The 135,419-nt window shown below is 42.9% G+C and overlaps 1 protein-coding gene across 1 annotated transcript; it reads left to right on the top strand.

Annotated features, from left to right (window-relative positions):
* Positions 1 to 14,124: 14,124 nt before the first annotated feature.
* Positions 14,125 to 118,018, top strand: igdcc3 (immunoglobulin superfamily, DCC subclass, member 3). Its single transcript, XM_052040276.1, has 14 exons — positions 14,125 to 14,140; positions 14,998 to 15,303; positions 70,190 to 70,334; positions 75,177 to 75,307; positions 83,331 to 83,468; positions 90,174 to 90,332; positions 98,684 to 98,849; positions 108,072 to 108,319; positions 109,875 to 110,039; positions 111,884 to 112,072; positions 113,423 to 113,527; positions 115,377 to 115,515; positions 116,218 to 116,428; positions 117,812 to 118,018. The coding sequence occupies exons 1-14, from the start codon at positions 14,125 to 14,127 to the stop codon at positions 118,016 to 118,018; spliced, it is 2,325 nt and encodes a 774-aa protein (XP_051896236.1).
* Positions 118,019 to 135,419: the final 17,401 nt, after the last annotated feature.

The raw sequence follows: 135,419 nt of genomic DNA, 5'->3' as shown, positions 1-135,419 counted from the left end.
TTTAAGAATGACGTTGTTGGTACCTTCATCTTGAACCAAATCCATTTTATGAATTGATATTCCATTGTAAGATGGCTCTGAAAATTTGTTACCAAAGAGTAACGCAATGGGTGTTTCAAAGAAAATCATTGCTATAACTCTGTAGGAGGAGGTGGGTCAATCAACTAATAAATATTTATAGCCAATTATCCTAGAAGTGATATTGCAGGCAAAAAAAAAGTATAAAGGTAAGGTATGAAAATGTGGTTATCTCATCATTGCAAAAGTACTTAATTAGTTTGTCACCTTAGATTGGTGTTTACATGACCATTATCTTACACAGGTGATTCGGTAGGATATTCTTAGGGTTTTATCCAAGGTTCTTTCAATCAATGGAGTTGTGTTGTCTTGGTGTGTTTCTTCTATTCTGACTTCTCTCATCCACTATTTTCCGCCAAAACCTCTTCTGTCAATCTTAATGAGGCAATTCTCACTTGGTTAATTTTTACATATCCCGTCAGAGCCAAAATATCATGGCAGTGTTTTCTTTCACCACCCCACCCAACATTCAGCTGTTATGTCTAGAGATATCAAAAAACTTTATCTCATCTAGATTCTGCCTCTTAGTAATAGGTATTGATTGTTGCTGATGAGACTCATTTCTGCTTTTCTTAACCACTCCACTGCCTTTTTGTTAAATCACAAGTCATTGCCTTTGTCCCTCACTCCATACCCTTGCTCCCATGCTGTTATTCAGTTGCCTTCCCTGCTAACTTCGTCTTGAACTGGGCTACAATTTCTGTGTCTTCATACCTTTAGCTGCCTTTTGCAGCTTGTATTCTTTCCATCAGAGACTGCCCACATAGCCCTCCACTAATATTGCTTACCTCAGGCCTGTTGCTACCTCATTCCCAATGTTGTCATCAAAAACTATTGTCATGCACTATTCATGCACTATTCCCTAATTTCTCAAGTTTTAAATTCCAGTGAGTTACTTCAATGGTGAGCAAATTACTGGAGAAGATTCTTAGAGAAAGAATTTGGGGTATTTGGAGGAGCATAGGCTGATTAAGGACAGTCAGCATGGCTTTGTGAGGGGCAGGTGTGCCTCACGAGCCTGATTGAATTCTGAGGATCCATGTACACCACATCCACTGCATTGATGAAGGTCAAGCAGTGGATGTGGTGTACATGGATTTCAGTAAGGCATTTGATAAGATTCCTCGGAAGGCTCATTCAGAAAGTCAGGAGGCATGGGATCCAGGGAAACTTGGCTGTGTGGATTCATAATTGGCTCACCCGTAGAAGACAGAGGGTGGTTGTAGATGGAGCATATTCTGACTTGGAGGTCAGTGGTGTTCTGCAGGGATCTGTTCTGGGACCTCTGCTCTTTGTGGTATTTATAAATGACTGGGATTAGGATGTGGAAGGGTGGGTTAGTAGGTTTGCAGATGACACGAAGGGTGGTGGTGTTGTGGATAGTGTAGAAGGTTGGTGTAGGTTACAACAGGACATTGATAGGATGCAGAGGAGGGCTGAGAAGTGGCAGATGGAGTTCAACCCAGAAAAGTGTGAAGTGATACACTTTGGAAGATTGAATTTGAAGGCAGAATACAAGGTTAATGGTAGGACTTAGCAGTGTGGAGGAACAGAGGGATCTTGGGGTCCACGTCCATAAATCCCTCAAGGTTGCTGCGCAGGCCAATAGGGTTGTTAAGAAAGTGTATGGTGTATTGGCCTTCATTAGTCGGAGTACGGAGTTCCACAGCCACGAGGTAATGTTGCAGCTCTATAAAACTCTGGTTAGACCACAGTTGGAGTATTGTGTTCAGTTCTGGTCACCTCGTTATAGGAAGGATGTGGAAACTTTAGAGAGGGTGCAGAGGAAATTTACCAGGATGCTGCCTGGATTGGCGAACAGGTCTTATGAGGATAGGTTGAGCGAGCTAGGGCTTTTCTCTTTGGAGCAAAGGAGGATGAGAGGTGACTTGATAGAGGTGTACAAGGTGATAAGAGGCATGGATCAAGTGAACAGTCAGAGTCTTTTTCCCAGGGTGAAAATGGCTCTCACGAGGGGGCATAATGTTAAGGTGATTGGAGGAAGGTAATGGGGGGATGTAAGAGGCAAGCTTTTTTTACACAGAGTGGTGGATCATGGAACACACTGCCAGCAGAGGTGGTAGAGGCAGATAAATTATGGATGTTTAAGAGACTCTTAGATAGGCACATGAATGATAGAAAAATGGCGGGCTATGTGGGAGGGAAGGGTTAGATAGATCTTAGAGCAGGATTAAATGTCAGCACAATATCGTGGGCCAAAGGGCCTGTACTGTGCTGCAATGTTCGATGTTCTAGTCTTGATGCTCCCAACCTCTAACTTTCAGTAAATTTACAACCTCCTAAACTCTCCAACTAGAGATGGGATAATTAAAGGAAAATATAAAGTTGCTCTGCTCTTTAGATCTCCAAACTATAAATTCACTTGATTTTGCCTATCTTGTTAGTGTAGCTAAATTGTCTCAAATGCTTCCTAAGAGATGATGAATACAAAAAAGTGCATCCACCTTTGCACTCATTAAACAATTCCTGATGTGCAGAATTTTGGGTTTCTGAAAGGAAACAGTGACTGCTTCAACATACACAGATTAATTTGAGCCAACTAAAGTTCTCAGTGGATTTTAAGAATTAGACAGTGCAACAATCATAGAATACGAGTGTAATAAAATTATGAAAAGGAAAAGTTTCTGGTCACAATAGTGAAAAACCATGAATCTAAAAACATCACCAATATTTATGTTTCAGCATTCCAGGAATTTCAACATTCCAAAGAATTATGGATATATTAATGTTTACAAATCTAAATTGATTCAAGAAATTATTTTAGCATTGCAGAGCTGAGCTCATTGGAGGAAATGTGATTGTTGGAGCATGAACCAAAAATTAAAATTCTGAAGGGCATTGATAATTTAGCTGTGATTGTAATTGTGGAACTTGTAACCACCGGTACAAAAATGGCAAATATCAACAGTAACTTCAAATTGAAAAGTACCTTTCACCAACCCATCTCCAAAGTCACACACATCCACAGTTACTGGAATTAAACAGCCTCTAATGTACGAAGACACAAGAGACTGCAGATGCTGGAATTATTGTTGCAGCCTCTAATGTATATAATGAATAGGAATATTTAGGTTTGACATACCAAAGAAGTTTCTTGTTCGATATTTTCCAATGTCTGTTGCTAGAATTTCAATTCCAATCCAACCAAGACAGGAAGTCCCTCTCAAACAAGAGGTGCAATGAATTACAACATTTTCTCATGCAGAATGGTGAGGTAGATCCCTTTTTCCTTTGCAAATATTTGCATTTTAAAAGAGTCCTAACCCAATCCTTAATGACACAGAGATGCTCAAGGGACGTATTAAATATTCTCTTACCCAAGGGAACAAGTGCAGAAAATGAAAATGTCAAATTATGGATCATGGGTTTTAAAATTGTGAATAAACCACAACTAACAGTAGAATTGAAGGAATTTTATCTTGCATCTACAACTGATCTGGGGATGCATGGTGTGGAAGAATAGTTTTATTCAACTTTAATCTTCTGTTTGGGAGGGATGGCTTTGCAATTAAGCACGTGATTTGTTAGCTCCTAAATGCTAACACGTGTAAAATTAGAATGTTGGTTCATTGTGTAGTTTGATATTGGGGAAGTTTTAAAATATTTCTACAATAATAGTATTGCATTTTAAATATAAAGAAAATAAAATCAGGTCCATCTCCCTACAGAAATATAATAGAATATTTTAATAGTACCCGACATACCATTCATTCCTACAAAATATAATATTTTAATAGTGACCAAAATGCCCTTTGCTCTGTTCAAGTTAAAGTATTCACGCATTTTAAATTTACAATTTACCATGGAATAGAAACAAAATCCGCGCCAACTATTTTTTATATCTGTAATTGTGACATCTCCATATCATTAGACTTAGGGACATAAGAGTTCGTATCTAGCCTAGAGGTGACTTTCATAGCAAAACGGATAATACTTTTATAAATCTGAAAAAAAATCACGTTAAATGTATTTCTTTAAAAAGTTTCTTAACATTTTTATAAAGTTTATTACTGTGTTCAAGACTGCTTTAAAATTGTCCATTGTTGTTTAAATCACTACACTTTGTTACCCCTTTACAACTATTATTGTACATCCTCTAGATAAAACATGAATAGCACTACTGTGTGGTCAACACTTTCTGTGAAAGGGCTAATCAGAGCTCATCTATAGAGATATTTATCATGGTGCAAGTTATTAGGTGCGATACGCTGTGTACTATGTGGGAGCTCTCTCCTTCACTCCAAAAAAGGCTCTAAAATCAAATGTTAGAAAGGATTTATATGGCGCATTGTCCAAGTCCGCTCCCGACCTCCAGAGAAAGAAACAGCCAGAACCTCCTCAGTTTTGAACGTATCATTCGTATCAAAGAAACAGTTTTGGACATATCTTTCCATTTGTAAACACATTTTGATGAGGCTGGAACTTTAACGTGGTTTGGAGCGGTGAGAGAGACAGTTATGTAAGCTGGCAGCCTTCCTCGCATCGGCATTCGGAGTCCCGGCTGTGACCTAGCCCCTGGATGCAAGTGGCTCCTTGTAAAGTTTGCTATGTTCATGGCTCTCTTCTGCCCGGCTGTGACACGAGACTGAAGCTCTGTGACCTGTGGATCAAGTCAACTGGGTTGAGAGCCCCGACAGGATGTGTGTAGTGCAGTTCCGCGGCTCCGTGGCCGGAGGCAGCAATAAGGTGGCTGCAACTCCCCCGATCGTGGCCTCCCGAGAGAGTCGCTGTGTGTGTGTGTGTGTGTGTGTGTGTGTGTATGTATGTGTGTGTGTGTGTGTGTGTGTGTGTGTGTGGAGGGAGCGCGGGGAGATGCTGACAGAGTCTGATAGATGAGCATTGAACACTATGGCGTAAGCACGCCCAGCCTTCGCAGTCACTGTGTCCGTCTTGCACTATGACTGTCGCTGTGTTCCTGGCGTGAGCGGTGAACTGGGCGAAGTGTGATGGCGTGGAGCATCTTGCCTGTGCCCTGCCGCTTCCTGGCTCTCCTGCTCATTCTCGGAGGTGAGTACCCAGGTTTTTTTTCTTCGCCATCACAAACTTGCACGTTCCTCTCTTTGTCTGCGGGCTGCAGTTCTTTTTGCCGGTTGACCTTGGGGGCAAGTTGGAAGCGGCCGCAAGCCGACCGGTTTCCAACTCGGGGACGGGGTTCCTGTGCGGAGGCATCGCTGGCAAACACAAATACACAAATAAACCCGGGCTGCATTCTCCCTCTCTCGGTAAAACTGATGTTTGACAGATGGACGGTGAGAACCTGCGACCATCTGCTTGCCTTCTGATTGAGGTTTGCCCCCCTCTGCCGTCTTCTCGCCCACCGAGGGGAGATGCTTTCTCTGTTTGGTTCCCCGCGTGTTTCCCGGGTCCGGGACTAGGACCGGCCAGAGAGGCCAAGTGGCCGCAATGCTTGCCTCCCCCCGACCCGGAGACTTTACCATAGGGGCTACGCGAGGGCAGGAGTGAGGGACCTAACCCGGGACAGAAATCCCAGCCAAGATCGCTTCTGATCGCATCATCTCGGAGCAGCAAAATCTGCCAGAAAGTCTTTGTTTATTCGCTGCCGGTTTGACCCGAGATGGTCCAGTTCACGTTGCATTTCAGGGTTTCTGTTCCAGGGAGACGTGGAGAGGCGAGAGGGAGTCAAAATCAGGGGGAAATGAAGGGACATTAATTTAGAATATGATCCAAACTTTCTTTTGTTTTCCTCTTCGGGAAGGATTTGCAGGATGGATTTTGCAGCGTGTGGGCGAGGGTGTGTGCGTGTGTGTAAACATCAGAGGGAGCTCGGAGGCAGCTAAGCCGAGAAGCATGGCCAGTGATCGCTAGCTGGGCTTTGGGGCTTGGGGGGGGGGGGGGAGTGGTGGGGGGTGAGGCCAGTCAGGAATAACCCCCACCCCACCCCACCCCTTCTTTGCAGATTCACCTTGTTCCCGAAGGTTAGGACCCCCCCCCCTTTTACAAGAAATAGTTTTCTGATATAAATGTTGTGTAAAAATAAAATCACACGTGCGGTAACGCCCCTCCATCCAGGGTTGAATTTTGTGAGTTGCCATGGATAGTTTCAATAATCAAATCACCAATCTCGGGATTCCGCAGTATTGTGGAGCTTTATATTTTGGTCAACTTCAGTTGTTTGTTAAACATCGAGGATCTGTTTATAAAATGGGGAGGGGAGGGTGGGGGGTGTCTGTGTGACCGCTTCCAGAGCTCGCAGTTCCTGTAGGATTTGGGAACAGGAATCGGGAAGGTTGGGGGTAGTGGGGTTGGGTAGATGTAACTCGGCGCAACTTGAGATTGCTCCGGCGCATGGAGAGGCGGAGGGACTCAGCCTCCGGCCGTCAGAGATCGCTTCCTTTGTAGACCAGGATCCGGGCTGCAAACTCTAATGAAAGCGCAGCTGCTGCATTGAGCGCACGATGAAATTTAATTCACTAGCAAACCTCGGAACCCATGTGAAGGTGCCTGGGGGCAGACAGCAGCCCCCAGGGGAGGTCTGAGCACAGCCCAGATTTAAGAGGGAGGGTAGGACATGGTCCAGGTCTTCTAAATCTTGCAGGAGCAAAGCAAACTCCTGGGCAGTTAACGCCTCTGTTGTAAAACTTGATGTTAGTTACGCAGCGAAGTACAGGAGGATTTCGCCCACACAATCCACTGCCTTTGCCAGGGGAATGTACCCAAGGTAAGGCAGTCGAAGAAATCTACCTGCCAGGACCCAGCATTAACGAAACAAACAAATAAGATCCAACTTTTAATCGCACCTCCACGCCACCGCTGTCACTGCTTCACTCATCCACTGCTGCAACCCTCATGCTTTTTACACACCCTGTCTGTACCATTAGTGCTGAGGTGGAGTCGGTTGAGAGCTTCAGTTTCCTAGGTGTTAATATCACCCACAACTTGTCCTGGTCCAGCTACAGTAGACGCTACGGCTAAGAAAACACACCAGTGCCTCTACTTCCTCAGAAGGCTAAGGAAATTCGGCATGTCCGCAAGGACCCTCACCAATTTTCACAGAAAGTATCCTCTCAGGATGGATCACAGCTCCGTGTGGCAACTGCTCTGCCCAAGACTGCAAGAGATTGCAGAGAGTTGTGGACACAGTTCAGTCTATCACACAAACCAGCCTCCCCTCTGTCTACACTTCCTGCTGCCTTAGGAAAGCAGCCAATATAATCAATGACCCCTCCCACTCCAGTCTTTCTCTCTTCTCCCCCTTTCCATTGGGCAGAAGATACAAAAGCTTGAGAACAGGTACCACCAGGCTCAAGGACAGCTTCTATCCCACTGTGAATGGACCTCTTATGCAATAAAGATGAACTCTTGATTTCTCAGTCTACCTCATCATGGCCTTGCACTTTATCTGTCTACCTGGACTACACTTTCTCTGTAACTGCAACATTATATTTTGTATACTGTTATTGTTTTCCTTTTATACAGCTTCAATGTATTTATGTATGGAATGATCTGGTTGGATGATATGGAAGGAATCTCTGTACATGTGACACTAATAAACCAATTACCATTTGTTACTTCCAGAGTCAGTTATTCCATTGGCTGGCCTCTGTCAACTTGGGGTCATCAAACTGCCTGTGGCCTCCCTTGCACTAAGTCCTGTTCTTCTTGCAGTCTGACCCATGCTAGCTCCCAGTTAAACAATTACATTTCAAACTTATCATTCATGTTTTCAAATATTATTCGTCTGTAAACGTGAAATCTCCCCCTGCCCTACAACTCTCTATCTGTATAATTCTGGCCCCTGATTTGATCCCTCCACCAGTGGTGACTGTGCCTTCAGCTGCCAAGACCCTGAGATCTGAAATTTACTCTTTAAATTTCCTGCTTCTTTACCTCTCCCGTCCCCTTTGGCCATTGGCCTTAATATGTCCTAATGTGGCTCAGCATCAGGTGTTTCTTTGATAATGGCACTGTTAAAGGAACCATCAAAATAGAAATAGTTGTAACCTAATTAACCCATCTGTAAATGCTGATTTAATTATACCAGAGAGCCCCTACTAGAATTTGCGTCTTTGGTTATATCTCCACATCCGAACCTGAGTTAGCTGTGTATGAAATAATAATAAAAAAAACAGAAAATGCTGAAAATATTCAGCAGGTCAGGCAGCATCTGTGGAAAGAGACGCAGCAAATGTTTCAGGTCCTGGATCACTTGTCACTCATTAGTTTTGACAAAGGATTCTGGGCTTGAAACAAAAGCCATTTCTCATTCCACATATGCTGCCTGACCTGCTGAGTTTTCTGCTTTTATGTCAGATTTACATTAGTTGTTGTGAGGTACTTCACCTATTGTGCTGTTCTGGAATGCTTGCAATATATTATACAATGCATTGGTGACCACACTTCAAAATGACGTCTTTGGTTTGGGACATTCAAAGGTTATGAGTGGTGCTATATAAATGCAAGTCTTCAATGTGGCCCATACACATTGTTAGAGACAAATAAAAAGAAGAATGTTGGGGGTACTTAGCAGGTCAGGCAGCATCTGTGGAGCAAGAAACAGAGGGCCTTCCATCAGAGCAGAAAAGTTAGAAATAAAGAAAACTTTGGTGTAGAAAAAGTGAGGAGGGGTGGAGAGAACAAAAAGGGATTCTGCACTTAAATGCAGTGCTATTTAAACAAGCTATTGTTCTGTTGTGCCGTAAGAGCACACAGTGTTAGGAGCAGCAGGAGATACAAGAAACAGACAAATGATGTTAAAACAAAACCAGAAAATGCAGTTAACACCATAAAGTCCCGCAGACAGTGACCACACCTGAAATATTAACTCCCGATTCTCTCCACACATGCTGGTGTGCTTGCTGAGTCTTACCAGTCTTTTCTGTTTGTGGTTCAGATTTCCAGCATTGTTTTTTTAAGGGACTTAATACTGTGTTGGGTGGCATTTCTGAAAGTAACAATGTCCTACAGTATTCCATGCATTATACATAATCTGTCCTGAAATCATAATTTATGCACTTTCATAAACCTAATGTAGTTTCCATCCAGATAATAATCATCCTATTCTACATTGTTTGCCATGAGGACTATACCCGTGAATTTAATTCAGACAGAAAAAAGATCATCCCGAACTGCATGTTCTTGTGGTCTGACATCAGCAGAATCCTGTAATTGATATATCATTCTGCATTTTCCTCCCAGGTATCTCTTATTAAACATGTTTTCTGCTGATTGTAACTTTCACACTATCTGTCATCTTTTGCCTTTGGGCAGAAGGAGGAGGAGAGACTTCCTGGGTTATAGGAGCTATGCTGGTAAATCAAAAAAAAACTGTATTTTATAATGGTTACTTCTTGGAAGAACAGTGTTAGAATTTTTGAGCTTAATCTAAGTCTGTTGCTGGAACCAATATCCAAGCATTGATTTTTTTTTGTATAATAGAGAATGCCCCATCTACAGTTAGTTTTAATAAGTAATCTTTTTAAGTACTTTCCTATATTGCTGATACCACAGGGTATTTGCAGAACTAAGATCGTCATACTTTGCAGAAGCCAGAAAAAAAAATGAAGTATAATCTTAAATAGGATCAGTTCATTTATGCAGGGTGTGGTTGTGTTATGCAGATGTGTGATTGGTATGTGAATCATGCCGTGTTGGATAAGGTATGTACATCAGTATGTTTGGGATTACTTGTGAATGAAAAATGGGAATGTTGATGCTCATAAGTGTGTACTTGCTACCACTGAGAAATAATGCATGGGTGCCATATTTACAGGGCTTTCATTCAAGTCATACTTTAATAGTAAGGAACACCTAGGAGAAAAGCTGGTGCTAAATGTACACCAAAGATTTAACTAACCATACTAAAGAGATGATAAATCTAGCTGTTGAGGGGAATGAAGAGCAGCTGTTCCAAACATAATGAATTGAATGGGACTTGAAAGGGATGCACTCTATTGAAATGGAGTGATGCCACCATAGGATAGATATTTGCTTGTGTATTAACATTACTGTCCAATTATTATCAGGCAAACGATTGCACTTGTGGTGTTAAGGATGTTTGAGTGGTGTTAATGTCACTTTGCACATTCTGATACTTGTTTAACACAGCAGTGAATAATTACCACCAGAGAACTAAAAACACAGAATTAGCTGGTTATTAGGGGTCAGGTTCAATTAGCTTAAATTATGTTGTGCATTCTAACATTTCAAAAACCTTGCATCACAGATACTGTAAATCTTATCTGGACCAAATTTTATTGCCACCGGCAAGAATAAAACAATGTGGTTATTGTTCTCAAATGACATTTTTGCTGTAAAATGAGGTTTAAAGCTGAGGCATTAGGGTGCAGTGCCACTGATATATTTTCAGTATTGCTTCCATATTGAATATAGACAGCAATATGTTACTTAGTGCTCTGAATTAATACTTAGAGAAATTTTGCACTGGCAACAATTGGAACATGTAGAGAAAATCAAGCTTTTTGTTTCAATGATCTTAATCCAAATAGTCTCCAGTGACATATCACAGAAAGCAGAAGCAAAATCGTAAGATCAAAGAACAAGATGCTAAAGATTTTGCAATCAGAATCAGGTTTATTATTACTGTTTTATATGACATGAAATTTGTTGTTTTGCAGCAGCAGTACAGTGCAAAGACATAAAATTACTATAAATTGCAAAATAAGTAAATAGTGCACAAAAGAAGAATAACGTTCATGGGTTCATGGATCATTCAGAAATCTGATGGTGGAGGGGAAGAAGCTGTTTCTGAATCTTTGAGGGTGGGTCTTCAGGCCCCTGTACCTCCTCCCCGAGGGCATGTCCTGGATGGTGAGGGTGCTCCTATTGAAGATGTCCTCGATGAAGGTTGTGCCCATGATGGAGCTGGCTGAGTCTACAACCCTCTGCAGCCTCTTGCAATCCTGTGCATTAGCGCCTCTATAACAGGCCGTGATGCAACCAGTCAGAATGCTCTCCGCCGTAAATCTATAGAAATTTGCAAGAGTCTTTGGTGACATACCAAATCACCTCAAACTCCAAATGAAGTAGCTCCTTTAGGGTAGTTTGTAAATACAAATAGATTGACCAGACTTTTTCCTGGAAAACAAATCAATGTTCCAGAGCTGCTGGCATGCCTTCTTCATGATTGCATCAATGTGCTGGGCCCAGGACAGATCAGGTTCACAGAGGTATCATACGGAGGTTTCACAACTGTATATAAAGAGGGAATGTCAAACCTGGTCTGCAGGAGAAAGGGAGTAACAGAGGTAAAAAACTCACATTACTTTTCATTTCATAGCATTGAATACTCTCACTTATGAACAAAGCTGCTCCTTCAAAGGAAGTATAAAGAGGCATGCCCGAATGCTCAGAACGGAGGAGAGAGACGTCTGGTGCTGGTTCTCTCACCTTGGTGATTAAAACGTTTAACCATTACTGCCACTTAGCTGGTACTGGAACATTGATTTGTTTTCCAGGAAAAGGTCTGGCCAATCTATTTGTATTTACAAACTACCCTAAAGGAACTACTTTGTGTCAGGGAACTTGTTCGTTGTTGCCTCTTGTAACTTTTGACTAAAGTTCAAAATTGATGAGCTTTAATTCAGAACATGCAGTGCGAATGCAAGGTAATTAATGTGGGCAATTAGCTATCTGAATTGTCTTAACACACAGGAGAGTGAAGGTTAGGCCCCTGCAGGTTGTGTTTGTGACACCACTGTCAGGTTCATCAAACTTCATTGTAGAAACCTTGCCAAACAGTAAAGCAAGTTGCTGCCTTTCAGCTTTCAGTGGAACACTTACTCTGATGTCAACTGGATTTAAACATCAGGCATGTTGAAAATATTGAAAGCAGCCCTTAAGGTTCTAGCAAGCTGCACTAGAATGTGGAGGCTCTTGTTCTTTCTGAGGAATGTTGAACAGATGAGGTACTGCCTAGTTAATTGGGAGAGGAAGTTCTTGTCCAGGCTGCAAAAGTGACAGATACTGCTCAAGGTTAGCCCTTGAGCTCTTGTACATTAGTGTAAGCACTGCTGTTGTTGAACAACCTGCCAGCCAGGTATAGTGTTACTTTTCATTGATCACTTGAGCACTTTGTACAGAGAATGTTGTGGAATATTTTTTTTGACTTTAGATCACTCCAGTTTTCTTTGAAATGTAAAAGCCATGTTAGGTCTTCCAAGAATGGCAACAGTTGCCTATATCCACAGTTACTAGATTGCATAACTTGTGAAGATTCTACTGTCATGGTTCCGAGCGCTGGCCCTCGATTCGGCTCCATTGATGGTGCCTCATTGCGCAGCACATGGAGTCCATACACTTCTAATCACGTAACAACACACACCTGAGCCCCATCAGGAGACTAGCATAAGAGCCCTGGTTTCACTAGCACTAGTTGCCAGAGAAGTGGTCGACCTTTGGGTATACTTTGTCTCCTGGCTGCTTAGAGCTGTCAACTCTAGAGCAGTCCTGGTTTCACTGTTCCTCTTAGGATATCCAGTTTTCGTGTTGGGACCCCACCTCAGAGCCCCGAGGCAAGATTCCTTCTGGTTGCTGCCTGTGTTTGGTTCTGAGGAGGTATCCTGGCTCCAGTCTCGTACCAGTGTGCTGCATTTCGGTTCTCCGTGAGCTTTTCGCTTGACATTGTGACAGCTACATGTAATTGTATGTTCCACATAAATAGTAAAGTTATATGGGAGTAGCAGCAAAGGTATATTTCTGCATCAATGACTCGTCTAGTACAGTAGAGTCAAAATATAATTTACATGAAGCCTGAGAAACACACCAATAGCACTTATAAGTACTATTTGTATATACACTGATTTAACACTGACAACTTCAATGCTAGTACAGACACCTACACTTAATACTATTTGTGCAAACTTCTATAATGTGCTGGCAGACATTCTTATCAAATATGTGATTATAAACATAGAACTGTGTACCTGCAAATATTATCATGTGTTCAGCTGCTGCAAGAAGAGATAATCAGGAGTTATGATTGCATGTGTATAGTTACTATGTCATATTAAATGTATGTGCATCAACTAATGCACTTCCTTACCTGTATGGTTCATAGTGTACATTTCTGATTTACAAACTCCAGCATGTGTCCTGTATAGCTGTGAATGCCTTTTGCAAACTTAGCTGTGAGCCTTGTGTATCTGCATCCATCTATGTATTGGTTTATTATTGTCACTTGTACTGAGGTACAGTGAAAAGCTTGTCTTACAAACTGATCGTACAGGTCAATTCCTTACACAGTGCAGTTACATTGAGTTAGTACAGAGTGCATTGAGGTAGTACAGGTAAAAACAATAACAGTACAGAGTAAAGTGTCACAGCTACAGAGAAAGTGCAGTGCAATAAGATGCAAGGTCACAAGGTAGATCGTGAGGTCATAGTCCGTCTCACTGTATACGGGAACCGTTCAATAGTCTTATCATAGTGGGGTAGAAGCTGTCCTTAAGTCTGGTGGTACATGCCCTCAGGCTCCTGTATCTTCTACCCGATGGAAGAGGAGAGAAGTGAGAATGTCCCGGGTGGGTGGGGTCTTTGATTATGCTGGCTGCTACACCAAGACAACGAGAGGTAAAGACAGAGTCCAAGGAGGGGAGGCTGGTGTCCGTGATGCGCTGGGCTGTGTCCACAACTCTCTGCAGCTTCTTGCTGTCCTGGGCAGAGCAATTGCCATACCAAGCCGTGATACATTCAGATAGGATGCTTTCTATGGTGCATTGGTAAAAGCTGGTGAGAGTCAAAGGGGACAAACCAAATTTCTTTAGCCTCCTGAGGAAGTAGAGGCGCTGGTGAGCTTTCTTGGCCATGGTATCTACATGATTTGACCAGGACAGGCTATTGATGATGTTCACTCCCAGGAACTTGAAGCTCTCAACCCTCTCGACCTCAGCACCATTGATGTAGACAGGTGCATGTACACCGTCCCCTTTCCTGAAATCAATGACCAGCTCTTTTGTTTTGTTGACATTGAGGGAAAGGTTGTTGTCATGACACCATTCCACTAAGCTCTCTATCTCCTTCCTGTACTCCAACATCGCTATTTGATATATGGCGTACAACGGTGGTATCATCTGCAAACTTGTAGATGGAGATTGTTGTTGAGCCCAGGACAAACAGGAAATGCATACCTCAAAACAGCAAACAAAAAGCTGGAGGAACTCAACTGGTCAAGTACTATCTATGGAGGGAAGTGGACAGTCCATGTTTCGGGTCAATGTCCTTCATCTGGACTGAAATCTGAAATGTTGACTGTCCATTTCCCTCCACGGATGCTGCCTGACCCGCTGAGGTCCTCCAGACTCTTGTTTGTGGCTTCAGATTCCTGCATCTGCAGCTTCTTGTGTCTCCAATGCATCCGTCATAGTTGGTATCATACGTCCTCCTCTGAGGTGAAATCAGCGGTACACCATAACCTCTGAGCAGTTGTTGGTGCAAGTAGAATAACGTGCAGGCTCTTTCAATGGCTCAGTCGCTAATTGCATCAGCCAGTGTGGGAAGTGAGCGTGATGGGCAATGAGATTGCTGCCATTGGCTATAAAGAAAATGGGTTAGGGAGGGGATGCAATATCCTTAGTAGATCCTGATGGTATTGCAGCTTACACTGGAAAAGCGGAGTCCTGCTGATGCTGGAAATCTGAAATAGGAAAGGCACAACATGTCAAGTAAGATCAGGGGATAGAGAAATGTTTCATCAAAACTCCAGAAGGAATGTGTACACCTTGCACAGTGCTGCACTCACTTGGTACAGCACTGAGGTGTCAGCCTAAATCTTTTGCTCAATTTGATCAGCAGGGCTTATTGAAACTTGTGAAGTTATTATAGAACTACAATGTGCATCTGAATTGTGAATGTGTATTTTGATTGCATCTAAGTGAGTAAGAGATAAAACAGGAAATAGTGTCATGTTTTCCTTTTTTTTAGATTTAGGCCAATCCTCAGAACTGACTTTCACCATGGAACCAAGTGACGTTGTGGCGGTTGAGGCTCACCCTCTCAAGCTGCATTGCCAAGTGGAAGGAATGGAGCCCATTAGCAAGTCATGGAGGAAGAATGGAGTCCTGCTGACTGACAGCGAGCACATCTCGTTGCTTCCCAATGGTTCGCTCTACATCACAAAGTTCCAGAAGCTGCGGGAAGATGGTTCCTCTGACGAGGGGGAATATGACTGCACTGCCCAGAACCGTTTGGGACTAGTGGTCAGCCGGAAGGCAAGAGTGCAAGTTGCAAGTAAGTGATTGCAGTTCTTTTGAAAAGCTGAGGCAGCGTTGGAGAGTAATTCTGTAGGAAAGAGGACATGTCTTGCTTATGTTGGTGCAGATGCTGGAATCTGAAGCAACACACAAAACGCTGGAGGAACCTAATGGGTCAGGCAGCATCTGTGGAGGGAAATGGACAGTCAACATTTCAGGTCCTCCAGCATTTTGTGTGGTGCTTACGTTGGTGATGACTTTCCCGTCAGATTCATCGACTCTGATTCGAATTCCTTGCTCCTTTTCTATGTTTATTTCCTTTATTCCATTGGGGAAAGTATGTTTTATATCTATAAGATCTTCAAACAAAACTTTTAATGCTTTGAATATAGCTGATTGCACTGGTGACTGATTAGCCTGACGTTAGAATGTGGATAAAGCTATCAATACATTGGCCAGTCTCTCCACAAGGATCAGTAATGACTTGCTTCAGGCTGACATGTGCATGATAAGGCCTATTAACCACGAGAGACCATATGAGGAAATGTCAAAGTCTACCCGATGCCTTGATCTGCTCCCGATATGCAAATTTTATTCTGACTCATACTACACGGCAAAATTATTGAATTTCATCCAGTTCTAGAACATATGGAATATACTTATACATATGTTTCTGCAGGGAAGGCATTGAATCAGTGAAAATTAATTCCAAAGAGTACGAATAAAGAAAGATTTGCATTTATATAGCACCTTTCATTACTGCAGAATATCCCAAAGTACCACCTAGATAATTTTTCAATGTCTAAGCCCAGGCTCTTGTGGCGCTTGAACTCAGGACATTCCTACTCAGGGACAAAGGTGCCATGGTTGATGCTTAGGTTGCATGGTATCATGTGATGCTGTAGAATGATAGGACGCAAAGTTTAGTTTGTAGTTGTAAATACTGTAAGTTCCCACTACGCTACAAGAGTAATTGATCAGTGGAGCTGAAACATATTTCCACTGGAAGGCAGTGGGTTTGGGGGACTGTGTTGTGGTAGTAGGTGGCTGTGGAGTAGTTTTATGAAGCAGAAATGGGTGAAGAGTGTGATCCAGAGGATTCCCAAGAGTGGTGAAACTCTGAGCTGCTGAGGCTCAAAGACACAAAATACAGAATTCAAAATAATGGTTAACCAAGAATAATGCTTTCGTGATGTATTAGTGTAAGGTGAGAGCTATTAGGATCGAGTGCCAGTACCTCTTGTAGTATTTTTCAGTGTGGACAGTGGTCGCTTGTCACTGTGAGGGGAGGAGGAGCCCTCTTTAAAGCCTTCTAGTGATTCCACATGGAACAATATTCCTATTGCAATAATATGGTCAATACTAAACGTATTTTCCAAAATCACCCTGTCCAGACACTTAAGTGTATAATTAATTTAAAGACTGACCCACTTCTGAGTGGAGTACAACCTTTGGAGGTTACTTGTTAGCCCCGATTATTTAAACCTGACCCGAAATGAACAGGTCAACCATTAGAAGAAAGCCGTTGCATTGACCGCACTTTGGCCAATACTTCATTGGATTTATTGTGTTCTGTTTGTGGAAACAAATTGACTTAATTTCATTTATTTGTAAGAGCTCAGGCTCTGGGAATTGACTGGTAGGATTGGAGTGCGTGTGATTGGACACTTGCAATGTTTGGGTAGCAGCCATGCGCCAGTAACCGTACCCAATAATCGGGTTATGTGAGGTGGCCTGTCATTTGTTGCACTCAATAGGTGATTACAAAAGTGCTGAATGATTGAGCAGATGGCTCAGCCAGATTTAGAATGGGATAGAATTCAGATCCTGCCTTTTTATTTCCATTTTATTCATTGCTTCAAGGCTCTTTGGGGGTCCTGTTTTATTAAGCTGCTTAATACAAACTCCTTTAGATACAACCGCCTCACTGATCAGTAACTCCTAGTTCTAAGGCTGTGCTGCAAAGAAGACACAGTTCACTCATAGGTTGGGAAGAGTTCCGTGCAGAACAGGATAGGCGACATCTATCCACAGTGCCCCATGGTGATTATCTAATCGGCAGGCACAGTAGTGTAGCAGTTAGCATAACGCCCTTACAGTGCCAGTGACCCGGGTTCAATTCCAGCCACTGTAAGGAGTTTGTACGTTCTCCCCATGTCTGTGTGGGTTTCCTCCGGGTGCTCAGGTTTCCTCCCACATTCCAAAGACACATGGGTCAGCATGCTCACAACCTTCTATGCTGGTGCCGGAAGTGTGGCGACACTTGTGGTCTGGCCCCCAGAACACTCTACGCAAAAGATATATTTCACTGTTTCGAAGAGCATGTGACTAATAAGGATATCTTATCTTAATCAAAAAAATCCCACAGATGCTGGAAATCCGAAATAAAATGCTAGAAACACTCGGGCCAGGTAGCATCTGTGGAGGTAGAAACAGTTAACGTTTCATGGCAGAGAGCGGACAAAGGGTCTATACTTTGAAACGTTAACTCTGTTTCTCTTTCCATAGATGCTGCCTGACCTGCTGAGCATTTCCAGCATTTTCTGTAATGCTGATTAATAACATTTAAAAGACATTTGGATCAGTACACGGGTAGGAGGGGCTTTAGAGGGATATGGGCCAAATGCGAGCAAATGGGACATGCTTAGTGGGCACCACAGCCGAAGGGCCTGTTTCCCTGCTGTATTACTCTCTGATTATCTCTCCATTTACTCAGTCCTTTCACTGCTGGTACCCAACACCATGGGTTTTGGGAGTTCACCAGTTTCTTGAATTGAAGTACAACATCTTGAAACAGTTCAGCTACAATGCAACCACAAGCAGGGCCAAGCACTGAATATTCATGCAGGAACCAGTTAGCCAGGCAGTCCACCTCAGCTGGCCGAGAGCACTTCAGGGAAATGCAGCTTAACACTGGAACAATACAAGATGATGCATCTTTTCCCAAATGCAGGCAGTCCCTGGTTACGACAGGGTTCTGTTCCTGAGAACTGTTCATAACTCGAACTGTTCATAAGTTGGAAATGAACACAGAAACAGCTGTAGGAGAGGAGGACCCCCCCCCTTACCTGGATCCACCTATCCGCCACCAATCACCCACCAGCTCTCGCTCCACCCCTTCCCCCCACCTCTTTATCCTGGCCACCTCCCCTCTTTCTTTCCAGTCCTGATGAAGTCCATTTCCCTCCACTGATGCTCCTGATTCGCTGAGTTCCACCAGTGCTCTGTGCGTTGCTGCAGAAACAGCTGTGATTGGCTAGCGAGCAGGTGCGGGAAGAGCGGCCGCCAATGTCTCGGCGAGTGAATCTGCTCAGCGCTCCCAGCTCTGCTCGGCTCCACCCAGCTGTTTGTAGCATGGGTGAGGTGGGAGAGACATGGAAGTGCCCCATTCCCATCCGGCAGAAGATGCCTGCAGCCCTGCAGCAGCCAGAAAATCCATCCCCATCCATTTCCCGAACATTCTTTCGTGTGTACACGGTGTCCATAAGTCAGGTGTTCATAACCCTGGGAGGACCTTACCAGGAATACACCTTATTTCTGTCCAGTAATGCTCCACCATGGCTGCCTAGTTTTGATTGATTACAGCAATTCCAAGAACATCCTGACTTCATGGAGGGATGCATTACTGCTCCGACAAGCTGCACTGTGGGGCTGCCCCTTTCCATCCTTTCTGTTAAATAAATTATAAAACAGGTCACACAGAACTATATCATATGCAGCATTCTGAAGGTAACATCTCAAGCAATATCCAAAAGGACCAAAGAAGCCAACTCTTGTCCTGAGAACCCATAGGGGAAATAAATATGTCATTGAGATACTGGCTTGCAGTAATATTTTGGAGGTTACCACAATGAGCGATGGGCTTTGTGGAAAACCACTGGGATGAACAGAGTCAGTTAGTAGATGCAGCTGAACTCACCCTGCCTGATGAAATCTGCAGAACAAAGTGAATCCAAAATTACCACCAGAATAAGATTGCTACCAGGCCAAAGAAATTTATTTAAAAGTAAAACTGAACACTGAACCAGGGGGATTCTGTGTGCTGACTTAAACCAGTAGAATGTTTTATTAGTTTTGAATGGTCTTGATGAAAGGATAACAGGTTTGCGCTGATTCTCTGTCAGTGCTTGGAACTCCACTCACTGCTTAAAGTGGCAAAACAAAATGTAGACCTGAACTAATATTACACACTTCTACACGTATACCTGCTCCACCATCTTTCCAGGTCATGGCTGATCTTCCATCTCTGTGCCATTTTCCACCACGGTCCCCATATCCCTTGATTCCCTTCATATCCATAAATCTATTGGTCTCTTTTTTGAATAAACACAATGGCTAAGCCTCCACAGACGTCCAGGGTAGAGATTTCTGCAGGTTCCCTGCCAGTGAATAAATTTCTCCTCATCTCAGTCCTAAACAGCCTTTGCCTTATTCTGAAACCATGCCCTCTGTCCCTGGACTCCTCAGCCAGAGGAAACATCTTCCCTGCATCCAGCCTAAGCCCTTTAAGAATTTTGTATGTTTTGATGACATCAGTCTTGTCTCATTCTTCTAAACTCGAGAGTGCAGTTCCATTCTACACAACCTCTCCTTGTATGACAAACCCACTATCCCAGGAACCTGTCTAGTAAATCCCTATCACACTCCCTCTTACTCAAATCAGAACAAAACAACACACTGAACTCCAGCTGCTGTCTCACTAAGGCCCCATATTATTACAATACGGCTTTCTTATTTCTGTGTTCAAATCCACTGGTAATAATGTGACAGAGCACTTGTCCTCTTCATCACTTGTTGCACCTGCATGTTTCTCTTCTGCAACTTGTGTAGAAGCACACCTAGGTCCCTTCCAACATCAGCATTACCCAATCTCTCACCACGTCTCTGTAATGAGCAGCAAAGTGGATGACTTCACATTTTTCTGATATCTGCCAGGTTAGAGGCTGGCTGCAGCTCTGAGGGCCATTTTGCTGCTCGGAAATGAAGCAACAGTCTTGAAAATCCATCTCCCAATCTGTACAGAGTCTTATGTATTTTGAATTTATCAGTAATCTAATTCCCTTGGAATTGGTTGGACAATCCGTAACTTGTGTAATTTGATGAAACTGTCTGCCAGGTTCGTAAATCACAATTTGACCTCTGGAACACTCCCCTGATGAAGACCATTGATTGTATCGCTCAATAAGGTGGATTTATGACCAGCAGTTTGTATCGTCCTTCCATCTGTCTCCACAGAGAGCCGCATATCTTCTGGAGCTACTGCCAATCTGTGCTGGGCTTTCAGTTGATGATGGTCCTTTTCTGATAGATTATGAACACATACTAATCCATTGCAACCATCTCTTGCTGTTATTTGGGTCATTTTCCTCCTTGACTAGTAAAGCTTTATGGGAAATTGCAAATTCATTGTCTTCTGAGTCTTGGCTTCCATTATTTCATTATATTTACCTTATCTACAAGTCACATTACAGTCGTTCCTTTTCCATGTCACCTCTTGGAATTGGTAGTTTATTATTGTCACACGTACTGAAATATAATGAAAAGCTTTTGTTTGCATGCCATCCCGAGAGATCATTCCATACGTTCATACATCAAGGTAGTAATAAGGAAAAATGAATGCAGAATAATGTGATACGGTTACAGAGAAAGTGGAGTGCAGGTAGACAAAGTGCAAGGGCCACAATGAGATAGATTGAGAGATCATCTTTTAGTCTATGAGACGTCCGTTCAAATGGTTGAAAACAGTGGGATAAAAGCCATCCTTGAGTCTGATGGTACATGCTCTCAAGCTTTTGTCTTCTGCCCAACGGGATGGAGAGAAGAAAGAATAACCAGTGTGGGTGTGGTCCTTGAGTATGTTGGCTGTGTTTGAGGCAGTGGGAAATGTAGATAGTCAGTAGAAGAGAAGATGGTTGTGTGATAGACTGAGTTCAGAACTTCTGCAATTTCTTGAGGTCTTGGGCAGAGCAGCTGTGAAGCATCCGGATAGGAATGGAGTCCTTAATCCTTTTTTCCAATGAGATTCTGTAATTAGCTTTTTTTTTGTTCATGCCCAGGATCTGTGATGTCACCAGCCTTTGTTTCCCAGAGATCTGTCCTGACCACGGCCAATCCAAACCCAAGCCGACCATGGCCAATCCAAAACTGAGTTGACCATGACAAATCCGAACTTAACCAGATTACAGCCAATCCGAACTTGACCAGATCACAACCAATCCGAACTTGACCAGATCACAGCTAATCCAAACTTGACCCGACCATGGACCAATCCAAACCTGACCCTGGGAACTTAGTTTTTTTTCCATACCAGAACTATAAACATAACAATCTCAAACAAGCTATTGATCCCTTTGACGATGAAACACCAAAAACTGATCAAGAGGAAGACAACATGAGAATAGCAAGCAAATTATCTCAACCTGGATAAAATACTGAGCCGGGCAGACGTGACCTGAACTGAATCAGAATGTTTGTTCAGAATATACATCTGACCCAATCTGCAGTGGTTGGGTCAGTTAACCAGGTTCCAATCCTTAATTTGCCGGGAACAGAGTGGTCTGCTGGACCATTTCAGAGGGAGGTTAAGAACATAGGAACACAAGTGAATTGGAGCCAGAGAAGGCTACCTGGCCCCTCAAACCTGCCCCATCATTCATAGAGGCATAGAGTTATACGGTATGTAAGGAGGCCTTTTGGCCCTTTTTGTCTATGCCGACCAAGTCGCGTACCAGTGCTAGTCCCATTTGACTGCATTTGGCCCATATCCTTCTAAACCTTTCCTTTCCACAAACCTGTCCAAATGTTGTTTATACATTGTAATTGTAACCGCCTCTACCGCTGCCTCTGGCAGCTCATTCCATATACCCACCACCCTCTGTGTGAACAAGTTGCCCGTCAAGTGTCTTTCTATCTTTCCCCTCACAACTTAAAAGCTACGCCCTCTAGTTTAGGACTCCCCTACCCTGGGGAAAAAGTCTGTGACCATTCACCTTATCTGTGCCCCTCATGATTTTATAAATTTTTATAAAGTTAGCCCTCAGCCTCCTTCGTTCCAGGGAAAACAGTTCCAGCCTATCCAGTCTCTCCTTATAACTTAAGCCCTCCAGTCCCAGCAACATCCTTGTGAACCCTACCTGCACCCTCTCTAGCATGATCACATCCTTCCTATAACACAGTGAACAGAAGAGCACACGATATTCCAAGACTGCACTTGTTCAAGATTGCAGTCTCACCAACGTCTTATATAATTGTAATATGATGTCCCAACTCTTTTACTCACTACCCTGCCCGATGAAGGCAAGTGTGCCAAATGCTTTCTTCGTCACCTTCACCACCTTGCCTAACCGTGTTGCCACTTTCAGGGAACTATGTACTTGTACCCCTGGGTCTCTCTGTTCTATAACGTTCCCCTGGGCTCTGTCATTCACTGTGCATATCCTGCCCTGGTTTAACTTCCCAAAACGCAACACTTCCCACTTGTCTGAGTTAAATTCCATCTACCGTTCCCTTTTCTCACTTTCCCAGTTTATCTAGAACCTCTTGTGACTGATCTATATTGGCCTCAACTCCCCTCCTGTGCCAGTCACCACTTTGCGGGTCTGAAATCTCAGAGATTAGTGAAAGGTCATTGACCTGAAGTGGCAACTTGGTTTCTCTCGTCACCCATGCTGCCTGATCTGCTGAGTGCTTCCAGGATGTTTTTCTTGCTTCTGAAACATGAGTAAAATCTCCACACACACATCAGTTGCCAACCTTTTGTTGAGGTTTGAAATCCGAGGCAGCGTTTTGCTCCCGGGTCATTGTCAGGAAGGTTGTGGTGCAATGCACATAGAGAGATGAGATTTTTCTCATACCTCACACTGAGCTCCTTCTTTCAAACGTGCTGGCCTCAGGCAGTGGACAAGGGAGGTGCTGCCCATCCTCAGTGGGAGGGAGAGAAAGCAATGAAACAGCAGGCTCCAAGCTCTTTCCAAACTGCAAGGTGGGACCCGTGTTGAACTTACAGCTCTGGCAACATCTCATATCCAGGCAGCATCAGAACCCGCAGAAACATGTGGCGTAGCAGAAACGTGGAGTGTCATAGAACAGGGAACATAGAACAGCAGCAGACAGGAATGGGCTCACTATGTCTTGCCGAACTAATTAAAGCAGTATTTAAACAACCAACTAAATTAATCCTTCCTGCCTGTACTGTGTCCATAACCCTCTATTTTCTGCATATTCATGTGGCTACCTATGAGCCTCTTAAATCCATCTATCGTATTTGCCTCCACTATCGCTCCTGGCAGTGCATTCCAAGCACCTACCACTCTCTGTGTAAAAAAAAACTTGCCCCACACATCCCCCTCTCACCTTAAATGCATGCCCTCCAGTGTTGGACATTTTGACCCTGGGAAAAACATACCAGCTGTCTACTCTTTCTATGCTCTCATAATCTTATAAACTTCTATCAGGTCTCCCTTCAGCCTCCACCGCTCCAGAGAAAACAACCCAAGTTTGTCCAATCTCTCCTTATAGCACCTGCCCTTTAATCCAGGCAGCATCCACGCAACCTCCACATCCTTCCTATAACGGGGCAACCAGAATTGAATGCAATACTCCAGATGCAGCCTAACCAGAGTTTTATAAAGCTGCAACATAACTTCCTGACTCTTGAACTCATTTGCCTCAACTAATAAAGGCAAGCATGCCATACACCTTCTTTAGATAAGATCTCTTTATTAGTCACATGTACATCGAAACACAGAGTGAAATGCATCTTTTGCATAGAGTGTTCTGGGGGCAGCCCGCAAGTGTCGCCACGCTTCCAGCACCAACATAGCATGCCCACAACTCTCTGCTCTCATAATCTTATAAACCTCTATCAGGTCTCCCTTCAGCCTCTGCCGCTCCAAAGAAAACAACCCAAGTTTATAGCACCTGTATATCTTTGGAATGTGGGAGGAAACCAGAGCACCCGGAGGAAACCCACGCAGACACGGGGAGAACATACAAACTCCTTACAGACAGTGGCCGGAATTGAACCTGGGTCACTGGTGCTGTAATGGCATTATGCTAACTGCTACACTACTGTGCCTGCAGTACCAAACTTCATTTACCAATGAAATGTCAATGGAAGGCAGACCAAAACTGGTTTCTAGGCTGTATTATGATATCTAATTCAGCTTATTTTATTTTTTCATGGGTTGTGGATGTCACTGGAAAAGCCAGCACTTCTTGTCCATTCTGAACTAAAAAGACAGTTGGGAGTCAGCCACAGTGGTGGTTCTGGAGTTACACATAGACCAAGGTGCATAAGGGTGGTAGGGTTCCTTCACTGGAGGTCTTGGTGAACCAGACCAAAATCAGTTGCAAAAAAGATATGTGGGACTGGGCCAGATGACATGGGAAGGAGTAAAAGGCATCTTTAATTAAGACAGGTCTTGTAGATGAGGTGAGAAAAAGGGCACATTCTACCGCTGAAGGGATTGTCAAATGTTCAGCATAAGCATGGATAGTTCAGGTATACAATGCAGTGTGCATCTTAAGCTTACGAATGTAGGTATGGAGATCACCAGGGTCTGAGCACTGGGTGTGGATATACAAATAGCCACAATCTCAGAGGCTGTTGAATGTCCAATATGTCAACAACAGGACAGGTAGCACCAGATGAGCAAATGCAGAATGTGTTAATGCCTGAAGCTCTTTGCTTAGTTTATTGCACAGCAAGACAATGAGGTTCTTGCAGTGAGTGAAAAGCCATTCACAGAAAATCTAGGAAATATTTTTTCATCTCTACAGAACAATGTTGAATTCGTCAATGATAATGGCCAAATGTTTATATCGCCTGCAATAAGCTTGGAATGAGTTTCATTGAGCTGATTCATAGTTGGAAAAAAACACTGTTTTAGCTGTTAAGTTGTTATAAAGTGCATTAATCTTTTTTAAAAAACATTGATCATTGGCTGAAGCTTGTGTTCGGACTTGGGTCTGGATGCTGAGAAGCATTCATCCATTAACGTTACGCCAACAAACTTCCTAATCCTTAGGAGATTGCTGTTTGTGGGAGCTTGCTGTGTGCATTTTGGATGTCCAAACTGCAGAGGTTTTTTTCTTAGACTGTTCCAGAGGATCGAGGGTGACTTGCTTCCACTCCAGTTGTGTGGGTTTCGAGGTACCGTTGTGGGTCCCGCAGATTCTGCGATGTGGGGAAGGAGAAACCTGATGGAGTGAATGGGGGGACAGCTTGTGAGGTGTACGTTCCTTCTGCCATTTACACTGGGCTTCTGTGTTCTGATTATTAGAGCTTTTCAAAGCCGCTCTGAATATTCCTTTATTTTGAGCCATTACGGATAGAGATCATCCCAAGTTACACTTTTACAAGGAGGCTTTGAATCTTTTACTCTGGTAATCCTTTCTTGTAACATAGCTCAGAATAAGAGTGCCTGTTTCGGGAGTCTGGCGTTGGGTATGCAAAAGAAATGACTGAGTGTAATTGGAGCCATTGCTGGGGATGTTGGCTGGGAGAGGATACTGATGATGCAGTGTTACCTGAGGTGGTATCTCTCCAGTGCCTTTAGGTGTCTGCTCTAGGTAGTCCATATCTCAGAAGCTTGCAGAAGGGCAGTGATCCCTGCTGCCTGGTAGACCATGGGCTTTACAGCAGGTTTGAGGTCTTGATCTGCAAACAATCTTTTTCTCAGACAGGCAAAGGTTGTGCTGGTGTGCTGAGGGTGCTGCTGCATTTCACCATCAATGCCTGCCTTCTAGAGGCATCTCCTGAGGTATGAGGATTGGTCAATATTTTCCAGTGTCTTGTGGGATTTTTGCAACAGTTGCTACACTTCAAATGTACTTCATCGAATGTAAAGCACTTTGGGACATCCAGAGATTGTGAAAGTTGCTATATAAATGCAAATCTTTATATTACAGGGAAGCCTCAGTTATAAAGAGAGACACCACTATCTTCACACTAGCTTCAGAGTTTGGACTGGGAGATGACAAGAGTTCATTTGGTTCTGTGAATGAGATCACTTCCAAGAAGCACTTTATGCTTTCCACTGTTATCTCTTTGAAGCCTTTTTTTTTCATTTAGTGGCCCTCATTACATTTCACTCAGTTTGTCCCTGGGAAGCTATTTATCATCTCAACATCCTTACAGGGGTAACAGTGGTCCTTGTGGGTCATAAGAGCAGTCTCTGACATTGTTCCCTCACAATCCAGTCACCAAGCAACTGCGTAAACCACGCTATACTGGAGGGAAATGAGCCTAATTATCGCCTCAGAAGAGTCCTTCTGCTTAAACTGTCGTTGGAAAAAGCTGAAGTGGTGCAAATATGCAGTTGGGTGTTTGAAGCCATTTTGTTTGAAATCTATCTATTGATTAAAGACAGGGATCCGATCCTTTTCTCTCCAAGCGCTTCTGAGCATCCGTTTTATTTTTAGAAGACAGAATAAAACATTACTTAAAAAAAGAGAACAAGATGGTCGAAAGCAAAATGTTTAGACCGAGCCTCCTAACAAGTGAAAGAGAGATCGTCTGTTTTAAGAGCCCTGACACCAGTCTGAAACCCTGTTCTATTCATATTCAAATGTTGCTATTCAGATGCAGAGAATAGGCTTCACTTTAAGGAGCTCACAATGCACACAGAGACCCAAACTGCTGTCTCTCATGTAATCCTTACAGATATGGGTAATCCATTCTGTGGCAGCGAGTCTCGGCCACACTGTTGGAATGCATTAACTCCTGCTGGTTAGTTACTTTGCGGCTTTGACGGAGAGGGAGGAGTGGTTTAGTGTGGGGGAAGGAGGGTGGTGTGTTACTGTCCTACTTATTATTGTAAGCTTTTACATTTGAAGAAGTCATAGGAGCATAACCAGGTAGGGACGAGAGAAAAGGCTATAAATCTGTCAAAGACCGAATACATCTCACGCTGAATTCTGCCATAAATTAGGATCGGTCACATCCTGCGAGATTACATCATTTAGCCATTGAAGAATTACTCCATTAGATTTAAGTAGAAAGGGCAATTCTGCATTGGCACTGGTGACCTCATCATACAGCCCCACTAAATGTGGGACAAAGGGTTGAGAAAGGCACCATATTAAATGCTGTCCTTTCCCTTTAAACCTGCAGGATCTGTGCTTCATCATTTAATGCCACACATAACATGCCATAAAAATCCTCGAGCTAGAACCATTCATGCTGTTGTGCTGCATTTTCCTCACCCAGATTCTGAAGAGGAGGAATGAACAGCATTTTCCTGCTGTTCACAGTTTGACTGCTTTTGATTTAAATTTGTTAACTATTGTCTTATAGTAAAACAGCAACTCACTCACTCACTAATACATCCGATAGATTTGGACAACACAACTGTTTCATCACATAAGGAATACATCCAAAGAGGTCATGTTGACATATCAGCATCAAAGGGTCGGCATTCCACTGGGAACTGTGGAATTTCTTTCCTGGGGCTGGACAGCTCTTCACGCCAGGCAGCTCTGCTCCTGCAGGGACCTTGGTTCTGTGGAGCAGTGCAGTATCACATGCCTGTCAAAGGCTGGCATCTTTTCAAAGTCTATTGATGAATGGGTTTTCTTTGTCAGGCTAAGAGCCTCCCATTATGCGCCTTTGATGTCACATTTTGCACTTGCTGCTGTCACTGAGCTGAATTACTAATTTTCACAGGTCAGGGGAGAGTGACAAAAGATCACAATGTGCGCTAAGAAATAACTGGAATTGTGCTGAGAAGTTGGTTGCATTTAACGTATGTGCCAGGAAGAGCAAGCTGACTCTGAGACATGCAGCTTGAAGGTGTGCAAAGATAACTATCGGAATACTCAATTTGAGTTGGAATGCAATTTGAAGAAAAGTTGAACATCTTAGTCTAGTTAAAAACAGGTTTTTCTGGAAAGTTCTGGGAGAACTGAGTGCCACAGTCAAATTCTTTCAAAGTTGAAAATAACCTTTTCTGGGGCTCACTGCTAGTTGTACCAAGGTGGTGATGTTTCCAGTGCCTGGGTAGGGTCTCTGGACGTGTCTACGTGACGCAGTGTGGCTGTTGGAAGGCATCACAGCATCATCTTGCATCCACTCTGTGCCACACACTAGGGAAAGCATCTTAAGGTGCTGCCCTAGAAGGGCATAATCAGTCTACAATGGTGTAATCAGTCAACAACGGGGAGCAGTACTAGGAGGGAAGACCAAATGCTTGGACAATGAGATGGGTTCTAAGGAGGAGCTGGAGAAGATTGGAGAAAATTCCAGGGTCTGGGAACTCTGATGGATGGCCAGTGGGAGGGGAAATGGAGGCCAAGTATATGATAGTGTTGGCTCTGTGGAGCAGAGAGCTCTGAGGGAAGGAGGAAGGTGAGATTTGTAGTACCGGAGAATGTAGACCTTAAAGTTGAGGATAAGAAGTCTGAATTAACCAGAGTGTTTCCTTTAAAACTCAGTAGGCTTTATCTAATTGGATTTCTGATGTTAATCTGAATTGCTGAACAGTAATGGCGCGTCTTTCTGATACTTCATCCATGGCTTAACTGGCACCAAAGCAGATATCACCAACAAACCAGCAATTGTTACTGCCCACAGCATGTTAATGGAAACCAACCTCAGTTCAAAAATCCACACAATATTAAGCACCATCCCAATCAAAGTGATAGACATCAGCACTGATGCAGCAGCAGATAGCGTTCCCAGCAAGTTAACAAATACAGCTCTAAGCAGTTACTCTGTGATAGTAACCTGTTCTTGTTGGACTTGGCAATAGTTAACTATCTGGGGAGAGTGTCAGCTACTCTGCTGGTGTCAATATCTATTTCTGCTTGGAGTTGCATTGCTGGAGTGGTATCTGTTACAGTGCCAGTGTTGACGTCTGTCAGTTTGCTTGAGATAGTGTTTAATATTGTGTGAAGAGTGCCTTCTGTTATTGTACTGAGGTTGGTTTCCATTAACATGCTGTGGACAGTAGCTATTGCTGGTCTGCTGGTGTTATCTGCTTTGGTACCTTTTAATGTGCTGGAGGCTCTTTGTAATTTTCTCATTACTGATTATTTGCTGCAGCATATTCTACAGCACAATGGAAAGCCTTGGGTCTCATTGTGCTCGGTAAATGTTATGACTATCATGCGATAAGAAGCCCTGCAATAACTGATAAATACATGTTTAGAACATTACAGGGGGCATGAGGTCACAGAAAGCAAGAAAACAGCAGCAATAAAATACCTTATTGTCTAAATGAATTGAGGAAACTAGAAACTGAATGAGTGTGTTTGGTCGTGTGAGATGGCTATTTCATTCCAAGACCTCATTACTACAGAGACAGCTGCAAGAATCAGCAATTAAGCGTTTGTTGGCCCCTTTCCTGACCTCTTCAGGAGTCAAGTGGGATATTTTTTGGAATAAAAATGCCACGATATGTACACAGGATTGCTATTCTTTTTTTGTATTCTACAGAACTCTGTCCAACAAAATCCCTTTCTTTTGATTTCTTCAAGCAGTTGGAAGCACAGAGAGAGGAGCTGAAGTGTTAGTTCCTGTCCTTGTTGACTGTAGAGCAATTCTAGCTCTGTCATCTCAATAAAGTACAAATCACTCAATTTCTGCCAAACTTTCCAGCACATGGAAGCAGTTAATTAATGAGTAACTTAATGAGGCCCAATACCCTGGATAAAGTGTTAGTAAATCTCAAAATCCAGGAGCACATGGTTACATTTTGCAGCAGTGAAAAAATGACTATAATTACGTTTGTATATCTGCAATGAAACAGTGAATGAAATATTCCCAAATTCCAATATTAAAATATCCATTCTTCGTTTAACACTTAACCAGAGTGTTACCTTTAAAACCCAGTGGGCTGTATTCCAATTGGATTTCGAATGTTAATCTGAATTGCTGAACAGTAATGGCTCCATTCTTTTCCAACAAATCATTCGTAAATAAATTCTGTGAATAATGCTTTTCACCATTTTTTTTCAAAATTTCTAATGTGTAAAAATTGGATGATATGTTGTGGTAAGAGAGACTGTCTCGTCTGACTTATGTGCAATGTTACAGGGTGCCTTTAAACAATCAATGTATTGGAATGTCTTTTTAAAGCAGCATCATGTCAGTTAATGTCACTTATTTATTGAATGAATAATTGTACAGCAATGCTGAGTTGTGGAGGTAGATTTTCACTTGGTATCCAGGCATAAAACTGTCATTACAGATTTGCTGCACATTTTCATGACAAGTATGATTTGCATTCTCTTCTACATTGAAACCCAACACAGATTGCATGACGACTTTGCAGAACACCTCCATTCAAGGGTGACTCTGAATTTCTAATTGCTTGTCACTTTAATTCACCCTCCCACTCCAACTGACCTTTCTGTCTTTGGCCTGTTGGCCTCCTACACTATTCTAATGAAGCCTAATGCAAGCTGGAGAAACAGCACCTCATCTTCTGACTTGGCACAGTACAGCCTGTCAGACTCAATGTTGAATTCAACTATTCCAGAAAATCAGCCAGTCTTTTATCTCAGATTGCAAAAAAAACCAAACAGCCGGTCAAGCAGCATCTGTGGAGGGAAATGGACAAGTCGGCATTCTGGACTTGAAGGGTCTCGACCCGAAACGTTGACTGGACCTGAAGGGTCTCGACCCAAAATGTAGACTGCCCATTTCCCTCCACAGATGCTGCCTGACCCACTGAGTTACTCCAGCAGTTTGTTTTTTGCTCCAGATTCCAGCATCTGCAGCCTCTAGTGTCCCCATTTTATCTCACATTTGCAGTTTTCATTTTTTTGTCTCCTGTTAGTTCAGATTTCATTTGTCTCCTCCTACATACAGGCCCCCCCCAGACATACTTTTGCCACCCTTTTTCAGCTGGAGTCTTCACCATTTTTGATGATCTTCTCAGGTCTCCTCCCTATCACAGAACCCCCTTTATATTGTCTCTATTTCACTCCCCTCTCACTGCAACTTAAAACTTGTTTCATTTCTGACTCTTGCCGTTACTAATGAAAGGCCATTCAGCTGAAACATTAACGCTGTTTCTTTCTTCACAGATGCTGCCTGACCTGCTGAATATTTCCTGCATTTTCTGTTTTAATCCCAGAAAACCCAAGGAGCAAGACTTATACAACAATGGTCAATAAACAACCTCACCCTTGCTTTTCTAAACCTGTTGCTGCGCGTTTGGCATTCTCTATTTTTTTATGTACAGATTGTCCTCAGGTTATGACAGGGTTCTGTTCCTGTGAACTGTCCATAACCTGAGCAGTTCGCAAGTCAGAACTGTGCCTGCAAACTGAGTTCTTACATGTCAGAAGATACCTGCAGCCCAACAGCAGCCGGAGTATCCAATCCATCGGTCTACCAAATGCTCATTCACACTCTACATAAGTCGGGCGTTCGTAACCTGGGGAGCACCCATATCTATCAAAGTAATGTGTGGGTGCTTTCCTGTACGAGAAGGGATCTCCCACACTCCTGGGAATTTTGCCTGGAATCTCTGTGCAAGGAAAGTTAGGTAAAATGCTAAAAGCTGCCATCAGTGCAGGTTTTTTGCAGGGTGCATCAGTATGGGACTGAAGTTGTATGAATAAATCAGAAATAATATGTTGAGAATTCCATCTGTTACTGGAGTATGACAGAGTCTGTCTCTGTACTTGGGACTGTGGCTCTCATTATAATAGATGAAGGTTTTGCAGAGTTTCCCAGTGAAGGCTGTGTTCACTGTGCGGGTTTTCCAGAGCAACCTGCTTTTGCTGCATATTTTGCTTTAGGTTTGGGTAAATGCAAACCAGAATCATGAGCAACGAATGGGAATCAAAGTTAGAATGAGAAAATTGTTGAAATGAAATGTTGTATATTGAATTTTAATAGAGGTGATAACGATTAGAGGGGTCACATGGGAATCTTTAAAATATGAATGGGAATGGTTCAGTGGAATTCTGAACCATTTATTTTCAATGCAGCCTCCACTTCAAATGTACATGGTACAGATAAGGAAAAAGGTCATGAAAAATACTTCCAGCCTTTTTGTTATTAAGAGGGATGCAAATCTTTGAAATTCTCTACCCCCCGTGTGCTGTGGATACTCATAGAATATATCGGACACTAAACCAGTAGGGGTTATAGGAATGGGATGGGAAAGTGGATGAGATGCAGGGATCAGCTATGATTCACTGAATGGTGGAGGAGACACAAAATGTGGGGGTACATTATGATAATAAGGCAATGTAGCTATACTTAATGAGAAACAATAGAATATGGATATAATGGGTCTGATACACTTCGATCTAGTGGGTATTATATGCTTGATTACTATTCATTTAATAGAAACATTCCCTAGCTGTTTTCTTTTAGAAAGGAAAGCAGTAAGTATCACAGCCATTGGTATCTAGTTGCTGCCTTAGTCCTCAAATGTCTCCCGTGTATCTGTTAGTTTGTATTTCTCACAAGGGATGGTGATCAAATTTTCCATTCTAACCTGATATGTCATGGATACGATGTCATGCTGCAATAATGTGGCAGTCACATTGAAAGTGATATCATCCTGGAGATTCCCACAAGGTGAAGTCGTTGTCATATTGAGTGAACACACAGTTTGATATTGACAGATAATATGATCAGCTTGTTTATCTTTCATTGGACACTGTTTCTGAAGCACATTTTATTATTGGCCCATGATAAACAAGGTACGATTTGGAGCAGTTTTATCCAGAAGCATGACTGATATAAAAGTAAATATCTAAGTATAGGATATAACAGCAAAATGATAAGGTCATAAATATAAAACTGTCACTAATAAATCCTAAAGCAATTCAGGAGAACATCTGTACCGAGAGAGTAGTGACAATGCAGAGCCTCTCATTACATAGAGCAGTTGCAACAAATTACATAGATGCATTTAGGGGAATCTGGATAAGTACATGGGGGAGGAAGGAAGAGGATATAAGGTGGAAAAAGAGTGATGCAGGGCATAAACTGGCATTGACCAATGGTGCAAATGACCTGCAGTAAATTCTATGTAAGTGTTACTCCAGTGTTACATCTTCTATTTACTTAGATGATGGATTACAACCTTCTGAGGGGTTATTGGACTAATTTAATTGGATAAGCTAGTAGAGTCCTTGAAATGATGCTGGATTAATGTTTTGGATACTTTCTCTCCTGGGACAGATTCGGATGACTTCCACTTGTTGTGGACTAGTGGACCATCTCCTAACTTGGAACTAGTAGACTGTCCTTATTTCACACATCTGTAAATGATGCCACTGGAATGGCACTCAGTTCTAGAGGCAGTCATTAGCTGTGCTTCTACCAGGGGTCATTAGGTGTCAGAGTTGGGAGCACTCAAAGATTGGAAAGCTTGCATTTCTGAGAATACAATCCAGTTGATGTTGCTGATGGGTTTCAATGTAAACTAACAAAAATATTGTGTGTGGCAAATCACTGTTGTCACAAGTTTTGGTTATGTTTTCTGTCAAAGATTAACATTGAAACTATTCACATCATCAACCAGAAGGAAAACCCTGTTTGGGAACAGGTGCTCATTTTGATGTCATTCCTCTGATCTGGACAACAGGTCAGCCTCGGCATTTGGGTGACTGAGCAGCCTCCTGGGCAAAGCAGAAAGGAAATGGCCAACCTAAAAGAACTACCTAAACCATCTCCATAGCCAAGTTGGCCAGTCAAGAACTGGCATGGTGAAACGGGCGGCGTTACAATACCTGTGAAGCAGACCATGTAACTCCTTTTGATCTGTCCACTGCTTGACACCAGTCCCTGCATGGTTCTGGATCTTGCTGAGGCCAACTTGCAATTTGTGCTTGCCCCCATCAGTGAGGATTCCTGTGTTCTTGGTGGATGGACGTGAGAGAAGAAGACAATCTGGAACAAGATGCTGTTTCCCAACTGTATCACCATTTTATAAATTTAAAAATGTGTTTATCAAGAGACCCACAGTACAAAATTGCAGCAGTCTTCACAACAAAGCTGGCAGTGGTAATCCTTGTATATGAAGGTCTAGGAATCAACACAAACATTGAGACCTGTGTGGGGATTCTAGCTCTGCAGGCTTCTTCCAAGAAGAAGATGTTAGCTAAGAGGTAAATTGGGGTCCTCGTTACATTGTTGAAATCCTATGGGGAAAGGTATTGAAGGGCCAGCAGTGCCTCAGCATACACTGAGAGATGCCTAGATGTGGACTTGAAGCTTAGAATTGTAGAAACCTATGGCATGGGTAGATGGCCATTTGGTCCATTCTCACTCCTCCTATCCTTTCCTCCTTTTTAAACAACCATACCACCATTTGCAGTCTGCCAGTCCTCTGGCAGCATAGCCGTCACTGAAGAAGATTGGGAAAAGATTGTCAGGACTTCCTTAGCTTCTGTTAAGAATGTGGGATACATTCTATCTGGGCTGGGCATCTTATCTGATTTTAAAGATCTTTTAAGGAACAAGAGTGGGCCTTACTGGCTCAGGTGCCTGTTCTGCCATTTAGTGATCTAGTCTTGGCCTCAGATCCATTTGCCTGCCTTTTCTCCATATCCTTTGACTCCCCCATAGTTTAATGCTCTGTTTATCTTGGCCTGTTATATACATAATATATATCATGTCTTTAGTATGACTTCTCTCAATGGTTATCATAATATCAATGTTGGTATCAACAGACTCAATTTTCATTTAGAGATACACTTGTTTTCACTGCCAAATTCAGCGCACCATTTTGATATCTAATGGCAACCACTTTTTCCTTTGCTATCCTCTTTTTATGTATGTATTATAAAACCACTTATGATTTTCCTTGACTTTCCTGCCAAGATTTTCCATGCAACCTCTTTACTTGGTGGAAGGTGATCCTTTAGATCGTTGGCCTATGTATTTTGTTTGGGGGAGTGGGAGATTGAGTGATTTCGATTAGCCCACTGTAAATGGAGGTTTGCTCATTAATCAGTGGAGTTGTTAGTCCAGGATTGCTCTTCACACAGAAGACACGTGTGCTTTTTTTTTGTTAGTGGGTCAATTTAATCAGATCGGTCCTCTTAATTCAGGGTAGCTCAGATTAGCAGGCATCTGTTCTGCTTCATTACCCAAGATTGGGCATGTTGTCTCTGTTGAACTAATCCTGTTGATGATCAAGTGGATTGTTGGGATTTGGAATTTACTTCTCAGTAAAAATTCAGCATAAAGGTGGACAGGATGGAGCCTTGTGTCGGGATTTTTCAAATGCTGCAACTGTTCTTTCTAGATTTTTGAGATTCAGAGATATTTAAAATCTGTTAAGGTTGTAGTACTTTGTTTTAAAAACATATATCTGCAATTATTAAAAATGAGAGGACAAAATAGGTAAACAAAATTAGTAAAAGAATAACAACAACTTTTCCCTTGTATCATGGAGGTTGGGAGTTCCCATTCAAACTGGGGACACTGATCCAACACCAGGCCTGACTTCCATAGAGTCAGAGGTGGATTTCCTAGAGTAAAGCTGGGGGATTCCATCAATACCCTGCTCCACCTTTGGGCACCACATGGAGTCCAGTGGTGGAGCAGAGGGACAAATCTGGTGGCGTGTCCCAGACTTAGAGCGGGTCCGCATATTTTCCCAGGAATGGTTAAGCACGGGTCTTCCCTTCACCACCACAAGCACAGATCTCTCTGTTACTTGGACGAAGCAAGTCAGGGGTGTAAGTTTTCATTGTAAGTATAGTCACACCTTTTTCATAGTCTCAGGTGGCTGACAATGAAAATGGCAGTGACTTTCCCTGGAAAATTGTGTCACTACATTTCATTAGCAGGAGCAACAGATCATAGCCAATCACAGGGCACCTTTAATAATAGCCTTTCCCGGTTTTTTGAGGTTGTAGCTAACAAAATAGATAGAGGGAAGTCAGTGGATATGATGTATTTTGACTGTCAGAAGGGCTTCACAAGAAGTTATAAAGTAAAATTGGGGCACATGGGATTGGAGATAATACTGTCATGGAACAAGGATTGGATAGTGGCAGAAAACAGAGTATCAAACTAAATGGATCACTCTTGGGTTGGGAGGCTGTGGCTAGTGGCATGCTGCTGGGATTGGTGCTGGGATCCCACCTGCTTGCAATCTGTATCAACGATTTAGATGAAGGGACCAAGTATACGTCCAGGGTTATTGACGATACAAAGCTGGGCAGCGGTGTGAGGTGGATATAGAGAGGCTTCAGGAGGATGTACAGCCTACATGAATGCATGAGGACAGGACAGATAGTGTATAATGTGGAAAAGTGTAAGGTAATGGTGTAAGGGTAGGCACGGTAGTGTAGTGGTTAGCGTAACGCTTTACAGCACTAGCGACCTGGGTTCAATTCCGGCCACTGTCTGTAAGGAGTTTGTACGTTCTCCCCGCGTCTGCGTGGGTTTCCTCCGGGTGCTCCGGTTTCCTCCCACATTCCAAAGACATATGGGTTAGGAAGTCGTGGGCATGCTATGTTGGCGCCGGAAGCGTGGCGACACTTGCGGGCTGCCCCTAGAACACTATGCAAGGAGATGTATTTCACTGTGTGTTTCGATGTACATGTGACTAATAAAGATATCTTAATCTCATTTTAGTAGAAAAATTGACTTTTCTTGAAATGGGAGGGATTAAAAGGTGTGGGCATTCAGAGGGACCTGGGTGTACCCGCACACACATTTCTGAAAAAAGCAGATACAGCAGATAACTAGGAAGGCAAACAGTGTACTGGCCTTCATTGTAAGAGTGTTTGTGTCCAAGAGCAATGATTTTATCACATTATGTAGGACCTTATATAGAGACCACAGCCGGAATATTATGCATAGCTTTAGCCTCCCCACCTGAGGATGAATATCTTTGTGAGAGAGGGAGAGCAACAGAGATTCAGCAGACTGATTCCTGCAATGGGGGACTGTCCTGTGAGTGAGATTAAGCAGCCTGGGTCATATTCTCCAGAATGAGAGGCAAATTCATGGAAACAACACAAATCTTATGGGGTTTGCGAAGGTAGATGCAGGGATGATGGTCTGCTGGCTGCAGTATCTTAGAACAACAGGTCACAGTTTCAAAATAAGAGGTCAGCCATTCAATGCAGGTACACAAAGAAATTTCTTCATCAGTGTCTTGGGTCTTTGGAATTCCCCAACCCGGGGGGCTGTAGGGGCTCGGTCACTCAGTATATTCAAGACAGGGATCAATAGATTTTTAGATATTAATAGAATCAAGGGATATGGGGTTCATTCAGGAAGATGGGGCTGAGATAAAAAAGCAGCCTTGATCTTGTTGAATGAGGCAGCAGGCGTGAGGGACAGATCTTGCTTCTTTCTCTTACGTTCATCTGCCATGTGAAAACTGTTATTTCCCTCCTACCCTGAGAGGGTATTTATCTGTGTTTCAGTGGGAAGAGGCGAGAGAATGGGCCTGGCTGAGTTGCTTTTGCATGGGCCCTGTGTGGACTCAACAGCTCTCGTGCTGTAACCATTTTGTGATTCCATGGACTCAAAGGTTTCAGCACAGTTAACTAAAAATGCTCTCAAGTCAAGTGATGGGGGTTTGGGGTGGTGGAATGAGAAGGGAGATCCCAGGAGAAGTTGCCCTGATTCTTTTAGGGGGGCTCAGAAAAAAGCCACCTGAGAAGAAGGGTCCGAGGGCTATCAGGCCATCATGGAATGGCATTGCCTTCCCATTGGAATTGGTTTATTATTGGCACATGTACCAAGATACAGTGAAAACTTTAGTTTTGCAAGCCATCCATACAGATCAATTCAAAACAGAAGGACTTTGAGGTAGTACAAGGGAAAAGCAATAACAGAATGCAGAATATAGTGTTACAGTTACAGAGAAAGTGCAGTTAAGGCAGACAATAAGGTGCAAGGCTATGAGGAAGTAGATTGTGAGGTCAAGAGTCCATCTTATCTTACAAGAGGTTCATTCAATAGTCTTATAACAGTGGGATAGAAGATGTCCTTGAGCCTGGTGGTGCGTGTTTTCAACCTTTTGCATCTTCTGTCCGATGGAAGGGGGGAGAAGACAGAATGTCTGGGGTGGGAGGGGTCTTTGATCATGTTGGCTGTTTCTCTGAGACAGTGAGAGGTGTAGATAGAGTCAATGGAGCGGAGGCTGGTTAGTGAGCTCTTCTTCCTGTGCAGTCTGCAGGAGAGAAGCACATTCATGGGGAGGGGATGCTCTGAGGGACAAAACAATAAAGGAAATGTGTCTTAAAATCATTTTGTTGACGGTGGTGTCTGTTAATGGGCAGATTGAAGTATTTGGGTGAAGCTGAACGCTGGTGAAGATGGGTCTGGTTCTGGGATGTGATGATTAGAATTGCCTCACCTCAGATGATCAAGTCAAGTTGAGTCATATGCACAAGTCCATGCGTGCACAGGTACAATGAAAAACTTGCAGCAACATCACAGGCGCACAGCATCAGATAAGCAGCATTCACAAGAAAAACATAAATTAAACACAAATTATACACAATTTTTGCAAGAAAGAACACAATTAGAACAAAATAGAAACAAGTCCATTTTAGTGCAAAGTGATCATAATGTTGCTAAACTGTAGTGATTAGGGTTTTGCTGGTTTATTCAAGAACTGAATGGTTGAAGGGAAGTGTCTGTTCTTGAACCTGGTGGTGTGGGACTTCAGGCTTCTGTACCTCCTGTCCGATGGTAGGTGTGAGAAGATGGCGTGGTGCAGATGGTGAAGATCTTTGATGATGGACGTTGCCAACGATTCCAAATCAAACAGCACAAACAAATGAATAAAAGAGCAGTGAAATTCCAGTTCTGTTTTCAAGGATTCTCAAGAGAATTCCTGAGTAATGGAGGGCAAAGGTCACTAGACAGTTGGGCAAAATAAATCGAGCTGGTGACTTCTTGTAGTTGTGCTGGCCTTGGTTTCAGGAGCTCCGGGTCAGAGCCTAGTGTTCTTGTCTGGTTATTGGGGGCACATCCGCCCCAAGGAGGGATGTATCATCCCGAAACAGATGGGCCACGAGCAAGAGGCCGTTCAAGGTGCTGGATGGCAGCCTCTCTTGACATGCTGCTCTCTGGCAGTTCAGGAAGGTTCTTGCCTGTAAGTTGAAACACTTTGAAAATGAAAGTATTAAAGCAACTGCAAGGGCCTTGCACTCTGTCAAGGTTTTTGGGAGAGTTCACATGGTCTGTTTGTTTACATTTGTGAATTTATGGCTTGTGAGCTGCAATTTCCTGTGAACAATGTGCCTTTTAGGCCATCCAGTTAGCACCATGCTAAAGTAATGAAACCATTGACTTGGGCACAGGCTTTGCCCTAGGGAGACAGGAATTTACAGACTATTAATCTGCTGTGGGTGTAAAGCCCCTCTTGAGTGACATGAGGGAATTCTTTGTGTTTAGTCCAGGTGTGAATTGCAGGTAATGATTTTTAACCAGCTTCGGTTTGCCTGCAGTGTTGTCCATCAGTTATATCACACAGAAGTGGTTCTGGTTCTAATGTCCGACACACATTGATACCTGTTTTGTGAGCACAAACACCCAAACCCAGAGTATTGCAGAGGTGTAGGCAGGGAGTATTGCAGTGTGCAAGATCTGAAGTATCACAGCGACACTGATCCACAGTATCACTGAGATCCAGACCCACAGCATCACTGAGACGGCGACCCACAGTGTTGCTAAGATGCGGACCCAGAGTATTACCGAGATGCAGACCTAGAGTATCACAGAGACACAGGCCCACAGGATCGCAGAGGTACAGGTCCATGGTAACTTAGAGATGCGGACCCAGAGTATCACAGAAATGCAGTCACGGTGTATTGCACAGATGCAGAATGTCATGGAGCTGCAGACCTGGAGTATTGCAGGGACATCAACACACGGTGTGGTAGAGAACCTGATCTGGACTAACACAGGGATGTATCTAGAACGTTGCATGGATGGGGTCCTAGAACATCACAGAGACTGTGACCTAGAATATCGCAGAGGCAGTGTACCAGAATATCACACACACAGATGCTGACTTAGAATATCATATTCAGAGAAGAAGACCTAGAATTTTTGTTTTCTTTATTCATATTTAAGTTCTGGCCATCACCATCAAGGCCAGCACTTACCCAACTTAATTGTCTGTGAGAAGGTGGTGGTGAGCTGTCTGCTGGAACTGCTGCAGATATTCTTGTAAAGGTTGTCCCACAGAGCTGCCAGGGAGGAAGTTCAGGATTTAGACCCAACAAAGATGAAGGCGATATGTTTCCAAGTTGGCACCGTGTATGAATGGGAGCTGCAGTTGGTGGTGTTCCTGTGCATTTGCTGCACTTGCCCTTCTCGATGTTGGAGGCTGTGCATTAAAGGCGAGTAACCGCAGCACATTTTGCCGGTGGTACGCACAGCAGGCACTGCTCCAGTGATGGACAGAATGAATGTTTCGGGTGGTGGACAGAGTGCTTTGTTCTGGATGGTGTCGAGCTTCTTGCGTTCTGTTAGAGCTGTACTCATCGGGGCAAGTGGTGAGTGTCCCACGTTTGGACCAAGGCTGTGGTGAGGTGTGGAGCTGAATGGTCCCAGCAAAACCCAAACTGGGCATCGGTGAGCAGGCTATTGGTGAGTAAGAGTCTTTTGATTGGACTGTTGATGACTCCTTCCATAACTTTGCTGATGATTAAGAGAAGACTGTCTGGGTGGTAATTAGCCAGATTGGATTTGTCCTGCTTTTTCGGAACGGAGCATACCTGGGCAATTTTCCATAATGTCGAATTGATGTCAGTGCTGTAACTGTACTGTACTGGAACAGCTTGAACATAGAATACTACAGCACAGTACAGGCCCTTCAGCCCACAATGTTGTGCCGATGTTTTATCCTGCTCCAAGATCTAAGATTATGGACAGGCATGGTAGTGTAGCGGTTAGTGTAACGTTTACAGCACCAGCGACCGGGTTCAATTCCGGTCGCTCTCTGCAAGGAGTTTCTACGTTCTCCCCGTGTCTGCGTGGGTTTTCTCCGGGAGTTCTGGTTTCCTCCCACATTCCAAAGACGTATGGATTAGGAAGTTGTGGGCATGCTATGTCGGCGCCGGAAGCGTGGTGACACTTGTGGGCTGCACCCAGAACACTATGCAAGAAGATGTATTTCGCTGTGTGTTTTGATGTACATGTGACTAATAAAGATATCTATCTAACCCTTCCCTCCCACATAGCCCCCTATTTTTCTATTTAGCTTTGCTAAAGGTACAGTGAGTACTAGAGTGCAGGTCTTCAGTACGAAGGGGTTTCTGGCTCCATGGCCTTTGCTGTATCCAGTTCTCCAAACCATTTCTTGGTATCAAACGGGCTGAACTAAATTGGTTGAAGACTGGCTTCAGAAGGAAGGTGGAAGGATCATACATCTGGCCAGGTTGTGAATGCTTCAGCCTTATTTTTGTGATTTGAAAGCTGAGGCAATGTTTGTGGTATCATGTGTGCTGCATAGTGCTCAATTACACCAGCTGGTATCCCCGCTGCCTTCCCAACACAGCTGGAAGATCAAAAAACCGCAGATGCTGGAAACCAGAAAATGCTGGAAGTACTCAGCAGGTCAGGCTGCATGTGTGGGAAGAGAAACAGAGTTAACATTTTCGTCAAAGGGTCTTCAAGCTGAAACGTTAACTCTTTGTCTTTCCACAGATAGGGGCCTGGACCTGCTGCATTCTCAGCAGGTCCAGGACCCTAAAGATAATGATAATCAGCAGCATATCAATATCAATATATTAAATAACACCATGATGAGTCCAGCCGGTAAAGGGGGGAGGACGTAGCTGGAGATCCCAAAAGTCATGGGATCACCAGCATTCTCTGTTTTTTATCCCAGCGCAGGGTGGATGTGTAGGTTAGTTACCATGTGTCAGGCTTGGCTCAGTGACCGAGGAGATTGGCAGAATTCTGAAATTGCTCAAGATTGGCCAACCTTGCTGATCGATGAGCAGTGCCTAATGTTAGCGATGAAGTGTCTGTGAACCCCCGAGCCAGCTTGGAACCACCCTAGCCAATCTCTGTTTAAAAGAATTTAAAATAGAGAACTTTCTGAAATAGTGTTGGATAATCCTTCCCCTCCATACCTTCCCTGTTTCTCATTAACAAACTCAATGTTCTGCTGCATCTGTGAGCCCCTGGAGGCCTCTCTTTATCGCACTTTTCTTTTTAAAAGTCATGGGATCTAAAAGGCTAAGGGGGCGGGACGGGAAGCAGTGACCTCTATCACAGCGGCGGAGCGGGGGGTCACGGCCTTTCCTCGGAGAGATTCACTCACAGCCTGGGGGGAGGGGGATTTGACCTCAGCTTAACCAAAAAGGGCAGGATCCTGTAACCGTGGCGGTGACCTGGGTTTCAGGGCTCCTCATTGTCACTCAGTAGCAGCTGAAAAACAAGCCTCAGACAAAATGAAGTTAAAGAAAAGTGTGTGTGTGTGTGTGTGTGTGTGTGTGTGTGTGTGTGTGTGTGTGTGTGTGTGTGTGTGTGTGTGTGTGTGTGTGTGTGTGTGTGTGTACATCCAAGTGCGATTGGGTATGTGTGCGTGTGTGTCCATGTGTCAGGATATGTGTGTGTGATAACTATCTTTATATATGAGTAATATGTTTGTGTATGAGGATGATATGTGCATTGAAATATTTTTTCTCCTTTAAAATGACAAACATTTTAATAAGGGAGAGATATGGAAGGAATTACTGTAAACTCAGGCAAGAGAAAAACTTTCTCACAAAGAGCTGCTGTGAATTTCAGATCTGCCAGTGTAAACTATGACCAAAAGCATCCAATATTAGTTTGTGCAATGTTCACGTTTATGTGGTCTAAACACCCTTACAAATTGGTTATGGATTTCCATTGCTGCTTGTGAAATTCCGGCCTGCAAGGTTTCTCGTCCCGGTTCTTATCAGGTAGCCAGGGTGGTGATTTTACCTCCTGTGCTTTGTCCCCCTCCGTGTTCCCCCCCAAGCCTGCTTCCTCTAGCCCCAGGAAGTACAGGATGACCTGGGTCTTCTTTGCTCTGGCAGCCAGCCTCTTCTCTGGGGTGCAGGGCAGATCAATGCTGCCCCTCTGACTGTCCTTCAGCCGCCCAGCTGGAAGCCCCAATTGGTGTACCTACACCATATGTTTCCTTCCACCAGTCCCAACTCGATATGTGAATCTTTACCAGCTTCTGCTGCTTTATTAATTCATACATTTTCAGGATGTGGATGCCACTGACAAGACCAACATGTATTGCCCCTCCCTAATTGCCCCTGCTCTAACTGCCCTTCTTGAACCTTTGCAGTTCCTCTGGTGACAGTTGCTGTTAGGCAGGGAGGTCCAAGCTTTGGTCCCAGCATCGATGAATGAACACGGGTATATTTCCAGGGTGGTGTACAACTTGGAGAGGACATGCAGGAGGTTTTGTTCCCATCTGCTTGCTGCCTTTGTCCTTGGTGGTACTGGTGGCAGGTTTGGGGATGCAGGAACCTTTACCAGTTTGACCTGAATGATTTAGAACATAGAACAGTATGGCACAGGAGAGGCCCTTCGGCCCACAATGTTGTGCTGACATATCTATTCACTCCTATCTACAGGATGCCTATATCCCTCTATTTTCATCTCATTCATGTGCTCTTCCAAGCCCGTCTTAAAAGCTCACCCTGCTCACTACCTTTTTAAACTACTCCCCTCTGGTAGGCGATACAGGACAATACATGCACACACTACAAGACTGAAACACAGCTTTTTTCCCAAAGCTGTTAAATTGTTGAACATGGACTGACACCTCCTACACATACATACGCATACTATGTCTTCCCCCCTTTACCGGCTGGACTCATCATGGTGTTATTTAATATATTGATATTGATATGCTGCTGATTATCATTATTATTATCATGGTTCATTTGCATACTGCCTTTTTATATTTTTTTATACTTTATATTTGTGTAAGTATGTTTTACTTTATAGTTATAATTGCTCTTATCAATTTACTGTTTTGGTTTTTATTAGGCAAGGGAGTGCCATCGTAATCTCGTTGTGTTGTTGTTGCAACAGTACAATGACAAATAAGGAAGTCAATCAATCAATCAAAAGCCCCCAATGAATTTACCTCCACCACCCTATCAGGCAATGCATTCCAGGCATCCACCACTCTCTGAGTAAAAAACGTACCCCTCGCGTCTGTTCTGAACCTACCCCCCTCTCACCTTAAATGCATGCCCTCTGGTAATGGATCTCTCAATAATGGGAAAAAGATTTATTATCCTAGTCTAGTATGTGAACTTGTGACATCAACCCAGCGATGGTAACTGAACAGAGATAAGTTTCTTATGGGAGGAGAATCAGTACAAATCTACTCTGTGTACCTGTATCAGTTGTATTTATTAATGGTATAGGGGTTATTATTAATTCCACTCTATTAAGTGTATCAGTTTAATCAATATGGGAGGGTTTACTGGTCTTCGTTCTAATCTGGCATGGTAGCCTACTCTAAGGTCTGTGCTTGAACGTAAGAAGATGAATAGTTTATTTGGTCCAGTGAATAGCTAGACAGAACATCTCTTTATCTTATTAATTACAAAGACTTTCTCTGCATCCCTGAATAGCTTTAATTATTAGGTCAATTTGCTGTGAAGTTAGTTCTAGTCAGATCCCTCTGTGACCTTTTGCTCATTGGTGTCGGACTTGGAGGACTAAGTGCAGAAGCAGGTGCTGCACAGAACAAAGGCGGACATCCACAGGAGGTGTCAGGTATCGAGGTCGATCAGCAGAGAGCTTGCTCCAACTCCAAGCAAGTTTGAGTGAAGACCTGATCTTAAATCCTGCCTGCTTTCTTTGTAATGGCACACTGTATGTGAAAGGTCAGTAAACAAGAACCCCATTCAAAAAAAACTCTGTTTGGAAGGTGATTACTTTGTAAAGAAAGAACTAAGATTATTTAATCTGCAGTTCATCTATGGGAATGGTAGATTTTATCCCTCTCAACTGCTGGTTTCTGTAAATTTGACTCTCTACAGAAAGGTTGTGTAAAGATGTTCAGGATGGGGTGATTTCTGGGGTATTATCTGTTGAACTGCTTTGTCTCAGAGGCCCTCATTCAGTGGTGGGAGTATCTGGGGGGGGGGGGGGGAAGCGTGGGGGAGAGTTGGGAGGGAGAGAGGTTTTCACCTCGAGAGTATGGGCCCATTATTTCCATCTCCATTGGTGGCGGATTTGTTTACTCACTTCACATTTATAGTAAAGGAAGATGGGAGGAGCAAAAATCTGCAGCAAAGAAATGACACATGGTACTGAGTCTGATGTTATGTTTGCTATTATTCCTGGTCATAGTTTCACTTTCCTCAATCTTAATAGCATGTGAAAGTTAGACAAGGAAAAAGATTAAACTTAAATCTGTATAATGTTTTGGCAGAATCAACTTTGACTTAAAATATGAGCAATGGTTTATCTCAGATATATTTGCTGCATCCATGGATATGTAAGGTGTGCTGTCACACCATCTCTTTCATCAGTTCCATTACACACCCGTCATCACACCATCATATTCTTGCTGCAACAAGGTTGCCTTGGTATAGCCTTAACACTGCAGAGAATTATACCTGTGTTAAAATGGTGTTCTATCACTTAAGTTATTCAATACCTGTTATACTCCTTGTCCACTGCTTTCATTTTGTCCCATTGTACTGCTTCCCATATGCTGGCCCTTTTCCATCCCCCTGACAAGCGATTCCTTGCAGAGGCGGGCCAGTCACTAATGGAATTCCTCAGGGTTTCAGGTTGGGACCACAGCTCTTCATGATGATTATTAATAACTTAAGTGAAGATAAAGTGGGAGCCATTGACATGTTTGTGAACATAAAGACCTAGGAACAATTTAAGAGATGGTTGAATGTTGGATTGGTAAGGCTGAACTGTTGTTCTCGGTAGATGAGATCAGATGGGCTTTGCCTTAATAAGGAATCTTTTAAATGAGGAACAAACAGAAAATCCATTACGTTGCTTAGAGTCAAAGGCCACAGCATATCCTGGGAACATAATACATTAGAGTTCCATACAGGTATGTGAACTCCTATATATATGGTATATTTATATATCATAAATTGCCGTCTTCAGCAAAGCTTTTATAGCAGAGGTCAAGTTGTCAGGGAGCAAAGTTCAAACTATTGGTTAGTTCTAAATAGAGTAATATTTCACCCTCTTGCTTTTAAAATCTTTGCTGTCAACTGTGATTATATATCAACTGTTTCAAAAAAAGCACTGCTCTGTTCTCAATAAGAGAAAAATATATTTGTGTGTTCCATTGAATGGAGCTTTGTGGAATAAGACCTTTGCAAATTTTAGTTCCTCTGATGATTTGGCGTGTTATACGGTGTGCGACTCTGGACCAGAAAGTCTTGCATCTTATCACCGGTCTGTGCAGACGGGACACTAGTTTTTTCGTTAGGATTGTTCGGCTTCCTGGCAAAGCGAGAAGGGCAACTTTGCTTCTGCCCAGTTATCATGTAGAGATCCCTCCCAGACACTGAGAGGACCAGTGGATTCGGATTGGATGATTTATGTGACTGAAGATCCTGACAATACCAGGAGGATAATTTGATTTAACTCTCTGCGTGGGAAGCCATGGGATCAGGTGGAACATTAGTTTGACACCAGCCCAGTTTAAGGAGAGCAGAATTGTGTGGATTGTAGAACCACTGTTGCTGGTGATATTCTTGCATCTCTTAGAGTAAAATTCCGAAGAGGCAAGATGAAAGCTTTGTAGTTTCTGTCCAATTTGTCACACATTACTCATCTAGACGGTGTTTCCACTATGCACATTAAGTAGTAAAATCATGAACACATTCCTCACTAAAATGTGTTTTGGTTTTGTTACATGCAGAGTGTAGTGGTTAGTGTAATGCTATTACAGTGCCAGCGACCCGGGTTCAATTCCGGCCACTGCCTGTAAGGAGTTTGTACGTTCTCCCTGTGTCTGCGTGGGTTTCCTCCGGGTGCTCCGGTTTCCTCGCACATTCCAAAGATGTACGGGTTAGGAAGTTGTAGCATGCTATGTTGGCGCCGGAAGTGTGACAACACTTGCAGGTTCCCCCTCAGAACATTCTACGCAAAAGATGCATTTCACTGTGCGTTTTGATGTACATGTGACTAATAAAAATATCTTAGCTTTAATTTTCCTTCCCTTACCCACTGTGGAAAGGTTTAATACATTTCTTGATAGTAACAGTTTATGATGAGAAAAAAAGATCAGAGCACAAGAAAGTCCATTGCATGTGTTTATTTTGTTATGGGCTCTGTTACCATTCACAATTATGCTAACTACCCTTACCAAAAAAAATTTGGAGAGCCCTCTTCAAATAATCCCAATGTTTGTAAATTTGGCTGTTGTAGTCTGTGTTAATTAGCCTACTTTGTACGGCTTTTCATTATATCACCCCGAGTCAATATATGGACGCTATAGAAGACAATGTGAGTTACCTCTCACCTTTACCTTATACATTGATAATTTGGAGCTATCCTTTAAAGTCTAAGCAAAACAAGCACACAAATGCGAATTGGAATTGACAGCGTGGAGAAATTCTGCTGAATAAAACATTGGTCATCAGAACAATCAGAGAGCTAATATAATTACAGAGATTAAAATGATTAAATAATTGGTTATTTCAAACATTTTTTGTATTGCTTTCCCAAAGATCAGAACCTTTGTAGGGGTGTGGAATTAATTGGATGACTTTACCCAGAAGCTGTTACAGGGATGAAGGGCCAAATGGCCTCCTCCTCTGCTGTGTTATTCTTTTTTCTGCCTCGTTGGTCCTGAAAGTGTTCTGGTTTCTGGGCACACTTTAAAAAGACTAATTAGAGATATCTGCATTTCACCCTTCACTCTAATTGAAAGACGTTATTACACAGTCCCAGGATCTTTTACTGGAGGTTGTTAGTGTGTGAGAGATGAGTGATGTGTGCCAGCCTGAACGCACACAAGCTGCTGAGCTAAGGAAACAACCGTAATGAGGGAGCACAGTGAGGATAGATCAGGATTACACATTACTCTTGCGTGCAGAGTGTTGTCACTGATAAATACTGAAGAACCTGTGCAAGATGAAAATGCTGCTGGCTGCTAACAACATTTTACAATGGTAAAATTGAAATGAATGGAACAATTGATGTCATGTTCTGTCCTGGATGGTGTTAGATTATGGTGTTAGAGATAGGGCATGGAGACAGGCTTTCCAGTCTTTTGCCCACAGGATAGTGCTATGCATCCCATTGACTATGAGTATAATGTCACCCCAATAGGTGGGTGCCAGTTATAGAGTCATGGACACATACAGCATGGAAACGGGCCCTTCAACCGAATGAGACACACCAACCAGCCACCGCCCATTTACATTAATCGCACCATTCAATTCTTCCCACACTCCCATCAACTTTCCCCAGATTCTACCGTTCATTTACACACTAGGGGCAATTTTTTTTTAACGGCTTCCGATTAATCTGACAACTCGCATGTTTTTGGGATGTGGGACCTAGAGGGAACTAACGTGCTCACAGGGAGAACGTTCAAACTCCACACAGACAGCATCTGTGGTCAGGATTGAACCCACGTCTCTGGGGCTGAGACAGAATCTGTGCCACTGTGTACCTTTGTTCCTTTTCTGTGAATCCTTCAACAAGTAAGAGTGCTTGTGACCCCAGTTACATCATCATATATACCTGTACTGGATTGAGTCAATTACCAGTCTACTGTATCACTCCAGACTCCGCCTGCAGATAGACAGTTGTCACAAACTTCTTTATGTGGAAGGGAGAGAATCATTTATCGAACAGTGCTCTTGTGATAGGTTTCCTGGACACAATGGAGTCAGTTGTCCCCTGAGTCTTGTTACTGCAAACTCCCCTGACAATAAGGTATTAGATATCCCAACAATCTCACAATAGAGGGCCATGTCTCCCACTTGCCCAGTGCTGCAGGCTCCAGCTGCAGGAGGTGGCCTCTTATAATAGCTTATGGATCTAAAGAGAAGAACTCTACATGCATGTGCCCAAGAGCGTGCCCTTTTCACCGAGGGTCCTTTGAATAGTAGTGCTTACCTCCCTAACCCACTCTCGACATCCATGAATTGCCTTTGAAGCACATTGTACTGAACGAGGTGTGTTGCCGTTTGAAATTTGGTTCCCTGGGCTGTCACTGTTTCATTTAATTGGGCCAGGAGTTTATAGCCATGCTTCACAGATGTAATGGCTCCCACTGGTCTGATCTATCGCTGGGCACAGTGAATGAGGAAGGAGCTAATTTAAGACAAGCAAATCTGTGTGTTTGAGCCAAGAATAAGTCTCTGCCTTTGCTAGAGCTAAAATATGATGGATGAATAAAGTCGATTATGAACGAATTATTGGATGTACCATCTACTTAATTAGGAAGGTTTAATTTACTGGGCTAGATTCATTAGTGCACTCTCCCAGGTATCATACCAGTCAAAGAGTCCAGGAGAATTCTCCCAGGAGTGTGAGATTTAAATGAATCTGTGTGCGTGTATCTGTGCAGATGTGATTCTTCCTCTGTGATTTCCCCTGTGCTCCAGCAGTCAGCTGGTTGCTTAGGGGGCCTCTGGTGAGGTGCCTGACCTGGCACCAGATGGGAAGCCAAAGCCTGCGTGAGCTTCAAACCCTGGGCCCTGACATTTCCATTGTGCACTGCCACAATAGAAAGCAGTTTGTCTTCTGCATCCAATTAATTCAGTGTTGGGAGAGTAACTGATAATCTCAGCGGTCGTGAAGCTGTTTAATTTTCTCCCAACTTGAAGCGTTTCAGAGCTGAGTAATGCACTGACTCCGTACAAGTATTTTTAGACATCTGTTCAGGTTTTAACTTTGTTATTATGCCTCACCATGTTTAAAAAGGCATTTAAAATAGCAGTAATATGATAATGGGAATAAAGTAGTAAGGAGTACCTTGTGCATGTGTATTGTGCTCTGTAACTAGGTTAAGGACAGGGAGATCCTGTTTGCATTCCTTATGAAAATTGGACAGGCAGGGTTGATATGTAACTACAAACCATATGCTGTAAAATTCTGCTCCCTGACCCTAGGGCATTGAGGGAAGAATATCCCAGGAGAATCCATGAGCTCATCCAATCTCTTTCCTTTGTGCTTAAATTTGTCTGTATATGTTCCCACAGTAGAGAAATATATTAATTAACAGAAATCCTGCAATGATAGAGCCACATTATGGTGCATGGACAACATTAGGGCCATAAATTCATGAACCCCAGGAGAATTTCAGCACTTTTAATTAATTATTTGCTCTCTCTACTAAGTGCAATGTTGAGACAAATGCTGTTTGCTGAACTGAAACCCAAGCACATCACTTGTAAGCTGGATGAGATTCTGCTTTACAACCTAATTTTTAACCCTTAGAAAGACACAGCTGGTGTGTCCGTGCCCATACCCAGAGAAAGGACAACGTTAGCTTGCGTTTAGGAAGACAGTTGTGAGTACATTGTGTGGGAGCCTTCTCATGATGCTCAGATCCTCGAAAAAATAATTCCTTTGCCATCTTGCTCGACTGCTAATACCTCACTAATCCCACTTGGTGGGTGGGGTTGGGGGGTGTGAGGAAAACTCTGAAAATTGGGATCTACAGGAGGTAGAAGGAAAGAGGTAAGTGTAGGGGGTGAGGGGAAGATATAGGGGGCAGAGGGTTTGAAGGGGTTTGGTGGAGTGGAATTCTATCAGACGAAGTGTTTATGGAGGGAGAAGAGGGAGTCCCAAGGATTCTTTCTTGTCCCGCTTCATTTGGTTTACTAGGAAGTTAGATATGGTAATTGAAAGATTGCCTGCCTGCCCCAATCTCCACCCCTTACGCTCTATCCCCCTGGACAGAAGAGGCCTGACAGTGATACCATCTCTGTAACCCTCTCAGACCCCTGATTAAAGTGGCAGAATGGGTCTGGATGATACGTCTGTGGTGCGATCCTCGACCTTCCATGTGTCCAGTTCAGCTTCTCAAGCAGAGCAGTGTTTTCAGAGGTGGGGTGTTGCTTCTCTTGTGCTAACTCCCCCCCAATGCCTGTATCTCATTAGGAACAGGGAGTTGAAATTGGAGCCATGATGTTTCAGAAATAGACCAAAGAGAATAAAGGGGCATCCCTTTAGAATTGTAATTAGAATCGGAATTGGTTTATTATTGTCACCTGTACTGAGGTACAGTGAAAACTTGTCTTGCATACCATCCATACAGATCAATTCACTACAACCGTGCATTGAGGTAGTACAATTGGAATTGATTTATTATTGTCACATGTACCGAGGTACGGTAAAAAACTTGTCTTGCATACCTTTCATACAGATCAATTCATTACACAGTGCATTGAGGTAGTACAAGGTAAAACAATACAGAATGCAGGGTAAAGTGTCACAGCTACAAAGAAAGTGCAGTGCAAGTAGAACATAAGGTGCAAGGTCATAACGAGATAGATTGTGAGGTGAAGAGTCCAACCTGTCGTACTAGGGAACTGTTCGATAGTCTTATAACAGCGGGATAGAACTGAGATGAGGAAGAATTTCTTCAGCCAGAGGGTGGTGAATCTGTGGAATTCATTGCTACGGAGGGCTGTGAAGGCCAAATCATTGGGTGTATTTAAGGCGGAGGTTGATAGGTTCTTGATTGGTGAGGGGTTAAGGATTATGGGGAGAAGGTGGGAAAAAAAGAGTTAAGGATAAAAAAAATCAGCCGTGATTGAATGGTGGAGCAGGATTGAATGGCTTAATTCTGCTCCTATATCTTATGGTCTTATGGTCATAACTGGATTCTGATGAGGACTTCAAGTGTTTCAATGAGATGCACAGGACTCTGAAAGCGTTTGAGATGCCAAGTGGCTGTTTTGTCTGGAACTAAGGAGTGGGATCTCAGAGTAAGGGTCCATCATTTCGGACTGGGATGAGGAGAAGTAATTTCACACTGGGGGCTGTAAATCTCTGGATAATTCTGTCTGCAGAAGGCTGTGGACACTTGGTCTGAAGATGAGATCAAAAGATTTTTGGAAGTTAGGGGGGATCAGAGGATATAGATATCAGGCAGCAAATTGGCCTGAGGAGAAGGATCTCACTGAATGAAGCACCAGTCTCAAGGGGTCAAGTGGTCTTCTTGGACATCAAATCAAAACCTGACCCAGACCCACCCAATTGTAACCAATCCAAATCCAACCCTAGTACATATAATAGTCTTTTCATCTGGCCTGACAAGAAGCTTTTGCAGAAAGGTGGGAAAATGACTTTGCTGCACAAACATCGCTATTCAAAAGCAGGTAATAATAAACAGGTAATACTGACCCCCATAAAGTACTGAACCAGGACAGAATATCTGACCATTGCAAACCTGAATGTGTTACGAGAATATACCCCTGACTCAATCTGACCCGAGCACTGGTAGTCAGGTCCATTTGGGCTTGGTTCAAGTAACCAGGCTCTAGAATGGCGAGATGTCCGTAAGGGAATGCTACTGACTGGCACAGTCCAGGCTGTGGGAGTACATGCTGAGGGACGGACTGAAGCTCGGTGCAGCCATTGCAAAGGCTCTGTGGGGAAGGACCACAGCCTAGGCTCCTTCCGCTACCACACGTGGAGGGGCTGATTCGGGTGGGGAAGTCCCTCAAATGTTGAAAAGCAGGCCACATAAGTGGCAATGGTGCTATGATTAAAAAAATAAGTTAACACTATTGAATGTAAATACCATGAATGTAAAAGTTTTGCACTGTTCTTTTGTATTTTTTTATTATGAATAAGGTTTATTTTTGAAATATAAAAAAAGCTCTAGAATGGCCTTCTCCTGCTTCTAACTTTTAAGCTCTTGAGTTCTCATTACTGTTACTTGTTTCACTCATTTAAGTCTTTTGAAACATTTGGAGTATCTTGGGTTGTGCCCCTGTGCATGGTGGGTTTGCAAACCTCTGCAGAAATATTTATCTGAACTTGTTACAGGTCAGTGCTCATTGAATTGACACGAGGCTATCTCAGCTGTGAACAGCTTAGACGCACTGCATACATGACATTTATAACATATCAAAGTGGCATCTTCCTTTCACACTTCACAACCACTTTTCCCTCGTGCCAATAGACTAGAATACAAATAAAATGCTGAGAAAAGTCAACAGTTCATGTTCAGAGTAAAAGGATATTGATTTGATAATTCTGTTGATTTGGCTGATGTTTACATGGCCGTTTGAACACAGATCTATTATCGGGCAATAAAATCAGCCTTGTCTTTTTGTTGGGATTTGATCACATTGTGATTTCCTAATATGCTAAACTGGTGCCGGATGTCAGTTGGGATTTTCCTTCTCACAGACCTTCTCAGAATCAGATTTATTATCGCTGACATTTGATGTGAATTTTGTTGTTTTGCAGCAGCAGTACAGTGCAAAGACATAAAAATCTATAAATTACAACAAGAAATAAATATTGCAAAAAAAAGGAATAATGAGGTACTGTTCATGGGTTCTTAGGATTTAATTTTTCCTTACTGAAGGTGGGTAATAAACTCTTGAGATGTTAACTGAGAAAGAAAACCTTACTGCTTAAACATTGTTCAATTCAGTTGTCCTTCAAATCAGTAAGGTACAAGTTGTGTCAAACAAACATATCGGTCGTTGTCAAACTCCAAGGATACTCAAGAATTGGGCAGCGTCAAAGTTCAGGGATCTAGCCAAGGTAAAACTCCAGGAGAAGAGTGAGTGCAAAACGTCAAGGATAATTGGTCCATGTCAAATTCAAAGGGTGTTGGATGATGCCAGAATCCAGGGAAATCAGTGAGTATCAGACATTGAGGATATAGGTGGATATCAAAACCTGGGATACCACCTAGGGTCTAATGCAAGTGTCCAGGTCATTTTCAAAACCCACCTGTCTGAGGGACTTCAGTCAATATCAAATGGCAAGGATGCAGAAATAAAACAGAACAAGTTGGGAATACTCAGCAGGTCAGGTGGTGTCTGTGGAGCTAGAAGGAGTTGGCCTTTCATCAGTTCTGGAAATAGTTGATGTAACAATTTTTAAGACACAGGGAGAGCAGGGAGCAGAAGAGAGAACACAAAAGGAGGGCCTGTGATAGGGTGGAAGGCGAGATAAGACCATTGAATGGTTCCCTTATACGATGAGATGGACTTGTTTGACCTTGCACCTTATTGTCTACCTGCAATGCACTTCCCAGCAGCTGTGACACTTTGTATTCTGTTATTGTTTTTACCCTGTACTACCTCAATGCTCTCCGTACTGCCTCGATGCACTGTGTAATGAATTGATCTGCATGAACGGTATGCAAGACAAGTTTTTCACTGTACCTCAGTACAAGTGACAGTAATAAACCAATTCCCACACCAATACCAATTAAATGATAAAGATGATACAAAGCTGAAGAGGGTGGCAATAGGACAATAAAGAAATAAAAGGTGGGTCAAGCAGAGGTTTAAATGGCAACGGCAGAATTGTGTTGAACTCAAAGTTGTCCTGAAGGAAACTGACCAAGGCTGAAATGCAGGGACGAGGATGATTTTAAAGCGCAAGAACCAAATGAACATTATTTTGGTGTTTTGGCTCTTCAGCCTCAGAAGAGTTAAAACTCATTGGATCCCAATTTGGACGGTGCATCTGGTTGTGCTTTAATGAGTGTAATCATTCTGTATTGCATATTAACCAAAAGAGTGGAAGGACAGACTTGATGCAATTATAGCAAACAGCCCACTGTATCCTGGGGAAACAGCTGAAATTTTCATTGAAATACAATGTAAATGTCCAAGATTTGTAATTACATCGTGCCTTTCACATCCTCAGGGTCCACAGAACACTTTACTGCAAACACAGCTTTTGTTTAAAGTACAGCCATTGTTGTGACTAGGAACGCAGCACACAGCTTGTGCACAGCAAGATCCCACAAACAACAGTATGATAATAACCACATAAACTACTTTTTTGTGATAATAACTTAGGGATAATTAACTATTGGCCTGGGCATTACTCTTTTTCTTTAAGAGAATCCCTTGGAATCGTTTGTGCCCATTTGAGAGGACAGGCAGAACCTTGGTTCAACATCTGCATCTAGATGGCACCACCCTCATCCCTGCAGCACTCCCTCCCTGGAGTGTCAGCCTAGATTTTTATAATCAAGTCTCTGGAGAGGAATTTGAACCCACAACCTCTTGTTTCGGAGGTGAGGATTCCACCCTCCGCACCAAATTTTCCCGGCTAGAACATTACACGGCGACTCTGGTGCTTACGGAAAACCAGCTGTTCCCCTGCAGAGGTCCTGGTGCTTTCTGCTCCAGACGTGTCTTCACAAACCTGACAGTGCACATGATCAGGCAAAAGAATGCTCAGTTACGCAGTGTGTTGGTCACCAAGAAGGCAAGTTCTGAAATGCTTGGAATTACAGCTGATCTGCTAAAGCATAGAATTTACTCTTTGAAGCAGTGAATTCTTGGCAGGCTGCCAGAGAGACAAGAGGCAGGAAGGAGTAGTGGTGGTGAGGTTGGGGGGGTGCTGGGGAGGGTTGGTCGGAATGGGGTGGTCTTCCCATGCTCAGCTATTTACAGTGTGCGGACTCCTTTCAACAGAATGGAATGTGGGCTGTGCTGCGGGTCACGTGACTCAGAAGTTGGCTCAGCTCCCAGAGAATGGCTGTTAATTGACTCGGGTTTCCTTGGATCTGTGCCAGCCTTTCATAAGGAGCTGCTGTGGCTGCCAGCAGTGGGTTTGTGGGGAACTGTGTCACGGAGTGTGCTACTCATCAGGGCCAGAATTTGCTTTCTAGGAAAGCACAGTGTTGAAGAATGTGAGCGGCTGTAAACAGTGCAGCCTCAGTGAACAGCATCTTGCATCATAGCCCCTGTAGGCTGCAGTTCGCCTGGAACTTGCACAGCCCCATAGCTCCTGCAGCCTTCCCCACCCCCCTCAAGGACCCTGCCCCACCCCTCTCAAAGACCCTGCCCAATCTCCCGAGTTACTGCTCCCTCTACCTGCCCCTCAGTCCCTTCCATCTTACTATCTTACTTCCCAGTGACATGATCACCGTTAACCCTTTATTTGCATTTTGCAAATTATTGTTTGAGTAATTTATTTTTCTGCACGTAGCTTAAAGATTGTATCCCATTCTGCACGGCAGTGCCTGGAGAGATTTGGAAATAAATCACCTCTTAACTATTGCATTAAATATGTTACTTTGCCGAGTTCAGCAGGAACAACATATTCAGAGCCACTGGCTGAAGTTTCCTGCATCAATATTGTCTGTGTGAGTGCCTTGGAAAATTCCTCTGCCACCCTCCTCTCCCACACGACAGATGTGTTTAAGAGTGAAGAGGCAACTGACTATAGTTTTGTTTCTACAAGTCCAACAAACAGGCTATCGACTCCCTCATCTCAAATCCACACATTTAGCGATGGATTGTTTGAAAGTAATGGATTTCTGCAGTGTGAGTGGGCCACATCCACAAAATGGTGACCAGCTTGGGACTGGGCCAACTGAGATCTTTTTCTTTGTGATCTTGCTGCTCTGCCAAAATAAGGGTTTTAAAGATCCCAGTTGTAGATCATATGGACCTTAATAAGGTTGGGAAGTGGAACCAGAGTGCACATTGTGTGCTGCTTGGGAAAGTGCACTGTCTTTCCCCAGACCTGGACAATTATCAAGGTGGGGGTTCCAATTTCAGGTAACCTGCTCTGTCCCTTCCTCTCTCCTCTTGGTCTACACAGTTCTTCCTACTCACTCCCAATCCCTCCACCCCAGCCCCCTATCACCCAGTTTCTCCTCCTCCACCCACTCAATCTGCCCATCACCCACACACTCCTCCCACTGGGTCCCCTCCCATCTGCCCACCCCCCCTCCCTTATTTGGTTCCATGCTCCACCTTCCTCTCCTATCAGATTCCATCAGCCGCAGCCCTTTGTTGCCTCCACCTATCACCTCCGTGTCATTAGTTCCACTTTTCCCTTCTTCATCTGCCTATCACCCCTCCTCAGCTGGATCCACCTATCCCTTGCCCCACATCTCCCCCCCCCCCCCATGCCTTTATACTGGCTACCTTCCTTCTGCTCTTTCAGTCCTGATGAAGGGTCTTGACTTGAAACATCAACTCTCCATTTCCCTCTACAGCTGACTGACACGCTGAGTTCCTCCAGTAGTTTGTTTTTTTTTGTTCTGGGGGTTTATTGAGGCGAGGTTGTGTGGGAGATCATGCAGTAAGGATTTGCCACTTCTCCACAGGGAGGAAGGGTGGATTAAAGATGAGGAATCTTGGGCTGGCCTTAATCGATGCGTAGAAATAGCCAGCTGAATATCATTGAGGGGCTTTGCTTGGCTAACCTCCTACCTCTCAGCTGGGGAACGGCACCGAGCCAATCACAGGGAAGAGAACATATGAGGAAATAACAAAAGTAGATGAAAATCACAAGATGTTGCTCTGAGGATTCAGTGGCTGCAGTGACAGAAATCCAATAGGGAATCAGGTGTAAGCAGCATGGGGATACAGCTCCTGTAAAAAGGTATTGATTGTTTGGATGGTATCGGTGTAACAAAGACTTTATAATGAGCACAAACTTCTTGCATTTGTTCAGTGTTTTATTTTGGAGTTCTGTGGGTAAATATATTTTCTTTCTTGTGAAACTGAATCTGAGAAAAGGCTAGTTTCAATATTCACAGCCCTGCATGCTGCTTTCAAAATGTTTCTGTGTGAATGAATGTGCTCAATCACTTCAGCCAATGAACCTGTCCCCGAATCCTTAACTATGCACCTCGCTTGCCCTCGACAAAACCTTTACTGTTGCACTTGCTGGTGAATGCCCATGTAATACCAATGGATAGAGGCTTGATTACATCCGGCACTCAGCTAGTATCCCCACCCATCACCAAATGTGATGGACCACATAAAATAGGAAGAGATTGCTTCCCCACCGAAACAACACTTAAACTCTAGACTGTCCTGAGAGCACAGATGGCTATTGCCCTCTTTCCACAGGCACGGTAGTGTAGCAGTTAACGCCAGCGACCTGGGTTCAATTCCGGCCACTGTCTGTAAGGAGTTTGTACGTTCTCCCCGTGTCTGCGTGGGTTTCCTCCGGGTGCTCCAGTTTCCTCCCACATTCCAAAGACGTACGGGTTAGGAAGTTGTGGGCGTGCTATGTTGGCGCTGGAAGCGTGGCAACACTTGTGGGCTGCCCCCAGAACACTCTACACAAAAGATGCATTTCACTGTGTGTTTCGATGTACATGTGACTAATGAAGAGATCTTATCTTATCTGAAACCTTCTCTTTTGTCCACTAGGAATGAACAGAAATCTTGACTATTTTCCTCTCCTGCCTCTCTTTGCCCATTGGCCAAACTTTCTTCAAAAACCCACCAACTCCATTACTGTTACTGTGGATCTTGCACTGGTTTCAGGTGTGAGCCCTGGTTACCTGGGTTGGATCAGTATGACAGATGGTACACTAATGAACATCACTTACTGCTTATTACTTTTGAGACCTTGCTTAGCACTCGTGAGGTTCTGAGCACCATCTGGCTTTGAGGGTATTATATCCAGGCCTACTTCAAACATATCACTGATTCCTCCTCCAGCAGAATGACCCAGGCTGCCTGATACTGGGCAGCCGCAATTCTCTGTTACATGAGGATCTTATCACTAACCTGATAAACCATATAAATCTTTGAAATAAAAACAGAGAAGGCTAGACGTACTCAGTAGATCAGGGATTACCTGGGTGGAGAAAGAAAAGGAGTTATGTTTCAGTTCTGTACATTGTCACTCCTTCATCCGAGCTGGGTGTAAATCCTGTGGTAACACTGCTGTGGTAACACTGCTGTGGGGACACTGCTGTGGTGACACTGCTGTGGTGACACTGCTGTGGGGACACTGCTGTGGTGACACTGCTGTGGGGACACTGCTGTGGTGACACTGCTGTGGGGACACTGCTGTGGGGACACTGCTGTGGTGACACTGCTGTGGGGACACTGCTGTGGGGACACTTCCACCTGAAGCAGTGTAGTGGTTCAGGAAGGGGGCTTACCCCTCCCAACCCAAGAGTGACCAAAGATGTGTGATAAGTACTGTCCCTCCCAGAGAAACCCTGATCCCATAAATGAATAAAAACCACCTTCAAGAGAACTGGAAAAACGTAGAGATAAATTGGATTTAAGGTGCAGAGAAAGGAGGGATGGAAAGAGTGAATAGATGGGAAAGTCCGTGATTGGGTGACCAGAGGAGAGATTAACTTACAAAACGTTATGTAAAATATTGAAAGTAATCCTGAATATTATTAAGATTAATTATTTTTTCCTGCAAGTCCCTTGTTTTCTTGAGTTTAAATGTATACCAGAATAAAATTTGTTTGTTACTCATTCTCTCCAAAGTTACATGCATATATGGTACTTTTTACCTACTGATTTCATCTTTTACATTTAAAATTAAACCTGACTTCAAATATCCTTTGAGATGTAGAAAGTACATCACTGAGATCTGTGCCCTTGTGATTATTTTTGAAAGCCACAATAACTGTAATAACGTTGGGTCTGAACACTGGTTTAATTTGAAGGAGACACTTGAAGTGTTGTGTATAAGATAAATATCAGGCTGGGTAGCAGCGTATAGAGGGGAGATTGCAATAACAGTCCAGCACTCCTAATCTCTATACAGAAAGCAGAATGGATAGATCTAACCGCCTAATCTCATTAAGGTTCTGGTTTCTGGTACGGATCAGAGTGTCTCTGAAGATCCATTAAGATTATGATCAGTAATACAATTAAGACTACTGTATTGTTTTTATGGGTTTTACTAAATTGCTGTGTAACATAGACAAAGCAGTAAATCTTGTTAGATGTACACATTAACTTGAAAGGCACCAGTTATCCATGTGTTTATTAAGATCAACATTAGCCTCAGAAATGACAGTCAGGGAGATCAGTAAAATCTGCATAAATGAGTTCCTTTTTTATTTAGCCATTTTTGGGATGTAGCGATCACTGGTACAGCAAGTGTTTATCTTACAGAACTCCCTGACCTTTTTCGGACTGTTGCTGTCCTTATGGTGAGGTGTTTCAGAGTGTTACGTGAGAATGCAAAAAAAAACTGGTGGAGGAACTCTGCAGGTAGAGCAGCATCTGTGGAGGCAGAGGGATGGTCAATGTTTCAGGTTGAGACCCTGCATCGGCGTGTAGAGGGAAGATAGCCAGTATAAAGAGGTGACAGGCAGGGGTGAGGCAGGGGCTGGTAGGTGATGGGTGGAATCAGATGAGGTGAGGTGAGGGTTAAATGAGAGATTAGATGATTATTGCAGAGACTGTTTCTTTGGGGACTGTTAGAAAGATTAGAAAAATATTTGTCTGGAAATGTGATTGTCCACTGTAGTCTTTTTCACATTGCAAGGTTGAAATCTGAATTTACTAGGAGTGAAACTTGATAGCAGCCGGTTCCAAGTCATCTTGCATCACTCTGGAAATTTAACTATTTGCTCCCTGGAATATTTCTTCCTGACAACATTTCCATGCCAGAAACAGCCTCTGCTATAATCATATCGCTCAGTGAACTCTCATGGGATGATGTCATTTCTTCTACAATATTCCCCTTGAGCATTGCAGGGGAAGTTAGACCAGGTTGTCCCAGAAGCAAAATCACTCAGCAACTGGAACAGCAAGGATTTAACAGGACAGTGCTGGGTTGGGATCCCTGTAAAGGAAGTTTCACTTAATGTTTCTACTTTGGCCCTGCCCATCCCATCCCCACCCCCATAAAATGGCCACTGACTCCCCGTCCCTCTGACCTCACTTCCCCTCCTCCAAGTGGCCTGATTCTCTGATGCCCAGGCCTCAACCTTCCAAGGCCTGGGACCCAAACCCCTTATCCTCTGATGCACCATTGGTTCCAGCCCCCCAATCCCCAACCTACTGTTTACTGCAACTCTCCGATCCCCTACGGTCACAGCTTACAGCAACTGTTTTCCTCTCATACCCTCTGTCATCACGTAATGGCCCAGGCCTTGTTCCTGTCCACAGTCCCTAACCACACCTCAGCCCCTGATCCTCCTCCACACCCATGGTCCCCCTTCCCCAGCTCTCTACAACAACCCAACCAAACCCTTGGACTTGGTTCTGGGAGCCACAGCTTCATCTACAAAAGTATTCAGCACCAGTTTCTGAATCTTGCGGTAAGGACCCCTAGACTGAAACAGGGTCATGCTGCTGTGCAGGGTTTTGACCTGAAATGTCCACAATTCCTTCCCCCCCCCCCCCCCCCCCCACAGATGCTGCTCGACCTGCTGAGTTCCTCCAGCAGATTGTTTGTTGTTCCAGATTCTAGCATCAGTGTCTCTAGCCCAACTACTTTGTGTGCACTAGCTTTTCTAGGCAATCATATTTAAACTTACAAAGAGGAAGTCAGTTATTATAAGCATTTAGTATATTAGTTACACAATTAGAGACAAGGATTATAACTGAAAGTATTACACTGAATTCATTAAATATATCAGTGTTCGTTAAAATGCAGTGTTGGAAATGGTGAAGAGTTACAGTGTTGTACGTGGGTGTATTAAATACTTCAAATAAGTTATGATGAAGAGGTACACGGGGCAGAAATTTGACAGGTTGTATTGTAAAGTGGGTGGTTGGATCAATTGCCTCTTAAAAGCGATGCCTGATATTTAATTGCGTTGCAGTTACATCCAATTCTACCTACTGCACTTGCTGCTAGAATTTCTAGCTTTTTAATTAAAAGTGCTCATAGGAATTTATTAGAAATTGTTACCACTAAAAATGTCGGGTACAGAAAGAACTTAAACATTGTTTGGTATCTAACTAACATGTTGTTATTTCTTGATGATCATTAAGTGATAATAATTGGGCTTGTATCTTATAGTTCAGTTGTTATTGTCAATAATTGCATGCTAAGACCAGTGTGGTAGAGAGATGAGACAGAAGTCGCAGTGAACAATATTTGCTACAACTTGGGTCCAGAAAGGGCACTCGGTGGTACAGTTTTCACTTAGATGAAGGGTAGAACCATGACAGTGCTCCTGGTTTCATTGTAGAGAACATTGCACGTGATCTGGTATCAACCAGGCCTCAGATGAAGGAATGTGTGAAAGAACAAGTGCAGCTTTGTTAAAAGTACAAATGTGAAAGTCTGTTTATTGCTGTGATTATTGTAAAAGTTGACTGGTCAGTGTGTTCATATTACCTGCTGACAAAGCACAGATATATACTTTGGTCTTAAATTAGACTAAGTGTTCAATTACTTTTTGTTATTCTGGTTATCTAAAATGCTTCTAGGATATTAAGGCAGAGATCATGTTAGTATCAAAGCATCTTAAAACACACTTGTGCAAGAAGGAACTTGCATTTATATGGTGACTTCCACAGTCTAAATAAGTTCTAAAGAGCTGCATATCCAATAGAAGTAAAGATGTGCATTTATATCATGACTTCCATGATTTCAATATATACTAAAATAATTTATAAATGACCAAGTAATTCTGAAGAGTAATCCTGTAACTGGAGAACACTGTTGAAATGTAGTCATTGTTATAATAAAGTGATTGCAGCAGTCAACCTATGCACAGCAAGATTCCAAAAATGGTATGTAGATAAAAAACCCGCTTTGGCTAAAACACCAGGATAAATAAGGAAATTAAGAAATAGAAACAGGACTAGACCATATGGCCCTTTGCATTGCTTTAGAGAATACCCTTCAGTATGATGGTGCCTGATCTGATCTCCACATTCCCATCCACCAGCAGCAACCTTTCATTCCCTTGTTATCAAGAATCGGTCCAATTCTGTCTTACAAATATTCAAAGATTCTGCTTGTTTGAGGAAGAGAGTGCCAAAGACTCAAGACACTTTCAGAGAACATCTTCTCTATCTTAAATGGGCAACTACATATTTTTAACCGGTTCTAGATTCTCCAAATGAGGAGACATCCTCTCCACATTCACCCTGTTAAAACCCCTTGGGATCTTCTACATGTTAGTTAAGTCAGCTCTCATGCTTCTAAACTCCAGTGGATACAAGACTAGATGGTCCAGCCTTTCCTCACAGGACAGCTCGCCATTTCCAGCTATTGGTTTAGTAAACCTTCTTTAATCTGCTTCCAACGTATTAATATCCTCCCTTAATTAAGGAGACCAATAGCATACATAATACTTCAGATGTGGTCTCATCAATGCCCCATATAACCAAAACATAACGTCCTGACTTTTGTTTTCTATTACCCTAACAATGAGCCATAACATTTCAATGTGCAAATGGGTCACCTATGGAACAGGCTCCTGCGGGACATATTGATGAATTCAAATATAATTTAAATTCAAATAGAAATGAATTCAGAAAATAACATTTTTGGGTGTGGTATGTGGAAACTGCAGGGTATGAAATTCATCGTCATTTAATAGCAGTAAACAATCTTTAAAGCAGCGACAAAGAATCTGCTAGGTTAGTTCAATGGGTCGACCCTCTGAGTTCCTCCAGCAGATTGTTTGTTGCTCCAGATTCCAGCATCTGTGTGTCCTCTTTTTTTAAGGCAGCGACTGCACGCATGCTTCTTCTCTCAGATCCAATTCCATTTGCTTCAGATTTTTGTGCTGCTGAACAGTTATGACTTTCTAAGCACAGATTTGTGTAACATTCTTGGGAAGATAGGGATGACTTTGGACATTGGTTTCTAACCTCTCTACCATTAGCATCATGCATGGGTCTATTCTACTTTAACTGATAGAGAGATTGATTAGAAGGATTAGTCAACAGCTTCACTGTCACTGTATCATGTGTCCGCCAGGATATAGATGGTGAATTAGTGAGACTTGTCTTTGCTTGCCCAGTAATTCTAATGTTCCTTTTCATTGCCTTGGAGTCATTATTTGTGTTTCACCCAATGTATGAGCCAGTAACTGGGAGCTAATCTTTGGCCTTACTTTTGCCCATGGGAGCTCTAGGATTTGGGAATGATTGTGATGGTTAGCTGTGCCCAAGCTGACTTTCAACAAATGTTTTCCACATCGTCCATTCTCCAGACCTCTTGTCATAGGTATAAGCATCTTTCTATCTAAAATATACTTTCCTTTCACTTCTCTTTTAAAACCTTTTCTAATTTTGTTTCTGATGCTGTTCTGGTGGCAGATCCCATGCCCTAACGATTCTCTTTCTTAAAAAAAATGTCCTGCTCTTGCTCGAAGATTGAGGAGGGGACCAGGATCATCCATCTTAGGTACTTCTTCCCTGCTGCTGGACGACCTTTGGACCCTGATGCTAATGGCTTTCAGCTGCACTCCATTTTCCTGCCCTGCCCTTTGCAAGGCCTAGCCAAGATATATGCGCTTTGTGTAAAATAATTTAGATATCTATTGGAACTGTGAACCAAAAGTACAGTAAAGTATAAAAGATCAATCGGAAGTTTGTGACTTGTACCCACTCATTCAATGCTTTACTCCATTCAACATTTTATAGTTCCCAGTAATTTCCCACTGGGAGCTTTTAAACAAGAGTCAGTGATCAAAGTGTTGGACAACACTATAAAGTTAGAAAATGGTCAGTACTTATATCTGAACAATGCTCTGAGCCCATTTATACAATAAAGCTCTGGTTCTCGAAACTAGTGCAATAGTGCATTACTAATACCCAAGTTTAATTGTACTAAATTTTTAGCTTTTTCTATCTAGTTATCTATCTATCTGCCTTTCTCTCTGTCTGCCTGTCTAACTATCTAGCTATACTTATCTACCTATCTGTCTGCCCATCTATCTATACCTAGTTAGCCCTACTCCTCAAACTCCTAGTTCTATCCATTGATCTATCTATTTCTATGTCTCTCTTTATCTACTTTTATTTCCTTCATAAAGAAGAGCATTTTAATCAAATTTTCTTTCTCTGCCATCATTATCCTTTCTAACATTCAGAGTTGCAGCTTCCTCGGTGAAAATGTAACTTAATTAAATGCAAATGTTGAAAAGACAGAATACATTATTGGGAATGTCACAGAGGTGTCTGTATCTCTTCCGTGATCCATGTTCCATGGCTGCTGTTCTGCAATGCTGTTTGAGGAGTTCATGTTAATGTGATACAGCAGTGAGTTGTTGTCAATTGGATCCTGGTTTAATTAGCTGTCAGTTTTTCTCCCCAATGAATGGTGTGTTGTTTCTGTGCATTGTTTTACTTCTCATGGTTCATCCATTTCAGAAGCTTAGAAACATTTCTGTACAGTCTTCAAGGAGACTTGTTCTTTGTATTGTGGCTGTTTTCACAACTGAAGTGCTGACTGAGTCTGCTATTCCGTCACTCTGCATATATTTCATTTAATGCCTTACTTCATCCATTAATTACCCCAGAACCTCCCATGCCAACAGTTAGTGATTTATGAAGCATTGGAGACAGATGCCTGTTTCGATCAGTATTACAAGACAGGCAGGGTGTTCATTTCACCACTACCTTGAGTTTATTTTCCTTCACCCTCAATCAGAAGGAGACATCTTGTATTTGTGTTGTTCAAAACAGATCTGGAGAATGAAATGAGGAACAGTTCTCGTTTTTGTGGGCAGGCATGGTAGTGTAGCAGTTAGCGTAACGCTATTACAGTACCAGCAACCTGGGTTCAATTCCGGCAGCTGTCTGTAAGGAGTTTGTACGTTCTCCCCGTGTCTGCGTGGGTTTCCTCCGGGTGCTCCGGTTTCCTCCCACTTTCCAAAGATGTATGGGTTAGAAAGTTGTAGGCATGCTATGTTGGTGCCAGCAGCACTTGCAGGCTGCCCCCAGAACACTCTACGCAAAGGTGCATTTCACTGTGTGTTTTGATGTACATGTGACTAATAAAGATATCTTAATCTTAAATATTTTTTAATATCCATTGAGAGAATTCCCAGACAATAATTTGGGTTTATCACAATATCCATAATGTTACACTCCCTACCACTCTGGTCTTTCTCCCAGATCACCAAATCCTGGTCACCGTTTTCCTTCAGTCAACAGATTAAAATAGATTATTTTTCTGTTTGCAGATAATTCACTGTTTTCACCAGGGAGCCCTCATTGATGTACCACTGCTTGCCAAATTAATGTGCCATTCCACTTGTAAAGTGCTTTGTGATATTCTGAGTTCATGGGAGGATCCATGTGAACGCTCTGGAATGTTCATCTCAATGTTCTTCACTCTGCTAGAGTGCCAATGACTAATGATGCAGAGTTTTTGTACCTGAACAGCACTGACCTCTGGAAGGTTGGAAATGATCTTCCAGCTCATTCACCATATGGAATTGTTTTTCTGGATCATTATTTGCAGCGTAATTCAAATGACGCAAACTTAGTGATCCAAGAATTGCTTTATGACTGATTTCAGCTGCATGACGAGAGCTTGAATCGTGACTCAGTGTATGTGGTCTCCAACCCTGAACTAATTAAACTGAGTCTGTGTCAGATACACAGAGAAAGCACTAATTACCAGTGAAACTGTGACATACAAGGATAAGAATGAAAAGCTTGAAAATGCATAGTGTATTGTCACATCTTACAGAAAGACCGTAAAGTGCTTCACATTGCAATGAATTACTTTGAAATGTGGCCACTTCATGAAGGCAACTGGAGTTGCCAATTTTGCAGAAGACAATCTTCTGAATACAATATCCTGTGCTGGTGGTGTTTAAGAAAAGAGAAGTCTCCTGGACACCAGGAGAGATTCCTTCTCCCTGCAGTGCTGTGTGATTTTTCAGTACGCTTCGAATCAGTGGAATGGAGAGACTTCAGTTTTATATCACGTCCCAAGGACATCATCTTTGACAGTGTGGTACTCATGCCCAAAGTGTTGAAGTAAGTCTTTATACTCCTGCAGTGCTGGTGACCAGGGTTCTTGCTGAAAAGCATAGAAAACAGTTTCAGGAGCAAAAAAAACAAACTGCTGGAGGAACTCAGTGGGTCGAGCAGGATCTGTGGAGGGAAAGGGATCATCAACCTTTTGGGTCCAGACCCTGCATCAGGAGGGATTGACTGTTTGCCAGTCCTGATGCAGGGCCCCGACCCTAAACATCGACTCTCCCTTTGCCTCCACGGATGCTGCTCGACCCGCTGAGTTCCTCCAGTAGTTTGTTTATTGCTCCGGATTCCAGCATCTGCAGTCTCTTGTGTCTCCAGAGAGTTTCAGGCACCAACTGCCCTTTCCTTTTCTGAAACAGGGAAAATGGTCAGTTACCAAAGTGAATAATGCTATTATTTTAATAGAATTAGTCCTTTGGTTTGTGCAGAATTCGATCAAAGGCTTGGAGACATACTTGCTGTTTGTGAATTGGCAGAGATTTCAATCACTGCCTCTCTGGTTTGTTCATTATGCTCCAGGGCAACAAATGTTTTACATGTTTATAAAATTCTAGGCAATGCATTGTTGAATTGTGCTGGCAAACTAGTGAAAGAAAGACTCTCACCAGCAGCATTTACCAGAACCATGAACATTTGTGTGTGTACTTCTTAAAGGAGTTAAATCCACAGTCTTCTAACTCCCAACTGATCAATGGACAAGCACCTCAGCTGAGCAGCAGTGATATTGGGTGGTTTGAATTCCTGCCCAAAACTGACTGATGAAGTAAGAGGATTTTGAGTGGGTGTTTACAGAGCTTGATAAATGAAAATTGAGGCCTTAAAAGGTTGCTGTAACATGTCAGTGTGCAGGTCAGGACTGTGCCCTAAGCTCTTATTTTTCACCAGCACTGACTTTTCCAAGTCAGAAGAGATGTGTCCTTAGTTCAGCCTTTCAAAGCATTTCTTAAAGTAATTATAATTCAATTTTTGCATTACATGGTTGTTTACATGGAGCCTTTGAAATTGTTTTTTGTTCAAATTAAGGACTGATGTGGATATAATGCAGTTAGTTTAATAGAATTAGTGCTTCGGTTTGTACAGAATTCAATCGAAGACTTGGGGTTTTACTTGCTGTTTGGGAAAAGGCAGAGATTTTGATCACATTGCTTCTTGTGCTGCAGGGCAACTAATGTTTTCACCACTGCCCGAACAACACACTCCTGAACATGAATGTCCCCAGACAGAATTAAACACTCCCAAACCTGTTTGACTCAGGACAGAGTTACACATTCCCAAATGTGACTGTTAGAGAACAGAGATAAACAATCCCAATCATGTAAGTCCTGGGATAGAGTTAAGCATTCCACCTTATGTCCCAAAACAGAGTTAAATTTACAAACATATCTGTCCTGGGACAATTACTGTAAATCCTTGGACTATTACTTCATGTACCCAGACAGATTTAAACCTCCTGATTATTGAATGTCCCAGGAAAGAGTTAAATCACTTAATATCCCAGTTCAGATTTAAACATTCCCAATTGCAGGATGTACCAGGACAAGGTTAAACATAACCAATTACTGCATGTCCTGGGTCAGGGTTAAACATTCCCAATTATTGAATGTTCCAGCACAGAATTAAGTATTCCCAATTACTGCATGTCCCAATATTTTTTTTAAATGGTAAAAGTTAACTTGGGATTAACAGGATAGTAAATCTACTGATCTCATATAAGGCAGTTACAGCTAATCATTCTGCTTTGTTTAGGTGAAAATCAGCTGTAGTGTATTGTACAGTTAATAGTAGGTATCTCAGAATCTTACAGTGAGCAATGTGTATAAGTATTATAGTGGGCATAATGGTATACATTAAAACATTATTTAGCCAGAGGGTTGTGGATTTATGGAATTCATTGCCACATACAGCTGTGGAGGCCCGACCATTGGGGGTGTTTAAGGAGGAGATTGATAGGTATCTAATTAGTCAGGGTATCAAGGGATATGGGGAAAAGGTCGGAAATTGGGGTTAGATGGGAGAATAGTTTAGCTCATGGTAAAGTGATGGAGCAGACTCGATGGGCCGAGTGGCCTACTTCTGCTCCTTTGTCTTGTGATCTTCTGATTATCAGGAACAGTGTAGTGTATTACAGAGCAGTATAGTGAGCAGCATGTTGTACAATAGAGCATTACCAGCATTGTATTTCAGTCTAATGGTGAGCAGTCCAGTTTATAATAGAGTCGGATGCTGAACAGGGAGGTGTACGGTAAAACATTATAATCAGCAGTGTTGTGTACGACAATGTGTTACGGTGTGCAGCCAGGTGTACAATATACCATCAGAATGAGCAATGTGGTGTACATCAGTCTTGTTATGAGTAGTTCAGTATGTAAAGTAACAACATAGAGAACTTTCTGTACAATATAACAGTATAACGAGCAGTGTGGTGTATTGTAGTGAGCAGCCTGTTGTGTGTCAGTATTATACTGAGAAATTCAACGTAGAATAGCACAGTATAGTCAGCAGTATTAGTTAGTATATAATACCTTTATCTCTGAATCTCCCTGTGTTAGTTGGTCCATTGTGTCTTGGATTATGATTTCCCAATGATTTATGGCCCTATTGTGTTCCTCATATGTAACCCCATGCGCAGCCTTCTGTATTTGGTATGGAACTTTAATAAAATCGCTCCATAAATCCTAAGCATTATTATTTAATATGCAATATTGCCTTTCAGTTGGCCTTGTATAAAACTGCAGAATGCAGCTGTTTTGGAGTGAGCTTTCATCTAATTTGTGCTGTTTCCCACAGGAACAGGAGGAGATGTCAGGGATATAGGAAAATCCATCCTCATCATTCGCTAACCTTTCCAGGAGGCGCAATGTAAATGTTGTCATCTGCTGCAAGGATTGTTCTTGATTATCGAGGGAACACATATGCAGCCGAACAGTGCGATGCAAACTCCACAGGCAGTGTAGGAATCTCAGAGGGGTTTATGTGCTGCGTAATATTCCTTGCTACCTCTCTAGGATCTGCACAGGGAGGACAAAGTGCAGCAGAGACTGGGTGCTGCCAGATTGCTTTCCTGTTGAAATATTAATGAACAACTTATCACTTCTAGTACAACCACAAAAGGAAACACTTGTCTTCTGTGTTCAATGTTCCTAACGCTGACTCTCGTTTTGTCCCAGCTCTGTCTCCATTCCATGTGCAGCCTCAGTCGATGGTTGTGGAGGAAGGCGGCGTTGCCAGGTTTCAGTGCCAAATTCATGGTTTACCAGAACCACTGATCATGTGGCTGAAGAATCGCAGGCCTCTTGAACCAAGTGATGACAGGTAGGTGATAGGAAAGGTTTAGAAGTATATGGGTCAAACATGAGCAAATGGGAATAGCTTTCCTCCGGGTGCTCCGGTTTCCTCCCACATTCCAAAGACGTACAGGTTAGGAAGTTGTGGGCATGCTAAGTTGGTGCCGGAAGCGCGGCGACACTTGCGGGCTGCCCCCAGAATACTCTACGCAAAGATGCATTTCACTGTGTGTTTTGATGTACATGTGACTAATAAAGAAATCTTAAATCTTAAAAGGGCATCTTAGTTGGCATGGATGAGTTGGACCAAAGGGTCTGTTTCTGTGCTGTATGACGCTATGACTCTAGGTACTGTACATCCCAAGCCATGGCTTGTTCAGTTCTATCAACCCTGACTCTCCCTTAACAGTGTGAGCAGACAGGAGGAAGAACACTGACTTTGCTGAGTTATAATGTCATTGTTCTTGTTTATCATTGAAAAAAATATCAAAGCAGAAGCAAGCACTTCAGAATGAATACTCCTGGAATGATACAATCTCTGCAACACAGAGTTCCAAATTCCTCTCAGGGTAATAAGATAAGATTTCTTTATTAGTCACATGTACATCGAAACACGCAGTGAAATGCGTCTTTTGTGTAGAGTGTCCTGGGGGCAGCCCACAAGTGTCGCCACGCTTCCGGCGCCAACATAGCATGCCCACAACTGGAACTCCACAGTCAGTTGTGAGGAGAGATTGGACACGCTGGCTTATTTTCTTGGAAACAAAAGAGGCTGAGGGGAGTTTTAATCGAGGTGTATAACATTATGAGAGGCTTGGACAGGTTGAGGAAGAAGGACCTAATGAACAGGGGCCATGGATTTAAGGAGGATTGGAGGGGAGCAGGGGAAAAGTATTTCATCCAAAGAATGGTGTGGGTCTGGAATTCACGGACTGAAAGGCTGGAGGAAGCAACTGACATGGTCTAACCTACAGAGCTGTGGAGCAGGAGCTGGGAATTAGAATTGCTCTGGAAAGTCTTTGTTTTTAGCTGACAGGGATGTGATGGGCAGAATGTCCACCTTTTAAGCCATAAATCTGCATAATTGTAATCTATCCCTAGCCCAGTGGTCAATGACTTCTCTACTCAGAATAAACAGTCACCACAAAACTCTATGGTCTCTACTCAAGCCCAAAGTCTGCATTAAATTCCAGAGAGACTAGAATTCCCCTATTTGTGTTTTTGCCTTCTGAGTTACCTTGAGTCAATGTCCTTGAGTTCCAGTTTTCCTCCTTGGAGGTCACATGATTCTAATTCCCCATAATAATTGACTGAAATCATCCAAAAACAAGGCAAGTGAGAAGCAGCAAGACTACAGATCCAAGTTGCCCCACATATCTGACAGCATCGTAATTGAAAAGAAGTTTCCACCCCACTTACAGGTAGTTCCTCAAAGAAGAATGCGACACCAAACTGAAGGTGTTTGCAAGATGGAAGAAGATTGTCTTCATGGGCAACTTTGTTCTTTAGTTATTCCACATGGGGCACAGTTCTTATTGAGAAACTGTTTGAAATGCACAATATCACCAGGGCATAGGTTCACAGTCACAAATTCTCTCTTGGTGCCTTCCTGATCTCCAAGCCAAACAAACACTAGACACTTCCTGATAGGAAGAGAAAATCAGAGGGAAAGTCAATGGCTGCACTTCCATTTACTTTCTTGTGGCCAGCTCCAGAATAGAAGTTATAGAGAGATACAACCTGGAAACAGACCCTCCGCCTCACTAAGTCCCCGCCGACCATCAACCACCCATTTACACTAAACATACGTTAATCTCAATTTTTAATCTGCCCGCATTCTCATCAGCTCCTCCCAGATTCTACTACTCACTAGGGACAATTTACAGTGGTCAGATAACCTGCCAGCCCTCACGTCTTTGAGATGTGGGAGGAAACTGGAGCACCCAGAGGAAACCCACATGGTCACAGGGAGAATGTGCAAACTCCACACAGACAGCACCCGAGGTCAGGATTGAACCCGGGTCTCAGGCGCTGTGAGGCAGTGGCTCTATTAGCAGAATTAGTGGATGTCAGAGAACAGGTAGATGGTCCTTGACTAGACTGGAGAGAATACTTGAAAAATAGATGCAGGAATACAGATGCTTTGACACCTTCTGTCATTGGGCTGACTGAAGAATAATTGTTAGTGAATGGATGATACCACAGAATGAATAAAACCAGGGTGCAATGCAGAGGATTTTTGTTTTCAGTTTATTTAGTTAAAATAATGGGCTGGATCATGCTCAATCCAATCTGCTGATAAAGTTTCTGTGGCCGCAACTACTTTTTAATGACCAGCAGATCCTATAGGACTGGAGACTTTGTTGCCATAGGCATCCCACCAAGCAGAGGTGTCGGCCTCAGGGTGTTGGATCTTGCTATTCCCCCCTCCCCAACCTCAGACCATCCTCTTATGACCGTAAGGTTGACAACTCCATTCAAACGAATGGGATTCTGCTACATGCACAAGCTGTTGAAGGTGTACGCAAGGTACATCTGGGCCCCTAGTGGAGGACATTTGATCTCCACCCGCAGACAGCGAGGTAGCATCCCTCAGCAGAACGAGAGATCAGGGCCATCGAGTCGACCCGCACACCTCAGCCAGTCATCCCAACAAACCATAAGGATGGGCTCCAGGAAATGTGGATTTCATACAACTGCAGCAACATCTGTTGAAATAACCAGGCATTCTCCTTAATGTGCAATGATAACAGCACAGAATGAGGCCATTCTGCCTGCTGAAACTGTGATAGCAGTGCAGTTAGTCTCATTCCTTGGCTCTTTCCCTGCAAATTTTGTCCCTTGTCTAATTCCTTGTTTGAAAGTCGTGACTGAGTTTCCTTTCATCCCCTTCTCCCATTCACACAGTGAATTCCAGATCACTGGCTCACACAAGAGCCTGACAGCATAACCTGAGCCTAGCAGGACCTGGCCATGTGTGTTGGGGTCAGGTCAGGCTGGCCGTATGTTCTGATGAAACACTACGTCAGGGTGTGGGGCACAACTCAGCATTTTATCCAGGTCAGGCTGATTTGTTTAGTATTACTGCACATTGGGTCAGGTTGGGTATGGAAAATATTGTAAATAGTTGGGCTCAGGTGGGGTTCAGATTGGTTGCAGTCAGCTGTGGTTCAGATTGGCTATAGTTGGATGGAATTTGGGGATTGGTTGTAGTGGGTCAGGTTCAGATCAATAGTGATTGGGCGAGGTTTGCGTTGACTGTGATTGGATGAAGGTTGGGTGGGCTTTGGATTGGCTGATGGTGGGTGGGGTTTGGGTTGGCTGATGGTGGGTGGGGTTTGGATTGGCTGTGGTTAGGTGTGGTTTGGATTGGCTGAGGTTGGGTGGGGTTTGGATTGGCTGATGGTGGGTGTGGTTTAGATTGGCTGTGGTTGGGTGGGGTTTGGATTGGCTGTGGTTGTGTCAGATTAGGGTCAGGATTTAATTTTATACCCACGCTAATGTCTATTACTTCTGCATGAAAAATATATTGAAAGAAGGTGAACGATAACTTCCAAAAGGAAAGATTAACGAATAAAATGGCAAAAGCCATAGGCAGGGTACAACAGCACCATTTAATGGAGGAAATTGTTACTACATCCACGTATTTGCCAATTTAAAACACAAAATATTAGTAAGTATGAAAACTGAAATCTTTGTACCTGGAACTATTTAAGGAGAACCAGTACGTCAGGTAGTCACCAACCCAGAGACATGGATAGGACTATCTGCCTTAGTAGAGGCAGGTGGCCATCTCTAATAAATTGAGATGTTTGGAATTGAGCTCAATAGGCTGTGTTTGTGTCCATTTACAGATTAAACCCAGGCGTGGATCCATTCAGAAACTATTAAAAAAACAAATGGGCCTTTACATCCAGAGGACTAGAGAATAAAGAGATGGAAATTATGTTACAAAACATTGGTTGAACCATTTCTAGAGACAGGCACGGTAGTGTAGCGGTTAGCGTAATGCTTTACAGCACCAGCGACCCGGGTTCAATTCAGGCTGCTGTCTGTAAGGAGTTTGTACGTTCTCCCCGTGTCTGCGTGGGTTTCCTCTGGGTGCTCTGGTTTCCTCCCACTTTCCAAAGACATATGAGTTAGGAAGCTGTGGCCATGCTATGTTGCCGCCGGCAGCGTGGCGACACTTGTGGGCTACCCCCAGAACACTCTACGCAAAAGCTGCTTTTCACTGTGTGTTTCAATGTACATGTGACTAATAAAGATATCTTATTTTATCTTATCTAGACCCTACTCTCTGGGAAGGATACAGTGGCTTTGGAGGGAGTTCAATTTAAGTTAAATTATGGGGAGAGATTACACAAAGTAGGTTAGAATTCTCTGAAATTTGGAAGGTTAAGATATTGCGTGAAATTAAGGGAAATGGATGGTGTAGATGGAGCAAAGATATTTACATTGTCTGGGGGTCCGGGACAAGGACACATTGTTTAAAGTCAAGCCTTTCTAAAAGCACTATGCAGAAGTATCATTCTCAGATTTAAAAGTAAAACTTAATCTTGCATCAACTCTCTATCGCAAACAAGAGTTGATGCCAGAATAAGTTTCAATTTTAAATCTGACACTGATACTTCCACAGGAGTTAAGGGATATTGGGAAAAGACAATGATGTGGAGTTAGGTCGCCAGCAACCCCACTGTGTGGCAGGAAAAGCTAGAGTGGTTCTCGTTTTCATATCTTCATGAAGAAAATGAAATTATCTCTGGTTTACGTGGGAATGAAAATCACCTGGTTCATATCAATGGATTCTGTGTTTGATAGAAAGCCTGTTCTTGGAAGGACCATAACTGAAGCTCCCCCACTTATCTTCCAGGTTTACCTTTCTACCCACGGGGGTCCTCCAGATTACACGAGTGGGAGAAGAAGACAGTGGAATCTACCACTGTGTGGCTGCCAATACTGCCAACACAAGGCATAGCGAAGAAGCCAGCCTTACTGTGTCAGGTTGGTGTCAATTCTCTGCATGCATTGTTCGACCAAAAGAATGGCATTCCTGTTCTTGGTTCCAGCATCGGGAGCCTTCCCCTTGTTCTGTGAGCAACACCTCAGCATCTAGTGAAGATTGAATGCAACCCACTGTGGCTGTTAAATTAGATATTATAGCAAGGCTTGTTGCCTGAGACTATCTGGTGAATGTATTATATGGCCAAGAGCCTTGAATTCCTCAGCCCAGCTGGAACTTGGTGCCCTCTGATTTGCATTGTGTTCAATGCATGTTACATAGCTGCATGTACACAGAATGCTTCAAACACTCCATGGGTTAACTGAGGGAAGGGGGGAGGGGAGAGGGCTTCACTGTGAGCCAGTTCTACAGGAGGGTTCATCTCAGTTCTGTCAGAAAGCATCTCATCAAATTTGCACTCACATAATTCCCTGAGGTATTTGATTTGAGAGCAGTGCTTAATTGTTTCTAATATTAGAATTTCAGAGATGAGCGCAGCACATTACCAAATCATTAATATTCATAATCTGCACTGACTGCCTGGCCCCCGCACAACAGGACTATTCACGTGTCCTAGAAACGGCCTCCTTATATTCAATGTTATGTAAGGCTTGCTCTCTCCCTGCTGTACTTGAAATAACAGAATCTGCAGTGAAATAACTTCATGATCGCCAGTTGAAAAGCTCATCGGGGTGTGAGTGAACACTGGTAAAAAACAGAGCGAGGCTCCCACACCCCTGAATGGAAGTCCAGGAGCTGTTTGTTTGTCCTCCTCTCATTCCCCCCGCTCTCCTGAACCTGGCGTGGAATGCACGAATTGCCCTCCAGTACCTCTCCCACGCTCCTCAGTGGATTTCTTATTGGCCTTTGACCCTAGGTTCCTGTAGTTGGTGTCCAGTTAAATGTAAAAAGGCTAAGTATTTTTAGACCACTGGTCTGCTCTTCCTCCTGGGTCTTAGTGCCCACCACTGGTAATTCTGGTCCACTGTAATCACTGTGATCCTCTTGGGTTTGCACACAACCCTCAGACTTTGCAGTAACTTCAGAGGAAGAGGTTTTGAAATTTGTAAGATGAACTTCAAAGGAACTTAACTTGTAGTCCCAAAAAGAGGAAGCTGGCAGATTCAGGTCTTGTGTATAAATCCAAATGATGAGCATATGAGTGTGCACAGCAGAAGCCATCAAGCTGAGATTATCCTGCACTCACACCAGTAAGCACGAGTTTTCCAGCAGTTCTGAGCTGTGATTTAGTTGAGTAATGCTGTAGTCAGTTTCTCCTCACTTCCTCTGCCGAGGTCTGCTCTTGCAGATTCACAATGGGCCAGAGCTAGCTCCACTCCTCTCTGCAGTTGCTGCCTGTTGTTCAGCTGTGTCCATGGTTGTCAGAGCCAAAAGCGGGGGGCTGTCAGCACCCCAGCCTCCAGAGACATTGGCTGGTTGGTGGCAGGGTCTCTAATGGAGCAGAAAGGAAGCCCAATCCCTGATAACTCTTAAACCCTGCCCCCAGATCTGCGCGCTGTAAAAGATTGTTGCAGGCCATCCTCGGGTTATGAACACCTGACTTACGGACACCCTTATATACGAGCGAGCTCCCAAAATATTAATAAATTCAAAAGTCTGTACATACATACATTATTTTGAATGTCAGAACTAGTTTCCTCTCTCTCTCTCTCTCTCTCTCTCTCTCTCTCCACTTTTAGTAATTGTTCTTTCTTATCAGTCTTATGTGTTTTTGATGCCATTCATTACAATACTGTGGAGGACTGGTTATTGTATTGAATGATTTTTGTTCATTTTCTCACTTCTTGACAAAATTAACTTGTGGCCATTTGTAAAAGCAGAACCCATTCATTACTTGGGGACAGCCTGTAATAGTTTTTAAATGTCTTTGACAGTCAGAGGTATTAAAAAATTGCTAACATTGAAGTAAAGGATTAAAAGTTATTAACTTTTAAAATAAACTTAAAATGGAAAAGAGATCACTTAACAACATTAAAGCAACTTAATTTGAAAACTTACCTTCCCCTTTGCCTCCTAAACCTTTGCCATAAAATCCCCATTGAAATCCAAAGAATCTGACACAGTATCCAAGAGGCAATCCTTCTGCATAAAGCTAGGGAATCCCAGCAAGTCTTCACTCTGTGGCTTGATCACATGGGGAGCACAACGACAATGATATCGAATTGAATATCCCTTCAAGCCTGTCAGGAAGTCTTGGATTTTCCATTTGACAGTGTATGTACAGATGTCCAGCACCAACTGCTATACAGACTGTAAGTCCTGGCATATTGCCTCTGGTTTGGCATTGCCTTGATTGTAAAATTCTCATCCTCTTTTTCAAATCTCTCCAAGGCTTCGTCACCCTCTATAGCTGTAGCCAACAACCAACGCTGCGACCCTCCAAACCTCCACTTCTGTCCTCTTGCACATCCCTGATTTTAATCACTCCACCTGTTGGTTGCGCTTCCTATAAACTAGATCCTAGAGCTTGAATTCTCTCTTATTCTCTGCCTCTCTTTTCCTGTAACACTCATCTTAAAATCTACCTCCTTGACCAAGCTTTTAGTTCTCTGCCCCGATATATGAATTGGGAGCATAAGCAGGCCACTCCTGTCTTTGAAGCTACTCTACCATTTAATAAAATCAAGGGTGATGTGATTGTAAGCTCAACTGTGCATTCCCAACTACCCAAGGTAATCTTTCACCCCCTTGTCTTTCTACCTCTTCCTTACAAATATTTGTAGACTCTGTTTCCATGTCCTTCGAGTTCCAAAGACTCATAACTCTCTGAGAGAAAGAATTTTGCTTCACCCCTGCCTTCAGTGGACAACCCCTTATTTTTAAACAATGACTATCAATTCTAGATTCTCCCAGAAGAGGAAGTATCTGGTCCACATCCACCCTGTTAAGACCCCAAGGATCTTATATGTTTTCAGGATGTTGCCTTTTATTCTTCCAAACTCGATTGTGTGTCCAATCTTCCCTCATGACCACCTTCCTGTTCCCAGGTATCAGCCACATAAGTCTTAACACATTATGCAACTTGACTTTAGAGATTGGTACCTCTCTTGTTAGTACTAGAAGGGGCTGCTCCTCCAATTTTGGTGGCACTTCAGTTGGCTGCTCCAAATGTTTAGTCACCAGGTGTAGTGGGGTTGACCAGTTGAGGGATCAACTGTTCAGACAGCTCCTGGGCCTGGGTAAGGTGGCCAGTTACAAGTCCAGGCACAACCTATTTTGACCTCTGTCCTTCCTGTTGCTCTTCCGAGGTTATGCCCAGATATATTTGGAGCACATGGTTTCTGCCTGCATGCTCGATACCTTTTGGGAATTTTGGACATTGCAGGGGTTGGCATGTATCTCTGATGTCAAGAGCAACATTTTAATTTAAGTTTTAATTTTATGAAATAGTTATTTCGAAAAATAAGGGGAAAAAAACAACAAAACGTAGAACAATAGGGAAGGTGTTATTAACCTGGAAAGGGTGCAGAAAAGATTCACGAGGATTTTACCAGGCCCAGAGGGTATGAGTTATAAGGAGAGGTTGGATAGGCTGGGACTGTTTTCCCTGGAGTGTAGGAGGCTGAGGGATATTCTTATAGAGGTGTATAAAAGCATGAGGGGTGTAGATAGGTGGGTGGTCACAGTCCTTTTCCCACAGTAGGAGAGTCTGAAACTAGAGGACGTAGATTTAAGGTGAGAGGGGAAAGTAAAAAGGCACCTGAGGGGCATCTTTTCCACACAGAGGGTGGTGGGTACATGGAACAAACTGCTAGAGGAAGCAATAGAGGTGGATACAATTACAATGCTTAAAAGACATTTAGACAGGTACATGGATAGGAAAGTTTTAGAGGGACATGGGTCAAACGCAGGCAAACGGGACTAGCTCAGATAGACATCTTGGTCAGCATGGATGAGTTGGGCTGAAGGGCCTGCCTCTGTGCTATGTGACTCTATGACTACAGCAACAAGCACCTTTTATCTGCATGTATTCTACCATCTTCCCTCAGAGAGCCAAGTTCTCACCATGCTGATGTCAGGCCCTGCTTTTGTTCTTCATGTCAGATGACTCACTGTCGCAGTGCTGACGTCTAACTAGTTGCCAGTCGCCTGAAAGAGATTCCGACGAGAATGGATGGAGGTGGTATTGATATTTATCACTCCATCTTCATATGTCTACCCCTGCAGGCTGTGGATAGAATTAAACATTCGCTTCTGGTGTACCCTGTGCTACAGGCATTTTGAACAGCATAAATAATTCAAATAATCAGATGGGCCTGTCAACAATGCGAATTTAATTCACCAAGTGATGATTCTAGGGTTTCATTATTTTAAAATGTTCTCTGCAAACGTTATCAACCACTTCCAATTATTACCATTTTAGTGTTGGGTCGGATTGATTTGTGGTCAAGTGCACTGTCTCACATTTCATTTATCACACCTTGCAGTACCAGGATCACAGGGTAGACAGAAGCATTCCTCATAACGCCAATCAGGATGTGTTTGTAGGGTCAGACTACTTGTTAGTGGAGCAGTGAATGCACCAATGAGTGTAATTACTTCCCACAGTTTGACAGATATTGGCCCAGATTTTGCAGGGTAGCTGTTAACATTCGCTGTGGGTATCCTACATGATTGGAAGCAGTTTGAGGATTTCAGTACATATGGAAAACTGCCATCAGTGATTCACTGCCAGGTGGCAGGCTGTATTTGGAGGCTGGACTCCTTGTGAAATTCAGTGGAAGGAGATGGCTTAGCCTGCACTTCCATGATGAGCTGGCCACAGAACATAGAACACAGCACAGGAACAGGCTCTCTGTCCCATGATGTTATGCCAAACTAATTAAACTAATGATGCCTAATTAAACCAATCCCTTCTGCCTGCACATGGTCCATATCCCTCCATTCTCTGCATATTCATGTGTCTAAGAACCCCTTAAACACCTCTATCATATCTGCCTCCACCATCACCCCTGGCAGCACATTCCAGGCACCCACCACTCTCTGTATAAAAATCTTGCCCTGAGCATCTACTTTGAACTTTTCCCCTCTCACCTTAAACGAACGCCCTCTGGTATTAGACCTCTGCAATCTGTCCACAGAGGATCAGAGGATGATTACTGTGAGTGTCTTGGTCATTTAAAAAGTAATTTTCAGACAGGCTATTAATATAGCAAAGACTCTTCCAAGGAATGTTTGATAAATCTAGTATAGTTTATTAATTTAGATTATTTGAGACATTTGCAGGAGTTTTAGGGTTTTTTTTGAGACTCTTCCATTTAACTTTGTTTTTTCTAAGCTTTTGAAATAATTGGGCAACATTCAGTATTTTATGAGATTTAAGACTTTGTTGGTTCCTATGGCCAGGGGGCATGGCTTAGCTAGGTATCACTTTGTGTGTGGGGGGGGGGGTGGGGGATAATTTTGTCTGCACCCCCACCTGACCTTCCTTACATGAGGAAGGCCCTTCTGATGGCAAAGGCTTGGCTGTGGGGAATTCTCCCAACAATCTTCATTGCAAGTTCCTGCTTGGAAAATTTCCACAGGCAAGCATATTTTGTGTTTACTGAGGGTGGTGACAAACTGAAAGTACTGGGGTGCTTTGGGATAACCAGGTGTGGAAGTGGCCAGGGCTTGGATATAACCCAGGGCATGGTTGTACTACACTTAACAGGGGTAAAAACAGAAGCTGTTGGGAACACACAGCATCTGGGGAAAGGGAAACAGAGTTAATGCCCCAGGTCAGAGACCTTCCATCAGAACTGGGAAAAAGAGATAAAAAAAGTAATTTTAAGTTGCGGAGTAGATGGGTGAAATGGATAGAATAAAAAGGGAAAATCTGTGAAAGGGTGTGTCCAGGGTAAATGGGTTAATGGTGCAGTTAAAGGGTGATTATGTTTCTTTGCCATCCAGTTCCTCTGTCATATTTACTCATAGAATCATAGAACAGTGCAGCACAATACAGGCCCTTTGGCCCACAATGTTGTGCCGACCTTTAAACCTCGCCTAAGACTACCTAACCCCTTCCTCCATTTTAAATTCCTCCATATGCTTATCTAGCAATCTCTTGAATTTGACTAAGGTACCTGCCTCCACCACTGCCCCAGGCAGCGTATTCCATGCCCCAACTACTCTCTGGGTAAAAAACCTTCCTCTGATATCTCCCTTGAACTTCCCACCCATTACTTTAAAGCCATGCCCTTTTGTATTGAGCATTGGTGCCCTGGGAAAGGCACCTGGGAAAGTACTCCAATGATAAGACTTTCCTTTCTGTCTTTCCTCTTCCTGAAGCATGACTTCCCCTCTGCCATAGTGGACAGTGTCCATGACCGCATCTCATCCATTTCCTGCCCCTCTGGTCTTACCCCGTCTCCACCTAGACAGAGGTCTCCTGATCTTCACCTTGCACCCCACCACCAGCCTCCACATTCAACAGATTCTCCTTCACAATTTCTGCCTATAAAGAAGCAAAATCACCCTCTAGTTGCCTCTGACACATTTAAAAAACCTTACAAAACCTCTCACAGACTTTGACAGGAGATGAAACTCCACCCCGTCCCTCTTTTCTTATCTCCTGTCAAAGGCCTTTCTGACAGCAGGCCCTCAGCAGCACTCAGGACAAGGCCTTGTTGCCATCAAGGCCTCACACTGCCTTACTACCTGGGCCCACAATTAGGGGGCCTGGGGTAACTGGACCAAGCATCCATACGGGTTAGTATGGACATTGGTAATGCTCATGGTAGGTGGTCTGACTGGCAACTGAGTAAAGCACAATGTGGCCCATGGTGTTGGAAAGAACTTCAGGAACGAGAATGGAGGCCTTGGGGGATGGTATAATCCGGGTGATATTGATGCAGCCACTCGCTTTAAATCTCCCTCCATTTTACTTTACGTTGAAGTCAATAGAAATAAAATTGGATGAGATCTATTAGAAGTGGCAGAGTTGATAGTGCCTGTTTCACTCTTTGCTCAACATCAACCGTACTCCAATCAGCCAAATTACTGAGCCAGTCCATCAATCCAGTGTTTCATGGCCTCCACAGGATTTCTATTTTCATGCATCTTCAGACGTGTGCGCTTGTATTTTCCAAGTACGTTTTTCTTTTTACTAGAAAGTGACCTCATAACCTGTCTTGCCCTTTTACGTTCCTTGTGCAGCTGGAATTTAGGTTGTTGATGGTGAGGCAGGCAGTTGAGAGGGAAGAATGCTCATCAGCGGCCATGTGCACCTCCTGCGGGAGGGCTCTGGGTGATTCAGTCCATTGCCTGCACCCTCCTCGCCCTTTCTCCAAAAGAACTGGGTGGATGTCACAACAACTTACCAGATTACCGGCAGTAACCTGAGAAGCACAAATAAGAGCCCAGCACACTATGTGAGCTCAGCTGGGCACAACTGAACCCTCTAGTTTATCTTCAAAGATTCTGTCTTCTCAGATATCTGAACATTTCTGTCCTACTGTGCACAAAACATTGTCTTTCCTTTTGCATTGAGTGAGGGCAGGCACGGTAATGTAGCGGTTAGCGTAACACTATTACAGCGCCAGAGACCCAGGTTCAATTCCAGCCACTGCCTGTAAGGAGTTTGTATGTTCTCCCTATGTCTGCGTGGGTTTCCTCCGGGTGCTCTGGTTTCCTCCCACATTCCAAAGACGTACGGGTTAGGAAGTCGTGGGCATGCTTTGTTGGCGCTGGAAGCGTGGCGACACTTGCAGGCTGCCCCCAGAACACTCTACGCAAAAGATACATCTCACTGTGTATTTCAATGTACATGTGACTAATAAAGAGATCTTATCTTATATCTCACAAAATCTACCTGATATCTTTATGTTTATAGAGAGGGGATGAAAATTGGACTTCGGGCCCAGAGTTGCTCACCTTTTCCCAAGACTGAGTTCATTGTCATTTGTTCTATCCAAATTAAAAGTGATACTGGTCATCAGCTGAGGATCCATTTGTCAGTCAGCCCCTTGCTGCTGTGGAACTCTCTTTACCTGTCATTCATTGGCTTCTGATTCTTTTCCTCAGGATCCCACTCCAATGTTTATAAGGAGCCAGCAATCCTGGTTGGTCCTGAGAACCTCACACTAACTGTGCACCAAACAGCTGTTCTGGAATGCGTGGCAACAGGAAACCCTCGACCAATTGTCTCCTGGAGCCGTCTAGGTGAGCGTTTTGCCACAGCATGTGATTGTTGGGGTTATTATTGATGGAGGTTCAAGGAACACTACACTCAGTCAAGCTTTTAATGGAAGGGAGGAATAAAGTGTGTAGAGAAGCATGGGTAGGACCTGAAAGATGAACCAGGGATTTGGGGTGATCTGACTTAAAGATCTGCTTGGGTATAAAATTAAAACCCAACCCAACCGTAGCCTTATTGATGCCCAGGCCAAACCTGTCTCATTTAGTTGGATCCCTTTGTGCAAGGGTTGTGTAACCAGCCCCGGAGGGAAGAGCTTCTGCTCCTGCTCGGCAGCTTTCAATGGGTTTAACTGTCAGCATGTGCTCTGGATCTGTCTCTGGATCACTCTCCTAACCTGAGTGTCCGGCTGCAATCCACTTCCCAGCCTCATTTCCTTTGTGTTCCCCCCTGCTCGCCAGTGCACAGAGCCCCTTCCCCTGGATGTGACACACTCTCACTCACATACACACACACAGACATCACACACACATATACATACATTCATATGTACACACACACACACACACACACACACACACACACACACACACACACACACACACACACACACACACACACACACACACACACACACACACACAGCCTCTCAGAATTGAAAATCTTCACATTTATTTATAAAGAACCATCCTGTCCCAATCCAATCTGAAACCTGTCTGACCCAAACTCGATGCATGCACTTGGTTACCATCAGCCTTGGGTTGATTTGACAGGCTGTAATCTGGCCAACCTTCTCCCTTGCCAGCATTAGAATTGCCTCTTGAATGGAGAACCACAAAACTTGGTTAAAGGGAAGGAATAGACAGTGATTTTCTTCATTGGATTTATATACAATGCTGACATGTAGACCTAGGATGAATAAAGAAATAATGGACTCATTATTTTGTATTGGAATAGGTGGAATATTGGGATAAAGAGATAATATACCCTTCACTTTGTATTGTTATAGTGACTGAATTATTGGGGTGTAGATGCCATCCATTTTGTTTAGTATGTTTGTACCATGAATGGGCTACATAGGATAACATATAAATTGTTTGATGAAACCACCAGGTGCCTTCTAATTTTCCTGTTAATGGACAGTCTATACGTCAGGGGCATGTGCACCTTGTTCAGCACTAGTGCACTGCCGGCATTAGTTGGGTGAAGAGTAAATGCTGCTTCAAGCTTTTTCCATTGCTGTGTATGGAGACTGAATCTTTAATGTGGGGTCACTTTGGCCAGGGCTTGCTAATGAAATATGCAAAGTTATAGATGAGACTGTTGCAAGCAGAATTGATAGCAAACTCATTAAAACTACAACAGGAGGGTTATTAAATGTCATGGATAATATTTGTACTTTAAACACATAATGCTGATGGGAGCAAAAAGAACGTTTATTTGAAAGGGCAGAATTATGAATAGTGGCTCATATCTGTACTTCAAGGTTATAGGTTTGTAATTAGACACAGCCATTTGAGTGGAACTTTCATTGATCCCAGCTGTGTGGTTGACCAGAGCCTGACTAGAGAGGAGTATTTAGCCAGTGAGCTTTGGCAAACCATGTTAAAGAAATTGGCGATGCCTTTTAAAATAAAGGTAACATATGCTGTAATATGTGTTAGTAATAATTTCATATGTAGGCACAAACATTACCAATGTGACAGCACTGTAATGGTGTGTCTACGTCAGTGCATAGCAAGGTTACTGAGGGCTGCAGGTCAATGCTGTGAAATGCACTTCACTGATGTATCCACATTGATGTACCTCTTTCTCAGCGCAATACCCTGCAGGCATCCGCCTCAGTGTAATTTCTTCAGTGCACCTGCATCGATATATTTGTCACTATCAATGTATCTATGCTGATACATCTGCAACAATGTATCTACTTCAGTGCATCTATATAAATGTAACTACATTGATGTCAATTTATCTGCATTTGTTCAGTTTTGTCACTATATTTCCCCCCAGATTGGATGGATACAGATTGCACTGACTCCAGCACATATAAACAGTAACTCACAGCCACAGGATGTGATGTTTGAGGTTTTATTTTGCAGCGCTAGGACTTTTCAGAAGCTATTTGCATTTTTTAAAATGGTAATAGAAAACTTCACTTGCTTCCACCTCACATAGCAATTGTTCATGAACAGAGAGAAAGAAGCATTTAGTATTTCAACCAGTGCTCAGCTGCATGCTGTAAGTAATATTTGAGAAGTGTAAGATTGTGATTAATATAACACCAGGGCAATCTAATTGAGCTGTGTGTGGTTGTACTTATAAAAACTGACTGAGATCTATTGGTGACATGAGGAATTTTCTTTGTGGTAAGTATTGTGGTTTGGAATACACAGACAGGAGAAGTAGTGGAGGAAGGTTCAATAGTAGCATTCAAAAAGGGAGCTGGATAAGTATCGAAAGAGTAAGAATCTGCAGGGCCATGGGGAGAGGGTATTGCTGGATTGATGGGCCAAACGGCTTCCTTCTGTGCTGCTACCACTCTGTGACTCTCAGGCAGGGCAGTAGCTTAATTTAATCATGGTGCCTGTAATTCTCAGCTACACATGTTGGACAGAAACACTGAGGCAAACTCACCGAAGCTGGAGTACATCTAGAAATAGTGGGAGCAGATCAGTTGGCTGCAATATTACCCTTACCCTGTCACCCAACACAGGGCAGGTTGGGGAAGGGATAAGCTGTAAAGTGCATGAAATGCAACACTGGCATACTATGCACGGTGCTTTTATTTTACTGATAAGTTTCGAGGCATCTGAATATTTTCTCTACCTTCTCATGGAAAGGCAGGAGACTTAATAAACATATTTAAATTGTGAGCCTTTTTTAATTTCACAAAATATTCTTTATTCATAAAAATATATACAGGAAATACGATACAATTGCTACATGTTTCTATTTGCATTCATTGTGCCATCCAATCAATACATTCTATTTACACTGCATCAATACCACTCATGTTACCACTTTGAACAACACACCCATGAATTGTTTGGTCACTTAAGCAAGGGGACAAGCTACAGCCCCAAGTCCCTCAGTGAAACAAAGAAATTTCACTATGAAAGGTACAATGAACCAGTTATAATGGCAACCATATGTACTAGTTAGAATATTAAGGACATATCATGTCTATTTTTTAAATATAAAGACCAATTAAAATTCACAAGGACAGCTGGGATTTCCAAGGCCCAAGTAAACACAGCAGTGAAAGGGAAGGGTGCCTCCTGCCTCATAATTGTTAATTCAGCATGAATAACACTGTTGCTGAATGTGAGCTGTATTTTTCTAAGTTCCCTTATCACAGATTAATATTGAAATTTGAAACAAATTCTTCAAACTGCGTTTTAATCAGATTGGGTGAACAATAACTAAATTGGAGTCCAAAATACGATTTCAAGCTGAGAGCTTTAAATGAGATTTATTAATTCATGGATTGATATGATGGTCTATGAAGATATAATTATAATGAGTACACTGTGGGGATCATTACAATGGAGGAACATTTATAATGTATAACAGTGTAATTAGATTGACTCACAGTAAAATATGTTTTTGTCTCTGTCACATTAGATTTTATTTTATACACTATCACTAACTTGTTCAATATTCCAGTGTAAAGGTCCTTTTAGTGTATAATATTGAGAACTTTGGATCTACAACAACAATTTGCAGTTTAATTTAAAAGATGTGCATCATGAAAAATTTAAGAATTTGATGTATGTGGAATGACTGTATAATACAGATTCTTGGTAATTTGGTTTGCAGTCTATTTTGAGACCTGAGTCTGAACAGCCCATGATGTTGACTAAAGGGCCTGGTGTGAGCTGAACTGTGGCTGTTCACATATGGTTGACTGGACACAGATACACAGCACAAAGACATTGTCGTTGGTCACTGGTTTGCTTTAAGCAGCCACACTTGCCAAGCCATATTGGGATGGTTGTTGGTGAAGGAAGAGAGAAAATGACCTGCTCCAGTGATGGTCTATGCCTTGAAGCTGGGGTTCAGGACACATTATGGTGTGGACTGGCATCAGCTGTGATTCCAATGGTAGCACTCTCGTCTCTTGGGTCAGAAGACACAAAGTTCCAGGTCCCTTCTAGGAAGTGCAGCAGGTGTGGTCTTTTGGATGAAGTGCTAAACTGATTGTTGTCTTAGGTGAAAATCAAAGCTTCTTGGCACAAAGAAGAGCAGCAGAGATACCCCTAGTGTCCTGGACAAAAAATAGAGATGATCTGGTCAACACTACCTCGCAACTTATGGGAGCTTCCTGTGCAGAACTTGACTGCTGCAATTCCTAACTTATATCAGTGACTGCTGTCCAGAATAGTGCATTGGCTGCAAATTGCTTTGAGATGTTCTGAAAAGATGCAAAGGATATAAGTGCAAGTCTTTCTTTTTCCTTTGAAGTTTGAGACCCAATATGGATTTGAACACATGGACTAGGTTGGCACAGTGTCACTGTGGATAGTGCAGCTGTCACATAGCTCCAGTGAACCCGGGTTCGATTCTGACCCCTAATCTTGTGGAGTTTGAACGTTTTCCCCAGGACCATATGTGTTTCCTCCAGGTACTCCAGTTTCCTCCCACATCTCAAAGAAGTGCTGATTAATGGGCCACAGTTTCCCCCAGCTATGCTGGGGGGAAGTTAGAGGACATATGTGAGAGAGTAGGTTCCAGGGAAATAAGTGGGGGACTGGGATTGATGGGATTACTCTGATAGCTGCAATAGACACGCTTTTTAGAGAATGTGAGAAGATGTAATCCAGGCTGACCCCTCAGTGTGGAAGTGAGCAAGTTACAAATGGATGGTGGCTCAGCCTGGGAGATTGGACGTTAAGGTACCCTCTATTTGCTCAGGTGAATGCAAGCACCCTGTGGAACTGAGTAAAGAAGTGTACGGAGGTATCTACGCTACCATTCCTCCATCTACACCATCCAATACCAGACCAACCGGGCATCATTTATTTGCAGTTTGCAAGAACTTTCAGTGTTCTTCTCCACTTGGTACATAACAGGATAGACTACACCAGAAATAGCCAATCTGTATGTATCATTTTAGGCTGCCTTGCGAAATAGATCAGGCAGCCAGTTAATTCACAACTAATCATCAGGCAGATTTATTTTACGCCCTGTCCTAATTTACTCTCCATCGGAGTTAACAGATCAGAAGATCAGGTGGGGTTTAAACTGTTTAGCAATGCTGGTGGAGTGTTACGTGTATTATGCCAAGGAACTGCTCAAACTTGTCAAACCTCAGACCTGTCAGAATTAAGGTACTTTGCACAGCTAATGAATACTTTAATTTGTATGACCTCAGTGGCGCAGCTAGTAGGGCCTTTGTCTCACAGCGCCAGAGACCCGGGTTCAATCCCGACCTCGTGTGCTGTCTTTGTGGAGTTTGCAGGTTCTCCGTGTAACCACGTGTCTGTTCCAGCTATGAGAGTAATCCCATCAATCCCAGGTTTCTTCTGGCTCCTTTGGTTTCCTCCCATATCCCAGAGATGCGCGGGTTGGAAGGTCAATTGACCACTGTAAATTGCCTTTGGTGGCGGAATCTGGAGGTTGTGGATGAGAATGTGGGGAGAATAAAGGGTTGGATTAATGAAGAGTTAATGTAAATGGGACTTGATGGTTGGTGTGGACATGATGGGCCAAAGGACCTGTTTCAGTGCTGCATGACTATGACTTTTGAAATTAAAGACCGCAGCAAATGTATTCACGGAAAACTCTCACAAGTCACAATGTGCTGTTGGTTGAGAGATGAAGATTGGTAAGAACAAGAAGTACTACCTCACTCTTCAAAACAGAGCATTGAAAACTTTTATTCATGGCAGAAGAGACAAGGCCTCAGTTTAAAGTCTCAAAGGAAAATGGTTCTTTGACATTGCAACACTCGCTCAGTCTTGTACTGAGGAGTTAGCTGGCACTTCATCCAACAACTATCTGACCCAGAGCGGAGTACGCTGTCACTGTGGAAAAACTGATGGCAGTTCAGTGCACAGTGCAGTTGCCGGATGGGAAAGCTATAAATTCTGATTTCCCCCCAATTTTAGTATACCTTCAGCTAACTGAGCGAACTCAAAAATTGAGACACAAGAGACTGCAGATGCTGGAATCTGGAGCAACAAACAATCTGTTGGAGGAACTCAGCATCTGTGGGTGAAAAGGAATTGTCAATGTTTCAGGTCAAAGTCTTGCATCAGGACTGACTCAAAACTCAAAAATTGTCTGTGTGAATAAATCTACAACCTTCAACAAACTCAAATGTATCCTAAGCAGTTTAATATACAGCATAAGATCACAAACAGCATTGAGGAAAAAGTCTTCTGTGAGGGGAGAGCAGTTTTCAGACAGTACAAGCTCTGCACTATTAAATTATATCATTTTATCATTATTTTCACATTTTATTATTATTTCACACAGTTATGCATTTTATTTTTTTGCCTCCAACTTTCAATGTGACAGGTGACAAAACCTCGGTTATTTCCATATAATGAGCTGTAGGATTAGCATCCAAACTCTTTCCATCATTCAACCTTGATAGTGCAGGATTAATCCACTCCTTTCTCTAACTCAGTGATGGATTTGCCAGTGATCATTTATGGGACAGATGGAACCAAACTGTTTACCCACTGATTAAATCTGAGCTAATCCATAAACGTTTGCATCCACAGACGGCAGGCCGATCGGTGTGGAGGGAATCCAGGTGCTTGGCACGGGGAACCTGATGATCTCTGACCTGTCTGTGCAGCATTCTGGGGTGTATGTGTGTGCGGCCAACAAACCAGGGACACGGGTGAGGCGTACGGCCCAGGGGAGGCTGGTGGTCCAAGGTAAGCCACTGATTCTTCCTGGGAATGGTTCCAATTAGTAGGCATTTGCCGAGAAATCAGATCACCTCTATACACTGTGAATACCCAATAGAATCCCTTGCAAAATAGAACGTAGATCAGTACAGCACAGGAACAGGCCCTTCAGCCCACAATGTTGTGCCGAACTAATTAAACGCCTAACTAAACTAATCCCTTCTGCTTACAAAATGTCCATATCCCTCCATTCTCTGCACATTCACGTGCCTATCTAAGAGCCTCTTTAAGTGTCTCTATACTGTGACATACTATAAAGTACTGTGAAATTGGCCTGTAGTTTACATCCGAGAACATTCACTAGAATGGGTCCTGTGCATTTAAGATAGGATATCTTTATTAGTTACACGTACATCAAAACACACAGTGAAATGCACCTTTTGCGTAGAGTGTTCTGGGGGCAGCCCGCAAATGTCGCCACACTTCCGGTGCCAACACAGCATGCTCACAGCTTCCTAACCCATACGTCTTTGGAACGTGGGAGGAAACCGGAGCACCCGGAGGAAACCCACACAGACACGGGGAGAACGTACAAACTCCTTACAGACAGCGTCGGGAATTGAACCCAGGTCGCTGGCGCTGTAAAGCGTTATGCTAATGTCTGCACTACCATAGAATGCAGCTCCCTCTACGTTGTTGTGCAGCAGTCTGAGAAGAGTGTCAGCACTTGAAGCCACTCTCCCATGCAGTCACTACCTCCCTCCTCTGCTCTGCAGGGAGGTCGTGTCTGCTGGTGCTTGCCCCTGGTAGCCGTCCTCGCTCTCCTGCTCCTCTCGCTTCTGCTGCTCTTCAGCCTGTGTGCCCTGACCCTCAGTCTCTGTGTCTCCTTGGTGCTGTCCCTCTGGCACCAGCTGTTGCCTTTGGTTGGCTGGGTTGAGCAACATGCAGCATGTTACTGTGATGAATCTGTCTTGCTGGGCATATTCTGCAGGATGCCTGTAGACTGATACAGGCACCAGAACCTCATTTGCAGAAGATCCATAGCATTTTCCAAACGATTCTGAAACTTGCTTAGCCCTCATTGTACCAGTGATAAGCTGCTGTGGTAGGAAAATATATTGATGTCAGGATCCAGTGAACCAGAGGGCTTGCCCCCAGGATTCATCGTTCTGGGCAGGGTTGGCCTTAGGAAATGTCTGGCAGTTTATTCCCTCCGAGGATAAGGACCTGAGCTTCCTGGAAACAAGCATCATGAACTTCTGCTGGTTATCTGCCTAAACATTGAGGGGTGGAAAACTTTTTTGAGGAAAACGTCTGGGTTATCATGTGCAACAAGTGCAGTCAATGTTGTGGTGAAGGGGGTAGGACCTCCTGGAGTCACTCATGGTGACATGGAAGGTCAAGAGCCATAGACGTCAGATGGGAACTTCTGTGTGCCAAAGTAGTTGGGACACCAGCCAGGGCCACCTCAGGAGGAGCTGGGTGGGAGGTGGCTGCAGCTCTCTCCTCTAGGAGTGAGAGCACCCACTTTTTCAAGGAAGCATAGAAAGATACAGCATAGAAATATACGCTGAGACCACACTGACCATCACCAACCATTTACACTAATTCTATATCAATCCCTTTTTCATTTATGTCCCCAGATTCTTATCAACTCCCCCCACATTCTACCACTCACCCTCCACACTAGGGGCAATTTACAATAGCCATTCAACCTACTAACCTACCTTGGGATGTAGCAGCAAACTGGTGCTCCTGGAGGAAACCCACGTGGTCACCAGGAGAATGTGCAAACTCCATACAGACAGCACCCAAGGTCAGGATTGAACCCGGGTCTCTGGTGTTGTGAGGCAGCATCTCTGCCAACTGTGCCACTGTGCTGCCCAAAGAGAAATGAATTTCACATCCTCACAATAACATTAGGATTAGCTGCCTTGCATTGAAAGCAGCTGGGGCAAGCCAGTTAAGTAAATGTATGAGGGAGTTACTCATTGATGTGTTATGATCAGTGCATGTGGCCCTGTAAAGGAGGAAATGGGAGGTTATTACATGCCATCTGGGCTCTAACGATGTCACATGTTCCTTGCTGAAATCACCTCTCTGTGACTGCAGTGTCTAAGTGACCTCTCCGATGCAGTGGTGAGCAGCAAATTTAGAGGCAGAGCAGAGATCTGCTGTGACCACTTGGAAAAGTTCTGTGGCAAGGGAGTTGAGAGTCTGTGACTTTGATCTCCAAGGAGATAGCAGTCCAGGCATAAGAGTGAGGCAGAAGGTCATCCTGTTGAAGGCGACATATCCCAGTGATGAAAGCCTTGGAAAACTGGAGTCTCAGTTCCAGTTGTTCACCAGAGCAGACTGGATAGTATGTGGTGTCTCTGAAGACTCTGTAGGAGTAGGATCTTGACAAACATGGCGCTTCTTGGCTCAAGGTCTCCGCCCCAACTTGTGCGCCCAGTTGTTGTCATACTGACGCCTCCAGTGATCTGTGTACATTATCAAAGTTGGTTAGAAGAGGAGGGATCCATTCAGTCCCTCGAACCTGTTCCACCAGTAAATTAGGTCATGCACATCAATTGCCTTGGTTGCTTAAATTTGCACTTAATTTGTCTACCTGCACTGCACATTCTCTGTAACTGTAACACTATATTCCTCATTCTGTTTTTCTTTTTACTACCTTGACGTACTTATGTTTGGATAGCACGCAAACAAAACGCAGACATACTACTCTGGTTCCTCTTCTGGTGTGTGGACTGGTAAAGCTGAGCAGGGTGCCAATCCAGGCAGAAACCATCATGACCACAATTCAAGTCCAATGTATATTTAAAGGTCTGTAAGTGAGTTCTGAGACAAAGATGCAGAAAGGAATTAAATCAATTGTAGCCAACAGATTTAGCCTCCCACGGTGATAGGCAAGCAACACATCACTAGCACACTCAAGCAGCATCTCGCATTACCCAAAAGCTACGAGTCACTAATGGATTTCAGTGAACTGAAACCTTACACCAGGGTATATGTGACTGGTAGATATTTGTGCTAAGGCAGTCCTGAGGCTCCAAGTTACAGTCAGAACATATGCCGCATCTAATGGCAGTACCAAAGACATAAAGGCGCTGAGTTTGCCAGATAACATCAGCAGGCAGGGAAGCGAAGAGTTAAAAAGCCTGAGGATTAATCTTAAAGTGTTTGCAGTCAGTGATGTCAGCCACAGTGCTTGCCCCAGGGAGCCTACTTTCTCTGCACTCTAATCACTTGGCATCGACTGATTGTACACTGACCCCAAAATTTACAGCTCTGCTTTCACAGACTAATAGACCCATGCCCCAACGTGCATCACTGTGAATTTACCATTACTAATGAAAAGTGGATTCCTGAAATGGTGTCATGCTGGTCTTCACCAGGAAGCCTCCTCCACCATTGAACGTGGAGGCAGAAAGAATTTCTGGTCTCTTAAATGCTCGATATTTCAAATTCCTTTAGAATTTATCTAATTAATAGATATGTGTATTTAATCACATGAATAATTAAGGGCTATGAATAATTAAATCTGGTACACGGAACATGGCAGAGGCATTAATAATTTAGTCACTTTAACCCTCCTTATGCTGACTTTTGCTTTATAATCTATAACATGTATGTGTGTTTAATAAAATGACATTGCGGAATGGGAATGAAATACAGCCCTACTTATCTCAGGATGAATGTTTGTGCTGCTAGAATCGAACGGAACTTCTCACTAAGTACACAAAGCCTGTTAGGAAACCCAAGCCCACAGGGTCATTTTCAGGCCAGGTAGTGGGGCATAACACACATAACGATGGTGTGATATCGATAGGAGGTCAGTGACTCCTGCCTTTTAGTTTCAAATTGTGTACACCTCACTGGCTGGCTCAGCTATGGGCCTGGGAGTTGATTATCAGGAAAGCGAAGGAGAGAAGAGAGACACATAGGCAGCAGACGGATACAAAGGTCTGTTTTGAGTAGACCCTGCTTCCCCGAACTTATCCCAATAGGACCTGTCTATATTTATCGGGTTACGGTCAGGTTGGGTGTGTACTCTGATGGAACATTTGGGTTTGAGTTGTGTGGTGCTGGCTTGGGATGGTTTGCTTAGTATTAGGTCCTCTGTTCTTGATCAGTAGCGATGCGTATGCCAAACTGCAAGCCCTTTTCTGCACATGCGCTGGCTCAGGACAGGTATGGAAAAACTGTTAAGTCCTCAGGGTCAGCTGGGTTTGGATTGGCCAGGGTCGGGTCAAGTATTAGTCTTGTACCTGAGCAGATCCCTGCCCAGGTACGAAGATGTGGAAGAAAAGGGAAAAACGGAGGGAAAAGGGGGGAGATGAGCATGTGTCAGGGAGTTGAGGGGTTGGACCAGGTGGAGATAAGCAAAGGGGACATTCAGTGTGATTTGGAACCAGTGCATAACCATTCAGTGCTTCATCAGGTCGGGCAGTATAAAAGGAGCCACTACACTGTGAAGGAAGACACTGTAGTAAGCAGATCTGCCACTGCAGTCACTCCCCCTCCCCCTATGTTGATGCATTTGCCATCAACCTCCATGCCATATTGCATCCCTTTTACAATCCCAGCCTTCCCATAAAGTGCTGTTCTATTTCCTGGGATATTGCTTGGTTACCAGTGTTCACTTTGAGGCTGACATAGTTTAGTGACCCAGGTCAGACTATAACTTGAATATTGAGTACAGTTCTAAATTGACGTCCTATTGGTGAATTGCTTTGTTTTTGATGCACAAGGCAAGAACCTAGGTCTGGGGGCTGATCTCTAATATCAGAGTTTGGAGAAATTTTAAAATCAACTCTTGTTCAAGAAATGATCTTGAAGGAGATTTAAAGGAGAATAGAAAGGTATAGTCTGCATCTCAATATAATTCACAAATCTAGAATGCAGAAACAAAGATGAAATCTGGCAAAAGATAAGTTTGAGGTCAGGAAGCAGTTATTCGACAGGGTGGCTAATAGCTAGAGGACCTTGAGTGGTACAGTGGAAACTAACACCCTGGAGACATTCAAGGGGCAGAGCGCACAGGAGGCTCTCTGGAATCATGGAATCCTCACAGCACAGAAGGAGGACATTTGGCCCATGGAGTTTGTGCCAGCTCTTTGTAGAGCAAACTAATGAGACCCATTGCCTCTCTCTTTTCCTAAAGCCCCTGGTAATATTTTACCTTTAGATATTAATCCAATTCTCTTTTGAAAGCCACAATTGAATCTGCATCCATTACATTTTGAGGCAGTGCCTTCCCGACCATAATTACATACCTCATAATGACATTCTTCCTAACATTACTCATGGATCTACTCCCAATTACTTTCAATCAGCATTCCCTTGTTTTTGAACCCTCCACTGCGGAGAATAACTTATATTTTCCGTCTGCCTGTCTATACGTATTAAGGTTTTGCGTACCTCTATCAGATCTCTTGTCCTGTTCTGCTCCAGGGAGAGCAAGGAGATTGCCTGGCCCATCTTCAAAATGGGAACCATTTTCTGCATCCTCTCTATGGTCTTCACATCCCTTATTTCATGCTCTCATTAGAACTGAATGCAATACTCCAGTTGTGGTCTAGTTGGTGTTTCTGGATGCTTAAGGACAGCTTCTATTCCACTGGTATAAGACTATTCAACAATCCCCTTGTATGACAAGATGGACTCTTGACCTCACAATCTACCTCGTCATGGCCTTGCACCTTATTGTCTACCTGCATTGCACTTTCTCTGTAACTGTAACACTTCATTTTTCCTCCTGTTACTGCTTTTCCCTTGTTCTACCTCAGTACTGATGTGATGAAATGATCTGTATGGATGACATACAAAACAAAGTTTTTCACTGTACCTCGGTACATGTGACGATAATAAACCAATTTACCAATTAAACCAATTACCAATGCATTAAAGGTTCAAAATAATCTCCTTGCTTTTGTACTCTATTACCTTCGGTACCCAAGATCCTATGCCCTACTTCCTCAAACTGCCCCGCCACCTTCTGAGATTTAGCTACATGAACAAGCATGCCTGTCTGTTCCTGTACCCTCCTTAGAACTGTGCGATTCAACCTGTGTTATCTCTGCCTGTTTCTGACATAGTGAATCTTTTCTGCATAAAGTTTCATGTTCTTCACGTGCTGAAGCAAATCTGTGACCTCTGAGTCAACTGCTAGCCTCCTCATTGTTTACCACATATCCAAGCTTTCTGTCATCTGTATACTTCTCTGCCTGTGTAAGTCATCAATGGAAGGATGACCTGAATGCTTTGAATGGATTCTCAGCTTCATACTTATCCTGGTGTCTTTTTGCATGTAAGACATGGGATATAATCAGTTGGTTGAGACTCCTCAATGCTGAAAGTACTTGTGGCTTTTTTTTAAAGTTTATTGATTTATTATTTTCACATGTACTGAGGTACAGTGAAAAACTTGGTTTTGTATGCTATCCATACAGATCATTTCACTACATCAGTGCATTGAGGTAGTACAAGGGAAAACAATAACAGAGTGCAGAATAAAGTGTTACAGTTACAGAGAAAGTGCAGTGCAGGCAAACAATAAGGTGCAAGGCCATAACAAGGTAGATTATGAGGTCAAGAGTCTATCTTATTGTACTAGGGCACTGTTCAATAGTTTTATAACAATGGTATAGAAGCTGTTTTTAAGCCTGGTGGTAGGTGCTTTCAGGATTTTGTATCTTTTGCCCAATGGTATTGGTTTTGGTTTATTATTGTCACTTGTACCGAGGTACAGTGAAAAACTTGTCTTGCATACTGATCGTACAGGTCAATTCATTACACGGTGCAGAGAGAATGTCCGGGGTGGGTGGGGTTTTGGTTATATTGGCTGCTTTGCCGAGGCAGCGAGAAATGCAGACAGAGTCCATGGAGGAGAGGCAGGTTTCTGTGATATGCTGGGCTGTGTCCACAACTCTCTGCAGTTTCTTGTGGTCTCGGGCAGAGCAGTTGCCATGGAGGGGGAAAATTGAGACTGTTTGATTAAGCCACTAATTATGTTCAAATGGTAACAGTGTGTCCCACTTCGAAGACCTGAGCATAAAAGTCCAAGCTGATTCTCCGAGGGCAACACTGAGGGAGAACTGGATAGCCAGGGGTGTCTTCTTCCATTTGTTGAGTTAAAATGAGGTACTGTCTGCACATAGCAGTGTTTTTAAGAAGAACAAGTGTACTCTCTTGTGTCCTGGCTATATTTAACCTTCAATCAATGTTATTACAATTACCTGGCTGTCATCACATTACTGATGTGGGAGCTTGCTATGCTCATTTCCTATATTTATAACTGTGACTACACTTGTGATTGGCTGCAAGATCCTTTCAAATGTCCTAAGGTGCTACACAAATGCAAGTCTTATTTTTTCTTTTGTTATCTCAGTGGGGAAAGCTGTTCGGAATCCAGAATCTGTTATCTATGAAGCCCTGACGTTGATGGGCTTAATCTTTGTTCTCTGAGTATGAGTGGTTTTCCATTAATGCATGCCAAAGCAACAACATGCATTTATACCGTGCCCTTGACATAGTAAAACATCCAAGTCACTCAAATCGCCAAAGATGTTAGGATGAATTATGGAAACCCTGGTCAATGTTATCGGGTGTAAGGGAAAGGTGGAAGTATGGAGAGGTGGTGAGGCTTAGGGAAGGAAGACTAGAGCTGAAGGTTAAATGACTGAAGGCATGGTCACTAAAGGCGGTGCCCAAAAAATGGGAGATGTGCAAAGTGGAGGTGTTCTCTAGGATTGTAGAACTAGAGGAAGTTACTGAGAGGGGGAGGGTGGGAGGCCATGGAGGGAATATAAATACAGAATGAGAATATTAAAGGCAAGCATTAATGGGACAAAGGTGTGCCAGCAAGCGCAGTCCTAGAGTTGTACAGCACAGAAACAGGCCCTTCCACCCATTACATCCATGCTAATGTTTTTGCCCACCTACACTAATCCTCGTTGCCCACATTATGACCATATCCTTCTATGCCTTGCCTGTTTAAGTGTCTGCTTAAATGCCTATAAAACATAGCGATTTTATCTGATTCCCACCACCTCCTCTGGCAGTGCATTCCAGATCGCGACCATTCTCTTGATGATAAAACATCACTGATGGTAGATTTACTGGATTTTGTGTGCATTAGCACCTGGACAATTGGCTTGTTTGAAGATCTCAAATTTCTGGATGGTGGAGGATGGAAAACCTGCCAGGAGACCATTGGAATAGTTCCGTCCAGGAACCAGAAAAGCATGGATCAACTGGTGGTCTAAAACATTAAAAAGAAGTTGGACGGTACTGTCAAACACTCACTCCTGCATTCAGAGGATAAACTCATCTTTCTTGCAAACTCAGTTTCCTTCTCCCGTTTTATATTTTAGCACCTGCAGAGTTCGTGCAGTATCCACAGTCCATATCGAGACCTATAGGAACCACAGCCATTTTCAATTGTCTGGCACAAGGGGAGCCAGTACCTCAACTTACCTGGCTGAAAAATGGGGAAATCTTGGCACCCAGTGGCCACATCAAACTGAAGAACAACAACAAGTAAGTGAACCCAGCTTCCACCAGCTGCACTGTTCAGGAAGATCTTTGGATGAGAATTCAGGAGATAAGAGGTGGCCCCAAATATAGGCTTTGGTGATCTGCTGGTGCCAGTCATGTGCCCACAGGAATCTTGCCCATTCAGACAGAATGAAAATTTGTTCACTTCCCTCACCGAGGGATGTGACGTGGGGAGGGAAGTGTGGGGTGGAGTGACTACAGCTTGGGGGAGAGCAGTTGGCACATGATGAAGTCAGGAGAAAAATAATATCACAAAAATGTATTTTGTGATAGTAATAATGGCAAGGCATTATTGCCCATGAAACTGGTGCCGGTTTTGGGATTTCTCTGCTTGCTAGTCTAACATAGAAATGTCAAACTTGTCGTCAGTGACTTGGGTATTCTCCAAAGACTGGACTTTTTCCAGTCTTCTCTACAGTTGGCAGAGGAAACCGGTGTTCACCAAATAACTCTGGTATTTATGAACCATCCTCACTGTAAGGCGTCCTGAGGTATAACTGAGCTTGTAATTTTATACTAAGCCACAGCAATTGGTGAAGTAGCTGGTCCTAAAAGATTATGTTCATGGGCATGGATTGTAATTAGCTTTGATAAATATCTTAAAATGCAATGGATTTTCAAAACAATCACTTTATTTTAGTTATTATAACATTTCTTTATTATATTTCAATCTCTGTCTTAAACCTATGTGTGGGCTTGAGTTGCTGTTTCACTCTGTAGGATGTTTGAAGTACAAAGAAACTCCTATAATCTGCTATCTCATTGATTGGAATGGTTTGGTATCAAGGCTCAACTGGTTCTGCTTAAACTTCCTGGGCCCTGTTCCCATGTTCCTCTTAACCTCACTGGGGCTCTGTTCCCACCCTTCTTTTTAACTCATTGGGACCCCATTCCCACGTTTATTATAAATTCACTAGGGCTCTGGTTTCCTATGTTCTTTACAAATTCATTAGTGATCTGTTTATCATGTTCCCTTTAAGCTCACCAGGGCCCTGTTTCCCACCCTCCTTTGACACCCACTGAGGCCTAGTTCCAATACTCTGTTTAAACTCACTGGGGCCTCATTCCCATGCTCCATTTAAACACACTGGGGCCCTGTTTCCCACCATCTTTTGACACCCCCTGGGGCCCCATTCCCACTCTCCATTTAAACACACTGGGGCCCCAGTGAGTTTAATCGTACCAGGCCACTGTTTCCATGCTCCTTTTAATTTCACTGAGACCCTGTTTCCCATGCTCCCTTTAAACTCCCAATAGGGCCCTGTTTCCTGTGCTCCTTTTAAACTCACCTGGTTCACTGAAATTCTTAATTATTAAAAGTGAACTATCAGTGCGTTGGGGTATTAGTTGGAATAATATCCAATAGTGCAGAAAATCTGTCAGTCTGGCACCACCAAAGTCCTGAGGGTGATGTTTATTAGAGCCAAACAGTATCAGTTAAATGTTGTACTTTGCCGTTCCTGGTTTCTTGTCCGTGAGAATTCATCAGTGTGATTAGCTTTCCAGCCAGCCTGATGACAATAGTGTTGCTGGATGCCCGAAATCCCATGGATCCAACATCAGACAAGTCCATGCCACAGTTATCACCAGATCTTTGTGGACAGAAGTCAGCAGTGAGCATCACTGCTTTGCCATTGACTGCAAATCAGTGCCTAAACCTGCCGTGGTCAGAACCTGCTTTTTTGGCCATTCAAGGATCCCAGCCAGAACAGCTCTGCCTCCTGTTCCACTCCTTCCTTGAGAGGTCTTTAAACTGACCTTAGGCCTCCCCCATTACTCCATGAAAGGGCTAGTAGTGGTTTGAACACTCATCAAAATTTGGGTATTGACTTTCTCCTTCCTCAACCTGGCATTGAATACTTCAAAGATTGGTGTAATTATGATTGTGAAATCCAGTTTAAGATATTCCTGAAGGTCTTAAACAAATCCACTGTTCCATCTCGTGTTCCCACCATTGGTCACACCAACGTGCCCAACCTCATGACGCACTCTCTTTCCATGCTGTGGAAGTACTTTCCAAGGCTTAGTTTCAGCACAGTGTGCAGTGCCTACTGAGTTCCCTGTGTATGGAGTGTAATCTTGGATTAGCAAGGGATTACAGAGGTAAAATAAGATATCTTTATTAGTCACATGTACATCGAAACACACAGTGAAATGTATCTTTGCGTAGAGTGTTCTGGGGACAGCCCGCAAGTGTTGCCACGCTTCCAGTGCCAACATAGCATGCCCACAGCTCCTAACAGGTACATCTTTGGAATGTGGGAGGAAACCTGAGCACCCGGAGGAAACCCACGCAGACATGGGGAGAACGTACAAACTCCTTACAGAGAGTGGCTGGAATTGAACCCGGATCGCTGGCACTGTAATAGCATTACGCTAACTGCTACACTATTGTGCCTGATGTGGTGTGGAGTGGTACCGTGACAATGGTGCAGCTTTATAATAATATAATTAATTACATCAGATTAATTGAATAAATGAATTAAGACTGACGTGGTAGGAAAGGGTTATAAGGAAAGGTCATCAACATTAACAGCATTAACTTTGTTTCTCTCCAATTATTTTGCTTGATCTGCTGAGTATTTCCAGCAATTCCTGTTTCTCTGGCAGGATGGGGTGATGTTTTGCAGCTGCACTATGTGAGAGCCATTGTGATCTGGGGCTGAGAGTTGATGAGCTGGAGTTTGAGATTCAGACTCTGCGATGCACCAGGAATGAGGAAAATTGCCTAGGTATTTTCTTGCAGGTGACCTTTGTGCTCGGGAGATTAGGTACTGCAGAACTGGTAGGTCAAGAGGGTGTGACTATGAGTTAGACAGGTGTAAGGATGCAGAAAGTAGTTATGGAGGAAGCTAAGCACTTGGACATATCCAACTGGTCAGAGGTTCTTGCAGTCTGCCGGATGAGAGCAGAGACTGCAGAGAGGACGAGCAAGCTGACCACAGCACCATTAAAGTAGGGTGAGAGGAAAGGAGTGTAACATTCTGACAGGGAACAATGTAGTTAGGGGAACAAATACTGTTTGCTGCAGCCACAAGCCAGAGTCCCAGAGGCTGTCTTGCTTGCCAGTTCCAGGGCTGAGGATATCTCCTTGGGGTTGGAAAGAAATTGGAGTGGGAGAGGAAAGCTCCAGTTGTTCCTGGCTAATGACCCCTGAAAGCAGAGGAGCATTTTGGGATGAGTCCATGCATTGGGAACATGCAGAAGCCCGGCATAAATGGCAGGGGGTGTGCACCACCAGCTCTCTCCACGAGACCCTCCTGCCCTGTCTGTGGAAGAGTCCGTGGTTCGCACATTGGCCTCAGAACTCACCAAACTGGAAGTGCAAGCAGGTCATCCTCGATCCCACAAGACTGGCCAAGAGGAAGAAGACAATTCAATGACCCATTGTTCTTGAGCAGAAATATTTTTTCAAATGATGATTTTATGCAACAAATGATTTAAAAAAAATAGTGGTTAAAAATACGCTGGTCTGGATCGTGTTTCCCTGGTTACCACAGTCAGCATAAAAAGCTTAAGGCATCAAATCAAAGCAACAGGGTGAACAAAATGACGGCTGAGTCAATGGCTTTCATAGAAGGTGAGACGTGATGATTAATGTTAGAGAGGCCAGCCATCTAGACTTTCTTTGTTCTGGTGAATCAGGGTAATTCCTGGGGCAGGTCGGCTTGCCTGCCCATCTTCCGCGCTTACGTGCGCGCACGGGTGCGCTTAGAGAGGGAGCATGCGGTTTCCGCGGGCACCCTAGCCGAGTTCCGCGCTCGGTGGGCCCCTCAGGGGATCGTGTGTGTAGTGGACAGTACGAACACGATTCTTATTTGAAGTGTCACGTGTCGCGTTAACGGGTGTAGCGTCGCGTGTGTGTTTTGTTAGTATTAGTTTGCATTCTCTACCATTGTATGTCGTTGCGTAGTTTCTCTTTTCTGTATTAGATATGGTGTATTGACACTGGTTGTCTTTTGTAGTGCTTTTAGTGAATAAATGTTTATTATTAAAAAAAAGGGTAATTCCTGGTCAAGATGGCTTTGGCAGCTTTGGGTTTTTTTTAAATTTGTGTAGATTTACTCACGATCTCTGCTCCCAACAGCTGCAGGAGGCCAAGAGGTTCAGGAGTCCCTAGGGTTAAGAGATATTTTACTTCACTCCAAAGGTTCACAGTCATACGTGTGTGAACCACAGTGCAAGTTGGAAAAGCTATCTTTCCGTCAGTAACCAGGAACCTTCCAACTGCCACGAGAAGAGATGAAAGCCATCAGAAATTCTTCTGACTGATTTTGGGTTGGGGGGTGGGGTTAAGGTGGAGAGTTGTGTGGATTTAGGGTGGCGTGGAGCAGTGACGGGTCGGAGTGGTGTGTGGTGGATGGGTGACTCAGCAACGTTTACTGATCAACTCCAGGGTATCAGTTATGGCTGTGACTCTGATTTATTTCAGTACCAGTGCTGTGGAAAAAAAGAAAAAGTCTCTTACTTTTGCTGCCCTTGATGAGAACCATTCCTGGGGTATTTCAGGCTGGACTCCCTGATGAGTTTATGCAGGGTGTTTTAATTTCCTTACAGTTTCCAATCTTGTTTTCTAGCACCAGAGGAATTGCCTTTGTTTCGGATCCCCATGTTGTAACATCTCAACCCCCACCCCCCCTTGTGCAGCGAAGGGTTAATAATTGCTTTGGTTCTTTTGTGTGGGGAAAGACTGGTCATCGGTCTGGCCCTGTGACCTTGGGAAAATCACTCATGCTGATTGCTTCTGTGCAGGACAACAGCCTTTGAATGTTCGCCTCTCAATAGACTGGGCCCTTTTTTTCTCTCTCACACTCTGGTGTGAATGTGTTCTGGCTCTAGTCCTGACTGGCTTTTCCTTAGCAGCTGTCAGTGCAGAATACAGAACTCAAACTTATTGTGGGCTTCACGGGCTAGTGACAGAAGTAGCAGGAAGCAGTCAGACTCTCTTTACCCTTGGTACATTTCCCAGAGATATGTAAATGACATGGAACTGGAAAGGAAACGGTACCAAAGATTGTGGCCATTTCAGCTGGAATCACTCTAGTTCCAACGGCTGAAAAATATTAAACCTCTTCTGAGTGTTGTGTGACAGTAACTCATGCTGAGCTTTTTGAAGCAATATTCGATACTACAGCTTAGAAGTTTGTTAGATTCAATGGTGGTGTGTCCAATATGATAGGAAAAGTAAGTTCTTTATACCTTGAAGGTGCCATGTTTGTAAAGGCTGACAAGAAAATCCCCAAGGCCCATGCCCAAACAAGCTTATTTGCATATGCAAATTGGGAGCCTAAAGCCTGTTGGAGGCTCCCTTTCCGAAACTGGTCTGTTCTGAGTGTAGTTGTCATTAAGCAAACCCACAGCTTGACACCCTTCAGTCAGCTTCAATGCGCTGTGAGACTCCACACTGACCCTCCTCCTTGTAAAGTCTGATAAACGGGAAGACATTCTTTTCACGTTTTTGACCTACATCACAGGATGGTTCAAGAGATACGTTTCACCCATCCATAGGTCACTCCCTCGTAAAGAGAGGAAGCGGCTGACTTCAGAAGGAATCTGGTGAGGTTATTCACTGATACAATATCTAGGGCAGGAGCAGTGAGGGAGGGAATTGACAATGGGTGTTAACGGACTCTCTTTGATCTGTTGTCTCACTGGAGTTTATTAATCCCATCAGGACGAAGCACAATCAATGGGAAACTCCAGGAGCTCCAGGAAGCCTTTGCACACAAGCAGATCTTTCTATTTCAAAGTGAAGTGCCTTTCATTTGAATGTGGATGCTGTGATTGAAGTGTGCGGCAGTGCACACGTGTCTCCTATCCAGACAATGAAATGTTCACGTCTATTAAGTTGGGTTGGAAGAGAGCTTTGCATTTTCCCTTCATGTTTTGGGCTGTTACAGAAGCTTTCCATTTGTGAACTAAAATGTTCTGACAAGAATTCTCATTAATATTCTTAGAATTATTCTATGTTCTCTGTGTAGCCATTAATTTGGATTTAATTCAGCAGTATTAAAGATTTTTTTTGAGATTATATTTATGAACAAATGAAGATTTAATTTGCATTTATTTAGTTAAATCAGCAATCCCAAACTATTTTGCAAGCACATCTTCCAATTCCTTTACAAAAACTTCCAAACCATGTTGAATTCTTGTCAGATAGAAGGGCTTTGACACTCAGAAATGACTGCAAGCGTTCTCTTGAGCCGCTGACAAAACTTCAGCAGAAAGTTAGCAGAACCCTCAAGGAAACTTAGCAGACATTCAAGGCACCAGTCTTACTTACCTTTGCAATATGGGGTAGGACTTAGAGCAACATTTTTGCAGTTTCCAACACATGTTCCTTCTCTTAATTGGGCTGATGGTGGGTGTTCTCTCCTGTGGATACCATGAGGTTGACATCAACTCAGCTTTGGCAATGACCTATCACCAAGGTCCTTGTCCACCCAATCATAAGGGAAATTGTCTGCTACATGTTAAAGACAATAGACTTGGGAAGCAACACTGATCCTCTCCTCCTGGTTCTCCAGTGATTCTTACTGGAATACAAAAGCAAAATACTGCAGATGCTGGAAATCTGAAATAAAAATGATGGATTCTAGAAAAGGCTGGAAGTGGGTCCGGTAGCATCAGAAGAGAGAGTAAAACAGGATTAATGTTTCAACCCTTCTGGGGCCCTCACATAACCAGTTGAAAGCCTACAATGAACTGTTGGAATAAGACAATAAGATATTGGAGCAGAATTAGGCCATTTGGCCCACTGAGTCTCTTCTGTCATTCAATCATGGCTGAGTTTTCTTTTCAACCCCATTCTCCCAGCTTCTCCCCATAACCCTTAACTCCCTTACCAATCAAGAACCTATGCCTTAAATACACCAAAAGATTTGGCCTCCACAGCTGTCTGTGGCAACGAATTCCACAGATTCACCGCCCTCTGGCTGAAGAAATTCCACCTCATCTCAGTTTTAACAGGATATCCCCTTATTCTGAGACTGTGCCCTTGGATCCTAGACTCTCCTACTGATAGAAGCATCCTCTCTACGTCCACTCTATCCAGGCCTTTCAGTATGCAGTAAGTTTCAATTAGATCCCCCCTCATCCTTCTGAACTCCAGTCTTAAATAGCTAGTCGGAATTTTAGAATACATAGGTAGGAAGGGAATCATAGGGCCTAACAGCACGGAAACAGGCCCTTCATCCCACTGAGTCTGTGCAAACCATCAAAATTTAAATAATTAGTTGGGATCTTAGAATAACCAGCTGGAATATTAAACTAGGTGGAAGCTAGTTTGATTTAATTGAATACAGAATTAAATAAATGTTTGGTGTTTTAGAATAATGGATTTGAATCTTAAATTATGAGTTGGAATATCAGAATAACCAGTTGGAATCTTAAATAACTGTTTGGAATATGAGATATAGTTAGAAATCTTAAGTAACCATTTGGAATCTTTGAATAACTAGCTAGAATCCTAAATAACCAATTGGAATGTTTCAATGAACAGTTGGAATCTAAAATAACTATTTGGAATTTAAGTATGACCACTTAAAATCTTAAATAACTACTTGCAATGTTGGAATACACAGCTGGAATTTTCCAATGAGCAGTTGGAAAGGTTATAACTTATCTGTGCAGGTTAGGCTGTGGATTGAAGTAATGGTAGAACAAGAACTGCCTTGTGGCGTATGATGTCACCTGTTGTAAATCACCCTTCATTGAGCCATCACACTGACTTTCAGAATTAAGCCAATTTGTTGATGTGCCAAAAAGCCTTTCACCATTCCCTCTATTCTTGCGGTGTTCCCAGGAGGAGTTTCTCTAGAGTGCTGGATATGATATTTACCAACATCTGACCTTGAGGGAAGGAAATCTGCCAGATTTATCCAGTCTAATCTGTATGTGACTCCAGCCCACAACAATGTGGCTGACACTTAAGTGCTGTTCATGAGCAGTTGGGGATGGACAATTAATGTGGGTCTAGCCCATGGTGCACATATCTCATGTATGTATAAATGAATCCCAGGGAGATTGTATCTTATCAAGGTGTGAATTCTAGGACTTTGGACCAAGTTTTTCGTGTGAGACTGTACTTCTAAATCAAAAAATGTAAGTGGCCTCTTCCTCTCATTAGGACACAGTTCTTGTTGCACTGTGAGATGCTGCTCAGTTGTAGAGGGCCCAACACCAGTAGCGTGATAGTCTCTGATAAATGCCAAGTTGTAGAAAAATATGAAAGCAGAGGTAGTAACCAAATTGTTTTTAAACTAGGTGTGCTTGAATTATAAAGAGAAACTGGATAGTCTGGGACTGTTTTCCCTGGAGCGTAGGAGGCTGAAGGATAACCTTATAGAGGGTTATAACATCACAAGGGGCATAGATAAAGTGAATTGTCACAATCTTTTTCCCAGGAGAGGGAAGTCTAAAACTAGAGGGGAAAGGTTTAAGGTGAGAGGGGAAAGACTTAAGAGGATCTGAAGGGTAGGTTTTTCACGCAGAGGGTTGTGGGTATATGTAATGGCTATCAGAGGAAGTGGTAGAGGTGGGTACAATTACAATGTTTAAAGGACATATAGACAGGTGTGTGAATAGGAAAGGTTTAGAGGGATATGGGCCAAACGCGGGGAGATGGGACTAGCTCAGGTAGGCAACTTGGTCGTCATGGAGAGTTGGGCTAAAGGGCCTGTTTCCGTGCTGTATAACTCTATAACATGATGACTTTTATGCCTTCAAATTATGAATGTGCTTCTACTGATAGTCACAATGTGGTTAGACTTTTTGCTGTCTGATTAAGCTTATCCACTGGTTGACTGAAGTTTGTTTAACAGGAAGCCTGTAAAATAGGTCCCTGATCTTTATTGTTCTAATTGATAACATTTGAAATAATAATAATAAGGAATACCACCTGACCTTAGCATTCCTAGTTAGGTGAATGACACTTAACTAAGGTTTGCACTTCTCATAGAAGGTTTGCACTTAGTGATTGTGGACTGAGTGCAGGATTCCCCTTCCATTGTTGAATAGGCTGCCCATATAGTCACTCCAGAAGCCCACTCATGAGTAATGGTTACTTTGGTAAGAGACCCATGATTGCTTGGTACGTCAAGAGCAGGTGAGAAAACTTGAAAGAGAAAATTGGAAAGGAAATAGAAGATACCTATGCATCTTTTACATCGAAATTCATTTTACTTCTTTTCTCTCTTTTCCTAGCACCCTGACAATAAATGGAATCTCTCCGGAGGATGAAGCAATCTACCAGTGCATTGCTGAAAATGATGCTGGTTCGACGCAGGCAAGCGCACGGTTAACGGTCCTCTGGGCAGAGGGGCTTCCTGGACCCCCTCGGGAAGTGAAAACCACAGCGCTCTCAGCAACAGCCATTCAAGTATCCTGGAGCGAGCCCTTGGAGAATACGAGAGACATTATTGGCTATGTCCTACACATCAGGAAAACTGCAGGTAGGGGAATGACTGCCTTCTTTCACACTGCCAATATATTCAGATCACTGTCCTTATATAAATGTAACATTGGATAAAGTGCTTTTGGAAAAATCACACTTGTCATAGTTGTGGGGCAGGAAGCTGGTGATTTGGCAATTGTTCTACAACACCATCCCAAGCCACTCATTCTTCAGAGTGAAGTTATATCTGGTAACTCATAGTTTGATGGATTTACTGTGTGCAATATCCACAGTGAATCACTCAAACACTCAGAATCAAATATCGACTTTAGCCAGCAGCCACTATCCCAGGGTACATTTGAAGCTGTTTCTTATCAGAGAGAAGGCATCGTTGCCTCTCTGCCCTCAAAATTCTTTGCTTTTGTAACTCTAGAGTTGCCTGAGCATCATGATCGATTTGCCCTGCTATGGAGTAGGTTTGCAATGGACCCTGTCAACAGCAAATTCCTGTACAGCACTCACATGAGAGTGATTAGTGTCCTAGTATAAAATTGTAGTCTGTGATCATATTATAAGTAATAAGGAAAACATTCATCCTGCCTGGGTACATTCATCCAGAAATACCCTCATGTCTCCCTGTACCAATATTTTGTGTTTCTCCTTAGATAATTCAATACCTTTCATGGAATATACATATAGCTTATTTATTTTCTTCCTGTGTTCAATAGTTGCCAACTGAACTTAATTGAAGTGGTAGTCAAAGTCAAGTTTACTGTCATATGCACAAATACATGCATGCACAGGTGCAATGAAAAACTTACTTGCAGCAGCATCACAGGCACATGGCATCATATAAGCAGCATTCAGAAGAAAAACATAAATTAAACATAAATTAAATACAATTTTTACAAGAAAGAACACTATTAGAATAAAAAAAAACAGTCCATTTTAGTGCATAGTGATCAAAGTGGTCATAGTGTTGCTAAACTGTAGTGATTCGCGTAGTGCCCAAATCACTACAGTTTCGTCTGTCACTCTGCACGTTTGTCTGTTTTACCAACGTCTCCCACTGCCCTCTCTGATTATATTGCTGCCATTCCCCACCCGTTACCCTCACCCCCAATCCCCACTTGGTCTGGACTGACATGTCCGCAGTGCCAACACAATGTGGGTGGCTCTCTAAATTGGCCCAGCAAACCTAATTGCTCCAAAGTGCTTAGGAATTCAAGAAAGGAGCTCACCATCTTTGCAAGAGCAGTTAGTGGTGAGCGATCAGTGCTGACCTTGACTTCCACATAGTGTGAATGAATTAAAAAAAAGTACAGGTCCTTTTAAAGAGCGCCTGATTTAAGTACAGCCCATACATGCGAGCGAGTGGGCATTTGGGAGACCGGAGGGATGGATTTACTGGCTGCTGCAAGACTACAGGTATCTTCTGCCACCTGGGAATGGTTCACGGCCACATTTCGGACTTGCGAACTGCTTGGGCTATGAACAGTTCACAGAATGGAACCCTGCTCTAGTCTGTATTTGGTTATGACCCTGACTAGTCCCTGCTGTAAACTAGCCACGAGGTTCTCCAGGATTTGCCTCATCATCTTCTGCTTTCACAGATCCAGTGGAGATGGAGTACCAGGAGGCTGTGAGCAAAACTACCCTACAGCAGGTGGTGACTGATCTTGAGTCATCCACCAGTTACACTTTCTACATAAAGGCTTATACCTCGCGAGGAGCCAGCAAGCCCTCTGAGCCAGCCGTCAGGAGCACACTGGGCGAAGGTAAGTATCATGGACTCCATGCAAAGTGAGGAGAAGAGAGAATGTGTTACTTCTGATATACAAGTTGTAGACGACTGGATATTGTACAGACTTATTAGCACAGAAACATTTTATTTTATGTTACTGTGGAGTTTTGAAAGTTTATTTATGGTTGAAGCCATCACAGGCAAGCCCAGCATTTATGGTCACCCTTAATTGTCTTTGAGATAGAGGTTACCTTCTTGGCTGCTGCAGTCCTTGAGATGAAACTGTTCCCACCATGCTGTACAGTGGGAAGTTCCAGAACCTTTACCGGGTGACATTGAAGACATGATGATATATTTCTAAGTCTACATTGTATGTGGTTTGGAGGGGAAACTGGAGGGGGTGCTGTTACCATGCTTCCCGCTGCCCCATTACCCTCAGTGGTAATGGCTGTGGGCATGGGAAATGCTGATGAGGAAGCCTTGGTGTGCAGTGTGTCATAGCTTAGGGGTATTCAAAACTGGAATTATAATAGCACCAAACAATCTGCTGGCGGAACTCAGCGGGTCGAGCAGCGTCTGTGAGGGGAAAGGGAAAGGAATTGTTGACGTTTTGGGTCAAAACCCTGCATCAAATGCCTTTTGACTCTGGAATTATAATAGGTTTCTGGAGGCGACCTGAGTCAAATAACATCAAATCTTTAATTACTGTTCTGCTAATTGAGGCAAAGGGGAATAAATGAAGGGTCATGTCAGGTGATGCACATCAAGGAGAGTGTTGGCCACAGTTAGAATAAAGTTCTGTTACTTCAATAACCTACACTAGAAAACTTCAGAAGTTTTTACACTAAGGATAGGTTTAGGCTTTGTGGAATTATTGAGCTCGAAAAGAAAATTCTACATGGAAAAGAAAATAAACTTTCAGAGTGGCTATCAAAAGTATCTTGAAATAGGCTGAAGACAAAATCAGAAGAGAGCTTAAAAAAAGACCTTTCCACCTAATCAGACCCTCCTTGGAAGCACTTATGCTCTGCTTGACTCTCCTTATACCTTCACTTACATAACTCTGTCAACAAAGCCCTATGTTCCACTCTCCCTCATTTGCATAGCAGCTTCTCCTTAGTTGCTCCAGTAATATTTGTGGGAGTGAGTTCCACATCCTTAGTCTCAGAAGAAGCTCAGAATCCTTCTGAATTCCCTAATTTCCTGGTAACTATCCTATAAACTGGCTTCTTTATTCAGGACAAGCTGGAACAACATAGATATTTAATTATCACTGCTTTCCTATAATGCTGGGAGTTCACATTGTGAACAAAAACGTTATCTGCATATGGGGATACTCACATATTAGCAATAGATATATAAGATATAAGATATTTATTTATTAGTCACATGTACAGTGAAACACACAGTGAAATGCATCGTTTTGCGTTATTGAGAATGTGCTGGGGACAGCCTGTAAATGTCGCCACTCTTCCAGCGCCAACATAGCATGTCCACAGCTCCTAACCCATATGTCTTTGGAATGTGGGAGAAAACCGGAGCACCCGGAGGAAACCCACGCAGACACGGGGAGAACGGACAAACTCCTTACTGACAGCAGCGGGTATTGATCCCAGGTCGCTGGCGCTGTAATAGCGTTATGCTAACCACTACAGTACCTTGCCACAGTTCTGGATTAAGACTGTGGACTATCAACAATTATCCTGGCACTGTGAAAAGCTGTACTTGGACAATAATATTCCGGGCTGTAGAGTGGTATACATCAGTGGCTGACTTCCAGCAGACAGTGAAAGCTCAGGAGCAGCATGGCAAAAGCCCAAGGTACTTTTCCCCTTTTGTTCAGCATTCATGACATCATGATCTGTCTTTATGTTTCAGTTCCAGCTGTACCAGCTCTTTTCATCAAGGTCCTGAACAGTACCGCCATCCAGGCAGCGTGGGAATCCAGCATTAAGCTCGGTCAGTATGAAGGATTCAAGTTGTATTATCGTCGGATTCATGGGGCGCACTTCACTGGGCCTGTGCTCCTTCCTCGCAATGTGACGTCATACAACATTACTCAGCTGGGTAAGCTCACTTGTGTAACCACACAGCTCTGGCATTGGGGTTGCAAGGAGATGGGTTTTCTCTTGCTCCTTCATGATTTTGATGGCAGATCAGCTGAATTATGACTGGTCCTGAGCATTTATTTGACTCCATGTATACAGGTGCAGAATAGAGCGCTCCTGGCCAAACAAATAAAATTAACTTTGTCAGTTCTGTAACCCTTGTAGGAAGATGACCTACAGGAAACAAAACTGTCAATATAGTGTGACCCACTCTCTCTTTTGATCTTGGTCTCCTTATCCAAGAATATACTTATGTTCTCCAAGAATGTAATAAATTTATCCAACAGAGCCTGAACCAGTTGTAGCTGCCTATATTCCTGGGGCTCCACATTATTACAGACCCAACAAGTTGACTGTACAGTAACTGTTACCCTAAATATATAAACTAGGGTTTGAACATTTTGAAAAAGCATTCACTGTCATGATTCCGAGTGCTGGCCCTCAATTCAGCTCCATTGATGGTGCCTCGTTGTGCAGCACATGGAGTTTATGCACTACTAATCGCATAACAACACACACCTGAGCCCCATCAGGAGACTAGCATAAGAGCCCTGGTTTCACTAGCACTAGTTGCCAGAGTATTAGTCAACCTTTGGGTATACTTTGTTTCCTGGCTGCTTAGCGTTGTCAAATCTAGAGCGGTCCCGGTTTCACTGTTCCTCTTAGGATCTCCAGTTTTCATGTTGGGACCCCACCTCAGAGCCCTGAGGCAAGATTCCTTCTAGTTGCCACCTGCATTTGGTTCTGAGGAAGCATCCCGACTCCAGTCTCGTACCAGTGCGCCGCATTTGGGTTCTCTGCGAGCTTGCTCTTTGCTTGACATTGTGACATTCCTGAAGACTTCATTCATTTTGTTTCACATCAATAAAGCTTTGACACCAATATATTTTGCAATATCAACCATGCATTTTGCTTTAAGAATGCATCTTTTAAAATATGGATATTGTGCATAGATTTTAGACAAGTTGCACTGTTCATGGACATGTAATATAATACATTACTCGGTGACATGACTGTGCAAATTCAGAGAATGAAACCTAGATTAGCAAAAACTCAAGTGAGTGGAGGGGAGACAACTTTGAATGTTCAGGTATTACTCATTGTAGTTATAAAACTGTAAAGCTGATTTTTAAATGACTGAAATCATTTGATTTTTGCCAAATATTTGAAAGGAATCCCTGAACATTTTCAAGCACTATATTTAACAATGGGATGTGAGGTGAAACCTATGGATAGGGATTGCAATGCCCCTCTGATTAACTGTCTAGTTGGAGAATGTAATTGTAAAACTGATTGTCTTTTACACCAGACCCAAAGATTGCCTATGAAGTGAAGCTTCTAGCTTTCAATCGCCATGGAGATGGGAATTCCACGGTTCGCTTTGTGGCTCTGCAAGATGCTGCTGAAAGATCTGGTGAGTGAAAAGAGCCATGATGGGCAATGGTAGGAATCTGCACATGGTATGTAGGTTAAAACCTTGGTCAGTCTTTGGCCTGATGTTGACTGTAGTAGTGTGTGATTAGCCTGTGTTGAATGTGTAGGCGCAATTGTTCCAGACCAGGAAATGAAGTTATAACTGAGGCCGACCTTCACGCAAACCAGCTTCCCCTCCAGTGACTGCATTTACACTTCCTGTTGCCTCGGGAAAGCAGCCAACATAATCAAGGACACCTGCCACCCTGGTCATTCTCCCTTCTCCCCCCTCCTGTTTGGCAGAAGGTACAAAAGCTTGAGAGCACGTACCATCAGCCTCAAGGACAGCTTCTAATCCACTGTTATCAGACTGTTGAATGGACCTCTCTTATGCTAAAAGATGAAGTCTTGATCTCCTAGTCTATCTTGTAGTGGCCCTTGCACTTTCTCTGTAACTAACACTATATTCTGTGGTTTCATTTGCTTCTGACTACCTCAATGTAATGAGGTAGCAAAAATGGAATGATCTGTCTGGATGTCAGGCAAACAAATGCTGTATCTCGGTACATGTGACAATAATAAACCAATTCCAATTCCAGGCTGACACTTTGTGTAGTGCTGAGAGGCTTCTACAGTTTTCTGGTTGAATCAAGGTCTGTTGGTTCAGGTGACTAGTAAAGATCCAGAGCCACTCCTTGAAGGGGTATCACAGTGTTGCTGCTAGTAGAGCCACTGCCTCACAGCTCCAGTGACTTGGGTTCAACCCTGACCTCTGGTGCTGTCCATGTGGAGTTTGCACACTTGGGGTTTGCACGTTCTGTCTGTGAATGCGTGGGTTTCCTCCAGGTGCTCTGGTTTCCTCTCACATTCCACAGACATGTGGATTGATAGTCCAACTGGCCAGGGTAAAATTGCCCCCAGTGTTAGGTGAGTGTAACTAGTGAGGCGTGGTGGTGTTAGTTGGAGTGAATGGGGAGAATACAATGGGGTTAGTGTCGGATTGTTGTAAATGGATACTGGATGGTAAGTGCAGAATTGGTGGGCTCAGGGGTCTGTTTCTGTGTTGTATGACTCTATTGAAACAAAAAATCATTGCGGTATCCCAACTAACATTGATCCTTTCTCTGCCAAAAACAAGATTAATTGTTCATGTATATTCTTGTTGCTTATGGGACATTCCTTGCACAGAATGGCTTCAGCATCTGAAGACATAAGTAGTCACTTTATTTAAAAAATCATTAATTGTGTTAAAACAATTAAAGATATTTATAACCAGATTAGTCAACATGCAACTGCAAAATTAGGAATTGTCAATAAAAACAAAACTTACAAGCAATCTCCACATCCTGTGAGCAAATATAAAAGCATTATTACTTGAAAATATATTAAATGTTATGTTGATAATTTCATGACAACCAATAGAGCTGCAGTTTTTAATATTAATTGGCCAACTGGATTGAAGATGATCAGATGGACAACAAATTAAATTGACAATCAGACAACTTTAACTTTGGGCTTTTAAAGCTTGCACAACATAGGAATAAGTAAGAAGGTTCTAAAATGAATCAAGCAGAATCTTCATGTTAACAGAGTTGAGTGCAGCGAGAAGGCATGTCACAGTTGGGATTTAGGGATTGACAAAAGAATAATGTTCAGAAGAGAAAAATCCATAATGGCATTTAGGAAATAGAGATAAGGAGTGCAATGGAGAGAGAGATTGGAAGCTACTAATGAGAGAAGAATTGATTTAGCAGGTAGCAGGATCTTCTTGTATCCTACCAGGGCAGCGAGAGAGGTGAACAATTTAATATGAAAAGGAATGCCTTAATAAAAGACATTTTGTTTTACAGTTTTGAACACTCCGTGTGACTGCCTGAAAGAGGAGCACAATAGCAAAACATCTACAACTGGCATTATCATTGGAACCCACATCGGTGTCACCTGCATCATCTTCTGTGTTCTGTTCCTTGTTTTTGGATACCGTGGAAGGTACACATACACTCCAAAGATTGCGGAGGGAATGGATTCCTCACAACACCATCCAGTGGCAGATTCTGCTATGCATGGGGGAGAATGTGTGTGTGTGTGTATTTGGTTATACAAGTACACATAAAGACATGTTTTCATGTATATGACCCAATCCATGATGTATTGCATGTGTGGATGTACATGTAAGTCTTGAAGGACCAGAAATGACCAGAATATTCAGGATGGAATATATAGGAATTTAAATTTGATTGCTCTTGGCAGATATGACCAGAATATTCAGGATGGAATATATAGGAATTTAAATTTGATTGCTCTTGGCAGGTCATGTTAAATATACAGATGTTGTACACAGGTGCATGTTCGTGTATGTCGATGACATGTTTACCAATTACAGAAGGTTGAGAGTGCTTTCACATTCCAAAGACATGGGTTGATAGGCCAACTGGCCAGGGTAAAATTGCCCCCAGTGTTAGGTCAGTGGTAACTAGTGAGGCGTGGTGGTGTTAGTTGGAGGGAATGTGGGGGAGAATACAATGGGGTTAGTGTAGGATCCCTTCCATTTCTCCCACCACTGCATCTAGCTTTCATGTTTACTGTGTATATACTGAACATGTGTAGGAAATGTAAAGAAGGCATACATCAGATATGAGTAAATGGTACCTTAAGTGAATTAATCCTGTCCTTTGGGGCTTTTATTTGTAGGTTGCTGATGTGTAAAAATGATGAAGATGGTCTAGCGACCCCTCAGGCTCCATCCAGGGCCCAGAGAAATTCACAAGGACTTGTCCTGAATGGTGGAGTGGGTAGAGGCAGGGAAGAGTTCACAGCCAACAGGAAGATGGCTGATATCAACGAGCTGGAAAGACTGTTTCCTGCATCACTTCCTAATGACCACCAGCACAAGGGAATTACGGTAAGAAGTGCTTGTGAGGATCAACCGAAATATATCCAATTTGGCTGACCTGTCCAAAAAAAATTACGTAGTTTTAAAGTTTGCACGAATGAGGCACTGAATTTTCTCTCCACTAAAAGTACCCACCTGGTGTAGCTTTGTTGGGGAGTGAAACAAAGTTGAGATCCAACACCACAGATTCACCCTCAGTTATACATGCCAAACATTCTGCACCATGTCCACCTTCTGAAGTCCTGGCTGCTGATTAGAATGTGCTGCCACTGCTGTTGATGGAGTTTGTCACAAGTGACCAAGGACCAATTTCTATTGGGTTCTTTGCGCAGGATGGCTCTCACACTGTAAGCTGAAGGTCCGCCTTGAGGCAAAGATCACTATCGAATGAAAGATTGCAGGCTGATATTCTAATTGTTATTACTACTCAATTTGTTAGAACGTAGAATGTTACAGAACAGTACAGGTCCTTCGCCCTTTGTGTTTCAACTCCCCTGATGTTGTGCTGACATTTTCTCTTGCTCTAAGATCTATCTAACCCTTCCCTCCCACATAGCCCTCCATTTCTTTATCATTCATATGTCTAAGAGTCTCTTAAATGTCCCTAATATATCTGCCCCCACAACTTCTGCTGGCAGTGCGTTCCAAGCACACACCATTCTCTGTGTAAAAAAAAAACCTACCTCTGTCATCCCCCCTTATATCATCTTCCAATCACCTTAAAATTATGCACCCTCGTGTTAGCCATTTTCGCCCTGGGAAAAAGTCTCTGATTGTCCACTTGATGCCTCTTACTATCTGTTACACCTCTATCAAGTCACCTCTCATCCCCCTTCTCTCCAAAGGGAAAAGCCCCAGCTCACTCAATCTATCCTCATAAGACATGCTCTCCAATCCAGGCAACATCCTGGCGAATCTCCTCTGCACCCTCTCTAAAGCTTCCACATCCTTCCTATAATGAGGCGACCAGAACTGAACACAATACTCCAAGTGTGGTTTAACCAGAGTTTTTTAGAGCTGCAACATTACCTCGCGGCTCTTGAACTCGATACCCCGACTAATGAAGGCCGACATACCATACGCTGCCTTAACAACTGATTTGCTTCTTTCTGTACTGAGAAATTATTTTTGCAGATATTGTTGTTCAAGTGTTAATGTGTTGTTATTCTCTGCTACTTTACTCCCAGTGTTATTTGTTTATGTATTAAATTATAATATTCATTCTCAAATTTCCTCATGGCATGAGGCAATTCGGCCCATTGAGTCTATGCCAGATCTCATTCAATAAATGGAATGTAAGAACAGCTGTATGCTGTTATTTTTATGCTTTAAAGTAATAACTATGTTTTTGCTTGTTTCCCCCATCCCTTTTTATTTTTCTGTATCCAACAGTCAAATAATATCTCGCCCATCTCCGAAGAACAGCCCAGTCTGATCTGCCAGAATTCTGTATTCCCACTGGACGAGTTTGTTGTGACTCAGGAACAGCACGCTACCTTTGAAACTGTTGTGCAGTGCTCTTTAGACTGCTCTGAATTAAATGTTAAACAGCTCAGCTTTTCAGTAACAAAGGACAATAGTTCAGTAACCGCAGAGTGAAACTTTGAGAGGCCAAGTCTCATAGCCTACCTGTAGGTTCATGCTGAAACTGACATGGCAATATTTATCAATTTCCTATCTGATGGTATCCATGCTAGGGCTATCAGTCTCAGGTCAGCTGTTACCCTTCTGTGGTGAAAATCAGGCCTGTTTGTGTCCTCAAAAACTCAGGCATGTTGTAATGAAGGTACATGGGTGCAGTTTGTCTCTGACCCTTATGAGGATACACTTCATGGCCTATCCACACCAGATTTTCACCATTTGTAAACATTCGTCAATTTTTTGGCCTGTTGGTCCTTTGTTCTGCAGTGTAACCATTGCTTTGAAGTAAAGTGACCACCACCTTTAGCTGAGCAAGGACACAGCAGGTCTCCATTGCAGGGATTTGATGGACTTTTCTCCATGTATCCAATCTTAGCCACAAGTTCATTGGATTCAGCAACTGATTCTTAACAAGCAAAATGACTGGTGAGGCCTACATGTAGGCTGCTTATAAGACTTGGAGAAACAACTCAAAGAAAAGTTTGTTGATTATAAACTACCTCAACCGTATTGAATGTCTTCTAAGGAAGCTGTTCCGATTGGTATCTTCCTTTCTGCAAGTAGAATAGCACTTGATCAGTACAGATGCAGTGCTACCTCAAGGCCTCACTCATCTGCCATATGCCCCGAAAGAGAAAGTAAAAGCACTTCCAAATATAAAGAGAAACATTCTACCTCAAATTTTATAGAACTCCATTCTGTGTTGTGGGACTGTTTTCCTTCATTGTTGTATGTGATGATTTAACCAAATTTCCAGCCTTCTTCAGGATGCGGCATGGAATCAATGGTCATTGCATTTTTTTTGTATGTTACACTGTATATAGCCACGTCTTATGTGTTTGCATTATTTTTCACATTACAAAGGTGTTTATTCTTGTTGATTGTAATGGTTGTGAGAGAATTGTTCTGTTCATGGTTCTTTGCTCAAGAACATCACCAAAGACAAGCTTTTGAAGAGAAATGAACAAGGCTCCGACTTTCCATTCAGCAATTTGCTGAGCAGAGCCAGCCATCATCCTCGTACGCCTCAGTTAGATCAGAGCACATTCTAAACAGAAGGACAACAATGTAGCCAGTGTTGAGTCCAACATTCCCAGCCCCGACTCCTGCCAGACCTCCCAGGATTTCAATAACATTCAAAAGAATCAGCAAGCCCTGGAAAAGAAAGTTCACTGCTGACATCACGCACTTCCATTCAGCCTTTACGTGACCTATTTTTGTGTGGAGGAGAGTCATTGATGCTGACCAGCCATGTTTGACGTGGGGTACAAAGCAGGCCGACTTTGCACCGTGCTGGTTGAAGCAGAACCTCAGACAGGATGACCAGGCCAGAGGGACTGTCAGCAGAGTTCCTCCAGAGGAAAAGAACAGCGTAAATCACAGATGTGAAGTCAAGTGTTACAACAAGAAACTCTTCCCTAAGGCAAGCTTGGGCAGTCTAGTTGACCTCCATGTTGACATCTCTGAAAAACAGCAGTGTTTTAATCGGAATCAGAACTTTCTTATTGGTGTTTTGTACATTTGCAGTTTTATTATTCCTCAGAGTTGATGGGTGATTTTGATGCCTGTGTATCTATGCTCTGTCTAGGTAACTGTGATCTGTGTGGTCTGAGTGAGTGTTAGCAATGCCCACGTCACTGTGACGACACTGTTTGTGTGCAGCTATTTGCCAGTGTTAAGTAGAAATGATTAGTTTCTGTGAAGCCTTATACTTGCAGTTTTATTAGATGGCATGCAGTCAGTTATCTACCTCAGTATTATTAGCCAGATCCTCCTGGTGAACTTGTTCCCTGCATCCTCACAATTCACCGACACATGTCAATGTCAGATTTTAATTTTCATCCATGGACTCCACTTGTCACCTTATTTTACAAAATTATTATGAGCCACTTAATGTGAAAATCATGTCTACAGATTGGATTTTACCCTACCTTGGGGTGCAGTTTTTAGCACCAATACCCATTTGGATCTTCCAAAAAAATTTGTGACTGGGCAAGAATCTTTTTGGGCCTTTTGTACCCAGAGTTAGGCACTAAAACAGACCCTGCGCCCTTCCCACTGGGAGCTTTGTACAGAGCTCACGGCTGATGGGTCACTGCCCTGCTGAATGTTGAGAAGCGAGTTGGACCTGAAGGACTCACGCCCTGGTGTCTGCGGTATAGCAGCAGATAGCAGAGGTTGCCACAGAGGGATAGGTGGGCGGGTGGATATGGGATTCTCCACCATGTCTGGATATCCACCTTGGCTTGATCAGATCCCTTGCTGTGAATGGCCATGAGACACTGTGAAGTGCTGACTTATCAAGGTGCCAGCATTGATATGAACAAGGAACCTGTCATCAATAAAGAGAGCTCCACAAATTCATTTTCATAATGTCAACCACTGACACAGCAGATATTGTGTGCAAGTGTGCATCGATATCACAGTTCAGACCCTTTAACTGCTGCCTCATTGCTGTTCCCTGCATGTTCTGTGCCTGCCCTGTCACTGAGTGAACAGTCAGTGTTGTAGGTTTCTGCCCAAAAACTCTTGCCTCTGCCAGCAGTAATGGAAATGTGGACTCAGCAACTGGTGACATCATTAGGCACACGACTGATCCCAGGCGGGTGTCAGTCGCTGTAAGATAGATCACACTTGGAAGTGCTGGGGCCAATTTCCCAAAAGGTACGAAATCCCCTAGAAATTATTCCTAGCACAATCTAATGGGTCCGATTTCTAGGCTACAATTCCTATCTGCAGTGTAACCGGAAGGAAGTTGTCAAATACTGATGTTCATCCAAATTTTTAAGGCTGGCCCTTTAAGTGTTGCATTGAATATTTTTATTAAGCTTCCAATGTTGAATGGGCTGTTCTGGGAGATTCAAGCTCAAGTGTTGCTAAGTTGTGAGGTTTTCCCCGATGCTTCTCCATGCTGATCCCTGAGGAAATATTCCACCAATGTCACCCATACAAACCTCTAATTGACAGAAGCTTGAGATCAAAGCTCGGAAAACAGGGGAGAGGAAGGAGGACATGATCACTGGATATTTGTGCTTACAGGGTGTATCCATGAGTCTGTTACTCAAGTGCATGTCCTGAGAAATTGGCCCCTACAGATTCACTGTGAGGTGGGAGGGTTATGCCAATAGCAATTTGGCAAGTACTTATTGCCACAAAACGTGACAAATACTAGGTCAAAATTTTTAAAAATTAACACAAATCAAAGGCAGCAACAGATGTGACAGGGTGAGGGAAGCGTTGGTACATTGTTGGTCTCATCCTTACACTGTTATACATACTGCATTCTGTGCCATATGCATCAGACAGTGTGTGATGAATTCTGATGTGGGGCTGGTGTCTATTCGCATTACTTGACAGTACACCGGGGGTTATGGCTATCTCAGGGATGTATCATCATTTGCTTTTGTTGTTCAGTGCAAAGTAGTTTTGCGATGACAGGGTATTTTCGTACTGTTAGTCTGGAAGTATTTATTTGCAAGTCTCTGTTTTGCTCTCTTGCTGACGAAACAAGCTCTATCTGTTTGTTTGGTGGTGGACTTACACTCTCTAACAGCACACTCCGGGATGTTTAAGGGTTTGGAAATGTAACCATATTACAAGATTTAAATGTATTTAAGAAAGCTTCATTCAGCTGATGGCATGTATGATGCCTGAGAATTCACGTCTTAGCATGAACTAAGTTAACTTTGTCACTCGATGTAGGGTGTGGACAATGAATTGTAAGTTGAGGAACAACGTTTGTTGTTCAAAATACTCCCAAAAGATTTTATTTCCATTGAAGCAAGAGATTGGCTGTCTGTTAAGTTGTACCAGGAGCAGATCATGTAATCAGTGTCACCTAGATACAACTGCTTCCATATTCTGAAGGGGCTAACGTGCCCACTGGAATCACTGACTCAGCAGTGGTGCAAATGCATTGAGTGTCTGATGTTACCACAACCAGTAACCTGTAGGCTTCTTGTTAAATCGCAGTGTTTGCGCTTATTCAGTATAAAGGGAAAAAATGTTTTATATTTTAAGATATTTTTGCATTGATTACTGTTTGTTAGAGCCACAGTAAGGTTTTGTGCTTATTTTGATAACTGAAATTTCTGAAGATTTTTTGGAAAAATGCACACTTTTCTGTTATCGTGGTGACTTATTTTCAGTATTATAACCACATTTGCTGGGGTTTTTGAGCATATTTAGATTTAGATTTATTAGTTAATATATTATAATTTTTAAAACACAAATGTCTACATATTGTTAGGGTCTGATATATATTTAAGATAACCATGTGGATAATACTGTTACAAAAACTTAGTAAAACGGGTCTTTATTGATTTAATGCAGGTCCACACAACAGTTGTATTTTCCATGGAGAAACTCTAGGACTAATTCTTCCTAGTCTATTTATTGCTACTTTGCTCTTCATTTACTTGTGCCGGTGTGGACATATTGGGATGAATGGCCTTTTGTGACATGCATTTCTATGATTCCTGTCATGAAGGTACACAAGCAGTGTTTGTGTCCAACAGGTACCTGGAGTTTGATTATTTTACTTAGGTGCTGTATAACACTGCACGTAGAAAGTAAACACAAGAATACAGTGGGGACAATTTTTACCTACACCACCCAGAAGGAATGATGCAGAATTGGCTTGTGCGAGATAACTGGCAGGGTGTAGAATGAGTAGCTCATTTAAACTGGCTGGTTGGGCAAAAATTGCCACCAATGTTTTTTTTAAGGTTGAGTGGAAATGCTTGTTAATCTTGAGGATTCAGTTCCTCAAATAAAAACTGGAGATACTCAGCAGGTGGGAGTGCACCTGTGAAACAGAATTAACTTTTCTGGTTGATAATCTTCTGATCAAAGGTCATTGATCTGAGATGTTAATTCTGTTTTTCCCTCCATAGACACTGCCTGATCTGTTGAGTATTCTCAGAATTTTCTGTCTTATTTCAGATTTCCAGCATCTGCAGCTTTTTTTTGTTTTTCACTGATTCAAAGATATGTAGGTAGTGCTTATAATGGAAATGCTACCATAGGGAAATAGCCTCTTAATCAGTAATGCTATGTATTTGGTCTCTCCGTCATTCAATGGAGACCCTTTCCTTATGAGGATCATGGGCTTAAGTGCTTCAACTTTTGATCAACTTCCAGTTTCACCAGTATTTGATTTGTTGATTTTTTTTCTAAGGATTCCCAAATGTCCTGCTGTTGATTGATTGGAGGGTGTTACAGACCCTGCAGCTGAAGTGATGGGGAGGTGTGGGTAGTAGAGGAAAAATTTTGTTCCCATCAAGAGGAGTGGGTTTATGTTGCGCTGATGTTGGTTTATTAAAGGGAGGGGTACTATGCCATTGACTAAGCTGGTAATGGATTTAATACCCAAGGTATCCCAATGTGCTCAAGGTTATCTTCAACAGAGTGCTATTAACTTTCCAGAGAAGATGTAGCTGTTCCCACAAAATGATGCTGGTGTAATGTTCCATTTGTTTTATATATATATATTATAGAAACAAAGAGAAAACCATGTAACCATTGTAAGGAGCTAGGCTGCTGACTTATGACACTGGACTGTAAACAGTTATCCAGAGTGAAATAAAAAGGCATATGTAGCTTTTAAATAAAATTGTCTCCTGCTGTCAAAATCTCATCCACGGGCTTTGTGAACACGAGATTTCAGCTGCATAACGTTAACAACATGAAATCCCGTGTAGGTGTTGGACTAAAGTATTGTGGTCCTTCACCACGCAAGTTCAAAGCACTTTCCTCTCCTATTTACATTGTTCCTTGTGTGAATGTTCATATTCCCACTGATCATATGATTGTTGACTTTGTACAATAACAGATCCTGTTTTTGTAGTTCAAATTGTTTAGTGTGTGAAACTATAATTATGAAAAAATAAAATAGTGTTAGTTGACCAATTCTTAATTGCTGTTTGTGACTTTGTAAGATTGGACTTATGCTCGTGTTAATACTGCATGAAAATGGCGACAATGGCTAACACGAGGGGACGTAATTTTAAGGTGACTGGAGGAAGGTATAAGGGGGATGTCGGGGTAAGTTTTTTTACACAGAGAGTGGTGGGTGCTGGAACGCACTGCTGGCAGAGGTTGTGGGGGCAGATACATTAGTAGCATTTAAGAGACTCTTAGATAGACATATAAGTGATAGAAAAATAGCGGGCTATGTGGGAGGGAAGGGTTAGCTAGATCTTAGAGCAGGATAAAATGTCGGCACAACATTGTAGGCCGAAGGGCCTGTACTGTGCTATAGTGTTCTATGTTCTATGAAAGTGGGTGAAGGGTGTTGAGATGGCACATGTAAACTACAGAGAGCTGTGTTCAGAATCATTTAACGTCTTTGAAAGGCATTCATATTGGTACCATCTCTGCCTACCATTCCAGTTTAACAGTAGCTTATATTTTCTTAAGTTGAACATTGGCCTACAACTGTCAAACAATCATACTCTTACAGTTAAAGTACTGAACGATTGTTCTATACAAAAATGCTCCAGCAGACTTAGTCTGTGTGTGTGTATGTGAAAGTCTCTCGTCAACCCTCAGATCCTGATCCACTGGGGAGCTTTTTCAGTTTCTCTATGTATAACAACAACTTACATTTGTTTAGCTTTTTAACATAGTGATAAGAGCAGTGGTGGTTCAGAGAGATTTGGGAGTCTGTATACACAGATGGCCTGTGATAAAAAGTTAATGGAACACTGGCCTTTATTGCTAGAGGACTGGAGAACAAGGACTGGAAGCTGCACTATACTTCACACAGGCCCAACTGGACCATACATGAAGAGCTCAGAAAAGTTCAGTGTACCACACCTTTTTAAGGTTACAAAGATCCAATTTACATTGCCAGTTTACTTGGACTCATTTGAGGAGACATTAGACAAACTGAGATTGTATTCTCTGCAATATGGAAGGCTATCCCATGATTTGATTGACAGTTTTAAAATATTAGGATATTAGAGAGAACTAAGGGATGGACAAAGAGGAACTATTCACTGTGGTTGGGGAATCCAGGGCTAGGGGTGAAATTTAGAGCCACGCTTTTCTGAAACAAAATTGGAAAATATTTCTACAAGCTGGTAGTGGTAGAAATTTGGAGCTCTCTACCACAAATATTAATTATTCAGTTTAAATCTGAGAATGGTTAATAAAAATCTGTCAAAGGTAGCAAAGGAGCTGGGGGAAAAAATAAGGTTAGAGATCAGCCCTGAGTGATAGTAGAGGCCAGAGGGCCCAAGTAGCCAACACTCCCATAGTTCAGTGAAGTAAAATGTCCCACAGCTTCTCATTAATAGTTATCAAAAACCGAGGATCATATTGATGTTAAGATAGGTAAGTAAATATTGGTCAAAGACACATGTTTTATGGGCCAATTGATAGAAGGAAGAGCTTAGGGATGGAATTCCAGAGTGTAGGAGCTTACATAGAACATTGACAGCAGATGTTACATTTGCCCATGGTGGAGGATTTAAAATTAAAATTAAAATTAGAATGTGTTACACTTGTATCTGAAAGACCTCAGCCAGATGTGCTGCTGGAGGAGCTTGAATAGATAATGAGATGACAAGACCTTATTCCCTGGACAGACTAGGGCTTTATTCCCTGAGATTAAGGGGTGCCCTGATAGAGGTATGTAAGATCATGAGGGGAAAAGACAGGGTGAAAGTACAGTATTTTTCCCAGGGAGGGGGTGCTAAAAACAAGAGTGCATAGGTTTAAGATCAGAGGTGAGAGATTTAAAGGGGACACCAGGGGCAGCTTCTTCACGCAAAGGGTGGTGCATATTTGGAATGAGCTCCAGAAGTAGTGGTTCAGGTGGGCACATTTAAAAGCCATCTAGATAAGTACATGGATAGGAGAGGTTTAGAGGGCTAGGGGCCAAACACAGGCAGATGGAACTAGCTTTCTGGGCAACACAGTCAGCATGGACAAGTTGGGTCGAAAGGCCTGTTTCCATGCTGTATGACTCTATGACTCTAAGACAAATGGAGGTGTTTGAATACAGGATGGGAATTTAAAGGCAGTGATCGAGGGACTACTTACTAAATGTAGGTCAGGATAGTGGCACTTCCTCATTGGTTATATGTTGAGGGCTGTATTTAGCTCTACTCACAGCATGAAAACGTTCACTGCAATGGATGCAGCTGAGAGCAAAAGGATTGATATAATTTCAAAGGAGAGGACAGGCCTCGATTCTACAGCAATTCCATAACTTCTACAACAGCTCCCATCGTTTGGAGTGCAACAAATGAAACCCCAGTACCTAAGAAAGGAAGGAGAGAGAAAACAGGGAACTACCCAACTGTTAGCCTGACATCACCACCTGGGAAAATCCTAGAATCTATCATGACGGAAAGGAAAAGATGGTTACTAGAAAATAATGAAAATGAGCAGGATTTAGAGTCACAGAGCACAGAAACAGGACCTTTGGTCCAACTGGTCCATGCTGACCAATATTCCCAACTAAGCTAGTCCCATGGGCCCATATCCCTCTAAACCTTTCCTATCCATGTATCTGTCCAAGTTCTTTACAAATGTTGTTCATGTACCTGCCTCAACCACTTCCTGTGGCAGCTCATTCTACATAAGGACCAGCCTCTGGGTGAAAAAGTTGCCCCTCAGGTTCCTATTAAATCTCTCCCCTCTCACCCTAAACCATCGTCCTCTAGTTATTGATTCCCCAACCCTGGGAAAAAGATTATGCGCATTCACCCTGTCCATGCCTCTCATGATTTTATACACCATTATGAAAAGCATATCTGTTGGTGTTTTTTGAGGTGGCAACTCACAGAATAGATGAGGGGAAACCAGTAGATGTGGTGCATTTGGATTACCAGATGGCCTCTATTTAGGTCCCACACAACAGGTCATTAAAATGAAGAATGCATGGGGATTGTGATATGGACTGAAGATTGGTTAACAGGAAGCAGAGAGTAGGAATAAATTCTTGGGTTAGGAAGCTGTAACTTGTGGGATGCTGTTGGGATCGGTGTTGGAGCCTCAGCTGGTTGTCATCTATATTAAGGACTTGGCTGAGGGGACCGGGTTCACTGACAGTTCAAAGCTGGGTGGCAGTGTGAGCCGTGAGCATGCAGACAGGTTTAAAAGGGATATAGTGAATGTGAGAGGACATGGCAGATGGAAAAATGTGAGAACATATACTTTGAAAAAACTAATCAAGATTTTTTTTCAATGGTGAAATGGAATTGAATTTCCTTGTATATGAATCACTACAATTTAATAGACAATAGGCAATAGACAATAGGAGCAGAAGTAGACCATTCGGCCCTTCGAGTCTGCACCGCCATTTTGAGATCATGGCTGATCCTCAACAATCAATATCCTGTTCCTGCCTTGTCCCCATATCCCTTGATTCCCCTATCTATAAGAAACCTAGCTAGCTCCTTCTTGAAAGTGCCCAGAGAATTGGCCTCCACTGCCCTCTGAGGCAGTGCATTCCACAAATTCACAACCCTCTGGGAGAAGAAGTTTTTCCTCACCTCTGTCCTAAATGGCCTAGCCCTTATTCTTAAATCATGCCCCCTGGTCCTGGACTTCCCCAACATCTGGAACATATTTCCTGTCTCTATCTTGTCCAATCCCTTAATAATCCTGTGTGTTTCAATCAGATCCCCTCTCAATCTTCTCAGTTCCAGCGTGTACAATCCCAGTCTCTCCAACCTCTCAGCATAAGACAGTCCCGACATCCCCAAAATTAACCTCGTAAACCTACGCCGCACGCCCTCTATAGCCAGGATATCCTTCCTTAACCCTGGAGACCAAAACTGTACACAATACTCCAAGAGTGGTCTCACCAGGGCCCTGTACAAATGCAAAAGAATCTCTTTGCTTTTGTACTCAATTCCCCTTGTAATACAGGCCAACATTCCATTAGCCTTCATCACTGCCTGCTGCACTTGCTCATTCCCTTTCAGTGACTGATGAACAAGGACTCCTAGATCCCTTTGTATTTCCCCCTTACCTAACTCCACACCATTCAGATAATAATCCGCCTTCCTGTTCCTGCTCCCAAAGTGGATAACCTCACACTTATCCACATTAAACTTCATCTGCCAAGTATCTGCCCACTTACCCAACCTATCCAAATCACCTTGAATTCTCCTAACTTCCTCTACACGTCGCACTGCCACCCAACTTTGTATCATCAGCAAACTTGCTAATGTTATTCCCAATGCCTTCATCTAAATCATCAACATAGACCGTAAACAGCTGCGGTCCCAGCACCGAGCCCTGTGCCACCCCACTAGTCACGGCCTGCCATTCTGAGAAACATCCATTCACCCCTACCCTTTGTTTCCTATCCGCCAACCAGTTTTCTATCCATGTTAATACCCGCCCCCCCAATTCCATGAGCCCTAATTTTACCAACCAATATCCTGTGCAGCACTTTATCAAATGCCTTCTGAAAGTCGAGGTATACAACATCCACTGAATCTCCCTCGTCTATTTTCCTGGTTACATCCTCAAAAAACTCCAGTAGATTAGTCAAGCATGATTTGCCCTTGGTAAATCCATGTTGACTGGACCCAATCCTATCATTGCTATCCAAATATGCCGCTATTTTATCCTTAATAATGGACTATAGCATCTTCCCCACCACAGATGATAGGCTAACTGGACGATAGTTCCCCGTTTTCTCCCTCCCTCCTTTCTTAAAAAGTCGGATAACATTAGCCATTCTCCAATCCTCAGGAACTGACCCCGAATCTAAGGAACATCGGAAAATGATCACCAATACATCCACAATTTCTAGAGCCACCTCCTTTAGTACCCTGGGATGCAGACCATCTGGACCTGGGGATTTGTCAGTCTTCAGCCCCATTAGTCTACCCATCACCATTTCTTTCCTAATGTCAATCCACTTCAGTTCCTCTGTCACCCTCTGCCTTTTGTCCATCCTTACCTCTAGGAGATTTCTTACGTCTTCCCCTGTGAAGACAGATCCAAAGTACTTATTAAATTCGACTGCCATCTCCCTGTTTCCCGTAATAATTTCACCCGATTCGGTCTTCAAGGGCCCAACATTGTTCCTAACTAACTTCTTTCCCTTCACATACCTAAAAAAGCTTTTGCTATCCTCCTTAATATTCCTGGCTAGCTTGCCTTCGTACCTCATTTTTTCTTCCCGAATTACCTTTTTAGTTAAATTCTGCTGCACCTTAAAAATTTCCCAATCTTCTATCTTCCCACTCAGCTTGGCTCTGCCATACTTCTTCCTTTTTAACACAATGCTATCTCTGACTTCCTTTGTCAGCCACGGTGGCCCCTTTCCCCTCTTTGAGTCTTTCCTTCTCTGGGGAATAAACTGACCCTGCACCTTGTGCATTATTCCCAAGAATACCTGCCATTGCTATTCCACTGACAATTCTGCTAGGATGCCCGCCCAGTCAACTTTAGCCAGTGTGGATACAGTAAGCAATAAGAAAAGCAAAAGATATGTTGACCATATTGCAAGAGGATTTGGGTACAAGAGTAAAGATGTTTTTTTGGAAATGGAACAGCACCCTGGTGAGACTGCACTTGGGATATTGTATGGAAGTTTGGTTTCTCTAAGATTCACCAGATTGATCCCTGGGATGAGAGTGATTGTCATGAGATTGAGCAGACTGTGCCTGTACCCTTCAGAAGAGAGGTATCTCATTGAAATATACAAATTTCTTACATAGTTTGGCAGTTTGTACAGGAATGATGTCCGCTAGCTGGAGTGACTAGGGCCAGAGGTCACAGACTCAAAATAAGGAGTCAGGCATGCAGGACTTAAATGAGGAGAAATTTCTTAACCCAGAGGTAGTAAATCTTTGTAATTTTCTGCCCAGGAGAGTGTGGGGGCTCAGTGGGGGATCATATCCAGGACATAGAACAATAGATTTTTGGATGTTAAAGAAATCAAGTGAACTGGGATTATTGCAGGAAACTGGCACTGAGGTAAAAGATCAGCCATGATGTCATTGAATGGTGGAGCATATGTGTGGGGCCAAATGGCCTGCTGTTTCTGGTTCTTTTTGTTGGCTCTCCTGGAAAGAAAAAGATGATTAAGTAAGGAATTCATTGAGCAATGCATGATATTAAATGGTGTAGCTGTCCATTATTGATTAAGGAAAGGAGAACTAGAGGATATCATTTTATAAATTAATAACAGACTTTTGAAAGAAAATCCTGACTGAAACTGTGACCTAACATTTTCTGTGATATTGGTTAAAAGCAATAGGGATCTCAAACTACTGTCAGAAGAGGAGAGCAGAAATTAGAAGTAACAAGAAACCACTTTTCAAAGGATGAAGTAGATTTTACTTGCCTTCAGTTTTGGCCAGGTACTCAAGTGCTCTCCCTGTGCTCATCCAGGCTCACTTTCCAGGCATAGGTGTGGTCAGCTAGAAATAAGCACTCCTCTTTATCCTCACCTGCACTATTATACACTCATCACGTCCAATACACATGGATCCTCACTCACTCCATTGAATCTCACTGCAGAGAGATTGAAGCCATCATGAGACAAATTGGAGAATCAGAAACCATTAAGAGGGAAGGACAACATAAATTCATCTGCAATAAATAGCTGTTAGCAATTTAATGGGGAGCATAATAGTCATTGAAGGAGGGGGCCGTTTGTGATAAAAGACAAAGCCTAGAATTTGGATTGCACTTTTGGCAGTGCTGTTCAATTTCAGCTTTACCACTGTGTTTAACATTGTCAGGCACAAAACCAGAGTGGGCACTTCCATAGTCCATTTGTAATAGCTTACCAGATGTTTTCCCCATGTCAGATTTGCATCAAATGAAACTTTCACACAATCTGCATGTCTGCACTACTGACATAACCTAGAGCAGAAGGCTCCACATCACAACTGGTGTGGAACAATTTCAGTCGAACTAGGACACGTACGAGAGTGTTGCTTTTCTCACTATTTAAAGTGACATGTTGCTGATGTTGGGCAAGCTGACCAGAGAATATTGGAAATGACTGCAGGCCATTCAAACACCTTCCAAGGTTCAGATTGTACTACAGCATTTATTCCAACATTTAACAACTGTTCCACAAGTACCTCAGTAGTGACACTGCTGGCAGCTTCCCTTACTGGAGGCAATCACTGTCAGCATGGTTGGCACTTGGGTGGATTGGGGACCTGGGGTTAGGATCAAAGACTGGCTGATAGGGAAGAGGACACTGCCACAGAGGCTCCAGAGACGGAACATCTAACCTGGACGTCTCCCATGGCCAACATTTTCGCAGCAGCAGGTTTTCCAAGGCTCCGAATGGAATTGGGAGTTGCAGTTCGAGGTTCTGCAGCAAAAGTGTTGGGGGGCAGGGTGTTGCTTGGGAAGAAAGGTCTTTCTGTGCAAGGTTGATGGACTTACCTTGCATGGAAATCCCGTCCAGTGTGGTATTAATAAAACATGTTTGTTCCAGGATGATCACCAACCTTCAGATGCTCCTGGGATAATGCAATTCGGTTTCCCAGATAATATTCTGCATGCAATGATGTCATCAGAGAACATTCATCATGGGCAAAGGTGGAAGAACCCCATTAATGAGGCAGCATCAAATGTGCCAAAAAAAAGAAATCGCAGCTGCCGTTTGAACACTTACTTGTTGATTTTACATTGAAAAACATCTGATGGGATCAAATTCCTAGGCTTTCAAATTGTTCGATTTGCAGCACTTTGCACGAGTTTAAATATTGGCTGGAGAACTGCAGAAAGAAAGTTGGTAGGAGGTGGGGTTATAGGTTTGCCTTCTTGATCGTTAAAATGGTTTCTTATTGATTCAGTTGGCTGTTAATGCATCACATCTTACTTCTATTTCTATTAACTGATGTTGTTTCAGACTCCCACACTATTATGAGGCTCTTGTCATTTATAAGACACTTCTAGGTATTATCAGCCCACAATATGATTGGACTGTCACTCTTATAGCATTAAACACTCTCCCATCATTATCAAACTCCGTCAATTAAAGAGACACAATTATAAAGTTACTGGAATCTGAATCCCCTGCGCCTTCTTACTTTTTGTGGTTAACTTTGAACTTTAAAGCAGTCTTGTACTGTCTGATGCTGCTCAGATTTTGATATCAAAACCAACATTAATATTATGAAAGAGGCATGGAGTTTGGAACTAACTGGAGTAGTTTCATGCTGTATATGAACCATGGAATGGCTGTAGAAAATTACTATCCTGAACTTAAAGGACATTCTTTCAGAGAGTCTCAGGTATCAGAGACGGGTGGAGCAACAAACGTTACCAAGAAACTATAGAAGGGCCCTGAATCACACATAGCATTTTGACCTCAACCGTCTTGAGTTTCATTTGAACTTTCACCCCCCTGCTGAGTTGGTTCAGGTGCTTTATCACAGGGAATGCCCCAATAGGTGGGCAGCTGTCTCCTGACTCTCCAGGGTGGGCTTTGGGAACTTCAAAGGGAATTGGGGGGAGGGTAGAAGAGAGAATGGGGCTAAAAGTCAAATCGGCTCCTTTCATCTTATTCATTTGCATCGTCTCTCTTGAAAACAGGGTTACCATGGCAGCAAAGTCAGGAGTTTGTGTGCTTTAAGCTCCAGAAGCACACAACTCTGACCCATTTTGTTTAGTATTAGCAGTGTGCAAAAAGCATTATTAGTCTTGTTGAATAAAAGCTGGGAGACAAGAGTTTCTTGTTAATAAATTTATTTTAAAATCTACTCTACATTACAGTGCAGATTTTACTCTCTGGTTTGGTTGTGGTTTTGATTGCACGCCCTCGCTCTGCCTGGATGTTGCTCCGGAACTGCTGAGCCTGCACCTTTGGGACAGAGAGAGAAGAGGAAAGGAACAGGAGGTCTGAGAGTGCACAACACACACAAAATGAGCTGCAGCATTCTGCACCTTGGAAGCTGAATGGCTGAAAGTTGGGGGTGGTTGGGATGATTTTATCCAATCAGTGCAAAGGCCATGAATAGAATTTGCAGCTGGACATTGCCAAAGAACCAATTTATATATAGGAACAAAATCTCAGGTATGAAATATTTGGGTATAAATTAGCAGAAACTGCTCATTTCTCATTATAGCTGAATTGTGTCATGCATACCCACAAAATGTCTTTTCACACATTGTGTTAATCATTGTAGCAGTGTGAGAGTCAAAGTCATACTCATAGCCAGAGAGCACACGTTGGCCATACATTGAGCCATTAACAACAACATCAAAGAGCTCCAGTAATATCTCAGGCATATTTTATACCTACATCACACATTTGCATAAGTGAGATTATCACAAGTGAGATTTACTTCAGCAGTGGTGGGTTCCAGAGGCGGTAACAAGGACAAGGTTAGTTGCTCATCCAGAAAGAGGTGTTTTAGATAATGACAGCCAATATTTACAAAGGAAGAGGCACATCTGACACTTTTTCTGAAGTTCTCTGAGGTAATTGGCAGAGCGGATTGGTGAAGGATATGCAGTGTCACATAGGAGATCCACTTGTAAAACCAGCACATGGGGTGGGGGGAGTTGTTGGTGATGAAATTTGCCTTTATTGGCCAGCACTAGACAGATGTGAGAATATTGTTCCATGACTGTATTCGTCTCTGTGCCTCCAGTTCATCCATATAAAGAAATCTGCAGATGTGGGTACATCTGGTAGCGAGGTCACGGATGGATCCCTCCAACCCATCCCACTCCCCGCCCACCACCAGACTCCATCACCATAAAGAGCGTCAAAGGATGGATGGGTGGTTGATTAAAGATAAGAGAAGTGTAAGGATCGATGGATCTTTTTCACATTGGAGGAAAATGAAAATAGTATTGGAAACAATAGTATTCTTAAGATATTGAAATGATTGTGACATGCAATGTCTGATAATCTCGAGATTTGGAGACGGTATTAAAGTTGGTTAATTGTGATGAGGACACATCTGACAATCAGCAGAATAGGCAGATGCTGATAAAAACTTGATTTGTGAAATATGAACACATACCACCATCCCGCTGTTATGAGACCCTTGCATGGACGTCTTCTACAATAAAAATTAATTCTTGATCTCTCAATCTACCTCATCATGGCCCTTGCACTTTATTTGTGTACCTGCACTGCACCTTCTCCATAGCTGTAACACTGTATTCTGCTTTTTTTCCTTTTGTACTACCTCAATGTACTTTTGTATGGAATGATATGTCTGGATGGCATGCAACCAAACGTTTTTCACTGTATCTCAGTACATGTGACAATAATAAACCAATTACCAATGTGGAGATACACTGTGTGAGGAAGAATAAGGAAAAGAAACATATACTGAATGATGAAATTCTAATAATAGAAAAACAGAGAGATTAGGGGATTCAGATATGCAAATCCTTAAAAGTGTAAGTATGGGTTAATAGATTGAAAAATGAGATAACGGACCCTGGGGGTTATTCTTGGGGCTCAGAGTACAAATGCACCATGATAATATTAATCCTATACAAATTCAGTCATAATAAAATATCATGTTAATTTTGGGTGCCATAAATTAGAAAGGATATCAGGGGCACAAAAGCAATATGAAAAAGGTCTACTGAGATATCATCAGGATACAGAGATTTTTATTTATTAGGACAAACTGGAGAGAGCTCACTATTAGAATAAAGGAAACCTGAGAGATGCAGTAACAATTCTTAGAGAATTAGAGAAAAGAAACGAGAAAGTATTTTTTCACCAGTTGCTAAGTTTGTAGTTTTAGGAGCACATATGTTGGTTGGATTATTTTAGTACAGAAGGTTGTTTGGACACGGAGCACCTTCTGCGACCCAGGAATAGGACATAGAACATGACAGCACAGTACAGGCCCTTCGGCCCACAAAGTTGTGCCGACATTTTATCCTGCTCTGAGATCTATCTAACTCTTCCCTCCCACATAGCCCCCCATTTCTCTATCATTCATTTGTCTATCTAAGAGTCTCTTAAATGTCCCTAATGTATCTGCCCCCATAACCTCTGCTGGCAGTGCGTTCCACGCACCCACCACCCTCTGTGTAAAAAAAAACTTACCCCTGACATCCCCCTTATGCCTTCCTCCAATCACCTTGTGTCCCCTCGTGTTAGCCATTGCCGCCCTGGGAACAAGTCGCCCTGGGAATACTCGCAAAATTCACGGCATCATTTAAAAGGTATACATGACCAAACTAGTAAAAATCAGAATGGGTTTACAAAAGTCACGTTGGATTTTTTGACCACAGTAGCTGAGGATATAATAAGGGACAACAGTATTGGTGTAATTTTGGCAAACCCTTTGATAAGGTGCCTCAGAAAACCAGTTGAGAAATTAATAGGCAGAGTATTAGCAAAAGGTTGAGATAGATTAAACTACAGCAGAAGCCAATA

The sequence above is a fragment of the Pristis pectinata genome, chromosome 28 (genome assembly GCF_009764475.1).
Source record: "Pristis pectinata isolate sPriPec2 chromosome 28, sPriPec2.1.pri, whole genome shotgun sequence".
Taxonomy (NCBI): Eukaryota; Metazoa; Chordata; class Chondrichthyes; order Rhinopristiformes; family Pristidae; genus Pristis; species Pristis pectinata.
The sequence above is the reverse complement of the archived record's forward strand: the minus strand, read 5'-3'. Positions and strand labels throughout refer to the sequence as shown.

Coding starts and splice junctions, on each gene's coding strand:
- igdcc3 (XM_052040276.1), top strand. Junction 15,304..70,189: donor GGCAAGAGTGCAAGTTGCAA/GTAAGTGATTGC, acceptor GTTTTGTCCCAG/CTCTGTCTCCATTCCATGTG. Junction 98,850..108,071: donor AAACTGAAGAACAACAACAA/GTAAGTGAACCC, acceptor CTCTTTTCCTAG/CACCCTGACAATAAATGGAA.